This window comes from Moschus berezovskii, chromosome 19 (assembly GCF_049115385.1).
Source record: "Moschus berezovskii isolate FMDL1 chromosome 19, NW_MosBer_1.0, whole genome shotgun sequence".
Classification (NCBI taxonomy): Eukaryota; Metazoa; Chordata; class Mammalia; order Artiodactyla; family Moschidae; genus Moschus; species Moschus berezovskii.
Genome location: NC_142478.1, coordinates 39130206 through 39274384, shown reverse-complemented (window position 1 = coordinate 39274384; position 144179 = coordinate 39130206). Strand labels below are relative to the sequence as shown.

Genomic DNA, 144179 nt, shown 5'->3' with positions numbered 1-144179 from the left:
ATTTCCCAGCATTAGGTTCTTTTCCAATGTGTTAGCTCTTTGCATCAGATGGCCAAAGTATTGGGTCTTCAACTTCAGCAACAGTCCTTCCAATTAATATCCAATGAATATTGATTTCCTTTGGGACTGACTGATTTGATCTCCTCGCTGCCCAAGGGACTCTCAGGAGTCTCCAGCACAACAGTTCAAAAGCTTCAATTCTTTGGTGCTCAGCCTTCTTTATGGTTCAGCTAGCACATCTGTATATGACTACTAGAAAATCATAGCTTTGATTATACAGACCTTTGTTGGCAAAATGATGTCTCTGCTTTTTAATGTGCTGTCTAGATTTGTCATAGTTTTCCTTTCAAGTTTTCCTTTCTTTTCAAGGATCAAGTGTCTTTAAATTTCATGGCTACAGTCACCATCAGCAGTGATTTTGGAGCTCAAGAAAATAAAATCTGCCACTACTTCCCCATTTATTTGCCATGAAGTGATGGGACCAGATGCCAATCTTAGTTTTTGAATCTTGAGTTTTAAGCCAGTTTTTTCACTCTCCTCTTTTACCCCCATGAAGAGGCCCTTTAGTTCCTTTAGTTTCATGTCTCATGATTAAGTTTTTAAACCATTTTGAACAAATATTTGTATATGGTGTGATATAAAGTTCCATTTAATTGTTAAGTGTGTAGATATCCAATTTTTCCAATATTATTTATTAAATAAACTATTCTTCTCCCATTGTATGTTCTTAGCACTATTCTTGAAGATTAGCTGAAGACACATGCATGGGTTTACTTGTAGGTGCTATTCTGTCTCATTGGCCTACATACCCATTTCATGTCAGGAAAATTATCTTTATTACTTTAGTTTTATATTTTGAAGTCAAGATGTATAATACATCCTTTTTTCTTCAAGATTGTTTTGACTGATGTCTTCTGTGATTCTATGTAAATTTTAGAATTTTTTATATTTTTAATAAAAAATACCACTGGGATTTTTATGGTAGGAATTGCACTGAATCTGTAGATCATTTTGGGTAGTCTGGGCTTTATTACAACGTTGATTCTTCTAATCTGAAAACATGTCTTCCAATTTTCTGTGCTATACTCCTTTATCAATGTTTATAATTTTTAACAGACATGTCTTTCACATCTCTAGTTATATCCATTTCTATTTTATTCTTTTTGCTGCTAGTATAAGTGGGGTTGTTAGTTATCTGTATATAGAAATATGATTTATTTTTGTATGATAATTTTGCATACAGAAGGGTTTCCCTGGTGGCTCAGACAATAAAGAATCTGCCCACAATGCAGGAAACCAGGGTTTGATAGCTGAGTCTGGAAGATACCTTGGAGAAGGGAATGGCTACCCACTCCAGTATTCTTGCTTGGAGAATTCCATGGACAGAGGAGCCTGGTGGGCTACAGTCATGGGGTCACAAAGAGTTGGAAAGGGTTTGTATATAGAAATATGATTGATTTTTGTGTGATGATTTTGTATGCTGAAACTTTATTAAATTCATTAATAATTTTAATGACTTTTGTGTGTGTGTGTGTGCAATCATAAGGGTTTCCTACATACATGATTATGTCATTAACAAACCGATAATTTTACTTATTCCATTCAGATTTTGCTTTTTATTTCTTTTTCTTGCTTAATTGCTCTGGCTAGGACTTCCAATTCTATATTGAATAGAAATAGCAAGAGTTAGCCTACTTCCCCATACCAAATCTTAGAAAAAGATTTTAGTTTTTCCTCATTGATTATAATGTAAGATGTGTGCTTTTCATATATAAGCTTTAATTTATTGTGATAAGTTTTGCCTGTTCTATTTTGTTGAGAATTTTTTATCATTTAAAATTGATAAATTTGTCAAATGGTTTTTCTACATCTATTGCAGTGATGACATTGTGGAGTTTTTTGGTTATTCTGCTAAAAACAAAAATTATTAAATTGATTAATTTGTGTACATTTGAACCAAACATATATCCCACTGGGTTATTCTATATAATAATTTAAATGTGCTATTGAATTTTGTTTGATGAGATCAGTCCAGGGTGTTCATTGGAGGGACTGATGTTGAAGCTGGAACTCCAATATTTTGGCCACCTGATGTGGAGAGCTGACTCATTTGAAAAGATCCTGATGCTGGGAAAGATTGAAGGCAGGAGGAGAAGGGGACGACAGAGGATGAGATGGTTGGATGGCATCACCGACTTGATGGACATGGGTTTGGGTGGACTCCGGGAGTTGGTGATGGACAGGGAGGCCTGGCGTGCTGTTGTTCACAGGGTCACAAAGAGTCAGACATGACTGAGTGACTGAACTGAACTGAATTTTTATTGAGAATTTTTGCATCTATGTTCATCCGAGATATTTACCAGTCTGTTTGGTTAGGGGCCTTTGATTACTGGCTCAATCACATCATTTCAATAGCTTCTTTTCTGTCTGGTATGACAAGATGTTGCAGAATCTTCTTGTACATTTTCTAAACCAGACTTTCAGTCAGTCATTCCCTAAATTATATTTGGAGACCCCACCATTTTTTAAAGGGATGTTCCTTGAAACTTAAATGGCATTTTCAGGTGATACAGATAGTAGTATGTTTTAACACACAATATAACATGATTAAACTCAGGACTCAGAGCGTGTTACTTATCATTTTCTATTATAATCTTAATTTCCCTTTTCTTATTCCTTAACCTAACTCAAAGAAAAACTGATGAGAGACACATGAGATAACAGAGTTTCTGGTTTGTTTTATTGTATATTATATATACAGCCATCTGAGAATAAAAATATTAAAGTTACAACAATATGATTAATGATAAGCATTTCCTTTGCATGTGTATTCAGCTAGAAATATGAGATTAATCTTTGGAATAACTTGTAAATTTTATGTGATATACATATATATGATATGTATGTTATATATATGATATATATGATATGATATGTATACATATGTATATCTCTCAACTTTTATTTTTTACTTGAAATATGTAACTAGAGTTCTATATCTGTTAAGAGCAGAGCAAGTTAGTTCATATCTGACTGACTCTCTCAAAAGTGAAAACTATAAATGTTCAATAAATGAAGAAAAATTATCTGAAAGAAACAAAAAGTGAATACATGAAGCCATTCTATAAAGAAAAAGTGACTATTTCTAGACAAGAATGGTGAGTTTGCTTTTCTAGGTGTTTCAGCCTTTAGTCGGAGAATAGGTTACATTTGGCACTTTGGCTAGAGACAGCCATATTATTTCTCATGTGAAGGAAAGAAGGCATATTTACAGATAACTTCAACACTGAACAATAAGAGGGTACTTCTGTAAAGGAATGAGCTAAGGTAAATTGTCCCAAATTCTACTTATAAATTATGTCAAAATTCCCTTTGGGAGAAAAAAGAAAACTGCTATATTGATGTCATCCCCCAAATGTCAGCAATATTCACAATGTTCAGAATAAAAACCAGCATTTCTTGACAAACAAATATACAGAAAAACACAACACACTGTGAAAAGAAAAAATAATCAAGGGAGAACATATCTGAGATGAGGCAAATTAAGCAGTTATTATAGCACTGTTTAATGAGAAAAAGGAAAAACGGCTAATAATAAATGAAAATATAAGAAATAAGCATAGAAACAAATTATAGAAGAAACCAAATGGAAATTACAATATTAAAGAAAAATATATTTTAAGAATAATGGGATTACTTAACTGTCTAATTGTGATAAAAAGAGGAAAATCAATAAGCTTGGAGAGATATATAAATATAAAGTGAAAAATGCTTTAAAAGAAATAAATAAAAATTAGGAACTGGTGGGAAAATCTTAGAACCTTTATTATATACATGATGAGGGTCACGAGAGTGAATTCAGAAAAAATATTTGAAAAAATAATGGCATACGATTTTTCAAATTTGTTGACAAGTATAAAAGTACTGATTCAAGAAGTACTTGCTGCATGAACAGCAAGAAAGAATATGAAGAAAACCATGCCGAAGCACATTAGTGTCAAACAGTTGAAAGTCAACATATAAATATAAGAAACCACTGAAAAAGCATGTTTTGCATACAGTCAAAAACTGTTCAAATGATCACTCACCCACTCACCATCCTAATGGGAATTATGAAACTCAAAAATGCAGCAGAACAACATCTTTAAATGTTGGAAACAAATAGTAAGGCAAGTGAGAATTCTAAAATGAACAAAAATATCCTTCAAAATTGAAAGCAAAATATATTTTCAGATAATAAAATCTAAGATAATTTGGTGACAGAAATGCTGAAGAAAGTTATGATCATTTTACTTGTAGTTAGATTGCTGTGATTTTATTTTCATACAGTTGCTGTATTCTGTGAAAAATTGTCTATTACCCATTTTTATTATTTATTATATTATTATTCTCTTTATCTGTTATTTATCTTTTATTATTTTAAGATATTTTTCTTGGGTAAAACATTTTATGACTGGTGGAATCTTAGCAATCTCTGAGCAATATGAATGCTGTGGCATGTAAGGCAGTTTGTATACTACATCTAATACCAATGGTGAAGCACTCAGTCCCACTCAGCCAGTGAGTGTTAACTCAATAATCTCACCTCAGAGTATGGATCCCTGAACCACACTAGGTAATAAAATAAGATCAGATTTCTTATAAGCAGTACATTTATTTTGTGAGTGCTCTCAGAAGAGCAGTGAGGGAAATGAAGTAAGGTGAGAGGAGAAAAGCAAGACCAAAAATGGGATCTCAGTTGGAGATTTTGTTTCCACTTCAAGACTCTGGAGCACAAAATGCAACACTGATTTAGTCTCACCTTGAAAGACTCTGATGCTGGGAAAGGTTGGGGGCGAGAGGAGAAGGGGAGGACAGAGAATGAGATGGCTGGATGGCATCACCGACTCTGTGGACATGAGTTCGAGTGAAATCCGGGAGTTGGTGATGGACAAGGAGGCCTGGCGTGCTGTGATTCATGGGGTTGCAGAGAGTCGGACACGACTGAGCGACTGAACTGAACTGAACTGAACTGAGACAAGGGAAGCAAAAATCAAAGGAGAAAAGGAAAGATATAAGCATCTGAATGCAGAGTTCCAAAGAATAGCAAGGAGAGATAAGAAAGTCTTCCCCAGTGATCAGTGCAAAGAAATAGAGGAAAACAACAGAATAGGAAAAACAAGAGATCTCTTCAAGAAAATTAGAGATACCAAGGGAACTTTTCATGCAAAGATGGGACATCTTTAAAGGACAGAAATGGTATGGACCTAACAGAAGCAGAAGATATTAAGAAGAGGTGGCAAGAATACACAGAAGGACTGTACAAAAAAATCTTCATGACCAAGATAATCACGATGGCATGACCTAGAGTCAGACATCTTGGAATGTGAAGTCAAGTGGGCCTTAGAGAGCATCACTACGAACAAAGCTAGTGGAGGTGATGGAATTCCAGTTGAGCTATTTCAAATCCTGAAAGATGATGCTGGAAAGTGATGCACTCAATATGCCAGCAAATTTGGAAAACTCAGCAGTGGCCACAGGACTGGAAAAGGTCAGTCTTCATTCCAATCCCAAAGAAAGGCAATGCCAAAGAATGCTCAAACTACCGCACAATTGCACTCATCTCACATGCTAGTAAAGTCATACTCAAAATTCTCCAAGCCAGACTTTCAGCAATATGTGAACCATGAACTTCCAGATGTTCAAGCAGGTTTTAGAAAAGGCAGAGGCACCAGAGATCAAATTGCCAACATCCACTGGATCATGGAGAAAGCAAGAGAATTCCAGAAAAACATCTATTTCTGATTCATTGACTATGCCAAAGCCTTTGACTGTGTGGATCACAATAAACTGTGGAAAATTCTTCAAGAGATGGGAATACCAGACCACCTGACCTGCCTCTTCAGAAACCTGTATGCAAGTCAGGAAGCAACAGTTAGAACTGGACATGGAACAACAGACTGGTTCCAAATAGGAAAAGGAGTATGTCAAGGTTGTATATTGTCACCCTGCTTATTTAACTTATATGCAGAGTACATCATGAGGAACGCTGGGCTGGAAGAAGTACAAGCTGGAATCAAGATTGCCGGGAGAAATATCAATTACCTCAGATATGCAGATGACAACACTCTTACGGCAGAAAGTGAAGAGGAACTCAAAAGCCTCTTGATGAAAGTGAAAGAGGAGAGTGAAAAGGTTGGCTTGAAGCTCAACATTCAGAAAACAAAGATCAAGGCATCTGGTCCCATCACTTCATGGGAAATAGATGGGGAAAGAGTGGAAACAGTGTCAGACTTTATTTTGGTGGGCTCCAAAATCACTGTGGATGCTGATTACAGCCATGAAATTAAAAGACGCTTACTCCTTGGAAGGAAATTTATGACCAACCTAGATAGCATATTAAAAAGCAGAGACATTACTTTGCCAACCAAGGTCTGTTTAGTCAAGGCTATGGTTTTTCCAGTGGTCATGTATGGATGTGAGAGTTGGACTGTGAAGCAAGTTGATCGCTGAAGAGTTGATGCTTTTGAACTGTGGTGCTGGAGAAGACTCTTGAGAGTCCCATGGACTGCAAGGAGATCCAACCAGTCCATTCTAAGGGAGATCAATCCTGGGTGTTCATTGGAAGGACTGATGCTAAAGCTGAAACTGCAATACTTTAGCCACCTCATGCGAAGACTTGACTCACTGGAAAAGACTGATGCTGGGAGGGATTGGGGGCGGGAAGGGAAGGGGACGACAGAGAGTGAGATGGCTGGATGGCATCACCGACTCGATGGACATAAGTTTGAGTGAATTCCGGGCAGGGAGGCCTGGCATGCTGTGATTCATGGGGTTACAAAGAGTCGGACACGACTAAGGGACTGAATTGAACTGAAGCAATGGAGTTGGCTTACTACACCATGTCATTTATTCATTGACAGGTTAAAGATGTGGTGTTGCATCTGGTGTGACCGTGATCGGGAAGAGCCTCTAGGGAAGATTAGTCAACTATGGATGAAGCATCTGGCTCTTGTATAAAAATACAAGCACAATTTTTCAAGTCTGACTCTCAGAAATTATACAGCCTTTCCCTTACAGGCCTCATGGGAAAAAATTGCCCTCCAAACACCACTTTCATATCATCGTGGTAAATGATTAAGTTGACTGTTATTCCATTCTGGTTTATCAGTTTAATGGCCTATTTTGACAGTTGTCAGCTCAGTGCTTTCTGCAGTCCGGCTGAGTTTCTGCCAGTCAGTGCATCCACCAGTAAATGGAATCTGGGTGAGACGTCTAGGAGTGTCTACACAGCCATTTTCTGTTGTGTCTATTCACTCTGGTTAATGCATCACTTTTGAAATGACTGTTTCTTTTGTCTTCTTACGTTCTACCATCTCAACTTTACCTGTTAAAAAAAGCCAATGTATGTGATTCTCTTTTCTGAAATCTTATTATTTCTGTGCTACTCCAGGTGAATTCTCCTCTCCACTCTTTCTACCTGGCAAGAGTTTCACCCAGGAAAAGAACTTTGATGGTTTGCTACAAAAGGTTATGTGATGAAAGGGCTTCCCAGGTGGCACAAGCAGATGTGGTTGAACCCCTGGGAAGATCCCCTGGAGAATGGAAATGGCAACCCATTCCAATATCTTGTCTGGGAAATCCCGCGGACAGAGGGGACTGGCAGGCTACAGTCCATGGGGTCACAAAGAGTCGGATATGACTTAGCATGTGGTGAAGGCTTCTCAACACTCTTCAGAATATTATCGGAACCTCCTACTGACCTGTGAATTCATGTGTGCAAACTCCTCCCACTTTTAGAGTCTACAGACAGATTGTCTTCCCACAATTCCAGTGAAAACTTGTTGGCTATTTTTTAGCTTTACTGTTTTCAGATTCCCTGTTCTTTATCTCAGTTTTCTTCCAAATGGATTTTTATATTATGCAAATCTTGTAGCTCTCAGTAATTTGTCTTCACTTTGGAGGTTCTGTGAAACCATATCACTGATCTTTACTGTACATGTCCATAACGTTTTAGCTTCACTACTTTAGTAATTCCATCAGCTTTTAAGGAGAGATTTTAAAACATTGAATTTCTCCCAGAATTTCCCTTGTCTTCTTTTTTAGTCCCTGAGGTTTTAAAATATATATTTTTTATTATTTAGGAGGCCAATGTTCATAATTGAATTATCTGAAATTAAAAATCAGTATTTACCACTGACATAATCCTGGGACTATATGAATATAATAAGTACAAATACTTCTAAATAAGATTAACACATGGACCTGATGTATCTGTACCTATTCAGTGGAATATATTCTTTATGAAAATGCAATTATTCTCTAGTTTTAATCCCAATTCTAGTCCTTGCCCATATACCTAATTTTTAAGAACTAATAGTTTTCTTTCTATTCTCCAAATGTTGCCCAAATATCTCTTATCTTTCGACCTTAGCTAAAGGAGAATTAGATTCTCCCTCTGTCTGAAAAATCCTATCATAGTCTCCCTTTTCCTGAGATTTCCAGATCTTAGTAGGACCTCAGTTACATTTGAATTTCAAACAAATAAATATATTTTAATATAAAAATTTTCCATGCACTATTTCACATAAATATATTTTAAATTTTTATTTCTATTTTTTCTGAAATTCTAATTTAACAGTGCATCTTGTATTGTTACTTGCTGAATCTGGCAAGCTTTCCCTTTTCTTTTACCATTGAAAGTGCATTAAAGACTCAGCTTAGAAGTCACCCACTCAAAAAGACCTGCTCTGAATTTCAAAGTTGAGTTACAGGTCTCTTTTGTGTGTAACTCTAAATATATACACAAACATTCAGAGAGTGTGTACTGGATGAGTCACCAATACATGTTTACACATAATTTTTTAAAACTTAAGATTCTTAATATATGGCTATAAATTTAATAAAAAGATAGTACAGTGAGGTCACATATAATATTTTATAAACATGGGATTTAATCTAAATTCAGAGTTTTAAAAATAACCACATTTATTCTTTTATTAAATTAGAAGCATAGTATTTTCTTGCCCCACAACTGAACATACTCAAAAATAAAGGCAATTCTCCTCAGTAAGCAAACCAGGATTCTCCAGTCACTGACACATTTTAATATATTCAATACTGATATCACCCATACTGTGTTTTCACAAGTATAAATTCTCATTCACAAACAGAAAACAGTCATAAACTTTATAACAAGTGGTCTAGAAGCTAAAGCAATGAGAACAGAGAAGTACCACAAATAATTGATATTGGCAATCTAACTCAATTCCATATTTCTTTTAGTCAACACTGATTTAATCTTGTTTTCATTTGAATTGGACATTTTTCTATCACAGGAGAAAATTTTCAAGATTCAATAATTCCTTGAAAAGCAAAATATAGCCAATTTTCCCTGAAACCTGATTTTCCATAAGCATACTTTCATTTGTGCACTTTTTATTGTCAATATATTTATACATAGATGAAGACAAATGAAGTCATATGCATTTTATGAAAAAAAAAAAACCAAGCTCCTTCATATATTGAGAAAAAAGCAATGATTACTGCAATGTCACTTTTAAATTTCGTTTTCCAATCACCTTTTCTGAGTGAATAAAGCCCTAAGCTGAGTAGTGTTATAAGTTGTTATATTGTCTGTGGGATTGCCATTGTTCAGTCCCTCAGTAGTCTCAGACACTTGCAACCTTATGGATTGAAGCACACCAAGCTTCCGTGTCCTTCACCATCTCCTGGAGCTTGCTCAAACTCATGTCCATTGAGTAGGTGATGCCATCCAACCATCTTGACCTCCTCTCCTCCTGCCTTCAATCTTTCCCAGCATCAGGGTCTTTTCCAATGAGTCAGTTCTTCTCATCAGGTGGCCAAAGTATTGGAGCTTCAGCATCAGTCCTTCCAGTGAATATTCAGGGTTGATTTCCTTTAGGATTGACTGGTGGGATAAAGTTTCGTAATTGTATTGAAGCTACAACGATATGCTTAGGGGGAAAACAGTAATATAAATTCTACTAAAGTGTTTCTGAGTCTGATTTCCACTTAATCTTGAATACTGAAAAAGTATTTCTTGGATTAAGGGGAAGGTGGATCTAAAAGGAATTCCAGAATAAGTTATGTTACCATCCATTCTGCCATGGGAAAAATGATACTCTCAAATGCAGAGGAAACCACCACCACCAGACAAGTACGATGAACAGGCACGTCCTCTCTCAGAGAACCAGCTGCTGCATTTAGGTAGGAATTCTTGGAAGCATGGGAAGTCAAAGAGTGATGGTCTTTCAAAAACTTGAGTGAGATGACATTAGGTGTCAAATTCTGATAAGATTGCTGCTGGGCTGGAACTCTGAAGGTGTGTTATGGGAGTGGGCCCATTTCTAATTATTCGACTGTTTGAAGTAAAAGGCTGTCACTGACTGGTTTGCTTGTAAAAAAACAAACAAACAAAAAAAAACTTGTCATCAATTGGATTAAAATCCAATATGGGTGACTACTTGATAAATAGTTATAGAATAATTAGTCTTTCCTTAGGGCTGTGGTAATATTTTATTCTCAGTTTCTTTTTTTAATTTTGCTCAGCCAAAGTCAAGGGAGAGACCATCAAGGATTGCCCATGACTTCCCTACTATTGTTAAAAGGAGGCTTCAACAACTGCTGACAGATATTTTTCAGTTTGAGCATTAGTCAGCATAATTTCATTCCAATTTTTTCTTTAAATCACTTTTTAAATTTTATTTTTATTTTGGAGTATAATTGATTTATAATGTGTTAGTTTTATGTGTATAACAAAGTGTTTCAGTTATATATATATTCAGATTTTATTCCCATATGGGCTACTTTTTGAATTATCTATTGAGAAAATGCCCAGAAGCATTTAAGATTCTGGACAACAAATTTCAAAGAGCTCTAAGGCAACCATAATAGAATTATAAGAAAATAATAAAAGATTCTGGGACTATGACCCAAGACTTTGCTTGCCTGACAGAAAGCAAGACCCAAAGGCATCCTGTCTAATATAACTGGGTTTCCATTTCTCTAAACTGACATATAGACTATTCCACATTACTGGTTCACATGAATTATTACCAGTAGAACAGACTCTCCTTTAAACAAAAGAATGAAAATCCAAGAAGAATCTATTGTTCATAGCAAATTTAATGAATAAATTCAAATGGTTTGTGCTGCCCTAAAACTTGGGCTGTGCTGTTCACTATGTCATCCAAGAGATGGACACATTCTAAATGACCACTCTCATTAACAAAACTAATATCATTAAATGTTTGTTCCACTAGTGGTAACTTGTATCCCTAGAAAGTGATATTAATTTAGATTCTTAATGAAGCATCATCTTCTTCGGGTACTTGAAAGAAATTCACTTGAAACAGTCTACTTGCCAGACCAGTCTACAACCAGTCATAGGTCTAAGTTTGCCATTGAAAAGTCTGATTTCTGTATAGAGAAAAGAACCCAAAAGGTGGAATGGTTACCTTTTCAGCCATAGTGATCTTATTCCTAGCTGTTGACATGACAAGCATTATTATACCTTTCTTCATTAGTGTATCAACTACCACAAGACACTTACTCCTTGGAAGGAAAGTTATGATCAACCTAGATAGCATATTAAAAAGCAGAGACATTACTTTGCCAACCAAGGTTCGTCTAGTCAAGGCTATGGTTTTTCCCGTGGTCATGTATGGATGTGAGAGTTGGACTGTGAAGAAAGCTGATCACCGAAGAATCGATGCTTTTGAACTGTGGTGTTGGAGAAGACTCTTGAGAGTCCCTTGGACTGCAAGGAGATCCAACCAGTCCATTCTAGAGGAGATCAGTCCTGGGTGTTCATTGGAAGTACTGATGCTAAAGCTGAAACTCCAATACTTTGGCCACCTCATGCAACGAGTTGACTCACTGGAAAACAGTCTGATGCTAGGAGGGATTGGGGGTGGGAGGAGACGGGGACGACAGAGGATGAGATGGTTGGATGGCATCACCAACTCGATGGACATGAGTTTCAATGAACTCCAGGAGTTGGTGAGGGACAGGGAGACATGGCGGGCTGTGATTCATGGGGTCGCAAAGAGTCGGACACGACTGAGCGACTGAAATGAACTGAACTGAACTGAATGTTAGTATAACTTTCTGACAACTTATAGAAACACCCACAGATTTCAAAAGGCTCAGTCTTTGGGGGGAATTTATCTACTTTTTTTTTATTGGAGGCAAATTATTTTACAATATTATATTGGTTGGTTTTGCCATACATTGACATGACTCCGCCCCAGGTGTACAAGAGTTCCCCCTCCTGAACCCCCCTCCCACCTCCCTCCTCCCTTTATCCTCCCTCTGGGTCATCCCCACACACCAGCCCCGAGCATCCTGTAACATGCATCGACCCTGAACTGGTGATTCGTTTCACATATGACAACATACATGTTTCAGTGCCATTCTCCCAAATCATCCCACCCTCACCCTCTCCCACAGAGTCCCAAAGACTGTTCTATACATCTGTGTCTCTTTTGCTGTCTCGTATACAGGGTTATCATTTGCATCTTTCTAAATTCCATATATATGCATTAGTATACTGTATTGGTGTTTTTCTTTCTGGCTTAGTTCACTCTGTATAATAGGCTCCAGTTTCATCTACCTCATTAGAACTGATTCAAATGCATTCTTTTTAATGGCTGAGTAATAGTCCATTGCGTATATGTACCAAAGCTTTCTTATCCATTCGTCTGCAGATGGACATCTAGGTTGCTTCCATGTCCTGGCTACTATAAACAGTGCTGCAATGAACATTGGAGTACATGTGTCTCTTTCAATTCTGGTTTCCTCGGTGTGTATGCCCAGGAGTGCGATTGCTGGATCATATGGCAGTTCTTTCCAGTTTTTTGAGGAATCTCCACACTGTTCTCCATAGTGGCTGTACTAGTTTGCATTCCCACCAGCAGTGTAAGAGGGTTCCCTTCTCTCCACACCCTCTCCAGCATTTATTGCATGTAGACTTTTGGATAGCAGCCCTTCTGACGGTGTGAAATGGTATCTCATTGTGGTTTTGATTTGCATTTCTCTGATTATGAGGGATGTTGAACATTTTTTCATGTGTTTGTTAGCCATCTTTATGTCTTCTTTGGAGAAATGTCTGTTTAGTTCTTTGCCCCATTTTTTGATTGGGTCATTTGTTTTTCTGGAATTGAGCTGCAGGAGCTGCTTGCATATTTTGGAGATTAATCCTTTATCAGTTGCTTCATTTGCTATTATTTTCTCACATTCTGAAGGTTGTATTTTCACCTTACTTATAGTTTCCTTTGCTATGCAGAATCTTTTGATTTTAATTAGGTCCCATTTGTTTATTTTTGCTTTTATTTCCAATATTCTGGGAGGTGGGTCTTGGAGGATCCTGCTGTGATTTATGTCAGAGAGTGTTTTGCCTACGTTCTCCTCTAAGAGTTTTATAGTTTCTGGTCTTACATTTAGCTCTCTAATCCATTTTGAGTTTATTTTTGTGTATGGTGTTAGGAAGTGTTCTAGTTTCATTCTTTTACAAGTGGCTGACCAGTTTTCCCAGCACCACTTGTTAAAGAGACTGTCTTTTCTCCATTTTATAGTCTTACCTCCTTTGTCAAAGATAAGGTGTCCATAGGTGTGTGGATTTATCTCTGGGCTTTCTATTCTGTTCCATTGATCTACATTTCTGTCTTTATGCCAGTACCACAGTGTCTTGATGACTGTGGCTTTGTAGTAGAGCCTGAAGTTCGGCAGGTTAGGGAATTTATCTACTTTAACAAAGACATCATGGACAACATTAATAAAGACATCTATTTATTAGTCATTAGCATATTTATTATTTAAAGTTTCTGGGTCTTATATTATTGAATAAAATCTTGCAAACTCCATTTTCTAAAGAAAAAATGGGAGTTATAAATCTGGATTCAATCAGGTTATACGGCCACTGAGTAGTTTAATATAAATAATTACTCATCTGTAGAATAGAAGAGTAACTTAAAAGACAGACAGATGTTACAAAATATGGTAGGGCTAAAGGAGATTATCAGAATACTGTAGCATAGGCCTGTATTACAAGGCATCTGAACTGGAAGTGGTCAGTATAATTGACAAGTAATTGTAACTGGCAGTGTTGTTGGAAACATGGTCATTGTAATTAGGCAGAAATGTAACATCACCAGTGCCTGCACACACACCACCACTGTGTCCCACGGGTGCACTGCTCATGGACTTGTGAGGCAGGACCAAGGTAAAACAAAACATAGGAATTGAGACCAGAAACACTTTCACCTGTAATGTCCTTTCAGCGCCCTCTACTGGACGAAGCCGAACATCAGGCTCACGGTATGGAGGAAATGCCTAGTCAAGTCCATTTTCATAGAGCAGATGATGAAGGGAGAATTGAAGCTGATAGACAATAAATAGATGGCTCCCAGGGAAAAACATATAAAATCTATTCATGTAAATTAGAGTTAAAGACATTGTCAGTTAACATAGAGAAAAATATTTTAGAAACCACCTTTCTAGTGAAATACAATAACTAGTTGATCAAAAAGTTTTAAGAATTTCAAATACATAAAAGAAATATAAATTTTAAAAATAGAAAACTACACATGATTTTTATAGTTGTAAAAATGGAAAATGCAAGCAAATTATTACAATTAGAGAGAGTACAGCAAGTTTTCTAAATTTAAGATCAATATACACAAAATCTATTGTCTTTCAAAATGTCAGCAAAAAGAGCATCTAGAATTTTACAAAATACAATTTTAAAAAGCAACCAGAAATGTCCCATGTAAACATCCCTCTGAAAAAGCTGTGAAATTCTTATATAACAAGAATCATACAACATAAGGAGTGTAATTAAATGGAAACCTATGTCACGGTCATACAGAAACATTTTGTATAACTGAAAAGCAGTACTCCTTTCAAATATTTCATAATTTAAATTCATTTCCAATAAACATTACCAAGTGTTTTTCAGAGATCCAGATTATAAAATATGTGCATACACACACACACACACATTTATGTATGTGCTGTGCTGTGCTTAGTCACTCAGTTGTGTCCAACTCTTTGTGACCTCATGGAAACTGTAGCCCACCAGGCTGCTCTGCCATGGGAATTCTCCAGCAAGAATGCTGGAATGGGTTTCCATGCCCTCCTCCAGGGGATCTTCCTGACCCAGGGATTGAAAGCAGGTCTCCTGCATTGCAGGCAGATTCTTTACTGTCCATCATCTGAGCCACCAGGAAAGTCCATGAATACTGGAGTAGGTAGCCTATCCCTGCTACCAGGGAAGCTCCATGTGTGTGTGTGTGTGTAATTGCTTAGGATAGCCAAGGGAATTATAAAGAAAAACAGGGTAGAAGACTGATGAATCAAATATCAAAACATGAAAATTATTATAACTTAGACACTGTGAGGAATTCACAAAGAGTTATTTGTATAATGATTTTAAAAATAGGTCATTGAAATATAGCAAATAGCACAGATCAGACTCACATGCACATTTGCAGTGTGGTATTTGGCATGTGCAGCATTACTTGCAATTGGAAAAGTGAATGTCTTTAATGGATGATCCATATGGGACACAAAAATGAAACTGAATGATTTATTGTCCTCTACCATGTTATGCTGCTAACAAAAATTCTGATACTTCATTGATGGTTGCATTCTTCTGTCAATATTGATTTTCAGTTTCTTCCTTTATATACTTTCTAAGGCTTACATTGGTGACTTGAAAACTCACAAGTATACCTGTAATTGTGATTATTCTAGTTTATCACCAGTTAAGGCTTTTATTGACAATTTATATTTTCCTTGGCTCTGACAATTTGACAGCACTGTGACTTTGATTCTTTTTCCCACTCCATTTTTTCTCTTGCCCTTTTTGGGACCTTTAGTAGATAATTTCCTTTAGTTTAAGATTAGTTTTCCACTTTTGGATATGTCCTCCTTCTTGTTCTTTTATTTATGTTTTGTAGATCCCTTTTAATATCATATAAATCCTTTCCACTGATGGTCTTTTAAAATTACCTCAATTTCTTCCTTGTTCTCTAGGTATTCAATTCTCTATCATTTGGGGCTGAATAATCATTTAAATCTGATAAAAATACGGTCTTTAACTTCCTATTCTACTGTATTTATTTATTCATTAAGCAAATATCTATGTAGTGACTGCAATTGTCTAGACATTTTTCTGGGACCTCAGGATATGTTAGTACAATATGGTATGGTCATTCTCTTCATGAAAGTTAAGAATCTAAACTCCTGAATAATACTGCTACCTCCAGGTTTAATTTCTCAACTTTTTAACTTTGTCTTTCTCTTCTATTCTTTTTGGTTTATTCAAACCAAACTTGAGTCACTTGCCAAATGCACAGAAAAGCCAGTCTACTGACACCAGCCTGCTGTGAAGGGAAGTGCAGCATTTACTGCAGCATATCTTGACAAGCAAGAATAGGCAGCTCATGCTCAAAAGACCCAAACTCCAAGACGGTTTTCAGGGAAGGGGTTTTAGCATGAGGGAGAGTGTGGTGGAGTGCATAATCAGCTACTGCTCAGTTCTCTGGTTGATGTTGAGGGTGATGTTTCAGAAATCTCAATCATCAGCCTTCTGATTCTAACTAGTCCAGGGTCTACATGCTGGTGGGAAGCATGCAGTTAGCTTCTTCCATCTTGTGGGAGTTGTGCCTTTTTCAAATAACTCGAAGACATGGCTCAGGACATTATCTGTAGCCCTGAAAGACGGACGAAAGCGCTTCACTATTTTATGGTTTAACTATAATTGTCTTGCCTGACTGTTTTTCATCGTTTCTGCAGTCCTCACTTCTCTGATTAAATTTTTTCTTTGAAACTTAGGGAAGGTCTAAGAGGCTAAAACGTTTCTATTAATACAAACAAGTGGGTGGAGGGGAGGGCAGAAGAAGGGGTTCTGTCTCTGGGAATATCATTCAGGGCCCTGCTCAGTTTCAAACTAAACATTGGATTTTTGTCATATTTGAGATGAGAGAAATTAACTGATTTCCTAGGTGTTAAGTAGATCCATTTCCTGAATCTGACTCATTTTTAAGAAGGAATACAAAATAAGACTCCATGTACGCAGGTAGTGCACATCATCTGGTGGGCTTAAATTTAGGATTCAAAGAAAATTAAAAGGTACGCTATGTACAGTTTGTAATATCAAGTATGGAGGTCTTATTCTGAGTCACCAAAACCAGCACTAAAATCTATCATTTCACTCCAAACAAGTGTTTCCATGTTTTAGATAGGACATGCAGGAAGATTATGCAACAATAAAATGCAATATTTCCATTTGCATCAATATGGATAGACATAGAGAATATCATATAAGTGAAGTAAGACAGAGAATGACAAATATCATATGATATTACTTATACGTGAATCTAAACAATAATGCAAATGAATTTATTTACAAAACAGAAACATACTCTCAGGTATAGAAAACATAGCTATGAGTTTATCATGAATGATTATTATGTTGAGGTATATTTCCTCTATCACCCCTTGGTTGAGAATTACTATGATGAGTGTATGCTCACCAGATGCTTCTTCTGCATCTATTAAGATGATCCTATGATTTTTATCCTTCATTTTGTTAATGTGGAGTATCACATTGATTGATTTTCTGATGTTGATCCTTGCATTCCTAGAAAAAATTCTATTGACCAGGGAATATGATCCTGACATGAGTTTGAGTGTACTCCGAGAGTTGGTGATGGACAGGGAGGCCTGGCGTGCTGTGATTCATGGGGTCGCGGAGAGTCGGACACGACTGAGCGATTGAACTGAACTGAACTGAACTGAATGCATTATTGAATTCAGTTTGCTAAAATTTTGTTGAGAATTTTTGTATTCACGTTCATCAGAAATATTAACCAGTAAGTTTCTTTTTTGTATTATCTTTGTCTAGTTTTTGTATCAGGGTGATGGTGGTCTGCAGTGATTTACTCCTTGGAAGGAAAGTTATGACCAATCTTGATAGTACATTAAAAAGCAGAGACATTACTTTGCCAACAAAGGTCCGTCTAGTCAAGGCTATGGTTTTTCCTGTGGTCATGTATGGATGTGAGAGTTGGACTGTAAAGAAAGCTGATCGCCAAAGAATTGATGCTTTTGAACTGTGGTGTTGGAGAAGACTCTTGAGAGTCCCTTGGACTGCAAGGAGATCCAACCAGTCCATTCTAAAGGAGATCGATCCTGGGTGTTCATTGGAAGGACTGATGCTAAAGCTGAAACTGTAATACTTTGGCCACCTCATGCGACGAGTTGACTCACTGGAAAAGACTCTGATGCTGGGAAAGGTTGGGGGCGGGAGGAGAAGGGGACGACCAAGAATGAGATGGCTGGATGGCATTGACAACTCTGTGGACATGAGTTTGAGTGAACTCCGGGAGTTGGTGATGGACAGGGAGGCCTAGCATGCTGTGATTCATGGGGTCGCGGAGAGTCAGACACGACTGAGTGACTGAACTGAACTGAACTGATGGTGGTCCTATAGAATGAGTTTGAAGTGCTCGTTCTTCATTTTTTTTGGAATCCTTTAGGAAGTAAAAATATTAGCTCTTCTTTAAATGTTCTGCATACTTCACCTATGAAGCCATCTGGTTGTGAACTTTGATACTGGTCATAGCAAACACCCTTTCCCAACAAACAGAGATGACTCTACACATGGATATCAACAGGTAGGCATGACAAATAATAATAATAATTATGTTCTTTGCAGCCAGAGCAGATGAAGCACTATACAGCCAGTAAAAACAAGACCTGGAGTTGCCTGTGGCTCAGATCATGAGCTGCTTATTGTAAAATTTAAACTTAAATCGAAGAAAGTAGGAAAAACCACTGGGCCATTCAGGTATGATCTAAAAAAAGAAAATCCCTTATGATAATACAGTGGAAGTGATGAACATATTCAAGGGATTAGATCTGATAGATTGCCTGAAGAACTATGGATGGATGTTCATAACATTGTACAGGAGGTAGTGACCAAAACTGTCTCAAAGAAAAAGAAATACAAGAAGGGGAAGTGGTTATCTGAGGAGGTTTTACAAATAGCTGAGGAAAGGGGATGATATACCAAATTGAACCCAGGGATCCAGAGAACATCAAAAAGAAATAAAAAGTCCTTCTTAAACAATGTAAAGAAACGGAGGAAAACAATAGAATGAGAAAGACCAGGGATCTCTTCAAGAAAATTGGAGATGTCAAGGCAACACTTCATGCAAGAATAAGCATCATCAAGGACAGAAAGGATAAGAACTAAAAGCAGCATAAAGGATTAAGGTGGCAAGAATATTTAGAAGAACTATACAGTGATGATCTTAACAACCAAGATAATCACAATGGTGTGGTCACTCACCGAGAGCTGGACATCCTGGAGGGTGAAGTCAAGCAGATCATAGGAAGCATTAGTATCAACAAAGGTAGTGAAGGTGACAGAATTCTAGCTGAGCTACTTAAAATCCTAAAAGATGATGCTGTTAAAGTGCTGTGCTCAATATGCCAGCAAACTTGAGAAAGTCAGTAGTGGCCATAAGACTGGAGAAGGTCAGTTTTCATTTCAATCCCAAAGAAGGGCAATGCCAAAGGATGTTCAAACTACCGTACAATTGCACTCATTTCACATGTTAGCAAGGTTATGCTCCAAATCCTTCAAGCTAAGCTTTGGTAGTATATACGAACCAAGAACTTCCAGATGTACATGCTGCATTTCCCAGAGCCAGAGGAACCAGAGTTAAATTGCCAACATTCGTTGCATCATGGAGAAAGCACGGGAATTCCAGGAAAACATCTACTTCTACTTCAATGACTATGCTAAAGCCTTTGACTCTGTGGATCACAACAAACTGTGGAAAATTTTTAAAGGTACCAGACCACCTTACCTATCTCCTGAGTAACCTGTACACAGGTCAAGAAGCAACAGTCAGGACCGGACATGGAACAACTGACAGGTCAAAATTGAGAAGGGAGTACAACAAGGCTGTATATAGTCACGCTGCTTATTTAACTTATATGCAGAATAGAATATCATGAAAAATGATGGGCTGGACGAATCATAAGCTGGAAACAAGACTGCAGGGAGAAATATCAACAACCTCAGATATGCAGATGATACCACTCTAATGGCAGAAAGTGAAGCAGAACCGAAGAGCATCTTGATGAAAGAGAAAGTGGAGAATGGAAAAACTGGCTTGAAATTCAACATTAAAAAAAAAAAAAATGAGATTTTCATGTCCAGTCCCATCACTTCATGGTAAATAGAAGGAGGAAAAGTGGAGACAGTGATAGACTTATTTTCTTGCATTCTGAAATCACTGTGGATGATGACTGCAGCCATGAAATTAAAAGAAGCTTGCTCCTTGGAAAGAAAGCTATGACCAACCTAGGCAGCATATTAAAAAGCAGAGATATCACTTTGCTGACAAAGGTCTGTATAGTCAAAACTCTGGTTTTTCGTTTACTCATATACTGATGTGAGAATCGGTCCATAAAGAAGGCTGAATGCCAAAGAATCAATGCTTCCAAATTCTTGCACTGGAGAAGTCTCTTGAGAGTCCCTGAGACTGCAAGAAGATCAAATCAGTCAACCCTAAAGCAAAAAAACTCAGAATATTCATTGGAAGGACTGTTGCTGAAGCTTTAATGTTTTGGCCTTCTGATGCAAAGAGCTGATTCACTGGAAAAGATCCTGATCCTGTGAAATATTGAAGGCAAAAGGAGAAGAGGGTGGCAGATTATGGGATGACTAGATGGCATCACTGAGTCAATGGGCATGAATTTGAGCAAATTCCAAGAGGTAGTGGAGGACAAAGGAGCCTTGTGTTCTACAGTTCATGGGTCACAAATAGTTGGACATGACTTAGCAATGAAACAACAATGAACATTTCAGCTATGAAGCCATCTGGGTTTGAACTTTTACTTTGGGGGGAGTTTGTTTTATATTTTTCTTATTCTATTTCATTCCTAGTAATTGGTTTGTCAAGATTTTCTGTTTCTCACTCATTCAGTCATGGAAGGGTGTATGTTTGTAAGAATTCATCCATTTCTTCTGTATTTTCCAATTTGTTGGTTTATAACTCTTTATAGCAGGGGTTTTTTTTTATTACACTTATGTGGTTTCAGCTGTAACTTCTATTTTATTTCTAATTTTATTTATTTGGGTCTTCTCTTTTCCTTATGAGTCTTGTCAAAGGTTCATCAATTTTGTTTCCTTTTTGAAAAAAAAAAAAGCTCTTAGTTTTGTTGATTTTTTCAATTGTGTTTCTAGTCTCTTTATCACAAAATCTATGGCACACAGAAAAAGCTATTCTAAGGGAAGCTATTCTGTTCTAATTAAGTTTATGGAAATACAGGATTACACCAAGAAATGAGGAACATCTCAAGTAAACAGCCTAACTTTCCATCTAAAGGAGTTAGAAAATAAGAGCAAACTAAGTGGCTTAAAGAACAGAAACTTATTTTCCTATCAGATCTCACAGGCTAGGAGTACAAAATCAAGGTTTCAGCAGGGAGTCAAACCAGTCCTCGGAGGCACGTCTCCTTGGTGCAGTACACTGGCATCTTCCCCATGTCATCACATAGTCTTCCCTCTGTGTTCTTCTGTGTTCTAATCTCCTCCTCTAATAAGGACACCAGTCATGAATGAAAAAGACTCAACCTAGTGACCTAATTTTAACTTAATTATCTCTTTAAAGGTCCTTTCTCCAAATACAGTCACATTCTGAAGTACTAGGGGTTAGGATTTCAACAGATGGATTTGGAGATAAGGAGGGGGTGGGGGGGCACAATTCAGCCCATAACAAAAAGAAATCTGTCTCATCTTAAAAGGAATGGAATGCCCCCCAGTCTGCAGGGGGTGGTCTGTGGGAGTTCAATGACTGCCTCTCACAGGACATGTGGGAGAAGTGGGTGGGAGGGGGAAGCAGGGGCTCTGGTGGTTGGAGGGCAACCACCAGATGTCAAAGAAAACAAAAATTTATAACAGCAACAACAAAAGGAATAGAAGAAGCCACAAAGGAGAAAAATAAAGATTAGACATTTCAGTATGTCACAAAATTTTAAAATATATAAAAAAAAGGGATCAATGTGTGAAGCCAGTATCCTTATAAATAATTCATACAAATATTTTAAAAATAAATACAATATTTCCAGAAAGAAAAACATGGACAATTCACAAAGAAGGTGGCAGCTGAACAACCATGTAAAAATGTGTTACCTTCACTTGTAATCAATAAAATTAAAGTAAGATACATTTTTTTTGCCTTTCAAATGAGAAAAACATTTAAATGATACCACTATATGCTTCAGAGAGGGCATGAGCTCAACTACGATGGTCTAAACTAGTTATAAAACTATTTTCAAAAAAGCAACTTAGTAGTACTTATCAAATCTATAAATTATGTGGCTATATTTTTAACTCATAACCCCAATTTTGGATATTTAGTCTATGAAAAGCACAAAAAATAGGTTAGAAGCCAGATTCATGGCCTTATTTAAAACAGAGACTTCAGTCAGTCAGTTGGTTCAGTCGCTCAGTCATATCTGACTCTTTGCGATCCCATGAATCACAGCACGCCAGGCCTCCCTGTCCATCACCAACTCCTGGAGTTCACTTAAACTCACATCCATCGAGTCGGTGATGCCATCCAGCCATCTCATTGTCTGTCGTCCCCATCTCCTCCCACCCCCAATCACTCCCAGCATCAGAGTCTTTTCCAGTGAGTCAACTCGTCGCATGAGGTGGCCAAAGTATTGGAGTTTCAGCTTTAGCATCAGTCCTTCCAATGAACACCCAGGATTGATCTTCTTTAGAAAGGACTGGTTGGACCTCCTTGCAGTCCAAGGGACTCTCAAGGGTCTTCTCCAGCACCACAGTTCAAAAGCATCAATTCTTCGGCGATCAGCTAGGGAAATGGTGCATCTGCTTTGTAGGCCATTATGCAGCCATTGAAAGTGATAACAGGGAAGAAGCAGGATAGAAAATGGTAACAGAAGAAGGTAAACAAAGATTTGGTCTCAGCTGGAGTCTGTGTGGTGCTGATGCTGTTCTCTTTGTGACTCCATGGACTGGAGCCCACCAGACACCTCTGTCCTTGGGGATTCTCCAGGCAAGAAAACTGGAGTGGGTTGCCATGCCCTCCTCCAAAGGATCTTCCCAACCCAGGGATCAAACCCACGTCTCCCGCATCACAGGTGGATTCTTTACCATCTGAGCCACCAGGGACGCCCTGCTGGAATCTAGCAGTAGCCTAACGCTTTCCAGAGTTCTGAAGCACAACTCACACCAAAAGAGTTGGCCCCACCTTCACACAAGAAAACAGCTTTTCATGCCTTCACAGAAGTTGGTTGGTTACTACCAGACCAGGACAGGGCTGCTTTCTTTCAGCTGATGGCAGTTCCCTGGGGAACAAGACAGTTGGGCGTTATTAAGGAGCTGACACTCAGGATCTCAGAGACACATGCACTTGTCCATGAAAAGGGACATAGGCAGGGCATCCATGGTACCAATAGCTAGCATCTACCCACAAGCTGGAATCAAGATTGCTGGGAGAAATATCAATCACCTCAGATATGCAGATGACACCACCCTTATGGCAGAAAGTGAAGAGGAACTAAAAAGCCTCTTGAGGAAAGTGAAAGAGGAGAGTGAAAAGGTTGGCTTGAAGCTCAATATTCAGAAAACAAAGATCATGGCATCTGGTCCCATCACTTCACGGGAAATAGATGGAAAAACAGTGGAAACAGTGTCAGACTTTATTTTTTTGGGCTCCAAAATCACTGCAGATGCTGATTGCAGCCATGAAATTAAAAGACGCTTACTCCTTGGAAGGAAAGTTATGACCAACCTTGATAGTATATTAAAAAGCAGAGACGTTACTTTGCCAACCAAGGTCCGTCTAGTCAAGGCTATGGTTTTTCCCGTGGTCATGTATGGATGTGAGAGTTGGACTGTGAAGAAAGCTGATCACCGAAGAATTGATGCTTTTGAACTGTGGTGCTGGAGAAGACTCTTGAGAGTCCCTTGGACTGCAAGGAGATCCAACCAGTCCATTCTAAAGGAGATCAATCCTGGGTGTTCAGTGGAAGGACTGATGCTGAAGCTGAAACTGCAATACTTTGGCCACCTCACGTGACGAGTTGACTCACTGGAAAAGACTCTGATGCTGGGAAAGGTTGGGGGCGGGAGGAGAAGGGGACTACAGAGAATGAGATGGCTGGATGGCATCAATGACTCTGTGGACATGAGTTTGAGTGAACTCCAGGAGTTGGTGATGGACCGGGAGGCCTGGCGTGCTGTGATTCATGGGGTCGCAGACAGTCAGACACGACTGAGCGACTCAACTGAACTGAACTGAACCATGCCTTGGCATCACATCCTTCTCTTGACTCTCACCAAGAAAGAGAGAAAAAATGTGAAATATCAATAACATACTAATTTTACACACGATGCTGGGATCAGAACCCCTGGGAAGATGACCCAAGAAGAGACCCAAAGGTAACAGACCACCAACACAGACACTTTTGCTTCTGTATGACATAAATGCTTGTTACATATTATTTTCATGTTAGACTGTGATTAATCTATAATATAAACACCAGGAGGATGGGGATTTTTGTCTGCTATTTACACTTTTTTCCCCTTAAACATTATTAAACACCTATTAACATGCAATAAATACTGATTGAATAAATTAATTCCTAAACACTGAAAAAATGCTAGTTTTACAGAGACAGAGTAAATAAAGGAAAAACAACCTATATTGAGAGTTCTAGAATTGCAAAAGGCATGGACTAAAATATTAGATGTATGGACTCACGTGGCATAGATTACATGGCTTTCATCTTCACTCGAGACTCTAAGAATCCTAAACTAGCTGAACTTGACACTTTTACATTCAACGTCTTTCTACTCTCAGTAAAAAACATTACTTAATATTCCACTCTATAACTGTATTCAAAAATACTCACACTTGGAATTCTAAACAATTCTATATGTAAGACTGAAAGTGTTGCCTACAATGGAAATTTGGTATCTTTACTGTTTTCATATAAAGTATAGTAACATATAGCAATGAAAAAAATAAGTATTTTATTCAGATCTGAGGCATAACATAAAATACATAAAGCTTTAAAAATGTTTAAGACAAAATACTATTAGCATAGCACAAAAGTTAATGAAATATCCTACAACAGTAGCAAAAGTGTATAAAGTTCTTTTCTTTAATTAAGTCTCCAAAATTAGAAATTAAAAAATAATCTTTAAAGAGCTTTATGTAGTTCCGTATAATGTTCATTTTTGTCTTCACATCTAGAAAGACTTCCTGTGTGATGTAGTGACTGTTAAAATATTATATATTTATTTGGCTTTTAGAACCTATAAAACAATCTTTGAGCTACGACCATAATTTGTATTCTGGTATGATTTGATAGGAACAGATGGAAGAGAATCAGGACAGTAATGAGAGATTTAAATCTAGCTGGTTAAAAAAAAACCAAAAAAACGTTGAGTATTTTCTTGTCTATGAAGAGATGAGGGAGCTTACCAACCTGTATCCCATTTACTAGTAGTCAAGAGGCCTCAGTATTACCAATGTTCAGCCCACTTATATACTAAGTCAGATACAGATATATCACAGCCCATTCAGTGTAGCAAGTGCAATTGAAATGCCTTGATTTAAAAGAAAAACATGTCAATCAGCGTAAGCAATAATGGTAAGCGATGCCTCAAAGGGAAATGAAACACACCTGGTGATTCTTGGCCATGCCTCTTCAGGTACACGGCCATTGCTCCATTTCTTCCCATAGCATATCCTCCGAAACTCAGAGTGGAGCCAACAGGCAAGATACAAAGTCAGTTGTTGATAACTTATTTAGCATTAAATCACCACAGCCAGGAATTAGGATGTTATAACTAACAGCCCCAAATAACCCCCAACTTTAAAAAAAATTCACCACTCTGCTGACTAAATTCACATTACTGAAAAACAACAAATGAAAATCTAAGACAATAAGCAAACAGTATAGTATATACTTAAGAAAAACCTTTAATGTGTTGCTTTGAACAATTCTATGAAACAAATATGCAATGCAATTATGTTTTCTATTAACCCATTTCATTATGAAATTCTTCAGGGTTCAAAGGTTCTAGGAGTATCAGTGATGCCAAAGATCTGAGAAAATATGACCAAGTCATAGCTGTTTGTAAAATTTTTTCAGTTTCTTTTCTCCAAAAAAAAACAAAATCTCTTCAACATTTGGACAAGGGAAGGTATGCTACATAGTGACGGCCTTTTAACTTTTATTTGTATTTTGTTGGCAGTTCAGTTGGTTTTGACAACATTTATTGAGCACCTTCTATGTACCAGGCTCTGTACTAGATGCTGGAGACATGAAGATGAATAGGACATGGTCCCTGTCCCCAAGGAGCTTACAGTCTCTTGGAGGCAAACAGGTAGTGCAAAGACAGAGTTTATTCTAAAATGGACAAAAAATGTCAGCAATGTAGTTAATTTGGGGCCTTTAAATACAAGGGCATATCACTGTAATGTCAAGGCAAACAATTAAAACAAAGACCATTTTCATGTGATAAAACAGTAAAATCATTAAGACCTAACTTTTAAAGATTCACATGATAAAGGTAGTTAATACTAAAAATTTACACCATAGTTTTTCAAGTATTTCATACTAAGAAATATTATTGCCCACAGTTGTGCTATAGTCAAAGCCATAATTCCAGGTTACAGACTCATTCACATCTCAGCACGCTGGGGCTCAGTTTCTCACTGAGCTTATGAATTAGAATGGCTAATTCCTCAGTGGCTTGGCTCTTGTCCTCCAAAAGTTCATAACGAAGGCTGGAGATATCTTGCTTGATTTCCTTCAATTCACCTATAGCATTTGTATTAAAAAAACATATGATTGGTCATTTGCTATTTGGATTTAGAAAAAAAACAGAGTGAAATTCATACATGAATACATTCGTCTCATAATGTCTCCACTATTTGGATTTAGAAAAAAAACAAAGAGTGAAATTCATACATGAATACATTCGTCTCATAATGTCTCCAACATAGTTATTTTGGACTTTTTTCCTTTAAAATGTTTAAGAAACTCATGTACACCCAGGGCGGATTCATGTCAATGTATGGCAAAACCAACCAATATAATATTGTAAAATAATTAGCCTCCAATAAAAATTAAAATAAAATGTTTAAGAAATGCTTTACCTTTAAATATGCACTGACTTTGGGAAAAGCTATAACAGTAATCCAACTGTGTTTTAAAAGTAAAAGTCAACTAAAGTATTGTCCTGGTTCAACCAATTTTTAACACAGGGTGATTTATCTGTTGGGGCTTCCCAGGTAGCAGATTTATCTGTTAACTAGTAATCTATAATCAGGATGTAATCTATAATCAGGGTATCTCCTTTCTGTCTTCAGGGAGTTCCTCTGGTTCCCTGAGCCATAAGAGTTGACACCTTTATAGATCATCTCCCATGGCTAGGCTAGAATGGAATTCTATTAAAGTGAAACATTACTAAAAATGAATCAATCTATTTAACAGGAAAATACTCACACGGAAGCAGTATATTTGAGGTCAAATTTGAAGTAAGGGAAAGGAAGAAAAAAGAGTGTTTTTCTTAGGGAAGCCAATGGCAATGACTATGGAGTCAAGGACACAGTTTGTGTGGCACAGGCAATGATGTATTTAATACAAGGAAATAACAAGCAATGGTGGAATTAAGAAGCTTAGATGTGATACTACTGGCCAGGTTTACATACACAGAAGACTACAGGAAACTTCTGGCTATTAAAACACAACTATTCCCATAGTTTAGCTTGGCAATACTTTGAGAATGTGTAGATTACAATTAAAAACTGGATTCTCTTGCAAAGAACTGAAATGTAGATAAGTCACTGACCTTGAAAAGTAACCTTTGGGGCATGAACTTATCTTGAATCCAAGAAATGATTCTTCAAATCACTGGTACTTTAGCAGCATTTTATAATAGAATCACATTTAAAATATATCTTTCATGATATTTCCTGGTATCTTTATGATGTTTTAAAGTATAATCCATGTTCTTTGATTATATGTAAAAGACAGAACCTTTTATTTTAAGGGATACTAACTCTTCTTCAAGAATACACACAAAAGTTATTGATTCTCTTCATGCAAAAAAAAAGTGGAGGTGCTTTTCCTTTCACATATGGCAACAGAGAGGAAATAAACTGATCAAATTTGAAATCAAAAGGCTTCCATGGAAGAAATGGATTCTCACACCACTTACTATCATATGTGGACCATAAGCCAGTGAGCTTCCTCTTGCCTCCCTACTACCATATCCTTCTTCCTTGTTTTTCAGTTATGGGAAGCCTACGTACCAAGTGCTGTATTTACCAAAACGGGAAACACATTTATTAAATGAGGAGGTTACATTATATGATATACTCTTTTAGTTAGAACTTTGTCCAAAACTCTAAATTCTCTTTAATTCATTAATTCTCATCAATTCATCTCCCCCTTTTGTGTAAAAGGACTTAGAAGGTGGCTCCTTTTTTCTGAAGTTGTCGTGGTGGCCCAGTTCCCCACTTCACTTAATTTTTTTGTTTCCAGGGAGATCATCGCACAACTGATAAGGTTTCTGCTTTCTAAACTAAAACTCAATTTCAATTCTGTCTCTGAGACTGTTTCTGGTGACCATGATTTGATTTTTTTGCTGATTCCCAAACATACATTCTTCGATTTCTGTGCTACAAACACATATGGTATTAACTCAGATTTGCAAGGGATTTCTTACATTAATCAAGTAATGGCTTCAGAGTTCATCAACAGTTTAGTTTAGTCCTTTCTTAAAAGTGTAGATAGATCTCATAGCATCTCATTGGTGTTGAAAACTGTAGCTTTCATTAATTTTTTTTTTTTTTTAATTTTTGGCTGTGCTGGAAGGCATGCAGGATCTTAGTTCCTCAACTAGGATTGGAACACTTGCCCTCTGCAGGGGAAGCAAGAAGTCCCAAACACGGAACCACCAGGGAATTCCCTGTAGTTGCCATTTTTAGGGCAACTTATTTTTCCCTGACTGATTTCTTTCCAACCATGGACCTGTGCTTTGGCTTACATCCTAGCACTTGATGAAAGGTTTTATAGTCCAGACAGATGTGCTGCCTAGGATATGCCTGGAAAATAGGTACGTTTAAATAAGGTGCCAAGAGGAAAAGTGAAAAGCAAAAGAGAAATACCATATGACAAAAATGGGTTACAGATGTCTTTCTGGACAACAAGTAAAAATTTTTCTGCAAAAATGTTTGAGCTAACTCTTACTTTACCTGCATCACTGGAAAAATGTTAACACTCAGCTCACTGACACAGAACTGAAACTACAGACTACTTATGTTACAGGGAATAAAAACTCCCAGAAAGATGACACACTTTACACTCTAAGAATCAGTTAGAGCACTCTGCAGTGATAAACTGTCTCTGGCTGACATTTTAAATAACTGTTTATTTTAAAAGATAGAGCTTAGAAATGCAACATAAGATTTTCCTGTCAATCCTGGAAGAACTCAGTTAACCGAGACTGGATTTTTAAAAGTATCCTTCAATATGAAGCTTTCCACTGTTCATTAAATTAGTTGTAAAAGGATGTTTTTTAAGTTGAAGATGCTTACCTTCATTAACTTCATCATTTTCTTTGTCTACTTGTGCTTTCAAAACATATCGCTTTATAAGTCTTTTCATTATTTGCTGTTGGGCCAAAAAAAAAATTATATCACCAATGATACATATAAGTAATCTGAATCTTATTTTCCAAAGAGCTTTACATGCCAGTAAAGAACTCAGGGAAGAGAAACTGTACTAATGGAAGACTCAGCAGATTTCAGAATTTAATCCCTTTTCACCTGTACTGAGTTTTTCTGCATAATCCACAACACTCCCTTGCCCCTGCCTTCATCTTCACCCCCTCACCACCAGCCACCCTATTCCAGGAATGCAAGAAGCTTTACAAGAAAAGTTGAGGTGAAAGACTTCAATTCATGATTTTCTATCATCTAATGATTTCTCTATATTATTATCTATAGACACCACTGTATTTTTTAAAAAACCTATAATCATATGCTCAATATAGAGAATTTGGAGAGGAAAGAGAACAAAAAATAAACAAAACTCATCAATTATTCCACCCACCATCCAAAGATAATCACTGTTGTTATTTTAGTGCATGTTTTTCTTTTTTACATTTTGTATATAAACTAATTACTATATGTATTATGTTTTCTAAATACTACATTTTGTTATATTATGTTTTCCTTTCACAGCAATATATACTGTGAATATATTTCAAATTCAATAAATGTTCTTACAAGATAATTGCTTATCCATACAGAAAAAATTAAATTGGAGCCCTACTTCACAGAAGCACACAAAAGTGAATCTCATGTGCATCTTAAGAAAGCACAGAAGAACATATTTATAAATTCAGTGCATAACTGGATGTTTTCCAAACAAGATTAAAAATTCTAATATAGTAGAAAACATGGATAAACTTGACTTCATTACAATTAAAACTTCTGTTTATAAAGATACCAGAAAGCAAGCAAGCTACACACTGGGAGAAAATATTGATGATACAACCTGTAAAGAATTTGGATCCAAGATATATGAAGAACTTTAATAAGAAAAACTCAAATAATCCAACAGGAAAATGGGCAAAAAACAAACAGGCACTTCACCGAAATGGAATTGTGAATGGTCAACAAGCACATGAAACAATCTCAAAATGTTTTCTTTAGGGAAATACAAATCACAATTAAAAGAGATACAGGGGTGTGGGGGAAATGAGAGTTGGATGAAGGCAGTCAAACGGCACAAACTTCCAGTTATAACAAAAGTAAGTACTAGGTATGTGATGCACATCATAATAAACACAGTTAATGCTGCAGTACATGATATATAAAAGTTGGTAAGGGAGTAAATCTGAAGAGTTCTCATCCCAAGAAAAAACTTTTTTTCTATTTCTTTAATTTTCTATCTATATGAGATCATGGATGTTCACTGAACTTACTATGATAATCATTTGATTATGTATATAAGTCAAATCATTATGCTGTACACCTTAACCTTATACAGTGCTGTATGTCAGTTATATCTCAATAAAGCCAGAAAAAGGAAAAACAGCATACAATTTTATATCTAAAAAGGGAAAAATTAATAGATCTTATAATGTCAGGTGTTGGAAAGGATGTGGATCAGTGGAACTTCTGTACTTTACTGGCATGAGTATAAGTAGGTCATTTTGAAAAATAATTCAGCATTATCTATTTTTTTTGAAATATGGTTGATGTACAATATTCTACTAGCTTCAGGTGTACAATAAAGTGATTTAATATTGGTTATTAAAAAATTGCTCTCTTTCCCTGTGCCATACAATATATCTTGGCAGCTTATTTTATACATGGTAGTTTGTACCTCTCAAGCCCCTATCAATTTGTTATTACCTTTTAAAACTGAACACTTGCATATCCTTTTACCCAGAAAGTCCACTCCTTGGTACAGGGCCTAGAGAAATTCTGCACATGTGGACCAAGAGACAGGCATAGACAAGGATTATAGAAACCTTATCTGAGACGCAAAAAACCTGGAGACAATCCAAACAAATACCAAATAGACAAATCGTGGTATATTACACAATGTAATGTCATTGTGCTCACCAATGAGATTAGTTAGTGAAATTAATGAACCAGAGCCACACACAACAGTATAGATGAATCTTAGAAGCATAAATGTTGAATAAAAAATTCAAGTTACAGACTTCATTAAGTATGAAATTATTCTCATAAAGTTTACTCAATAACAAATCTACATAATGCATTTTTCAGACTGTCTATATATGTAACAGGGCTTTCCTTGGTGGCTCAGTGGCAAAGAGTTAAAGAATCCACCTGCTAATGCAGAGACTCGAGTTCGATCACTGGGTCATGACGATCCCCTGGAGAAGGAAATGGCAACCCACTCCAGTATTCTTGCCTGGAAAATCCCACGGACAGAGGAGCCTAGTGGGCTACAATCCATGGGGTCACAAAGAATCAGACACAACTTAGCAACTAAACAACATATATGCAATAGGCCTATATTTGAAAAGAAAACCAAAGCAAGAGGGTGAGAAACCCAAATTTCAGGATACTGACTACCCCTTAGGTGGAGGCAAGGGTGTGGCCTCAGGAGGAGCAGCCGAGCAGAGGCAATGAACAGCCTCGGTTCTCTCTCTGGGAGGTGGTGGCGTCCTAGGTATGCGTATGATTATACATCATAATTGATTATGTGTTGCACACATTCTTGTGCATACATCATACATCACATTAAAAAGATAATATAGGAAAAAAGTCTGAACTGAAATGCAGATAAGTGAAGGTAGCAAATATACCTCAGTTTTAGGACAGTAAAAATTATGAACTGAAGTGACCCACTAGATGCCAAAGTCATGTAAAAAGGAGAAATGCCAGATAATTCAAAATATCTGCCTCAGAGAATAATGATAAATTGAGAAGGAATCCACGCTATCAAGAAGGAAAAGCCCATTTTATCAGTCATAAAATATATATAAAATGTGAGGAGTTCTGTGGAATCGGAACCTCAGGACAGACTCACGGCTGGGTAGATCTTATCCAGGACTCATTCATTCACTCACCAAATATTTAGCTTTGTGCCAGGTACCGGGTGGCAAGAATACACAGAAGAACTATACAAAAAGATCATCATGACCCACATAACTACGATGGTATGATCACACTCACCGAGAGCCAGACATCCCACCCTGGAGTATGAAGTCAATTGGGCCTTTGTTCATCACTACAAATAAAGCTAGTGGTGGTGATGGAATTCCAGTTGAGACATTTCAAATCCTAAAAGATAATGATGTGAAAGTGTTGCACTAAATATGTCAGCAAATGTGGAAAACAGCAGTGGCCACAGGACTGGAAAAGGTCAGTTTTCATTCCAATCCCAAAGAAAGGCAATGCCAAAGAATGTTCAAACTACTGCACAATTGCACTCACCTCACACACTAGCAAAGTCATGCTCAAAATTCTCCAAGCGAGCCTTCAACAGAATGTGAACCATGAACTTCCAGATTTCAAGCAGGATTTAGAAAAGGCAGAGGAACCAGAGATTAAATTGCCAACATCTGTTGCATCATCGAAAAAGCAAGAGAGTTCCAGAAAAACATCTACTTCTGCTTTACTGACTACGCCAAAGCCTTTGTTGTGTGTATCACAACAAACTGTGGAAAATTCTTGAAGAAATGGGAATACCAGACCACCTGACCTGCCGCCTGAGAAATCTGTATGCAGGTCAGGAAGAAACAATGAGAACTGGACATGGAACAACAAACTGGTTCCAAATCGGGAAAGGAGTACATCTGGGCTGTATGTTGTCACCTTGCTTATTTAACTTACATGCAGAATACATCATGCAAAATTCCAGGCTGGATGAAGCACAAGCTGAAATCAAGATTGCCAGGAGAAGTATCAAGAACCTCAGATATGCAGATGACACCATCCTTATGGCAGAAAGTGAAGAAGCACTAAAGAGTCTCTTGATGAAAGTGAAAGAGGAGAGTGAAAAAGTTGGCTTAAAGCTCAATATTCAGAAAACTAAGATCATGGCATCCAGTCCCATCACTTCATGGCAAATAGATGGGGAAACAATGGAAACAGTGAGAGACTTTATTTTGGGGGGCTCCAAAACCACTGCAGATGGTGACTGCAGCCATGAAATGAAAAGACACTTGGTCCTTGGAAGAAAAGCTATGACCAACCTAGACAGCATATTAAAAAACAGACATTACTTTGCCAACAAAGGTCCATCTAATCAAAGCTACGGTTTTTCCAGTAATCATGTATGGATGTGAGAGTTGGATTATAAAGAAAGCTGAGTGCCAAAGAATTGGTGCTTTTGAACTGTGGTGTTGGAGAAGACTCTTGAGAGTCCCTTGGACTGTAAGGAGACCCAATCAGTCCATCCTAAAGGAAATCAGTCCTGAATATTCACTGGAAGGACTGATGTTGAAGCTGAAACTCCAATATTTTGGCTACCTGAGGCGAAGAACTGACTCATTTGAAAAGTCCCTCATGTTGGGAAAGATTGAAGGTGGGAGGAGAAGGGGACAACAGAGGATGAGATGGTTGGATGGCATCACTGACTCGATGGAGGTAAGTTTGAGTAAGCTCCAGGAGTTGGTGATGGCCAGGGAAGCCTGGCATGCTGCATTCCTTGGGGTCGCAAAGAGTCGGACACGACTGTGCGACTGAACTGAACTGTGTCAGGTGCCTTACTAGATACTGCAAATGCAACAGGGAACACAATCTCTGCTCCAGTGAAACTTCACCAGAAGAATTCACAATGACGCCTCAACATACCAGGTATGTAATTAAGTTCAGGGCACAATGTAGGGATATTCTTATAAAAAGAAAAAACAAATGTTTATCAGTTTAAAGCAGCTTCAAAGGCAGTAATACAAATCAGTGGGAAAGAAAAGACTACTCAACAAATAGCTCTGGGACAATAGATCATCCTTACAGGGAAGTTAAAAGGATAAGTCATAAGGAAAAGGTTGATAAATTTAACCATATCAAGACAGTTTATAACTTTCATACAAGGAAGGATATCAGATAACATGTAATCTTATGTCAAATGGGATTTTTCCTGTTGTCCTAGAATTGCTGATAAGCCCAAAACTGATGACAAAGAATGATAAGTACCCCATGGTCTAAGACCATGTTGCCACCTGCAGTTGGAGCCAGCTACCTCCCCTCAGAGTTTACTGAGAATCTCTAGACCAGTTCTGAACCTACCAACTTGCCTGGATTTGAATGTGTTTGAATTATTTAAAAGCTACAGAATCTTGGTGACAATCTGTGTAGTGGAAATGTTAGAATATATCTTGTAAAAGACAATAAAAGTAAATTACATAGAAGGTGCTCAATTAATATAACTATTATTCCTTATTAGCATTTACACTTCTTTTACAAAGCAAAGTCTTTATTAACCAATAAATAATGCTGGGACTACAGGCAAGGATCATGAAACTTCTGAGCAATAAGTAAAAGTATCATTTAAAATATTATCTCTACTAGATTTCCAATGGAGCCTTTAATCAAAGCCAGTTTCAAAAATTAAATTGGTCATTAACTGAATCATCTGCTTTCCCTTTTGGTTAAATTGCTAACTAATGCAAGTGAAGTCTATAAATTAACTTCCACATTCCACAGGCCTCCTGGAATTACCCATATATCTCTGTATGAGCCTGTGAGTCACTCTTTAAAAGAGACATTATAACTTTATTCAGTGGACTATGGATATTCTCTGTCCAGGGTATGGAAAGCTTGATGGTAGTTACCTCAAACATTATCTCCTGCAAACAAATTTAAGTTCATTTCTCAGTCCTCCATTAAGACCGGAAGAAGGAATGAGATTTGGATGGTTGGATATTTGCTATGCCCTGCCTTTCCAAAAGGCATCAAAGCTTTTCTTTTTATTTGCTTATTTTTTACTGATTCAATTAACAATTGGTGGGACTTCCCTGGTGGTCCAGTGGTTAAGAATTCGCCTTGCAATATGGGACACGGGTCTGATCCCTGGTTGGGGAACCAAGATCCCACACACGATCCCACACACCTTGGAGCAACTAAATCCATGCGCCGCAACTAGAGAGTCTGTGCCGTGACGGAAGAGCCTGTATGCTGAAACTAAGACCTGATGCAGCCAAATGAATAAATATTTAAAAAGTCAACTAACAATTGTTAAGTACTCTATCAGACATTTTTACATTCATCTTCTCATTTACTCCTAGAGAGAAGCCAAAATTGATTGATATCAGCCAAAAGTGATTGACATACATACATGTATGTCTGTCTGTATAGATTCATACGTCTATAAAGAATGAATATAAAGTAACAAGATAGGTTTGGACAAACACAAAGAACTTGGAAGTAGAGAGCAGCATTTAGGGGAGGGAAGGGACCTTGTAAATCATGTGTTTTTCATTTTTCGTACCACTTATTGTGACATACCCTGACATACCATTGTGCAGCCTCTGAATAAATCACAGGGTCTGTGATTCAGACCCTGCTACTTTTTCCAGACAGTTGGTTTAGTCTATTTTGAGACAACTGTAGCTGTTAAAAAATTCCTTTGTATTGAGCCAAAAGTCTGCTTCAGTATACTTTTTTAACTACTGGTCCAAGTTTTGTTCTTTGAAGAAACGGAGAACAGATCTGCTTCTTCTATTGGATCAACTTTCACCTCCTCTGCGTTTCCCTGGGTCCCCATACCATTTTACTTACATCTCACCTATACCATGTAGCTATATCCCAGGGCTGTGCGAAGATCCATCTACTTTTTCTTTCCTTCCCTTCCTCTCCGTCTCTGCGCTGCCCTTCCATTCCAGCGGAGAGATCCCTGAAGCCACGGACCATGTATCTCTGTAGTCTTACAACTTAGGACCATGCATAACAGAGGATATCTTGACTGTGCCATGAAGCTCAAAGTGAGTGCCTCTTTGTGCCATGTGCTTCCAGTAAAAATCAGACCATAGACCAGCATGTGGAGTAAAAAGAGTCTAACACTCTCTGGGCCAAGGCTGTTCCCAAGCCAGAGAAGGCTGGGAAAGCAGAACTGTTACAGAAGAGAGTCGAGAAAGAATTCATAAGAGCCTACAGCCCAGTTTTTGTGGAGGAGTCTTAAAATATACTCCCATTTCTCAAAGTCAAATTAGAATATCTAAGTACTTTTAACTTGAATAGCACAGGTATTCATGAGAAGAATTTAATCATAGCTATCTCTCTAAGTCTTTATGTTCTGGAGCTGAAGCTAAAGCTCCAGTACTTGGGCCACTTGATGTGAAGAGTCAACTCATTGGAAAAGACCCTGATGCTAGGAAAGATTGAAGGCAGGAGAAGGGGGCAACAGAGGATGAGATGATTGGATGGCAACACTGACTCGATGGACATGAGTTTGAGCAAGCTCCAGGAGATGCTGAAGGACAGAGAAGCCTGGCATGCTGCAGTCCATGGGGGTTGCAAGGAGTTGGACAGGACTTAGTGACTGAACAACAACAAGCCCTCCAAGTCTTTATGTTCTCCAGAAAAATCATTCTCAATTTCACAAAAAAAATTCTTCATGTACATAAAAAATTCCAGCATGCTATTAATAATTAATGTTACTATAAATAATACTGCCCTTGATCAGGGCATTTTTAAACATTTCCTTTGCTGCCCTTTGAGACACATCTGAATGTGAATGCGTTTTTGAATTGTCTTGGAGAAGAAAGATTCATTAGAATGTAAAACATGTAAGGTGATGACCTGACTGGGGATGGTCACATGTTTTTTTTGAAGGTGACTGTGACCATTTTTATTTTTGATTACACTTGGTCTTTGCTGCTGCCCACAGGCTTTCTCTACTTCTGGTGAGTGGGCGCTAGTCTTTGCTGTGGTGTGTGGGCTTCTCATTGCACTGGCTTCTCGTTATGAAGCACGGCCCTAGGGACGTGGGTCTCAGAAGTTGCGGCACACAGGCTAAGTTGCTCCGTGGCATGTGGAATCTTCCCGGACCAGGGATTGAACCCATGCCCCCTTCATTGGCATGAAGGTATCTGGCTGTGACTATTTTTGAAAAAAATGTGATGGCACTGAGCCTTGTTAACACAGTGAATGATTAGCTGAGTTCAGTAATGAGAAAGTAACAAAGCATTTTTGTGTGTCTTATAAACTAATTATAACAGTAAATTTTAGAGGTATTTCAAAAATATTCTGATCTGTGATAGAATGACTAGAATTAGTGTATTCTAAAAGTCACCCCTTTGAAGGAAAACTCCCCATTTAGCAGATTAAGATCTGGAATTTCCTTAAGGTAAGTCATATAATCACACTACGTGAAACAAAAATTCCTAACAAATACACCAGTTGCTATTGCTCAAGGAGTTCTTAACAGGTAGATTTTATTCTAAATATAATCAAGACATGGATATGAAGTTTGGTGTGTATGTAGCTGAGTGACATCTCTTCCTTCAGTTTCTCTTTTTTCTACCATCACTTTTGGGGAGCTACAGAAGGTTATACCACAGGCAGAGGGAATTCATCTCCTTAGAAAATACAAAAGGTACAGGATTCTGGAGTCTCTAGGCATTCAGCAAGGATCATTTCCTGTAAAAGCACAGCAATTTACAATGTGACAATAAACTCAGACGCTTCTCCACTTCTAAATCACTCAAAAGCTATAAGGAAAACAGGAACAGAAACACTAACTCCTTCGTTAATGAGACTTAGAGGAACCCATTTTTTTTTTTTTAGAAAGGGATTATGAAAAGGTCAAATGGGGATGTGGAGGCATGCCAAGAGCAGACATTCATGGCTGAGGACTTCCCTTGACCTTTGATACCAAGTCTTCAGAAGCTTGGAATATAGGGCTAAAAGGAAAACTGTAAAGAAAAGTTGTATTTGCTAGAAGTACTTTGTCAGTGAGGTGGAGAGGGAGAGTCTGCCACGTGAACATTCAGTGCTATTCTCGACAAGGGAAAATAAAGAATAAAGTGAACTCACATACACAATCCTGTGTGTCCATGTGTGCTAAGTCGCATCTGACTCTTTGCAACCACATGAACTGTAGCCCATCAGGCTCCTCTGTCCATGGGATTCTCCAGGCAAGAATACTGGAGTGGGTTGCCATGCTCTCCTCCAGAGGATCCTCCCGACCCAGGGATCAAAGCGGCGTCTCTTATATCTACCTGCATTGGCAGGTGGGTTCTTCACCACCAGCACCACCTGGGAAGCCCCACACGATCCTGTACCTAAAGGCAAATTCCTATTAGCTTGGGATGGGGCCCTGGAATTCTCTGACCTCACTCCAATTTCCTGAAAGCAGCTGGTCTGGGAGGAAATTACTCTATTCAAGACTGAGTAATAGTCAGAAATCTACAGAACATCTGTACTGATAGTCCAAGAAAAAGGATAAAACAAACAGCAAATAAAGAACACACACTAGAAAAATGCAAAAGAATAGATGAAAACATATAATGTCATTACTAATATATGATCTTTTAAAACTAGGAGCCGATCCTGTCTTGAACCAAGAGCACAAGGAAAATACAGTAAGCCAAAGGAGGAAATGATATTTAAGTTTGAAAATCTCAGGAAGAAGAGGAAGAAAACATCAAAATCAACAGAGAAATAAAAGATATATTTGAAGCAGTGCATATGAAGATAGACAGGAATAAAAGACAGGATGAGCAAAAAGGAGCCAAAGGGAGAAATGGATAAAAAAATTTCAAAGGCATAGAGGAAAAGAGATGCCGCAGACTTCTGATTGGTCTCTTTGAAGAGACTCCAAATAATGGAATGGAAAAAAATATTTCAAAATATGGTTCAAGGAAATTATTCAGAAATAAAAGGCATGTACTTGAATGTACAGACTAAAAAGATATACTCCATGCCAGAAAAAATGCATACAGATCCAATCTACAGAACAATCAAGTTGTTGGATTTAAAAGGTAAAGAAAATGTGGGCATTCGTAACAAAATCTCAGGTCAAAGGAAGAGGCATAAGAGAAAAATTCTCCATACCAACATTCCATTCTCAGAGCAGCAGAGCAACGTTGATAAATACATCAAGAAAATAAAATCATCATCGAAGAACTTCACAGCTGGTCAATATGAATATACAGAAAGTAAAAAATAGTTTAGGACATGAAATAACTCAGAGAACATAGTTCCCATGAGCCTTTTTGAAGAAACTGGTGGAAGACAAATGACCTGACAAAGAGATGAACAGAAAATTAAGGCAAAAAGACTAGTGCTGAGTACTGACTCTGTTTAACTAAAGGACTAAAACTAAAGCAAATGTGGATTATAATCCTACAACGTAGTGAAAAGGATCAGAAAATATCCACCCCCCACCCCCCAGGTATACCACTGGAACCTAAGGACTTTTTGAGCTGAAGGCAATTAAGAAGCAAAAACACAGAAAGAGCTCTCTGCCTTCCTCCTATCTGCTCAAGCTGCTGCTGCTGCTAAGTCGCTTCAGTCGTGTCCGACTCTGTGCGACTCCATAGACGGCAGCCCACCAGGTATCTAAGTCCCAAATTCTAACTACCCCTTTGAGTTATTCATCACTTAGTTCTTCCATGTGTTTACATTTTGCACTCATAAATAAAACTTTGTTTTTCTCCTATAAACCTGCCTTTTGTCAGTTTAATTCATAGGCCCCAGCTATTGAACCTAATGGGGAGAGGAAAGATTTTATGCCCTACCCCTGCAATTCTAATATTTAGCTAGCAAAAGCTGGGAGGAAGAGGGGGGAAATGGTGAAAGATAAATACACTGATTTTTTTCATATTTTAGCTTGAAATTTATAAATCAAGTAATAGATACAGGTACGTGCACAGCACCAAGACAAATAATATAATCCATTTCAGCAGAGACTGCCAATTCTCTTCCCTTGATTTTTAGCTCAGTACATGGAGACTAGGAATTAAGACTCATTTCCCAGCTTCTACAGCAGATATGTTGTTTGTGTAACTTTACAGAAGCTCCTTACAGGAACGAGGCATCTTTCTTCTCTATCACTGTCTGACTATATTTTGAAATGCAGAAATAATAGCCAGAGCTCTGGTAGCTTTTCGGACCATGAGATCATGTTCAAATGAAAGCCAATCATGACAAGGTAATATGACAGAAACAGCCTGTGACAGTGGTAGATACATAACAGCCCTGGAAGGGCCACCTCCGGAGTTCTTGAATAGAAGAGAGAAACACATTTCTATGTTCTTTTAGCTTATGCAGTGATTGATATTTGGTGCTTTTGTGTGATTTGCACCAGTTGATCCTAACTAATATAACACTCTGAGGAGTACTTTAAAATGATACTGGGCACAGGAATGACGATCTGAACAAATGGAAAGGTAAAAATATTCTTAAAAAGTAAGACACAACATTGTAAGTCAATTCTTCTTAAGTGAACACCATCCCAATAAAAACATCGACAGGATATTTTGCAAACTAGACAATCTGACTCTAAAGTTTAAATAGAAAAATAAGAAAGAATAATCAGGAAAATTATGCAAAATAATCTTAAAGTAAGGACATATGTATGTGTTTCTCTATATTCTGTTTAATTCTGTTTTAAACTATAATAAAACAATGTGGTCCTATAGAATATTGAAACTTGAGAAATCTAAGTAGATAAGGGAATTTAGTAAATGATTAAAGTGATATTTCAAATCAATAGAAAATATAGATTATTCAACACACCCAGCTAAGTGATCATCTGGAAAAAAATATATCGGGGTCCCCACCCACACAGTGCATAAAAATGTGTTCTATACAGGTTAAATGTTATAATTTAAAAACTGAAACATGAGAGTACCAAGGCAAATATAGGTAAAAATATTATTAAATATCCTCATATGGGAGAGGAGCATTTGAAACAGGACACAAAATCTGAAGCCATAAAAATTTTGTAAAGTTGACCACACACAATTTTCAAAAGCTGGGGGGGAAAAAAAAAAATATATATATATATATGTGTGTGTGTGTACCAAAAAGACACACACAAAAAAAACTGGGGAGGTTACTTACCACAGTATTGCTTGTAATAGCTTGTAATGGTTACATTATATTCCATTAAATCGATGTATTTATCAGTCTTCTACTGACAAAATTAGAGCAAATACTGGCAATATGATAGAAATAGAGCAAACATTTCTATCAATAGAAGGCTGATAAATACATCCATATAATGGAATACATCCATATAATGGAATATACTGTAACCATTACAAAAGGCTTCCCCTGTAGCTCAGTCGGTAAAATCTGCCTGCAATGCAGGAGACCCAGGTTCAATTCCTGGGTGGGAAAGATCCCCTGGAGAAGGAAATGGCAACCCACTCCAGTATTCTTGCCTGGAGAATCCCACAGACAGAGGAACCTGGCAGGCTACAGTCCATAGCGTCGCAAAAGTCAGAGACAACTTAGCGACTAAACCACCACCATACAACCAAGTAAGGCTTTGACAACCAATGTGCTAAGCAATTCTGTAGAATATGCTGCTTCCAAGAAAATCTTACGAAGAGGACCATACCCTTTAACTGCTATTATCATTCATTATAAATTCTTTGATCCTCATTTTTGTGATCTTGCACTTAGCAGCAATCTAAAGCTTTGGTAGTCAAAATGTCAACCAGATGAGAAGGACTATATCCTCTTCTGAGCTAAAAAACAGTGCTGAAATGTCACATTCAATATCACAGTGCAATACTTTTCTAAGTAGTACTGATGCAACAGTGTAGCCTAAGATTTCATTTGAAAAACAGATTCTGTGCAGAAATGTACCAGGCTTTTGTACTGTGAGAACATTATTTTCCTAATATGCTAAATCTCCCACTGCTTTCTCCAGCTCAAGGTACATGAAAGTGACCTTTAGAAAATTGTAGCAACACTTTGCTTTCAATATCACAAAGGTACTCTTCTTCTAAAGAAAAGAAAGAAGAAGAACTTGGACTCTGATTTCAAAAGTGCTCTCCAAATAACACACCATTTTCTCTGTTCAGTTTTGACCTCATAGTACATAGGAAGTATACATAATTCTACTCACTATTCACACATACACAAGCATGTGCAAGCACACACACAGATACCAGCACAGAGACATGTGTGGAACTACATTCAGATAAAGATAAATGTCTGTGAATGCTTACCTGATAACGTGTTGGCTGATTGAGAATGCTGTTAAAACTGTGTGATTCAAAAACTCTTGAGTTAGACTGAGTGAAGAGGTTTAACTAGGAAAAAATACAATTAACCTAGTAAATTAGAATACATTTATTTGGAAATCATAAATACAGTCTACTTTATTCTCCTTGATAACATTTCTGGAGTCAACATTTCCGAGGGATGTTTTGTGGAAGCTGAGTTTTACAAGTGACTTGATTTCCAAAGGCAAAAATTAATGTGAGTAACGTGCTCACAATTATCAAAATGTTGGCAGAATGTCCTGTAATAAAACTATTGAAAAAATATATTTTTAAAATTTTTTTCTTGAAAAAAAATTTTTTTTAAGTTGGCTGGTGTTAAACTATTGTTCCTGGGGTCCTGTATACTTTGTCAAAATGCCTTCATGGATTTGGGAAGAAGTTACACGAACCAACTCCATCTGCTTGATTCTGGTTCCTCTCCTACATCTGAACAGAAACACACTACATGATCAGATGGTATCATTTGGCATTTTGTAATCCAAAAACAGGACCAAAACAACATGTCTTGCTAAGTGTCTTGGTCTTAGACTGTGTCAGGTTCACCACTTTGAACAGAATTGGACTCAAATATTTGGTTTTCCTTTCTCTTTTTCTTTTGAAGGTTTAACTTTTGAGTGGGTAGAAACAGAAAGCAAGAGAAGCTCCTTACTGTCTACCCTTCATGGCCTGCATTTTATTTGCAGATACGCTACCACCTATAAGGTGTGATTCAAAGGCAGGTCCCTTTATCCAAAAATATGTACTCACTCCACCACCTGCCTTTCCACCATCATAACTCAGGGAAAGGAGGTATACTAGGGTGGTAGGAAATGGCACTGATAGGCAACGGTTCTCTTTCTTTTGTCCTCTTTTCAATGGGGGCAGGAAAAAACTTCGGGGAACAAAGTTAATTCTATTTTGCCGCTAGAGGTCAGTCTCTGTCGACTAGTAGGGCTTGCCTGGTGTTAATTCTCCTATTTTGCCACTAGAGGGCAGTCTCTGTTGACAGGTAGAGCTTCCCTGGTATTAATTCTCCTATTTTGCCACTAGAGGCCAGTCTCTGACTGTTGACTGTAAAAGATTGATTTCTTGAGTCTCTTCCCTGTCTTCTAAAACAAGAAAAACAGAAACATATAATTTCTCCAAATTTTTTTAAACTAAACTCAGGACACAGAGATTATCTATGACGATTAATAAGATTAAAGAGATAAAGGCAGCTCCATGTACAACTTAAAAAATAAAATCAAAATGGCAGTTTTTAACCTGCTTTGGGGAGATGGGGAGGCTAAGCAGCATGGCTCCTGAGAAATCTGTGCTCAGCCTTCCTTCTGTCTCCAGCAACTGCCCTGAGGAAAGCTATTCTTCCTGCCAGTGATACCATGCAGGCAGGAGAGGACACCCTGAACGGAGACTATCATCTGTTCCCCTCACATCCCTGCAAGCAAGCTGCTTTAAAGCAAACAAACAAACAGGGGTCTCAGTGGCCACATGCCATCTGAATGTGCTCTCTTCAGCCTCTTCGTGTTTCTCCCCTTCTGCATTATGACAATAATAGGAATGAAGTCAGTGAAAGTCAGAAGTCAGTGAAATCAGTTGCCTACAGAAAGAAAACTTGAAGGTGTGACATGCTAGAGCTGAGTTCCCAGGCTCAAACAACTTCCTTTTCAAATAATAAAGCCTCAAAGAATAATAGTCAAATCCCCAGAGTAACAAAGTCCATCTCAGCAGTAGCAGGAGTCACCCAGGATGGCAATTAGAGCCCAACTCCTTTTAGAGACCAGCTAAGCTGCAGCCGAAGGCGTGGCCTGTGGGGAGGAAGAGGGGCAGAAACCAAGCCAGAGCCTCAGCTTCTGAGCAGGAGGTAGCCAGCTCCAGCAGAAAGAGCTAGACTTTGATGCTGGAAAACATGAACTGCACAACTGCCCCACACTGGCGAGCCCCTGTGACCTTGCATGAGTGAGTTATTATTATGACTTCAGTTGTCTTATCTACAAAATGGGAGTAATAATAATACCTACCTTACAGCGTTGCATGAGGTTCAAATGTACGGCAAAGCACTTTGTAAACTGTGAACAAGGAAGGGCACTGATATTTGTTGAGGCTGGAATTCTGTACATCTCATAGCATCCTCACAGTAATGCTATGAAGTTTTCTCTCTTTCAGGTGAGACCATTATGGTTCAGAGAGATGAAATGAGTTGTCCATGTTACTTTCTAATAAGCCAGAATTCAAACCCAGGTCTAATGCCAAGGCTCTCTTCCTTACATTATGCTGCTTTTCACTGTATATAATGAGGTATTATTTGAAGTCACAGCCAATCACTGTCATGCAACTTAATATCCTTAAGAGCCCATATTCAGGTCAAACAAAAGAAGGTTTAAAAGGCTACCTTCTTAAAGAGTAAGATGGAAGGTATTACAAATCTCAGAAATGCACATCGCTTTTAAAAAGTAAGAAATTAAATTGTGCTAATCCCATCTTTACCCTCAGCATCAACTGAGAAAAAATATGCACTTTATGGAGGTAACACTGCTCTCTTGTGGGCTCCCAGGCTATTATAGCTACAGACCATTTTCACAACTTTCAGGCAAAATTGTTCTTTAACCTCAAACATTTGCTCCCATCTGTTTCACAACCTATTATTTGAGGTTCTGCCCTTATCCTTCTGTCTCCTATGCCAATTCTATCTCTAAAAATAAAGTTCATGATAATAAAGTGCTAGTGTGAAACTCATCTTTGTTAAAATTAAAGTATGACTCAACCAGGACAACTCAAATACAAGCCATTCTTGATTATTTATAAAAGGGAGTTTTAATGGTTAATATTTTGGGGTCTTCTAAGCCTGCATCAATTTTATGATATTAAAGGAAAAAAAGATTATTTAGCTCAATAATGGATTTCTACAAATAAGAAGAATATGGTGGTGGTGAACTATATATACAATCAACAGAAAAATTTAAGATTAGAAATGTGTAACTTAGAATAATAGTTGAGAAGCATGGAAAACACACAGAAACAAAGTATTTTCTGACAGCAACTTTTAACAAGTTAAAGAAGTTTTTTGTTTGTTTTTATTTTGGTAGTTTACATGAAATTCTGACTGAAAACAGAGCATAGACTAAGTGACTTCTTGAAACATTATGAATATGTTAAGTATTAGTCTATGAAGGACTATGGAATGGACAGTTACTTTCAACATCTTCTAAGTTCACACAGTGAACAAACATCAAAAGACAAGGAGCATTTATCTTCAGGTCTCAGTAAGCTTTTGATACCTACCCTGGACTTTGAGTTACCAATTCCCATTTCTATATCCTTCTGTAGTCTTCTCCTTCTGCATTTGGAAAAGTTAATGATCCTCATGATGAAATAAACAAATGACTTTGGACTAGGAACTAGACTGAAGGGTGGAGGTAATGTTTTTCCATCATCAAAGTAAGATAACCAAAGTTTCGAGCGAGCAAACTTCCATTCTACATCACTGTCATCCTATGTCACAAAAATAGAAAAAATATGATGACTGATTTTAAAAACTAAAGATTCTAGTAATTTACTCCAGTAGGGCCTGACAATGAACCTACATTATGCTTTGAAAAAGAAAAAGTGGTATATGTACATTTATCTGCATATAATCTCTATTGGGCTATATAATATTCCAAGCATCACTCTCATGATACTCTTTATTTTTTTTTTAATTTTTATCTTCCATATTCCTCTGTCTGTACCCACTGAAATTTAACCAGAATTTCCTGTCCCCCATCCAAAAAAATAGCAAAAAGCACAAGAAAAATTCAAGGTCAAGGAAGGATGAAAAGATTAATTTTTTCTCCCCACTTCCAATTCTGCATATTCAACAATATTTCCCCACTTTCCTTCCTCATCCACACCCATCCAAGCCAGACTGTAGATATAGCATACTACACTCCAAGGTCAAAGGAGAAAAATGGCAGTATTCAAATGAAGTGCACTTTGGAGTTTATGTGTCTTCAAAGGTCACCTAAGGCCCTCAGAGGCCTATTCCCGTCCCATAGCGCCTTTCATTCTCAGTGCTGCCCCCTGGTGGTGGGCATAACCATTCTAACTGGCAGACGGATGGAGAGAAGAAATGAAGAGCTGGTCCATGGGCGGAAGAAATTGGCTGTCATTTCATCTGCCCAGTCTACCATTACCACACTGAAGCAGGTGTTCACAGCACCACTGCTTTCATCTCTGGAGGATCTAACTTTCTTTGAGAACACTAACTTACATATTTCTGAAACACAGAAACTCAGTGGACTTAACAAACAGCAAAGTACTAAAAAGACACGGAACGCGAAACTGCAGGAGACAAGAAAGCATGCCCAGTGATGAAGAAAGGTACCAAATCAAGGTCAGTCCAAAGCAAAAATAGATTTCTAGAATACTAAAAACTCTGACAGGATAAAGAACATCATTAACATTTGAGAGACGTCTAGTAAGTCCTCTACCAGGATCTTTCAGATGGTTCTGAGAGAAGGCAGCATAATGGTAAATTCATGGGAACTCCACTGCGCTCCTAGAAGACACTGGAAGGTGCGTTACCACCTATCCAGATGGAAAGCACAGAGAAAGGTCCTGCTTGGTGTTAAGCCTCTTTGTAGACAAGGGCAGGATGTCCACCACAGGACACAAAAGCAGACGTGGTATGCTAACAGAATGAAATGGTAAGGACAGACACTGTGGGTAGAAAGCAGGCTTACCTCAATCTCTTGGTATGAGCTATTAATCATAGCAATGAGCATGTTGAGTAAAACAACGACCATAGTGACATTATATATTCCATATAGAACATATCCTATATTCTCTATGAATTTGTGATCATACTTGAGCACAACAGAAGTGACTTCAGACAATCCAAATATTGACCAAAACAAAGTCTTGAAACTTTCTTCTACACTGTTGAAAGAAAAAGGTACACAGTAAATAAAAACAGTTTTCAGTGTGAAAAAGTCAAAAGTAAAAACAAGTTATGGTCTGAATATTGCACAGATATAAAATGCTATTGCAAAATATCATCATAATACCCCAAGTATAATTATTTTGGGCTTCCCTGGTGGCTCAGTGGTAAAGAATCGCCTGCCAATGCAGAAGACACGAGTTTGATCCCTGGGTCAGGAAGATCCTCTAGAGGCAGAAATAGCAGCCCACTCTGGTATTCTTGCCTGGAAAATCCCATAGACAGAGGAACTTGATGGGCTACAGTTCATGGGGTCACAAAAGAGTCGAACATGACTTAGTGACTGAACAATAACACAATTATTTTATTATGATACTTAAGAGAAATTTTTCTCAACATTTTAGAAACTGGTGATTAAATGGTGCTGATGCCTAGTTTTTCCAGGAGTTATCATCAAGAGAAAATTTTCTGAGCTTGGCAGGTGAAAACTGAAGTAATGCCCTGATATTCATTCCTTTCTCCTAAAAGGATGGAAGTTTGGGGTTTGATTTTGCAAGCGGTTTAGAATTTCAAATCAGGTTTTCTGGAACAGAACAAAATAAGGATTAAAATTATATATCCACTTCAAAAAAATTATGTACAGACTTATTCCTTGCACCTTGAGTAGGGAAGAATGAAAACTACCAAAATATCCATCAACAGGAAAGTGGATAAATAATTCTGATACATCTACACACAGCTATGCAGCCACCAGGGAAAAAACAGATCTAGCTTCATGTGTTTATATAAAATGACATCCAAAATATATTATTAGTGAAAAAATGAGATGCAGCAAGTCTGAAGTAGTTCACCATTTAAATAAAAAGAGGGGTATACAAATACTTCCCTGGTGGCTCAGATGGTAAAGCATCTGCCTGCAATGCGGGAGACCTGGGTTCAATCCCTGGGTTGGGAAGATCCCCTGGAGAAGGAAATGGCAACCCACTCCAGCACTCTTGCCTGGAAAATTCCATGGACTGAGGAGCCTGGTAGGCTACAGTCCACAGGGTCACAAAGAGTCGGACACGACTGAGTGACTTCACTTTCACTTTTTTTACAAATACTTATATTCTTTTTAATGTAAAAAATGCCTCTGAAAGCATTCAAAAGAAACCATTGCCTCTGGACCTAACATGGTGAAAGTATTAGTTGTTCAGTCGTGTCCAACTCTTTGCAACCCCACGGACTGTAGCCCATCAGGCTCCTCTGTCCATGGATTTCTCCAGGAAAGAATATTGGAGTGGGTTGCCATTTCCTTCTCCAGTGGATCTTCCTGACCCAGGGATCAAACCTGGGTCTCCCACATTGCAGGTAGATTGTTTACCATCTGAGACACCAATGACCCCTCTCGACCTAAGGAGAACTAAGAAACTGGGATCCAAGGCTGAGGAAGGGAACAGGCTGTAGATACTGCTCTACATAGATTTTTCACCACAAGAATATATCATCTACCTAAAAACTATGCTTCAGTAGAAGTGAAGAGACAGCAACAAAATTAAGGGTTCTGATTCTTTTCTCTTAATTTATATAATCTACTTCTTGATTCTTCCAACACAGCAATTAGCAAGTAAGCCCTCACAGACTAATTACATGCTTGGATCCCTTAAATGAACCTTGCCTAAATTTGGCTGGTTTTGTCATACAACCAAGCAGTAATCAATGATCTGTGAACTATAAGAATCATCCTTAAACAATTATACATGTAGAATTCCATTAAAAAGGAGAGTTCAAAAGTAAGTTCCCCTTTTTTTCAAAGAAATATGTATGGAAGTAGGCTCCAAAATCACTTCAGATGCTGACTGCAGCCATGAAATTAAAAGACGCTTACTCCTTGGAAGGATAGTTATGACCAACCTAGATAGTATATTAAAAAGCAGAGACATTACTTTGCCAACCAAGGTCCGTCTAGTCAAGGCTATGGTTTTTCCCGTGGTCATGTATGGAGGTGAGAGTTGGACTGTGAAGAAAGTTGATCGCTGAAGAATTGATGCTTTTGAACTGTGGTGTTGGAGAAGACTCTTGAGAGTCCCTTAGACTGCAAGGAGATCCAACCAGTCCATTCTAAAGGAGATCAATCCTGGGTGTTCATTGGAAGGACTGATGCTAAAGCTGAAACTCCAATACTTTGGCCACCTCATGCGACGAGCTGACTCACTGGAAAAGACTATGATGCTAGGAAAGGTTGGGGGTGGGAGGAGAAGGGGATGACGGAGAATGAGATGGCTGAATGGCATCACCGACTCTGTGGACATGAGTTTGAGTGAATTCCGGGAGTTGGTGATGGATAGGGAGGCCTGGCGTGCTGTGATTCATGGGGTCTCAAAGAGTCGGACACAACTGAGCGACTGAACTGAACTGAACTGAAACAATTTTATAGTTTTGTCGGGTTTAATGCTAGCTTATTGATTCATTCATTCAACAAATATTGATGGAGTGCCTGGTATGTTTCAGTAATTGTATTAGACCCTGGGGCAGAGGGTTGAGTAGAAAGGTTCCCATTCCTGTAGAGTTACTCTCGATTATGAAACATTTGATGGTGAAAACTAAGAAAAACTATAGTCTCTTTTTCCCTGCCGTGAATTTAACAGCATTACAAAATGCCCCCACCCCTTCCTCTTGGTCCTTTGCAAACTTTCTCGCCTCTGACGCTGGGAATATAGATCCCCAAGAATTCATACATGTGCGGAGAGGGGGAGAGTGAAAAGGGAGAGGAGGAGCGTGAAAAGGAGAGGACACAGGCAGCCCCTGGCTCCTATTGTGGGCAAGAGACTTTATATAAATAATCTTCCATGTCCTCCCAACAGCCTGATTCAAACCTTATTGTCCTTATTTTAAAAACAAGGAAACTAACACAAGAAATGTGAAGGTAATCAATCTAGAGCAGACGTTGCATTCACATCCAGGTCTGCCTGATTTCCAGCCCGTGTTCTTTCCACTCTACCGTGCGGCCAGGTCCCCACACAGAGCAGTGACGCCAGCGTAGTGTACAGAATGAGTCCTCCTGCAGGTCCAAGGGGTGCCACTTGTGCAGGACTTCTCTGGTCATTTCCCCTCTGGGTTCAAACGCAACTTGTTGCTCATTACAATAAAGTGAGTTTCAGTTCTCTTTCACCTCTATTATCGGCTCTATAATAACTACTTGGAAAAATTAATTCCAAAACAATTTAGATGCCTGGAAGGGCTTGATACTCTCTTTCAGTTTACAGGGAACTCACTGAAGGTCTAGTTTGTTTCCAGCTGTGGCACTCCAGGGGACAGAGGGTATAAAGGCAGGCAGGGGAGATTTCTGGTCTTCCCACCTGGAAGGACCACGGTACAGACAGACAGCCTGCCTTCCTGACCGCTGAACAGCAACAAGCGAGATAGGATCTGGCCATGTGTACGTCTCCATGCTGAGGGAGCTTACAGGCTCAAGACCTAAGAGAAGTGAGTGCCAGATGACTTCACGGAAAAGGTGGGCCTGCAGTGCTGCTACTGTACAGTGACCGCACAACATCAGCTGCAATTTCTTCTTCTTCCTCGACTCCCTGCACTGATTAATGATACATGAAAATACAAGCCAACGCTCCTTTTTTTTTTAATAACTGTAATGGATACAAAATGATGAAACTAAATTTAATGTCATAAATAGTGTAAGCAATATCCAGTGTTAAAGATTTGCTACCCAGTTCTCTTAAAATAGAGTTTCATCTAGGAGTTTACCAAATTTTGATCCATTCTGTGATCAAACATTCTCTAAACTCAAAAAAATGTAATCTCACACAAGTACTGTTTCTGGTTTTGTTTGTTTGTTTGTTTTGGTTTTCTCCATCCCTTTACTTTTTTTTTTTTTGAGGTAGAGTTGATGTACAATATTATATAAGTTTCAGGTGTACAGCACAGTGATTCATAATTTTTAAAGGATATGTTCCATTTATAGTTGTGATGGAATATTGGCTGTGTTCTCTGTGTTGTTCAGTACATCCTTAAGCCTATCTTACTCCTAGTAGTTAGGACTTCCTACTCCCGCACCCCTACACGGCCCCCTAACCGGCAGCCACTAGTTTGTTTTCTATCTCTGAGTGAACTTTTTTTTGCTGTTGTTATATTCACTAGTTTGCTCTATTTTGTAGATTCCATATATAAGTGATATCATACAGTTTGTCTTTCTCTGTCTGACTTATTTTACTTAGTGACTCCAAGTCCACCCATATTGCTGCAAATGACAAAATTTCATTCTTTCATATGCCTGAGTAGTATTTCATTTTATACACACACACACACACACACACACACACACACACACCACTTCTCTGTGGATGGAGACTTAGGTTGCTTCTGTATCTTGGAAATTGTAAATAATGATTCTATGAACATTGGGGTGCATGTATCTTTCTGAATTAGTGTTTTTGTTTTTTTTCAGATATATACCCAGGAGTGGAACTGCTGAGTCATACGGCAATTCCACTTTTTTAAAGAAACCTCTATATTGTTTTCCGCGGTGGCTGCACCAATTGACATTCCCACCAACAGTGCATCAGGGTTCCCTTTATTCCATATACTGGCCAGCATTTGCTATTTGAGGCATTAACTGTTTCTAATGGATTTTTCCTGCTCCTAAAAGCATCTTTATTACAATTATTGAAAACATTTTTTTTTACTTCATCTAAACTTGTTAGCATTTCTGTTAATCATACTTTTTTTAGTAAAATGTTTTACTTACGTGGTAAAAGCAGCATTGACTTTAGCCCCAAGGTAGTAAGAATACAATATGAACATGCCAATCATAAAGGCAAGAAACACCATAATAAAGAGGACCATGAACTTGAATATGTCCTTCACGGTCCTTCCCAGAGAGATCTGCAAGGGGCCGAAGCTCTCGTTCGCCGGGAGGATATAGGCTATTCGAGAAAAGCTGAGCACGACAGCTATGGCATACAGGCCTTCAGATATGATCTGAGGGTCAGAAGGGAGCCATTTATCTCTGGCTACAAGAAGAGAGAGAGAGATTAAAAATGGAACTTTCTATTCACTGCTAACTACACAAAATACCTTAAACAGGATCTGACTTGTAGGTAGGTGGTTATTATCTCAGTTGAAACTACTCCACATTTAATTAACTGTCCAGACACTATTTTTCATAGTAAACTAGAAACACATGAATTCTACATTCATGTGGTTTCTTTTAATGGAGGAAACACGATTAGAAAGATGCAAAACAGACTTCGCATTGAGCAGAAAGAGAACGAAGTACGAAAGATGAGAAAGAGCTGAAAATGCTTCATTAAGTTCAAACTGTGTCCATGACAACAAAACAGCTGATTTGACCGGTTTGTCCCCTCAGTTACCAGGTTTATCGACCAGTCATTTTACCATGTTATAGGCTCAACTGGCACACAAGTTCTTTTCCATATTTCATGGGGAAACTAGTTCATCTAACAGCTTAGGCAAGTAAAATGTCATATTACAAAAAGTGAGAATGTCACTGAATCACAAGAGTGCTGTCAGCATGATGTCTGAGCAACATAGCTGGCCCCTGGAAAGTATAAAATGCTACTGAAGTATAAAAATCTTGGAGACAGACTCTAAAGGAGGACCCCCAACACTCCTTTCAAGGTCACTTCAGTAAGTTCACAGCAGACAACTGGATACTCATTTCTCTGGAAGATCACCTAAACATTGTGTGGTTAATTCTGTGCAAACTGGGTCACTCCCAGAAGGATGGTGCATTGCACACATTTCTGACAACAACAAAAATGAAGATTTATTGGATGTTTAATACATAGGAGACATTACACTTTCAATGATTGTATGTATTTGAGGTAGTCACTCTCTTCTTAAAGATACAGAAATCAAGGCTTAGGTTAAAAACTTGATCAAAATCATAATAAGGAGTGAAGCCTAATTCACAGATTCCCCTTCACAGTCATAAACACACACAAATAAATTTAAATAAAGAGGTACTGAAATAGTCATGATATCTGTTATACACAAATATAATCCAAGCTAATTCCTTAATTATAAATGGTATTCATTTATTCATTTGATCTGACCTCACTGGTATATAAAAATCTTTGCTTGGTGACAATAAGAGATAATGTGTTTACATTTCACAATCTGTAAAACATTAATATCTTCATTTTATTTATTTATATATTTAAAAACTTTTAATTTTATACTGGAGCATAAAAATCAACAGTGTTGTGATAGGTCCAGGAGGACAGCAAAGGGATGCAGTCATACATCAACATGCATCCATTCTCCCCCAAACTCCCCTCCCCTCCAGGCTTCCACATAACATTGAACAGAGTTCCCTGAGCTATCCAGTATGTCCCTGTTGGTGATGCATACACCTTCATTTTAGCGCAGGCACCCAGTCTTCAACAATGTTAACATGCTGCTGGTATGCATCACGGTGTACTTATAAAGAGTCATTCCTCACAGTCAGAATGCATTTAAACTCTGTGCCTAAATTTCCTCATCCGTAAAATGAGGCTTATATAATAACTACTAAAGTCTTTTCCAGGTTTAAGATTTTGCAGCTATGTGAAAATGAGCTCATCGCAGCTCCTCAGTTAGGCCTTAAGGGAAGGGCAGCTAACGCTGCTTCACCTCGGTGTGCAGTGGGCAGGGATGGATCAGTGTCTGTGAAGACCGAAGGTCCCTGCTCTCATGGCCTAGAGAAGACTGGCAGGAACTCCACCCCATGGTGTACTGAGAAGCACAACGTCCTCCCCAGCATCCTCTGTTGGTTCTGCGAAGCTTACATGCTCACCGTCACTTTAGCTCCTATTTCCTGCCTCTGCTGAATTTTTGCTCACTTCTGTTACAGCAGTTATTAGCACTTTTTATTATTTTATCTCCTCTAACCCAAGCTCTCAGGGACTCATCTTTAACATTAAGCAGTTTATGAAGCTATTTTCTCCCCCTCCTTACGACAGTTTCATGTCCTAAGAATATTTAAGAGTAACTGTGTTCTTTGGCTTAAAGGTGATTTTCTTCCACCTTGAAATACCTCCTTTTTCGAGATGTGAAAACTGAGGCACAGAGAAGTAAATTAATTTGAACAAGGTCACACAGCAAGGGAGGGTCAGCGTCTTGATATGAATCCAGTGTTATACAGCTCTAAAGTTCATGCTGTCTCCACTCTCTATATACTTTCAACACGCACTTCATATTAAACATACCCTTCAGGGGCATTTCCTTGCAAAATGTGGTTCCAATACCTTCTCCTGAGACATAAGAGGACTCTGCGCCTGATAACTTACCATAAGTGAAATACTGAATCTCTGGTGGCAGTGTAACTTCACTGAGGTCACTCTCTTGAACATAACTGTCCACATACTGTTGTGCCTTCGTTGCCTGAAGGAAAGCCAGGAATCTGGCCGTGAAAGCCGCGATGAAGATGGAGAGCATGCCAAAGTCCAGGACATTCCACAACTGCAAAATGTACTCCCTGGGTCCTTCCAGCCAGAGCTCCTTGCACTCAGACCACATCATTCCTGTCACAAGACACACATGTTACAGACAAGAGTTTATATCTCAGATTGAGAGCTAAGAGTCCCCACCTATAAAACGCCCTGTGTGTAAAGCATGCCATTAGGCACCATAAAGCACTGGCTTGACGATAATCCATAGAAGTGCTGGGCAGAGTTACATGAAAGCAGCTTTGACTAAAGGAATGATTCACCCCACCAAGTTAGATTTTGGTGAAACAGAGTTCTAAATGTGCCACCAGAAATGGTGCTACTCGTATGCGCGTAGGGAAGGAAGGAGGGAAATAAGGAAGGCTCTTCAAGTCAAATGATTTTGCCCCATGAAACACATGGAGGAAAGGAGAAAATTCATCTTTATAAAATAACAATGGTTAATTATCAAAGAATGGTGATTACTGGAGAAATAAGCCCTTAACTGAGAAACCTACTACATGCTTTTAACAAGAACAGTTTTCCAATCATCTGGGAACGCTTCCCTCATTCCCCTACCCTCTTGTCTCATCTCAGCTTCAAGCTGAAAAGGTGAGGAATTGTTGGAAAATTAAGCAGGAGGCCCTAGGGCATTATGAAGAAACTGAAAGCAGAAAATGTTCTGGGGGAAGAGGACAAAATATTTCAATTTAACAACTGTTTCCAGGTGCCACCAGTGGTAAAGAACCTGCCTACCAATGCAGGAGGCGTAAGGGATGAGGGTTTGATCTGTGGGTCTGGAAGATCCCCTGGAGAAAGGTATGGCAACCCACTCCAGTATTCTTGCCTGGAGAATCCCAAGGACAGAGGAGCCTACCAGTCCATAGGGTCGCACAGAGTCAGACACGACTGAAGCAACTTAGCACACATGCATGCCTGACTATGTAAGGGGAAAATACTATAGAGTTTTTAAAAGAAATGTAGTGGCTCAAAATAAAATTCGTAAAACAATTACTTGACCCCAGGTGAAGACCATAGGAGTTAATGAGAGGAGAAGCAATCCATTAATTCAGGAATTGAGATGATACCAAGAAACATGCTAGATGAAATAATACACAAAATTGACTTTGGATTAGTGATCAATCAATAATATGGTTTCAAGCTCCATTTTTTTAATCATATTGCTTAAAATGTTTACTTTAACATAGCTGCTGTTCAAAACAGGCTATTGTGAGACTTCTCTGGAGTTACAGTGGTTAAGATTCTGTTCTTCCAAAGCTAGCGGCACGGCTTCAATCTCTGGTCAGGGAAGTAAGATCCCACATGCCTCACAGCTCAGCCAACAGAAAACAAAGAAAAAAAAAAATCCCCAAATGGGCTATTGTGAGGTGAAGTAACAAACATTCCTAAAATGGAAACTCTCCTTAAAAAAAACCTCTGAAACTAAAGCAATAAATGTTCTTTAATCATCAGTTAATGGCCACTAGGTTACTGCAGAGCTATTTCAATTAAATGCTTGATCATCACAGTGAGTCACATTTTTAAAATTGCATTTTATTCAATAATTGAAGTTGGCTTTCTGAAACATGATATTAATATTAATACATTTATAATTAAGCTCATGCTACTCATAAAATTTGTATTTAGTGGTAAGGGATATCTGTCAGCATCATCAAGCTGCCAAATTATTCCATTACTTGCTATTCTGTTTATCTTACAATGGTGATGTTGTCACCATATAACATACCATAGGATTTTAAATAGAAAATGGCAATCATGATATAGATGCTATTTTTCGTAGAAATTAAAATACTCAAAAGGCTTACCAAGAACCCAGACCATAATGAGCATTTCAGTCCAAGTGAATTGTGTGGTTTTCACCCTGAAGATCTGTTTGGGATAGTCGATAACAGTGATGTTTGGCAATGTGGTGATTCCTTCAAATCTGTCTGAGGCATTGAAAACAAGCAGGCCCAGGAAGATGATGAAAGAAGCAGCATGTGCTACAAACTTCATAAAAGGACTTCGCAGAATTTTCCCCAGCTGTAATGAGGCAAAAAACAAAACAATCCAAAACCTTTAACTTTAGAAAATCTGGCTTCCACTTATGAAAACTACTATATACATAGGATAAAAAAAAAAAAAGTGAAGTGAGAACACTCAAAATTCTGCTTTTGTTCTGAAGAGCTACACATTGTGAAAATTACCCCTTTTCAGGGGATTTTTCCTTTAAGAATAATTTAAGAAGTCTTCAAACTTCATTGTTTCTAAATATCCAATTTGTCTTAGGATGTACTTCATTCACAGATGCATTTCTGGAAATTATAAGGCTTGTTATTCTTATTTTTATGTGAAAGACTATTCAGTGTCAAGGTTTTTAGAATCTAGGAAAAGAAACTGCAAGTTTGTAATGTGTATTTTTTTATAACTGCAATGTTATGATGAGTTTGTAGACTCATTCATTTATAATTGAAATGTTATGATGTGTTTGTAGCACATTACAAACCCTTTGAAGATGAAAAAATACTTACTACCACGGAAGTAAATTTTTGTTCTCACTTCTAAATATTCCAAAATCAATTTGTACTCTGTACAATGTAAAAAGGCAAAAAATATTATAACCAACATAAATACTTTATCTGTTATTATCCAATAAACCAGAGAGATACCCAGTAATTAAAACCTCTAAGTAGGTTAACTTAATTAAAAGTCATCCTTGGTTTTGGAAAATCATATAACCAGTGAAAAAGCATTTTTAAAGCTCAGTTTATAATGATTTTAAGGTAACTCTTTTAAAATCTCCTGTGATATGATGTCCTTAAGAGTTCTATATTCTAGTGGAAGTGAAAAACAATTCCTCTGCTCCAAGGGTTTCTGCAGTCTAAGAATTAGGTACATTTGGTAGATTCATCAAATGAGTTCTCTATTCCAGACCCTACTTTCCAACTCAGTGTGTGACCTTAAAAAGCACCAAGGTTCACATTTAAAAGGCTGTAACTTCAAACAAATGTTTTTGTATATCCAGAACCCTAATTTGATGTCAACAAATAACCAAAGAATGTCAAGCATTTCTGGGGTTGGACATGAATGCACACAGACAAATGTCACATTTTCCATATTAGACATAGAAAAATAAACCACACATTTACATATCACTGTGCTGTTCCACAGCTGCAGAGAGGGCACGTCCGGGGAGTTTATCCATAGCACAAAGTGATTTGCAGGGAGCTGCCAAGTCTCTTTCTTCTAAAGGCTGATCTTTGAAAATGTTAAGTAACATGAAAAAAAAAGCAGTCTTCCTGTCTTAAAAATGGGATACATGTGGACAATTCTTACTATACCATCCTTTCACCACAGGATAAGTGGTGTATGGCAGGTATAAATGCGGGCTCCAGGAACAACTCAATTCCCTTTTTTCCCTTCTCTGATGGGCAGAGTCCACACATCCGCAGCTGTGCTAACAGAAAAAAGAATGGACTTCGTGATGCCTACTTCAAACCCAATACGTTTTAACTGAGTGAGCTGCCCTAAGAGACACATACATATAAATCCGACCTTTCCAATTCATTTCCCCCAGAAAGGGAAGTTATTTGAGTGGGATAAGATTTTTGCTTTAAATCCATGCTCTCTCCTTATCTATAAAGTTTTTAGTCTTTCATGTTTTTGTATTATCAGAATCATGATTCAAAACAAAGGAACTTAGTTGAATCATCAAAACTGATCAAAATGACAACCTTTCTGCCTTAAACTACATGGGCAGCTCAACGATGAAGTGAGATGGATGAATATTCTCACATATATGGGCCTGAAGCAGGACTCTGTGGGTGAAGACAGTTAGCGAGATGACGGATTTCCAGGGTCACTTTTGAGTGGCCTTGATTCATTTGGCCTGAAACTGCCTCCATTTAAACAAAACCAGATTTGGGAATATAAAAACAGGATTAAAGGATCTCAGAACTGCTGCCTCTCCCTGGCAGTGCCCTTCATTAACCGAACACGGATTCTGTTAGCGTGACTCCTATTCCTGTCCACATCTTATTTAAGGGATTTCTTAGGCACAATTAAAAGGACTGTATACTGGCCAAGTTGAGAGGGGGATAAAGGTCATGAACAAAAATGAGTCAAACAAAACTAAGAAGATAAAGAATCTAAAAAAATCCAAAAGCCCCCAGACCCCAATTCTACATTTTTTTTAATCTCCTAGAGGAACAAAGGGCTTGGGGAACCTGGTATGCGCTCTCTTGAAGACTTTGGATGATACCACTGTTCACACACTCAGTCTCAGATCTTTTTCACAGGTTCAACCAAGTTGCTTTTTCAGTTTTCAAGTTAACTGTCTCTTGGAACCACCGCAGTAGGGCTGTTCCTCTTCCGTGGGCCAGCCTGGTGGACTATTTATTAAGCTGGCAATAGGACATGATTGCTCCTTCACCAAAGCAGCTTTTCCTCCTCCCTATCATTGTGGCAGGAGATTTTATCTCAAAAGCCTAAGTATTACATGCCTGTGAATAGGACCTATCCCACCAGGACCAAATCCTTTTTCATCCCTTATTAGAACTAATCCAGTCATTAAAAAGCAGAAATGATGCTCTTGAGTCAATTAACATTCAGCTGTAAAACTGATAAGAGCCTTAAGCAGGAAGCTTTTTCCTTTTTCATCCTCAAAGGACATGGTACACCAACCACAGAGGAAACGGGTGGAAAAGCCGGTACCCTGCTGCAAGGTGCGATCCAGTAGCCGATGGCAAGAAACGGAAGGCCCAAGGCCACGACCAGCACCACCAGACACTTGATAGCTACCGTCTGTTCCCGCAGGCCTGAGAGGTTCTCGTACCAGATTGTCAAGAGCTGCTGCTGGCAGTTGGGGTGAGCCACGAACTGTTGGTCGGGACCAGGAGAGAGGAAGAGAGAGAGGTAGGTTACCACGTCATTGTCGACAGTCCAGCTACTCTAAAGCAGGTGCATCCTAGAGATATTAACGCATATCTTTCCAGAATATAGGCATTGGAAGGTTCTGGCAATATTCTTTACCTTCCTTCTATTTTTCAAACTTGCTTCAGAACTATTACATCAACTAAAGTGGAAACACAAATGATGTTGCGCTTCATAACTCTTTCTGATTGAAACTCTCCATATTCACAGACTTCTCTCTGGAATATGGGTGACATATGCTTTTCTTTGTGGAAACATGTCCCATCTTGCTGTCTGCCAACTTACTTGTATTCAGTTCAAAATGGAAAAGAAAGTAGTTATTTGGTTTATTGGACCCTATGGCTAAACGAGAAATGTGTTTTTGTTTTGTGCGTGCACACGTGCATGCTCAGTCCTATCTGACTCTTTACGACCCTATGGATTGTAGCCTGCCAGGCTCCTCTGTCCATGTAATTTTCCAGGCCAGAATACTGAAGTGGGTTGCCATTTCCTCCTCGAGGGGGTCTTCCCACCCAGAGATGGAACTTTTGTCTCCTGCATTTCCTGCATTGGCAAGCAGGTCCTTTATCACTATGCCACCTGGGAAGCTGGATTTATTGTTTCATGAGCAACTCCTAAACTGCTACATCTATGAAAAATGTATACATGATGTGCCTTATGTTTATATATGTTCTACCATAGCAAATATGCAAAAGATCTGCAAAAACTCAATTTCCAGATATTATGCTTAATCCACATTTGCTGTGCTTCCAGGAACTGGTATCAAATATCACGTCTTCCTATTTTAGTAATCTGTACTTTTTCTGTGGCTTCCTCTATCAGAGGTCAAAAAAACCCACACAAACATTTATCTCCATCAGTTCCTTTATAACTACAGCTTTAATCAGGAAAAAAAATGAGCAAATTAAAGCCCTGCTATTTTATTATTTTGTTTTAGTGTTTTATTTTTGCCATCTGATTTCGCTAAGTCATCTGTCTGCATCTATTTAGAAGGACTGGGATTTCATAAAGGGCTTGTCTTTATTCAGGGAGCAGAATGTATCTGTAAAAAGGTCCCTATGTCAAAAGGTGCCCATTTGTTGGATATGGCTTTCTTTGAAAGGCCAGGTGTACTTTGCCCAAGCTTGGGAATTATTCAGGGTCACTCGCAATTCAATTATGAGTGTTGATACATTTTTAAAAAAGAGTGCTTAGCAACACAAAAATCAAGGAATCACTATCTTCTATATAAATGCAATAAACAACAAAGAACCTGTTAGGAAGTACTCCTGAAATGTGAAATGTTTTTGCAAATTCTGAGATGCAAAGAAAGCAGCTGCAGTTCCTCCTAGGCATAGCATTCAACTCTACTCAAGTTTCAGGAAATCTGAATGCTTTTAGTAACTCTAGGCAATTCTTCTAGTTACTTGGATATTTATCAATAGCATACCTACAAGGAAATAAACAGGTCTTCACTCAGTGGTGTATAGTTTCCAATCAGCTGTTCTAATTTTAAAACAAGAAGAGAAAAAAAATAAAAATAAAAACATAAAACCTCTTCCACTAGCGTGGGAGGCAAAGGTACAATCTTTCCCAAATCCCCACTCTTTCTCCCACTGTGTGCCTGCCCTCTGGGAGATCCACTGACTTTGCTATGACAGCTGCCAACACTGTGCAGAGGCAAACTTGACAATCCATCGACAGAGGTGGTGAGGATGAATTTACAAATATCAGGTTTGACATTCTTAACTGAAATTTTTCCCCAATAACGCAAACTAGTAGGACTGGGGAGATTGAAAGTACTAAGAATAAGGTAAAATTTTTTTTATTGCTTGATGATGAGTTCAATGCAAAGGGGCATATTTTATCTTGAAAGTTCCTTTCAATTCAGTTATAGAAATTCCAGGTCCAGAGGCTCACAGTTTATTGCCAGCTTCTAAGCATATATTAGATCTTCTTCCCAAATTCAATATTCTGTCACTCTTTCAAAGTTCTAATTTTTGAAAACAGTATTTCAAGACCAATGCAACCATTATTTAAACTCATGATTAAATATGATCAAAGTTGAAGGCTTCCTGGGGGTCTGTGTAACAATTTCCTAGGATTCTTGCCGAGAATTTCTCCAAATTTCCACTTCTGCTCTGTACTCTACTGAATCCTATGTTTCTGATTCACCCCTCCTTCTGTGTTAAAAATCCTCATCCCCTCCATGGTTCTTAAATGCCTGTCTCATTCATTAATTCACTTTGTTCTTTACAATGTCATAAACCCTTCATAGGTGCCAAGCAGGTGTTCAGTATTTGGTTCAAGAAGATGAAAGGGGAGCAACAGTGTTTCAGTAAGTCATAAATGGCCCCTGCTCTAGGGTACACAGTAAGCTCTACATAAATGTGAAAAAGTTATTAGAACAGAGACTTGGAGTCCATGTACTTGCCAAGATAAACAATCAGCATTTAAAACAGTCTTAATTTTGAATGTTGGTCCAAATGTCTTAGGGTCTGAATGATCCCAATGATCCCAAGTAGGACAGATGTAAATAAAAGGCAGTCCCGTGACTCCAGCCAGGCTCAGCTTAGGAATGGGATGGTGCATTCAGAGAAATCTACAGGTGGATAATACAATGTCATCAAACCAGATTAGCACTTGGGAAGTCAACATGCACTTTTCTTTTTAAATAGGTCAAGGTTTCTGTAAAACAGAAAATCCATGTGAAGTTAAAAGACACCTGGACATGTGTTCATATGAAATTGATGGACACATTTCCCTTTTGTGAGTGTCCAGCTTTTCTTTCTTAGGTTTCAAACTCCTGAGTACAGAAATATTAATGTTGTAGCATGGCTCCCTCTTCTTGCTCTCCATCTTGAGCTAATCTTTACATTTAAATCTGTAAATGCTTTATGGCATTAATTATACTGTACAAGGTTTACAAAGCTCTAAATACTTGGTGGAAATCAATCCTTTACACATGGCCTTATGTAAAGATCAATCTTTGACCTGGTGTGACTTGTACAATACAATGCAAACACTTAATATATGTTGCTGCTGCTACTGCTGCTAAGTCGCTTCAGTCGTGTCCGACTCTGTGCCACCCCATAGACAGCAGCCCACCAGGCTCCCCCGTCCCTGGGATTCTCCAGGCAAGAACATTGGAGTGGGTTGCCATTTCCTTCTCCAATGCATGAAAGTGAAAAATGAAAGTGAAGTCGCTCAGTCGTGTCCAACTCTTAGCGACCCCATGGACTGCAGCCTTCCAGGCTCCTCCGTCCATGGGATTTTCCAGGCGAGAGTACTGGAGTGGGTTGCCATTGCCTTCTCCATAATATATGTTAAATACCAGCAAAAATCATCGTGTTTGTACTGCATTTATTATACTTTAAAATTCAGCTTAAAATTAAGCTTTAAAATTCAGCTTAATTCAGGTGTATCTCATAGAACTAATTCTACTTTTTATTTCTCTTTAAAAAAATTTTTATTGGACTATAGTTGACTTACAAAGTTACATACATTTCAAGTGTACAGCAAAGTTAATAAGTTATACATATACCCATTTTTTCTTTTAGATTCTTTTTAAAACTAATTTTATTTATTTATTTTTTGGCTGTGCTGGGTCTTTGCTGCTACGCGGGCTTTTCGCTAGTTGTGGTGAGCAGGGGCACTCTTTAGTTGCAATGCATGGGTTTCTCATTGCATGTGGCTTCCCTTGCTATGCAGCACAGGCTTCAGGACTTCAGGCTCATTAGTTGTGGCTCCTGGGCTCCAGAACACAGGCTCATTAGTTGTGGCACACAGACTTGCTCTGCATCACGTGGGATCTTCCAGACCAGGAATCAAACCCATGTCTCCTGCATTGGCAGGTAGATTCTTTACCACTGAGACACCAGGGAAGCCCTTTCTTAGGTTCGTTTCCCATATAGGCCATTACAGAGTACTGAGTAGAGTTTGCTGTGCAGCAGTTTCTTATTAGTTATTAATATCTACTTAATATATAGTAGTGTGTATATGTCAGTCCCAGTCTCCCAATTTATCCCTTCCCCCGCTTATCCCTGGTAACCATAATCTTGTTTTCTACATCGGTGATCGAGATCATAATACAGCACCATATGGCATCTGTTGTTTCCTTTTAATCCACGGAGGGAAAATACAGATAGTTTCCTCCGATGATTTAAAATCCTAATACAAGCACACAAGGAACAGTTTTTAAAAGAAAATAAAACCAATATAATAGTAGTAAGTGAGGGCAAAGAAGCTAATCCCCTCAGGAGATGAGTTTTGCTGTTTTCAATGACTTTAAAATAGGGCAGTAACCTTTATCTCTTAAAACTGTTTTACCTCCTAAAAAAATCTTTTTGTGCCGCCACACCAGTCATAGCAAGCTGAATAAAATTTGTATGCAGTTTCCTAACTTCAGTGGACCAATAAATTGAAACCATTACAGAAATAATACCCTTATTTGAGGTTTTCTGATTTAAAGGGAAAATGCTTGACATACAAGAAAAATCTCAGTCTTTCAGTGGAATAAAACTATCGGAGCATAGAGAACAAACTTTCTTCCCTGCCAAATAACTGATAGATATAAACTGAGTCACCAGTAGGGGCAGCTGATAAATTTCAACTTAAATAAAATTCACATTACCCTGGCTTCTTTATCAAATTAGCTTTTCCAAGAACTATATTCAAGGGAATACTGTTGTACAGAAACATGGTAGGAACACTCTGTTTTTGTTTTTATTGCTGGAGCCACAGTTTATAATATTTAAAAGCAAATATTCCTGTGACCAGAAACTAGGTCATTCAGCTTTTCAAAGTTCTTTGAATTGTGAAGAACTCTGCTGTACAGTAGAGATTGGCACAACACTGTAAATCAACTGTGCTTCAAAAATATAAAAAATTTAAAAATTCTGAAAACTTATACTGTACATGTTTTCTGTATTTCAAACCTACTAAGTGCAAAATGCTGCTACCGGGAGCTAACCCGCTGTTACCTCTCCGTGCCTGGGCACACACCTGGCAGAGGTCTTACATGCAGAACCCATTCCCGCTCTGGCCAGCACATTCAGCCCAAAGTCTCTGCAGTGGATTTACCACTCTTTCATTGCATTGCTCAATTTCTGGACTTTTTTTGCACATTTTCTGCAAATAAAGTGGATAATTTTAGGTGTCTATATTGTTGCATACCTCTTTTCTAGATGATCTTTCTATAGTAAAACCTAATCTTACTGTTGGAGGAAACAGAGGAAGGAGGAAGAACTCAGGAAAGTTCTCCTCTTTTTCAAGAGCTTGGTTTTCCAGATTCAATGGTCCATCAATTCCTGGTATCTTTTATCTTTGTCACAGGCTTCCTTACAATAGACAAGGCTCACTTGAGGTAGGTAGGACTCCTGTTATTTCTATGGGTGGGTATGGATTGATATTAATCCACATGTCAGAGGACAGAGGTACAGTCATAATTAGAGTTTGGGACTTTTGGTGGGGCAAATAATCCATTACTCTAATTGGAAAACAACGAATGGTTTTGCCTAAAAGTTACTTTTCTTGTCCTTATTTAAAAAATAAAAACAAATTTCACCCTCCACTCTGTTCCATTCTCTTTTGTAGAATAATGTATGTAACTACAAACAGTAACAACATTTACTATCTTTTAGTTGTATGATTTAACTTAGAGACCCCTCAGAAGTAACTCAGAGATGAATAATCTTCAACATCCACTCCCTCATAGAGAATGTCTTATTGTTTGTCCCCCACCAGTACTATATGATTGCTCATTTCACTAAAAGCACTGAGAATTGTAATTTTTTCTAATTTTTAATTTTTTAATAATTTGAGTGAGGGCAGATGGTATTTATATGATAATATGCATCTCATATTACTAGACGGTTTGAAATTTTTAAATACATTTGTTAGCCATTTGAATTTTCTTTTCTGTGAATTACCTACCTATAGAAGCTTTTTGCTTATTTTTCTATAGACCTCTGGAAATTTTCCCTATAAATTTGTTTGTGCACTTTGGTTATTAAGAGTATCATTCCTGGGATTTCCCTGGTGGTCCTCTGGTTAAGAATCTGCCTGCCAATGCAGGGGACACAAGTTCAGTCCCTAGTCTGGGAAGATCCCCCATGCCTCAGAGCAACTAAGCCCACATGCCACAACTACTGAACTCACGCATCCCAGAGCTGATGCTCTGCAAAAAGAGAGGCCCAAGCACCGCAACTAGAGAGTAGCCCCTGCCTGTGGCAACTAGAGAAAGCCTACATGCAGCAATGAAGACCCAGTGTGGTCAAAAATAAACAAATAATTTTTTAAAAGGGAGAGGAATGACCTGTTTAAAAAAAAAAAAGAATATCAATCCTCTAAGTTATAGTATAGAAAAAAAATTTTCCTAGTTTGCCCTTCACCTATTTTATAATCTTTTTGATGTACAGAGGTTTTAAGTTACATATGGTCAAATAATTCATATTTTTGTTTTCTATTTTTTCTACTGCTTTTATACTGAAAAAATCTTTTCTCACATAAGCATTAAACTCATGTTCAGACTTTAGTTCAGATCTTTTGTGTTTTCATTTTCTTGATTAACTGTCATTGAGTCTCTAAGGCCTGGAGTGAACTCATAGTGATTCCTAGGGAAGACCTAAGCCCTGGGAACTCTGAGCTTAGAAAGAAATCAATAGACCCAGAATCGCAATTGGAAGCAGATATTGGAAAGATGGCAGAAGAGACAACTTGAGTTTCTTGGGGGTTCTAAATAATTTAACATTATATAAAACTGGTTTCCTTGATGGAATTATGGATGATTTGAATAAATATGTTTATTAAATTACTAGGGGAAAAATTTCACAACAAAGTATTTTGAAATCCCAATGCCATACATGGGATTGAGCTATGCTCAATTTCAGCGCCATAGTCTGTAGGGTTCATGAATATTACAACCCAAGAGGTTACTTTACTTGGGGACTAGAAAGGAGATGATGGGAAAAGGAAGTAGCAGACGTGGGTGGAAGTATTTTTGCTCCTTGCTAGATGGAGATGGGTGAGTGTTGAGTGAAGAATGAAGGAAGCTTCAGAGAGAAAGAAACAGGATCTGGGGCTTTGCGGAGGTGGGGGGGGGCATTCCAGAATAAAGTTCTTATATACATTTATTGGGTGAAGATTCTAAATAAAAGATTTTAACTAATACTCACTTTATAGCATAAAATAGACAAAACCAGAAGTACGTGTAAAGTCCTAAATCTCCTTTCAGTTCCAGATACATTTTGCTGTTGTTTTCTGGTGGTTAACTGACAGGAAATTTATTATTAACTGACACCTCATACATTGTAACCCTATACATCAATTCATTTAAAATTAACATGCAAGAAGACATTCACTCTGGAAGACAGTGTGGTAAACAGAAGCACATCTGTAGATGAGCTGTCGCTGCTAATATGACACTTTGAAAGCAATGACAAAGAACCAGTGACAACTGAAATCAATTCTCAAGCTAAAGGCAAGAGATGCTTGTTGCAAGGTCTGTGAATAAATGTCTAGTTTTCTAAAAACAGTTTAATATCAATCTTATCCAAAGCTATCTTTTTCTTCCAGTACAGCAAAATGTCAACTAGCATGCTTGCTCTGAGAGGGGCTAGTTGAGCCAATTCAATTACCTTGTTACTGATAATTTCTTGAAAAGCTATTTTACACCAACATTTAATGAGAATCTTCACATTTCACTTCTTATTAAGAAGAGGGGAGATCTGTCATTAATTGCTGACTATAATTTTGTGAACACCACAATGTGGAAGTTCTCTACATTGTGGTAGAACTGTGTACATACACACACACATAGATTCCCCCATGCTCACCTGATGCTAGGGTGCAAACACTGCCCTAGGTTCCCCTGGTCAGAGGCATGTGTGCATACCTCTGATTCGGAAGGAGCCTTTTACAACAGGCAGGACTCAGGAAGTCCTTTCTGTTGGTAGGGAGCTGACCCCCTGCAGCAGAGGCAGAATTGTTCTGTTTGGGTCATAGAAACCTCCTTACCAGGTCAGTTCTGGGCCTGGCTCTGGGCAAGGTTTCTGCAAGCACAGCTTAGATAATCTTGCTCTTCCACCTCTCAAAGATTCTATGAGCCTGCTAATATTTCTTATTCAATTCTTTTCTGTTTAAATTGACTATAATCTACCACTAAGGACCAAACCAGCACAATAAACATGAAATGTCTTTGATGACTAAGAACTGAATTTAAGCATCATCATTCTTATTTATTTATTTTGACTGTGACAGGTTTTAGCTGTGGATCTAGTTCCACAACCAGGGATTGAACTTTGGTCCCCTGAATTGGGAGCACAAAGTTTTAGCCACTGCACCATCAGGGAAGTCTCAAGAGTCATCATTCTGAGAATGAATTTTCAAATGCAGAAATATGATGAGCTAATAATTACTGAGCAATCACCAGGTATTAACACTTTGTCTGTGCTAATTACTTTACTTGCATTAGCTCACATAATCCTTAAAACAACTGAAATAGTAATTGTCTCCACTACCAATAAGCAGAACGAGGTTTAGATTGATCAAGAGGTTTGCCCTTGATCAATCACAGAGAAGACAAGTCAGGACTTGAACTCTTGCAGCTCCAGGGTCTGCCCTCTTAAACACCACACCACACTGCAGGAACAAGAGAAGATTCCACTATACACAGATTGACCAGTTCATGAAACCAGATCTGCTCCTGATAATAGCTTACTTTTTCATGATTTAAAATATAAAAATTTAAGTTATGTAAAATATGCATAAACGATTAGATTCTGAATAGCTGAGATTTTTATTATAAGTGGAACAACATAACTACAATTGATATGAATTATTTAAAGCCCCACACAAGTAGCAAATACATACACATAACAGTTCTATCTGCAATACGCAAAGTAAAAAAGTAATCATAAATTTTTTTTGGCAACTGCATAAAATTCTATAGCTGTATGATCTTAGACATGCCATTTAAGTCTGGTGAACTTCAATGTCCTTATAGAATAGAAATCTCATCATCAAACACCTATTTTATAGATGAGATGGATAATTACAAAGGCTTGTCATAAGGTTAACATGAGAACATATGTAACAGTGCCTTACAAAAATTTATACAAGTTAACAGATTTTAGTATCATTAACCACATTGCTATGAGCAGTTTACAAAGTTCTTTTGCATATCTTAATTCACTGAAATCCCACCAAAACCCTGATATAGGTAAGAGGTATTATTCTCCTTTTATATGAGGAAAATGAAATTTAAAGAAGTTTTATGATTTATCCAAGATCTGACAATGGATAAAAAGTGGAAAAGATTGGAGCTAGGTACTTGACTCACAACTTCACCATGATACCATTTAATCTGTTTCATAAAGGAAAAAATTTTTTGTCAATAACATCTATTTTTATTATTTAAAAACCTCTCCTAGGATTATGGCATAGTTGATATTACATGTTTATTCCAAAACGGAGCTGGATGAAAGTAGGCCGCTCACCTTTTTGACTTCATACTTAATGGCAAGTTTGACCCGACTCAGTGAAGCTTTATGCCTGTGCATCTCCAGAGGATCTGCCGATTCCAGGTCTCCATTCAGAATAGCTTCTACCTCTTCTGAGTCTCTGCAAAGATCCAGCACACCCACCACGAAGTCTTTGCATTGCATAGAGAGCTTCCGATAGTCATTCTAAGAACAAGATGGTTAGAGTTTAATGCAGAGAATGTGCTTTAGTTCAGTGGAAAGTGTTCAGGGGTTTTGTAAATTAGAAAAAGTCTACCTAACTCTGGGCAGGAAGTTTTAGCCCCAGGTAGATGCGAGGATTTTTGAGTTAGATACCAGCTGGATTTGCTTCCACCTCCCTCCTTAGCCAGGACCTATTACATATAAGACAATTCTGAAAATGGCGTATAAGTAAGTGACTGGTTTTCATTAAGAAATACTGGCTAAATGCTTAATGCTGAAAGGCCAAAGTATCAAAGAGAGTTGCATCTCTCTTGTACAGATAAACAGTAGTTTTCTTGAACCCAAACAAAGCCATTTATATGATGAAAATTCCTTAAGTGGCGATCTGACATAGAAAACTGACTATACCTGAAAATAACCTGTCTGGTTTACTATCCATTGCCTTATTGGAGACAGTGCTTTTCAAACTGTAGTCCTCAGGCCAGCAGCCTCAGTAGCACTTGAACATGTGTTAGAACCATAAATTCTCAGACCCCACCCAAGACATCCTGATTAGAAACTGACGATGGGGGCGGCAAAGTGTGAACACACTCTCCCAGTGTTTCCGACACACATTTGTGTTTGAAAATGACGGTTTATAGTGAAAGCAAAGAAGAGGATAGGTACCAACACAGAGGGTATTTTTTTCTTGTTTGTCTGAAGGGCACATAATCATGTCCTGTAGAACTAGAAGGAGAGAAATGTCTGATTATGTATAATTGAATTCTCAAGGGTTGCAGAATATCAATACCTGAGAGAAAATTTTTCAGGCCACTGGAACTAACACCTTGCTAAAAATAATCTGTGAATCTTTCATTTCATTAGCATATTTATATAGTGCCATGGACTGGTAGAAGGCATGTCAGCATTCCCTGCTACCTTCTGAATGGAGCTCTATTTCCAGCCCATTGGTTCCAATCCAGGTGTCAATGACCATCTCTCAGGAAAATGCCTTACTTCTGCAACCCCCAGCTCCAATTCTACAACTTTCACTAAAATCGGGAAAATGAATCAGATTATAATCTAGTTTGGTATACTTGAAAACAGAATTCCTCATTTTAACATGTCCTGAGATACTGTACATGTCTAATAAATGGGTAACATTTAGGACGGCGGGATTTCTAGGTTTCCAAATATCATACTTTAAATATTTAAATCATCTTCATACAACATGAAAAATTTCCATTTTTCCCCTTTAATAATTAACTTGATTTGATGAGCAAAAATCACTGCACCAACTAAAATAAACAAGAAGAGGAAAGACTGTTTAAAGGCTACACAGACTAGAATAGTTTCCATTTCAGATATCAGAAATTCAGATAAAGAAGAGTTGCAGTTAATCCTTTTCCCCTCATAAGGGAACAAATAAAATGAATAAAAACTTCAGTCTTTGGTTTCCATTCCAGTTTGGTACCATGCAACTGATAAAATTAATAAAATGTTCAATCTCTGGTTTCTATGCAGAGTGTCAGTTAAATATCCATCTGCCTTCCATTGCTGGAAGACTAATGAAATATTTTATTATAGCATCCAGAAGAAGTATTAAATCCATGTCTGTTTCCATATAAAGCTCCCCTTTTAGTACATTTTTTTAAATGAAATTTCCTCCTGTTACTCAGTTCAGACTGTTCTATAAGATTTGATACGACACAGGATGGCCGATTCTCCATTGATCAGAAGTAAAAAAAGACTTTTTTCTCTTCTCGAATAAAACACAGAAACCACTTCTGCAGTAATACCCAAATAATAACTCATTATCTTTAAAATTATAACATGTAAATTATCTGATATTAAAGAAAGCTTTGTGTTTTTTTCACATCCACTAAAAGATCAGTCAGGAAGCAAAAAACAAGTAAGCAAGTTGCAAGGACAACACTTTGTTTTCATAATAATTTAATCATTTCCTCCTTGAAGAAGTCTGCTATCCAAGTACAGAAAATAATCAGAGCTGGAGGTAATGGCGATTTTTCTTCTACTGGGGTTACAGAATACCATTTCGCCAATATATGCAGAGCTCCCAGGGAACTCTGGCAGCTGACTCTGTCAGTTCTACCATAAGGTCCTGTCTCTCACTACTTCACAACTCAGACCTTTCGTCTGGTCCAAATTTTCTAATGATTTTCTCTAAATTTAGTTTTGCTTGATTATCTTTATTGTGTGACTTTTCCATTACCATGGTCCTGCACAAATTTACCAGGTGGGTCTGCAGCCCACTTTACAGAGCAGAAACTCAAAACCTGGAAGGCCTGCTCAGGCCAGAGGAAGAACAATGAAGCCTGGGCCTCGTCACAACCTGTCTACAGGTTTCAGCAGGTTTTTGACGTTCATGCTTTAATCCCTTTTTATTCTTAACAGGAAAACTGAAATTCAACTTTAAGCAGGTTTGCTCCTGTCACATCCTTTCCCTAATAATAAAAGAGGCAGGACAGTGTAGTGGTTAAAAGAATAAATCTGAAACCAGACTTCCTGGATTTGAATACTGTTTCTACCACTCCCTAGCTGTGTGACCTTACAGAAGATAAGAACTCTGATGAGAATAAGCGTATCTGTTATTGCTGTTGGGCTTCCCTAGTGGCTCAGGTAGACTCTGCCTGCAGTGTGGGGGACCTGGGTTCAATCGCTGGGTTGGGAAGATCCGCTAAAGCAGGGCATGGCAACCCACTCCAGTATTCTTGCCTCGGAAATCCCATGGACAGAGGAGCCTGGCGGGCTACAGTCAATGGGGTCGCAAAGAGTCAGACATGACTGAGCAACTTAGCACAGCACAGCACAGCAAATTATTGCTGCTATGAGGATTAAATGCTTTCAGTGTGCTTAGTACACATCAACTACAGAATTGCTTCCATGTTACCAGGTACAGCATGTTACATAGAAGAGTTAGAACTGGGACTCAAGGCACCCAAATCTAAGCTTAGCAGATGGTATGTTGGCTATTGTCTTTGTTTTCTCACTTGTAAAATGAGAGGTCTGTATAGGCGGATGATTCCTATTTTCCTGCTATCAAATGCTACCTTGCTTTTAGACCACATTCATTTTCCTCTTCCTTACTGTCCTACTGTGATATAACTTGAAATTGTTTTTCTACTTTACAAAAGGAAAATCTGAGGTACAGGGGAAGCACAATGCCTTTTTAAAGTGCATCATTGATTCAGAATTAGGAAATTTCAGCTTAATAAATGGCTAGCTTCCTCGTCACTGACATTTGGAAGATGAGACATGGAGCTCAGCCTCTCCAATACTCTGTTTCTCAGAATAGCTTCAGACAGCATTTGCACATTGAAAATACTTCTTTAATAACCTGTCACCAAGCTGTCCTCCATTCATCTATCTAAATCTATATCCTAGAATGTCCAAACTTGGGATAATGACCTTCATATGCTTTTGGCACCATGCTGCCTGTACTCTTCAAGGACCTTTGAAGACTGCACGATGGCTTAAAACCTTCTCTGAAGCACCTAAGTGATGGCAGTCTGAGGGATGAGATACTGAGTCTTATAGGCCACTGATAAGATGAATACTCATATGCATTTGAACTGGAAAAAAAATCATGTCTTTCTCACTAGTGATCATGTTTGTCTTTTTTTTTTTTATTATTTCAAGGCTAGTACTTTAAGCTCAAAGTCGTTATGGAAAGAATATAATGAACACCATGGAACAGGGCAGATTAAGTGACCCTGACTTAGAAATAAGCTTCACTTCCTACACTTTCAAGGGAGGCAGTCTCTGGGTCAGGGCTGTGAAAGCACTATTTTTTCTGTCTAAAGTCCTGACAGGTGGACATGAGTGTGGGATGAGAAGGCAAAGTGATGAAAAGCAGACAGATAAGAAAAGGATAAAAAATAAGAAAAGGATAACAAGGACAAGTGAATATGGGAATGAAAAGGAACATTTAGTCAGGAGAGAGAGACCTGGAGTCCTTTGAGATCATAACTTACAAAGACCTGTCTGTATTTTGCCTCTGAAACAGTTACACTACACAAACACCTTCCATATAATTCAGAAAAAAGGAACCATGAGATTTTGATGAGTTTTGCATATCCTTACATAGTTGGCAGCTTTATGGATGCTTTCTTAAACTCAGTTGTGCTTTCTCCTCTTTTTGCCTCTTCATTTGTAATCATTTCCCACCTTTGAAAGGTTATCAGAGGCGACCTTAGGGTAAAGGAGATTCCATGTATTAACAATATGGGTTTAGTTGGCATCAAGGGGAGAACTATGAATAACAAATTTTCTTAACATTACTTCACTGAGACTGCTTCTCTGGGCAGAATTACATATGTCACCATCTTCTGTTAATTATTAAAATATAATCCAGGAAAATATTTGCAGAATTTCTTATACAGACTTTCAGTACATACCAAGCAAAATTCATAAAAACAAGGTTTGAGTGACCCTTGGAATAGTAAGATAATAAATTTAGAATTATACTTTTTATAATAAGGGAAAGTGTTAGTCACTTAGTCCTGTCTGATTGTTTGCAACCAAACGTGCTGTAGCCCAGCAGCCTCCTCTAATCATGGGATTCTCCAGGCAAGAATACTGGAGTGGGTAGCCATTTCCTTCTCCAGGGGATCTTCCCCACCCAGGGATCAAAGCCAGGTCTCCTGCATTTCAAGCGAATTCTTTACCATCTGAGCCACCAGGGAAGCCCATACTTTTTATTACTATGATGAAATAAAGTGACATTTAGACTTTTATCTGAATGCGCTTCTATTCTTTTCAAACAGAATTTGAAGTTAGAAATTTGCTCTACCTAAGTTCTGTAAAAAAAATAATAATTCATTTCAGGTGTAAGGAAATAAATCTTTTCAAATACCACATAAGGAATCTTTTCAAAGGGAGTAGACAGATACAGGTGATACTTACTTTCTTCTTTGTGTTTTCCCACATTTTCCAAATTTTTACAATAAATATACACAGCCTTCATATTAGAAAGGATTTAATGGAATAACAAATAAAATTATACTAAGGCCAGATCTCCACCAGCACAAGATGAGTGTTGATGATGGATGTTAAGGAAATCTGGTATATATGAAAGGGAAAAACCCCACAAAACTTTCCTACCATTTTCTTTCAACTAGTTAACTTGGATTATATTGCTAGTTGCATTTGTGTGACTATCATTAAGTATGAAAAACTGCAGTAAAACCTAAAAAACAGAATCACTTTTTCTGTGATCTGACACCACAACACAAAAAAAAGATTAACTCAGCATCCAAAAAATAATTCAAGGAAGTGATGCCTAGAATCATCCTCTTTGGATAACAGGAATCAAGAGCCTGCTAGAAAACAGTCTGACTTTCACCAGATCTACCAAGTCTCCTCCTGTCCTAGATTTAATAGGCAGAACCATCTGAAATGCATAGGAAAATGTAACAATTAAAAAACGTTCCACTATTAATGTACTGTTGACTGGAGATGATGTCCAGAAAAAAGTTCACTCATAAAAAAATCTAAAACAAACCACTTTTCTCTCCTTACATTTCTGGGTTGACCTAATGTCCACAGCTCACCATTATGAATATTGCGGATTTCATTTGTGGATTTCAGTTGCAGACATTTTTGTCATAAATAAAATGACTTTAGTCATTCATTTAAAATTTTATATTAGTCTTCTGACTTTTAACTAAAGGGATACACAAATGTTTGGGCCAATAAACAGTGCATACAAAACTATTTCTATATTGGGTGCCACCATACAACTAACTACAAAATAGGAAGAACTGGGAAGGAAGATCATAACCAAATCCCTCCTTCAACAAAAGAGAAGTCTCGTGTACAATTTAACACCTATCCAGAACACAGAGCAGCACAATCATTACAGCGCTCTGATCCAGTATATATCCACCCCTACCTGGCAGTGCTGTGATTCATGGGGTCACAAAGAGTCGGACACGACTGAGCGACTGAACTGATCTGAAAACAAATTTATCACAGCACCGGGCTGAGGAGAGAAAAATCATCAGATCATTTCTGAACGACGCTCCCAATCCCTTGAGACTTTAGATCCACTAGACAAAACTGATTTGGGAGCAGACTGCAGAAGGCGCCTCGCCTGGAAGTGGAAGAGCGCGTGAAGCAGACGCGGTGGAGCGCACAGCTTACCTTGAACTCCTTCTCTATGTTAGCCAGCTTGGCCAGCTCGTTGCTGAGCTCCAGGGCAGTGAGCACAGGGTCCTCGCTAGACAAAGAAAGATAAGCTGGACTGGCCAGTCCCTTGTAGGCATTGATCCTTGAGCGCGAGTGGCTGAAAGAGTCATGCCTCTGCTTCTCCATGCAGTCCCCGCACTTGCAGAAATAGTCGTGCGGCCGCTCGATCCTGGCGCCCTTCATCAGCAGCATATGCACCACCTCGTACTTCTGGCAGTGCGCCGCCAGGATGATGGGGGTGATGTCCGGGGAGAAGCGTGTGCCGTCCTCGTCGTAGGCGTAAAAGTCGTCGTCCTGCAGCTCCTGCTCGCAGGGGCTCAGGGTTAGGCGCTTGCTGGCTGCGAAGCCTGGGTGGTTGAGGATGGCCTCCACGATGCGCACGTAGCCCTTGCTGATGGCGAGCAGCAGGGCGTCGCCGATGCGTGCCAAGTTCTCCTTCTTGAGCAGCAGCTCGGTCACCTCCAGGTGCTCATTGCCCACCGCCAGCTGCAGCGCGTTCTGGCCCATGTAGTCCACGCAGTTGACGTTCAGCGTCTTGGACTCCTCCAGCATCTTGCGCACCACCGGGATGTTGCCATACTCAGCGGCGTCGAGGAAGCGCTCCTCCTCCGCAGTGAGGCTGGTACCCCGGTCGTTGAACATGAAGGCCGGTCCCCGGACGGCTTGGCGCCGGCCCTTCTCCCGCATCACCGTCTTGCGCCTCAGGGATGGGCTTTCCTCCATTGACCTAGTCAGCAGCAGCAACAACAACAAAACCCCAGCTGTTGAATATTAGGGCATATTGCTTCTTCCCACATACCGCGCCATTTCCGGAGTACAGGTCACACACACACGGCAGATCTGCGGCCTGAGGACAGCCAGGTCAGATGCTAAGACTCGCCTGAAGTTTACACCTGCACCTAATAAGGGCTGCTAGAACCCAGAAAGCAGAAACCCTTCAGAACAAGAGTTCTTGTTCCGCAGAGCAGCCATCACCAACCTTCTTGGCACCAGGGACCCGTTTTGTGGGAGGCAATTTTTCTACCAGGGTGGAGGGGATGGTTTCCGGATGATTCAAGCACATTACATCTGTTGTGCAATTTATTGCTCATCTAATGCCCTGGCTGATCTGACCCGAGGTTGGGGACCCCTGCCATAGAGAATGACATTCATAAGGAATAATAACATAAACGATTTCCAGGTCTCCCTTTGTGACCCTGGTAAAGACAGGTCTCATCATACCTGTGGGAATAAACTTAACTGCTGCTTTAAAAAGTCTTGAAAATAGGGGCAAACAGGTACTTGGCACTAAAGCACTAGGCTTGAAGGCTAAAGATATTAAATTTTTCAAGAATTAGGCCAGAACAATCCTCTCAAGTCATTGCATATTTTTAACTAAATAAGATCATTGACACACACACACACGAAGTCCAGTATTTAGGCCAAGTACTATCTTTCAGGATCTTAGATTTTCTATCTTTTCTATTATGGGTATCCCAACCTACTCTCCCACCCTCCAAAAAACTTACAAAATTCTTTTTTTTTTTTCAATGACACAGACAAGATTTAGCAATTATAAAATGAGAATTCAGTCTAGATTTATTTTTTGAAAATAATTGTGCCTTTGTAATAGTTGTTTAATGACCTATATTATGTAGGTCTCTTTGAACTAAAAGGATATATAGTATGATTTAGGGTTTAAAAAAATCACAAGTAGTAATTTATGAATAAGGCAGTGTTAGTCACTCAGTTGTATCCAACTCTTTGCGACCTCATGGATGTAGCCCACCAGGCTCCTCTGTCCATGAAATTCTCCAGGCAAGAATATTGGCATGGGTAGCCATTCCTTTCTCCAGGAGATCTTCCCCAATCCAGGGACTGAACCTCCATCTCCTGCATTTCAGGCAGATTCTTTACCATCTGAGCCATGAGGAATAAAGCAACAGGGCACCAATTGTGTTTCCAGAACAACGTGCACTGAGATCCTAACACCTAGCATGTTAGTTAAGATTTAGCTTCATTATAAAAGTTAATTGATGTGTATAGCAATTTGAGTTCATTTTTTAATTTCTGCGATTCTGGGTAAATAATTTCATTTTCTTGGGCTCCCTTACCCCAGATGTAAAATGGAAATTTATAAAAGGCTCCTGATTTTTGTCAAGAGCTCATGAATAAAAAGCATTTTTGGAAGTTCCGAGTCTCTAAAAATGATGCTAAACAAGCAATATAATTTTTAACATTGTGACTATTTTTAATATTTCAACAGCTATTGTTATAAGTATACATCTGCACCTTAACCCAGTTCTAACATTCTTACTGATTGAAATGATTACGGTAACTTAATTTGAAAAAATCTGTGATTTTTGTCTTTTGTATGAATTAAAGTTACCAGTTAAACTCTTTTCACATTACTGACCTTTGAATAAGAAAGGAGCACTGAAGCTACTGACAGAGACTTCCCAGATAGAGACCAAAGAAATGTGGCCAGGCAAACCTACAGAAGTAAGGAAACCAAAGATGTTCCTGGATAAGCTTGTAAACTTGTCCAAGGGCAGGGGTGCCGTGACTGACCCCTCGTTCTAACTGCTCAACAAGTGTCAGGCGGTTAACTTTAGAAAACTAAATACATACACAGTCATATATATACACACACACACATGTACCCATACACATACCTGTTTGTGGGAGTTTCTAGAAAGCAATACAAGAAGCCTCTCATTGTATTTATACCTGGGGTTCTGGGGAGTAAAACTAAGGAACCACAGGGGAAGGGAGAGTTTACTTTTAACTTATACCCTTTAACACATTTTGAATAGTTTTAACCATAGTTGTATATTTTTATTAAAAATAAAATTTTTGCTTAAATTTAAAAAATCTTCATCCCTTAGTTGACAAATTTTTTAAAAACCTAAGTACATACCGGCAATCATTATATTATAATGCTTCTGAAGCTAAATAAATGCCATAAGTTTTTGTTGTTCAGTCCCTAAGTCGACAGTGCCTGACTCTTTGCGACCCCATGGGCTGCAGCACACCAGGCTCCTCTGTCCATGGGATTTCCCAGGCAAGAATACTGGAGTGGGTTGACATTTCCTTCTCCAGGGGATCTTCCTGACCCAGGGATCTAACCCACATCTCCTGCACTGGCAGGTGGGCTCTTTACCACTGAGCCATGAGGGTAGCCCCATGCCATATGTTTGACCACTATTAGTAGGTGTGATGTGTAAGAACAGTGGAGTAAGGTGTGTAAACTATGTGTGGGTGGGAAACCAGGAGGTTCAAGGCTGGGTTGAGGAGGCCTTTGTTTGTGTGTGGTTTTTGTGCTGTGTGTATGCGCCTTTGTATAATGATAATTTTTAGGTGGACAAGAACTAGGAAATAGCATTCACTGAACTACATAGAAGAGACATTTGTTTCAAGACCAAACTCTATGACAGGAGTTTTTTTAAAATCTTAAAAACATTGTCATTGTAAAAAGTTGACATACTTATTACATTAGTGGTACTGACTTCATTAGATAAATATTTTACTATTAAACTGGCACTCTTCAAGTGGCTAGAATTTCCATCTTGTATGAATGATGAATTTTGTGCTTACCATTGATAATATATTGACATTATTCATGACTACAGAATATATATGCAGAATATGTTAAGTCTGTGTAATTCCAACCTATCCTAGATGGGTTATCTTTGGGGAATTAAACTCATTATTAAAGTGTCACATCTGACTAGAATGGGTTTTTTTACGTAATGATTGCTACCCACAAAAAGAATCACTCATAAAACCCTACCTTTTCTCCCCAAAGACAGTGATCTGAAAATACCAGAAAATGCTCTTTCAAAAATTTTTTCTTTGCATTTCTTAGTAAAGATTTTTTCTTAGTATCTCTTCTTCTTTTGGAACCTATACCTCTGTTTTGTGCATTTAAGCCAAAATGTGGGGTTTTAATACTGTACAGCACAAGTCACATGAGTCATTTTGATTTTGTCTTTAAAAGATTCTAACACTGAGTTAAGTGTGAAGTGAGATTTTTCAGCTGGAACAAATTATACTGCTATTTCAAAATAAAAGTACTGACAATGCTACTTGTTTTCATTTGTGTATCCACACAAGAAGTCACAATCAATGCCCCCACAATACAGAAACGTGGCCCAAATCTCAGATGGTCTTGACAAAGCATCTCCAGGATGAGAAGTAAAGAAGGGATAAGTGTGAATGGGAGAGGCGTCTAACCTTAGTAATGCTAACAATAAAATCATTTTTCCAGACATGTTTTTACCTTTAAATCCCCATGCAATGGATCGACTCATCTAGCACCGCAAGGGTACATTGGGTAGGGCCTCCCTTCTGGTAAGAGCTTTGGAGAACCACTGACCTAAATCAATTGCTGTTGAAGCACCAGGTGCAATTTCCTTCATAGCTGATACTGATGGCTGGTAACACTAGATTGCTATGGACTGAACTATGTGCCCCCACACACCCACATGTTGAAGCTGTAGCCCCCGATGCAGGCTTCCCTGGTGGCTCAGTGTCTGAACCTGCCTGCCAATGCGGAAGATGCAGATTTGATTCCTGAGTTGAGAAGGTCCCCTGGAAAAGGAAATGGCAACCTACTCTAGTATTCTTGCCTGGGAAATCCCATGGACAGAGGAGCCTGGTGGGCTGTAGTCCACGAGGTTGCAAAGAGTTGGACACAACTTAGCAACTAAACAACAACAAAACCCCCAATATGGTATCTGGCGATTAGGTCTTTGGGAGGTGATTAGGGTTACATAAGGCTGTGAGAGTAGAACCCTCATGGTGGAATCAGTGACTTAAGGAAATAGAGAGCTTGCTTCCGGCTTCACCCTCTCCTTGTGAGGACAGTGAGATGGCAGCCATATGCAAGAACCTGCCCATACTGGTACCATGATCTCAGACTTCTGGCTTCTAGAACTGTGAGAAAATACATTTGTGCTGTTTAAGCCACCCAGTCTGTGGTACTTAGTTATGACAGCCTAAGCTGAGTAAGACACTGACCATGCATCTTAACGCAAAAAGATTTTTTTCCACGGTTTATGAAACAAACTTTGGGTTCTCATTAATTGTCCAAACACTCAAGCAGATAAAAAGTTCTTCCTAAGAAGTATTTTTCCACACCCAAAGGCAATCTTTTGCTCCATTCTATTCAGCGGCAAAAATACAAGCAACCCTCAGTTTTCATAACTTCGTCATCCACTCTTCTGAATTATAACGGTGGGACGTGAAGCCCACCTGCCTAAGATTACTTGAAGATTCAGATTTTTGGATCCCATTACAGATGAACTAAATTAGAATCTGGATCCCATTCAGATTTCTGGATCCCATTCAGATTTCTGGATCCCATTGCAGATGAACTAAAATTCAGATTTCTGGATCCCATTTCAGATGAACTAAATCAGAACCTCTCAGGGGTGGGGCCCTGCAATATGGGGGGAGGTTGGAATATGTATATTAAATGAGCATCCTTTGCAATTCCTATACACACTGAAGGTTGGAAACTTCCAGTATAAAAACAACAGAGCTATCCTGGATCAGTGACCCCAGACGAGGAGGCCTGTAAACACTTGTCACACTAGTCCCGCTAAAAGCCAAGTTGGAATAACGTGTTTGAGCAGTGCCAGGTAAGGGACAACAGCCTTACATTCATTTAGATTCTCTGTCCTTTATTACCACTTAAAACCTGATCTTCCTGTGCCAGATCCTTCCTTTCAGTTCTCATTGCCAACACTAGCCTCTAGATCTTAAATGTATCATGGCTGGATAATTACAACAGCTTTCCAGCAGAGATGGCGTGAGAGAAGGCGACTAAACTCTACTGAGGACCTGGTGGATGTGCATGTTTTTCATGCACTATCATCGTTACTTCTCCTAACATTGTTATGAAGCAGGTATTATTTTTCCCTGTTTCATAAAAAAGAAAACTTTATTAAAGAGTTCACAAGAAATTGGGTTCAAAAGAAATTGGCCAAGGTAATACAGAGAGTAAAATCCAACACTGGGATCCAACCTAGGGCCTGTCTGACTTCTGTTCTCTCTCTCTCCTGCTGCTTCTGATTTCCTCTTTGTAACCCACAGCCACCCCCAGCAGCTGGTGCTGCTTCAATTCTGCTTTTACCATCACACTTCTCTTAAAACATAAAAACCAACGAGGTCCTCCACCTGGTTTTCCAGGATGTTGACTGCCTGCTGCACTCTCCCTAACTGACCTTCTTTTCCTTGCTCCTCAGATTCATTCTTCACTGTCCTACAAAAATATTATATTGCTTATTTCTGTACTATCAAGGACAGTAAGCATATTATTCTGCTTATTTTGGTTCTATCAATGGTATTTCTATACCACCAAGGATATTTTTTGAAAAATTAGCAATGTGCTTTTCTCTTTTGCAAGTTCTTTTTACAAGATCTTGGCCCTGGTTAACTCGGGACATCTTGCTTCAGCCTTGGAGGTAAAAGGTAGAGTATAGAGTTGGGTGGATTTAGGGGAAAATAAGATAAACTTTAGAGGAGGAGTGCACATAGAGACAGTAAGGTTATGTTTAAGTTTTTTCCTTTTGTAAGAAAAATGGGATTTTGCGAGCAGAATCTGGGAAAAGGGAAATTGTCTTGAGGAAGGATTTGCTTAGTTCCTTTATGTCTCTAATTCTGACAGAACCTGATCCCTGACTGCTCTCATCATGTAGACAGGATAGTTCTCCCACTTTTAACAGTAAAGCCACGATGCTTACTGTCCTGGGAGAAGAAAGAAATTACAGAAAGGAAGTCAAAGCCAAGATGCGGATCCAATAAGGTGAGGAACCACTGAGGGTGCAGGGGATTCTTGACCTGCTTGTTTGATCTGGATATCAAAACAGTCCTGCCTGGTTACGGAGGGCATGGCTGGGCTTTCTCAAGCCACCCTCAGCTCCCATGTAGTGTGGCCCCTGCACTGAGAGCCAGGGAGCCTGCACCAAGACTAGAGATGACCGCTGGTGCTGTAAGACGATGCTGCAGCTGTTATGAGAGCTCTGTAGCGCCAGGAGCTGAGCTGAGACCACATACGCCGGAGAGTGCATCCGGTTGGCAAAGGTGAGTCAGCCAAGATCAAGTCACTGCCACTGATAAAGCAGCACCCAAACAGATAATGAACACTGCCTAGAGACCAAAAGAGTCAGAGAATCCCACCCTTTTGCCCCTCCACAGGACACATCAACTCCCCTCCCTCAAAGGCCAGATGCCACTGAGAAGAGCAGGGGAAGGAGCGGCTTTCCAAGAACATGAGCAATCTTACCCAAGTAAACAAACTTACTTTATAGAATCAAACTAAGATGAATGAAACTGGCCTCACAGCATCTCTCCTGAGTGCCCTGAACCAGGGATGGTCATGCGGACCGGAAAGAGACTGCAAGGCGACTGCAGGGAGGAATCCATAAGCAAAGGTCCCTTGGACACCAGCTCACAGCCCAGGAAGACACTGTCCTAGTTGACTACATCCCTGTGATAATGTAGGGCAAGCCCTCCCTTCTTATTAACTTACATAATTGCTTAATTAACTGCTTAATTTATTGATTGCTTAATTCACTTGTTGAATGAGAATACGTGTCTGTTTAGCAAGCAAAAAACAAAATGGAATTTGAAAAACTAATTTAACCCATAGACTGAACATTTGGTCATCTTCTTTCTCCCCTCGTCACCAGGTGGGATGCTCAGGGGAAAGGCCTGTTCTGCGAGCTACATGTCGCTGACCATCCAAGTTGTTCCGCTGTCTTGCTCCTGCCTCTGGGATGTTCCTTTTGTTTCCATCCTGGGCATACTCTTATTTTGGCCCTTCACCAATTCAAATCCTATCTTCTGTAGTCCAGCTTGCATCACACCTCTGAAAACAGAGGGTAAAACTTCACAGGATTAATAACTAGAAGACCTGCAAGGTTCTATCTACTTTGGAACCTTCCTGAAACTATTCTGGACCATTTCAGCCTGATCTTTTGTACTACAGCTAATCTGCCCATAAACCTATGCACTTTTTTCCCCTCTCCTTGATTTTGTCTCCTGTGATATTCATGTCCCCTAAGTCTGATTGAGAATAAATGCCTTATACGTCCTACCTAATTTTTCACACTCCTTAGCCACCTCTGTAGTGCCTGATATAGCGCATTATACATTCAAAAATACTTGTCAGCTGATGCTAATTCTACAGATAAAGTGACTCACTCAGAATGTTAGCTTCCTTACGGTCACTGAGAGAGAACTGGAAATGAGAGTTCAGAGGTTCCATCAGTAGTGTGTCTCTACTTTACCATGCTGTCTCTAAGGAACAAGAGAAATGAATAACAAGTTGCAAAGCAAACTAGCACTATTAAAACGCATGCTTAGGAACTTCCCTGGTGGTCCAGTGGTTAAGACTTTGCCTTCCAAAGCAAGGGATGTGGGTTTGATCCCTGGTTATGGAGTTAAGATCCCACGTGCCTTGTGGCCTAACCCTCTGCACCCCGCAAACCCATAAAAACCAGAAACAATATTGTAACAAATTCAATAAAGATTTTTTAAATGGTCTCAGTTCAGTTCAGTCGCTCAGCCGTGTCTGACTCTGCAACCCCATGAATCGCAGCACGCCAGGCCTCCCTGTCCATCATCAACTCCCAGAGTTCACTCAAACTCATGTCCATCGAGTCGGTGATGCCATCCAGCCATCTCATCCTCTGTCGTCCCCTTCTCTTCCTGCCCCCAATCCCTCCCAGCATCATCCCCCCAAAAAAATTCTTAGAAAAATATGTGCTTAGCTTATGTGTTGGAAAACTTTGGTTCTATGAAAACAGTTTCTTAAATGGCTCTTCGGATTGAATCACAAATTCTTTCACACAGCAACAAATGACCACTAGTAAAGAAGTCACCTCAAACATTTTATTTAAATGATGTTAAGAATTAACCAGCTACTCAATCCATCTAGCAAAGTAAACACCATCACCAGTGTGACCTAAAGCAGTAAGAGTCACAGTCAAATGGCTTTAACTATTTAGTTCACCACGATGAAGAAGCAGAAGGGGCCCACCGGCTAGGTTCCAGTCTGTCCTTCTGTGAAGGGCAAAAAAAAAAGCAGAAGGAGCCTTGGAAGATAAGTAGTGAGAAAAGCACAGAGGAGGGGGACAAGTGTTAGAGAGCAACCATCATGTTGGTTCTCGTACTGGGGATGGTGATAATTGGAAGTAGTCATGAAGGGGGGAAGCAGAAGGCACTGACAAAGGACAAGACAGTCAGAGATGAAAAGTCAAAAAATAGACAAACCCCACAGTCCCCCTGGCACACGGCACCTGTCAGTCAACGCAGCTACCCCTGGAGACACCTGACAGCTACACTCCATGCCTACATGTGAGTGTGTCTGGAAAAAGGAAAGGGCATCTGACAGCCTCGCTAATGTCATCAAAAACAAAACGTTTTGAAAATCTCTTACTCTGTGTATTGAGGAGGTGAAGAAGTCCAGTGGGGGGACACTCTGAACTTGAGTCACCCCAGGAACACCAGTGTGCACGGCTGGGGGAAAGGGGCCCGATCAGCTCGACTGCCTCGTGCAGGGAGACAGCGCTGCGGGTGCCGGTACGTCCACACCACCTCCTGCTCAGCCTGCAGCTACCAACACCATGTGGCTCAACAGCACGCTGTCCCAGAAGCAACCAAACCAGCAAGATGAGGCACTCCATTTCAGAAACAGGAAAGCATCACTTCCATGTCGAAGGGTTCCCACCCCAGAAAACAGTTAACATGTAGAAATTCCAGCACTTACAAGTCAGGAGAGATATTTGAGTCTCCACAGTAATTAATCCCTGAGAGTTTCTGTTGGCCAGTGTTATCTTCAGAATTCTCCATGTATCATTTTAATAAATCTGTTAGACATCTGCTAATTTTGGTACATGTCCTAGGGACTAAGTCAGAGACAAGAAGCTTTGTTGGAGGGAAGCTCCCATCTCTGCTCTTCATCACTTCTCCTGTCCTCTCAGGAAAGCTCCCTGTCCTCTCAAGGGTCACTGACCCTTGAGAAGCTGAGACCAGAAAAGCAAAAAACCATTTAAGAGTGTGCTGCTCCCTCTAATGGTCCACTGGGAACAGAGGTAAGGACCCCTAACCACTGCCTGCATGAGTTCTTAGTGATTCTTCTTAAACATATGTGCCCCCCAAAACATTCAAGTAAATGCCTTCTAGAACTTAGATGTTTCTGTTTTCAGAACTAAATTTTGTAATTCCACTGAACTGACTATTGAGTTGCTTTATAACTGTCTGCTTTCATGCCAGTCTCCTCAACAATAACTGTAACATATTAATGTTTCAGGAGAAAAACCGTCACTGGATTTCTGTAGGCCTGGCTGTTAGTACATGACTGATGAATATCTATCTGTTGGAGACATAGATATATGTGTGCTTAAATCAGTATTTAAGACTGAAGGCTTTGAAAGCGGACATTCTTCAGATTAAAGAATACCCTTGGTCACATGAAATAATGTGTGGAAGCAGTGCTAGAGGGAAATTTGGAGTAATTCTTCTATAAAAAAGAACACTGTGAAAACTTTAACATAAATTAATTATCAGGAATTAAAGTAATATAAACAATCATTCTTCTTTAAAAGCAGATTTCTGCTTAATCACACTCAATTCTTAATTACACTGCAAAAAGTAACTGATGAATCTTATAGCTCTTGATTTCAATCTTACATAAAGTTATGTTTTGTCAGGATAATCTGAGGGCAAACAGAGGATACATCTTAGAATTAATGAGCTCTTATAGTTAATAATTAAGCTTATCTTCAAAACCAAACTCATTAATTAAACTCAGTATTTTCTAAGACAAATTTCTATTATTTTAGGAAGATTAGTGACAATGAAATTAGACGTCAAATACAAATTCAGTCTGTAACTGAACAAGAATTGAGACAATAATGAACTCAATAATAAAATTAAAAACCTCTACTGACCGAAGAGAAGTTCATATTTGTCTATTTATATTAGTCACTATCAATTATGTGTATATATATAAACCTCTAATGTTATTAAAAACTAAAAGATCTTGTTTTCTACCATTATCATCCATATCTGAAGTCAAAAGTCTGAGGTTTTTAGATTTTTGCTCCCATCTCATCACCCTGAGATCTAGTTTTCAACAGAGAATCCATATACATCACTCCTATTTGACAAAATGCATACAGAAATGCAAAACTTGTGTAAAATATTTAGTACTGTCATGCTCTTTCCTTAACAGGTCATGTACCTGTGGACATTTAATTCTCATTTTTTAAAAAAGGTCTATCCTAGGACTAAATTCATACTGTCACCTATTATTTGAACAGTGCAAAGAAAAGGGAGTTTTCTTTTGACCAGGGACATTTTTTGACTAGAAAAGCATAGACAAATATCCCCAACATAGATGCTAAATTTTTAAAAAATGCTATAACTATCCTAACTCTGGACCTTCTGTCTGGGGCCAGATTCCTCTGTGTACACCCTCAACAGGCCACTCATCTGGCTCCCCTGCCAGACTGACTCTGTAGTGTTGACTGCCTGATGAGGGCAATCTCAACCCTGAGCCAGGAAGTTGAAAGCATTCCTTCCTATTGAGAGGAGAGAGCTCTCCAAAAACAAGTGTTTTCCTCCCATTACATTTCCTGTGAAGTTTTATAAGGAAAGAACATGACCAGACAGACATTTGCTACCCTAGCACAGTAATGAAAAATTCCTAAAGTTCTAACCTAGTCTTCAGATGATTTCCAGGATCCTTTAACCTCCCAGATATTAAGAAAAGAGAACACTGTCAATGATATCTGGCAGGGGTCAACTGTTCCTTGAGATACTCTTATCGCCTCTCTCCCTGCCCTGCCCCATGCTAAATTCTCCTACTTAGCTTACAAACTTTCTCCAGTTGATCTGCCATCAGTAGTCAAATTGAAATGATGAATTAATTGAATCTCATAATAATACTTAATTTCCTGTGTTGCTCCTCCTAGGAGTAAATGCATCTCAAATTTCTCTGAAGAAGAGAGAAATGCTTAACCCAAACAATACAGTAAAGGGAACTGGAGATTTCAAAAGGCCAGGGACTGCTGTGAATTCAATGCTAACCTTCAGTTTCAGTTTTTCAACTTGTTTAAGAAGATACTGGACTAGATGAAATCCTTTTTGACTCAGACATTCTTTTCTTATTCAAAACACTGCACATCAGTTAAATTTGGGGAGTGTGGTTCTAAGATGATTTCAGGTGGAGCACTTCAGATGATTGACAAAGCACACTGTAAAGATTACTGTCTAGTCCATTTGTCTAACAAGATCAGTCATAATTAGTTTTAAAAATTAATTAATCTTCCTTCTTCAATCTTGGTCCTGTTAATAATTCTGTCTTCCCTTAGACTTAAAATGAACAACTAAAACACAATTGTAGGGATGCTTGCTTTCAAGATGATGGAATAAAGGCCTTTCTCACCCCTTCACCTCTTGAAAATTAACCCCCTAAACAACACAGATAACAAAAAACACAAATTTCATCTTCCATGAAATCAGAAGTACTACAATATATGAAAAAGAGATAAGTCAGAAAAATGGTGAGTGATTTGATAGAGAGAAGGAAGGTCCAGCCAGAGTGCTTGTAACAAAAAGCAAGCTGGTCCACCCAGTACCAGAAAAGACTTGGAAATTAAAGGCAAAAGAAATCCCACAAGAGACAAGGCAGGAGCCTAAAATGGAGAAATTAGCTAAAATTTGTATAAGCAGTACATAGTAACCCTGCCCCTAGATTGCTGACCTCCAACTGATATGATTAAGTGACAGTCCTCCCACATCCCCATAAGAAATATAAGATATCAAATCTCTGGAGAAATAGTAACAGAGATTCTCTAAATGTGGAGATACCAGACCCAGAGGAGGCTAGGACCTAAGAACAGCGGGATCCCTGGCCAGTTCTAGAATATTAACAGCCAGGTTTATTATCTCCTAATCCTTTTGCCCTTGAGAAATTAAAAAAAAAGAAATATTTCATCTCTGAAACAAGATAGAATGCTATAACAAAGAAATACTCATTAGACAAAAAGAGCTCTTATAGATTAAAAATACAATAGATAAAATGGAAAAAGAAACCAGTGAAAATTGGGAAATATAGTCAAGGAAATATTTCAGAATGAACAGAAAAGAAAAAGACAATCACTGAAAAACATGGTAGAAGAAATACAAAAACTAGGGGATCAGTCCAGGAGATCCAAAATCCAAATAACAGAAATTCCAGAAAGAAAGAAGAAATATGAAAATAGTGCACAGGAATAGTAAAAGGAATAATACAAAAAACCTCTCCAAACCAAAGGGCATAATATCCAAATACTGAAAGGGTTCATTAATGAAGCATTCACTGAATTAAAAAAGACTCACATCAGGGTATTGTTTAGACATTTCAGAACAACACTAATGAAGAGCTCAATCTAAAAGCTTCCTGAAGAAAAAAAAAGAATTAAAAACGACAAACAAACCAAGTCAGGGGGTTTTAGAAGGGATGTCTCCAGAAAAACACACAGAGTCTAAAGGATTTAGCTGAAGAGGAAAAAACAAGATAGGAAAAATATGCCAAGAAAAACAACTAATTATAAAAGAAATGTAATTATACTATACTACTTGACTCTGCAGTGAATAATAATTACATGATCATAATAATGAATTATTAACCACAGATTGTGATAAATCATGTGATGGAGGATGGGGGAGAATAAAAGTTATAAGTGAGTGAAATTTTCACCTGAGAATACTGATGCTATCTAAAACACGTGAATAACAAGAATGTGATACTTAAGGAGTCATAAGTGTAATGAAACGGAGGGGACAGGAAGAAAAACAGAAAAAAACAGGGAATTGTCATGGGCTCGCTGTTGATCTTATAAGCCATTTTTTTTTTAGCATTAAGTTTTAAAACTGTATTCATGCATTACTTTGACATTATACAAAAATAATTTTTGACTTCCCAGGTGGTGCTAGTGGAGATACAAGAGAGGGGAGTTTGATCCCTGCCTGGGTCAGGAAGATACCCTGGAGAAGCAAATGGCAACCACTCCAGTTTTTTTGCCTGCAGAATCCCATGGACAGAGGAGCCTGGCTGGCAGTCCATAGGGTCGCAAAGAGTCTGAAGCGAAGTAAGCAAGCAAGCAAAAATAATTTACAAAAAACCAACAAAATGGCTCTATATTGTACATAGTGAAATTACTACTCTATGGGATAAACTAAAAATACAACTCAAAATTTTAGATTATTAAAGGTCTCAAGTCTAATATTCATTGGAAGGACTGATGCTGGAAGCTGAAGCTCCACTACTTTGGCTACCTGATGCGAAGAGCCAACTCACTAGAAAGGATGCTGATGCTGGGAAAGATTAAAGGCAGGAGATGGAGACCACAGAGAATCTGAGATGGTTGGATGACATCACTGATCCAATGGACTTGAGCAGTGTCCTTGAGCAAGCTCCAGGAGATGGTGAAGGACAGGGAAGCCTGGCGTGCTGCAGCCCATGGGGTCACAAAGAGGCGAACATGACTGAGTGACTGAACAACAACAAATCTAATGTCACGCTGTGCTGTTTTTGAATATTATAACCGAAGAGAAACCTGCCTCTTCCTTAACAATGCTAGTCTGACTTCGGTCCTTAAAGTCCAAATTCCTCTCTCGGGAGATTCTCCAGTGACTTGGCAAATCTCTGATTTCCACTGCAGTGGTGGGAAGGACATTCTACTTCCAGTCAGGAACCCAAGCCAACAGGCACAACATTGTTCTCAATCCCACAGCCAAGCTAAGCCTAGGTTTAAAGATTGTCACAGGCCAGCACCACAGAAACTAACATTCAAGTAGATAATCTGAGTTACAAGGCATTGTGTGATCATCTTCAGATCTCCTACCAGACAAAGCTGAGCATCAGACACTCTGATATTTTTTTAATCTTCTAATCACTCTGTGGCTTTATTTTATATAATCTTCAAAATAAAAATTGCATATATTGATGGTGTATAATAATAGAATTTGATATACATACACAGTGGGCCCTTGAACAACATGGGTTTGAACTGCACAGGTCCATTTGTACACATTTTTTTTAAGTATATTGGAAAATGATTTGGAGATTTGTGACAAATTGAAAAAAAAAACAAAACGCTGAACTCTGTAGCTTGGAAATACTGAAAAAACTAAGAAAAAGTTAGGTATGTCATGAAAGCATAAGATGTCTATAAATACTAGTCTATCCCTTAAGTAGGCATAAGGTGAGTGACATTTAATTATGATATGCTTAAATAATTAAATAATATACTTTAAATATATTTAATAAAAATAATGTTAGTTTTGTTACTGCTTTCAAAGAATTATACAGAATGCCCCTGTCTCTCTCCCTTCCTCTCTACCAGTTGGAGAAACTGCAGCAGCCTATCATCACAGGTAAGTGGTTTAAAAAAAAACAAATCATGTTTCCAATACTGTATTATGAAGATGGCACAGTAATATTGTATGCCATAAAAATTTTGCAATGGTTCATTCTTTAGCCGATAGGCTGGGCTACTGTGTAGCAGCCGTATCAATTATATTAGGCTACCCTAAAAGCAATCACATAGCTGCTTCTTTGTTATCAATGCAGGAATCATTACACCTGCAAATAAATATGAGTTTTTTTCACATTATTTTTTCATTTTTGATATCCAGTGTTAGTAATACATAGAACGTATGCAGTATTTTGTATCATATAAGACAACACTGTTGTAGGTACTGATAAACGATTAATTTTGTAAACAGACAACATAAGCATGGTGTCAATACATATAGTGCTATACTGTAAATGTAAATTTTCCTTAAGATTTTTTTAAAAATTAATTTATTTTTAATCGAAGTATAATTGCTTTATAATTTTGTGTTTGTTTCTGCCATATAACAACATGAATCAGTCACAGATATACATATGTCCCCTTCCTCCTGAACTTCCCTCCCACCTCCAACCCCATCTCAACTCTCTAGGTTACCACAAAGCATCAGATTTGAGCTCCCTGGATCATACAGTAAATCTCCACTGGCCATCTAATTTTACATATGGTAATGCATATGTTTCAATGCCACTCTCTCAATTCATCCCACCCTTTTCTTCCCCACCTGTGTCCACAAGTCTGTTCTCGATGTCTGTCTTCACTGCTGCCCTGCAAGTAGGTTTATCGGTACCATCTTTCTATTAATAGATTCCATATATTTGCGTTAATCTACAGTATTAGTCTTTCTCTGATTTATTTTACTCAGCATAATAGGCTCTTTCTTGACAACATCTTCTTGCTCTAACTCACTCTACTGAAGAATGTGTGCGTGTGTGTGCTCAGTGACTCAGGCATGTCCAACTTTGGTGACCCCATGGACCGTAGCCCTCCAGACTCCTCTGTCCATGGAATTTTTCAGGCAAGAAATCTAGACTGGGGTTAGCCATTTCCTTCTCCAGGGGATCTTCCTGACCCAGGGATCGAACTCGCATCCCCTGCATTGTCAGGCAGATTCTTCACCACCACAGCACGTATTGAAGAATACAATTACATAATAAAAAACCTACAAAGTATGTGTATTTTGTACACATAAACAATGTCTATGTTATCTGCAAGGCTCTGGTAAACAGTAGACTATACTAAGTTTCAGGGGGAGTCAAAAGTTATATGTGGATTTTAGACTGGGGGCTGGTAGTGCTCCTAACCTCTGTGTTATTCAAAAGTCAACTGTACAATAGAGAAATGATTACCAACAAGGTAATTAACATATCTAGCTCCTCACATAGTTATCTTTGGGGTGTGTATTAACAAGAAACCCTGAAATCTACCCTCTTAGAAAATAGCCAAAATACGGAAACAAAGTGTCATAGACTATAAATGGAACAAGAAACTGTGATATATATGTATGCAATGCAGTATCATTTCCCCTCAACAAAGGAGATAACTGCAATGTGTAACAAGGATGAACCTGGAAGACATTAGGCTAAGTGAAATAAGCCAGGCACAGGAAAAAAAAAACAAAACTGCGTGATCTCACTTATATGCGGAATCTTAAAAAGTCAAATACACAGAAGCAGAGAGTAGAACCATAGTTACCAAGGACTGGAAGGTGGGAAAATTGGGGAGATGTTGGTCAAAGGGTACAAAGTTTCAGTTATGTAAGATGAATAAGTCTAGAGATCTTACATAGAGTGTGTGGACTATAGTTAATAATACTCTATAGAATACAGAAGCTCTGTTATTGATTTACTAATTAATCTTTAGAAACTGACTTGACTTCACTATGTATCAATTGCCTAATTTGCCAAATGATAAATCCTGCTTTAAAGAGGTGTGATTCAAGTTAATTCATATAAATGACAGCATGAGGTATTACATAAATACAAACTACGGCTTTTATTATGACAAATTTTTGGCAGCATGTCTTCAAGAAAAACTAAGCAGAATCTGTTTCTTTCTTTTTTTTTAAGTATGTTCATTGCATTTTTTGTTTGTTTGTTTGGCCTAGCTGCTTGCAAGTCTTAGTTCTCAGACCAGGAATTTAACTAGGGCCAGCCACAGCATTGAAAGCACTGAGTCCTAACCACTGGACCACCAGGGAATTCCCTAGAATCCTCTCTTGCAGAAGCCTTTTCTTTTAAAAAACACTGCTGAGAAATCTAATGACTTTGTGCATGTACATTAAAGTGTAAGGGATGAGTCTTCTCTCTAAAAGTAGACTCACAAAGTTTCTCTCTCTATATATTTTTTTGGCCAAGCTATTCAGCTTGTTCCCCAACCAGGTACCGAACACTGGCCCTTGACAGTAAATCCTAACCACTGGGCCGCTAGGTAATTCCCACAAAGTTCCTCTCTTGATTTATCAAGTGTTCGCCAACTGTGGGTCACTTCTTCCCTTTTCATTTGATTTTTAAATGTTTTATTTTATATTGGAGTATAGCTGATTAACAATAGCTGTGATAGTTTCAGGTGGACAGCAAAGGGACTTAGCCTTACTATTCTTCCCTTTTCTTGAAACTCTTCTCTCTAGGCAGCCTTGCTTTTGTAACACCTGCTGCTTCATCTTTTTCTGTGTCCTTTGCTTGCTACTCTTTCTTTTTGCCCCTGTAAACAAAGAAATTTCCCTCCGAAAACTAACTCAGGCTTCCTTTGTTTCTCTCTTCGCACTCCTTCCTTGGGCAATATCATGAATTTACACAACTTGAAAACAATTCCCATCAGACAGCAGACTCTCAAATTCTCTCAAGCTTTAAACTTGCATTCCTTTCTTCTTGTTTGACATGTATTTGAAAATTATCTGAAAAGTCATATCATTTAGTTTCTTTTTTTTTTCAACAATGACATCATGATCTTAGTCATCTACATCAAAATCATGAAGTCACCTCTGACCCTGCTTTCTCTTTAAACCCCTCATGGATAGGCAAATTCCCATAGATACTTTCTGTGTATCCCCCCTTCCTATCTCTCCCCATTTCATTCCACCAGTCCTACACTATCACAGGTCCTAATCTCAGCCTGGAAAGCTACAGTAGTTTTCTAAGGTATTTACTCACATTATTCCAATTGCCACTTCAATCCATCCCCTTCTCAGAGTGACTTGGATCAAGCCTTTGCTGCCCTGAAACAATCAATGACTCCCTATTGCCTCTTCTTGACATACAAGATCCTATACATTAATGCCCCAAACTAACACATCCAGCTAAATCTCACTACTCTCTTACATAATCTGTGTTCCAATAAAACTTAATATTCCCTTAAAATTAATATTCCCTGGACATGCCAGGCACTTTGGAATAGGGGGTGGAGTGGGGTGGGGTGCTTGAATTAACTGCCCACTCTCTTTCTGCCTCTGATCTTATTTACCTTTTCAGGCTCATAAAAGGTTTTCTTGATTTCTCCACAATCTTATGTTGTCCATTTCCTCTTGGCACTTGACTCTGCAGAGCTCTCTCCTTGTATGTATGAATTTATGCACTCATTCTACTCTAATAGCATAATTATTTATGCTCAGCTTCATTTCCACCTCTCCCTTACGAGATTTTAAACTCCTTGAGTGCAGTAAAGTTGTCATACTCTTTGAGTGCATAAAGTTGTGGGCTTGCTGTACCTAGTCTGAACTTTGCACATGTAAATGCTTAAGGAATGTCTTCAGATTAAAACTCACAAGAACTGACTTCAAATGCTTTTGGAGTTCATAAAATGGCTGGGTGGCATCACCGACTCTGTGGACATGAGTTTGAGTGAACTCTGGGAGTTGGTGATGGACAGGGAGGCCTGGCGTGCTGTGATTCATGGGGTCGCGGAGAGTCGGACACGACTGAGCAACTGAACTGAACTGAACTGACTGAAATATTTTTTAAAACTTTGAGACTGAATTAATCATGCAAACAGTACTTGGTCCTAGGTTTGCAAACAATTGGGAAAAGGGAAGTCTTGGCTTGAATCTATGGCTACATCAAGAATTTTATCAAAGGATAATTTTAAAAAAAACTCTTGCTAGTGATATAGCAGATGACACTACTCCCCCTGAGTCAGTCTTTTTAAAATTCCCAAATGGAATACTGGAGCTTGGAGAGTGAAATGAGCAAAAGGGTTATGTCAAGGAATCTTTTTGGTAAAAGTGGGATTCTACCCTCAGCATCCCTCTGACTGTTAAATTCGGCTGTTCTACTCTGCCTACTGAAAACGACCCTGGGGCTTTGACAGACTGGGTATCCTTCTCTAATTTCGTCCTGGGGCTGTGTTCACTGTCTGAGCTATTAATCTGTGGCCACATTCCACTCAAAGTTGGAATAAACAGCTAATCTCTGCTACAAATATCAAATTAGTCTCTGCTATTACCAAGTGACAGGCCTGGAAAAAACATGAAGAGCTTGCGGCTCTACCTTCAGAAGGAACGTTTATTAATACGTATCTCCTTCACATGACAGTCTTTTCAGTCGCTTTACAAAGTAAATATACGACACCATTTACCTGTTGAGTTATGTAAAGTCAGCAGATAGCCAGGAAAGATGTTCTATTACCAGTTAGACAGCAAGTCTACATTAGAATTTGTCCCAGCGCTTCGTGTGATTGACCTCAAGCTTCAAAAAGCAAAGTATGTAATCTTTGCTTCGCCCTACTTTCTCAGATAAGCGCGCTCTTGGTCTTCCCTGGTGGCTCAGAGGTTAAAGTGTCTGCCTCTAATGCAGGAGACCCGGATTCGATCCCTGGGTCGGGAAGATCCCCTGGAGAAGGAAACGGTAACCCACTCCAGTATTCTTGCCTGGAGAATCCCATGGACGGAGAAGCCTGGTAGGCTACAGTCCACGGGGTCGCAAAGAGTCGGACACGACTGAGCGACGGAAAGGAACGGAACGGTGTCCCATTTAGTGTGGATTTAAGACAAAAGAAAAAAAAGTAAAGAATCAGAAATTGAGTTGGATTCTAAAAACCAGACTGGCAAAAGGGAATATGGACAATGAAGCGAGCTGGCAGGGGCTTTAATCTCAAAGGACCTACCTTCCCTACATTTCCTGGGCCATCCAGGCTAATCTTCAACAATAACTGAACCACGTTGACGTTGGGATGCATCGCTCATTTAAAATTAGAAACCTTTCCCAGCCACTGAGTTCTCTTTCTGATTAGGCCGGTCCAGCCGAGTTAGGAGCGGACTCTGACCAGCTCAGCCTTGCACTATCCTGCCGGGTCGAGGTCGCCCCACAGGCTTCACACTCTAGCTGTGTGCAGCTCGCGGGCAGCAGGGAGCGCTGCGGAACCTCCGTCCCTTCCCGGGAGAACCCCTTCCCCGGCCCTAGCAGTTAGTGCCGCCCGCAGACTGGCCCCCAAGGTCTCTACCTATCTGTGCGCTCTTCCTAAAAAGACAGTGAACCCCGCGACACGTCCAAGGTACGTGACAAAGGAAACAGAGAGCATGCACCCTATAAAACTAACCACTCTCTTCTTCATCCTCTCTGCGTCTCAGAGAGGCTGTTTCCAAGATTTGGAAATTAAAAAAAGTTGTTCTTGCTCACGCATTAAAGCACGGACCTCTACCTTCCTTTAAAAAAAGAACTGAGCCGCCTGGGAACTCCAACCGAGTAGCTCTAAGGCGGTTCCCGCGGCGCCCCGCGCTCACTCTCCCCCTGGAGACCCGCTGGGCTCCGGCTCCAGGTTAGCCCCAGCTGTGAATGGACGGTCGGGCAAAGCGGCGCCCGGGCAGACCTTCCCCCCACACACTCCATACCAGACACCGTCCGCCCCTTTCTCCCCACTCCCGACGGCCGGGAGCGTAGGAAGGGACTCGGGCTCCCGGGCTGGCTCCACGCTGATCGCCGGGGCCTAAGCACACCGTCCCCCTTCTCTGACCTCCCGGGGGCAGTTCGGAGACCCCGGGGCACATTTTCCGCGAGGCCCCCAGACCACCGGCGGCAGCGCGCGCGTCCTCGGTTGGAGGAGAGCGGGCGTCTGCTTACTGGGCAGCGTGTCTGGCGTCCGTGGTTTCCGTCCGCGGGGCTGGTCCGTGCGCTGGAGCCGGGACGGAGACCCCGGCCACGCCTTCGGGCGTCCCCAGAGTCCCTCCACAGAGCAGGACCAAGAGGGGCCTAGGTCTACCGCCCGCCCGAGTTGCCCCGAATAGGACTGCCACGGAGGGTGGACTCTGGGGTCCGGGGCACAGCGCGGGGCGGCCAGGGGCGCGCCTGCCCGACCCCGCCCGAGGGGGCGCCGGGTACTCACATGTCCGGCCCCGGGGAGAAGGGCGGCGGGCAGTAGGCGCGCGGTCCCCGCAGCGGGGGCGCCGGGCGCGGCTCGAGCCCCCCGTTGACGCCCCTCCAGCCCCGCCGGCGGCGCTGCGGCTCCGCGCCTTCGTCCTCGCCCTCCTCCTCGTCCTCCTCCTCCGGCGCGGGGAAGGTCACCCTCGCTTGCTCCTTGCACTTCCTGACCTTGCTGGACATCGCGCCGGCCGCGGTCCGAGCGCGGGGATGCCGGCCGCCGGCCTCGGTCTCCGCCGCCGGCGCCGCGCGCTCTCCCCGCGGCGCCCTTGCCCCACCTCCGGCGGGCCCCGGGCGGCCCCGGGCGGGAGGCAGGAAGAGAGACCCGCGCAGCCGGAGACCGAGCGGTTAGAGGCGGGAGCCAAAGCCGGGGCGCCGGCGCCCACCTTCCACCCGCGGGGGCAGCAGCCGCGCGCGTGGCCGCGGGGAGGAAGCTGCGGGCCGAGCGGGGCGCGGGTGCGGGGAAACGCTCTCCTGCCCCGCGGCGGCGGCGCCTCCTCCGCGCCCGTCTCCTGTCTCCGACAGCATCACTTGCTAGGACGGGACCGAGTCTGAGGGCGAAGGAGGAGAGGGAGGAGGGAGGGAGGGAGAGGAGGCGAAGAATCAGTTCCTTATCAGACAGCGAGAACTGCAGAGGAAAGCAGACAGATCAGCAGGCAGGGCGCAAAGAGATCAGAGAAACTTCCCTCCCCAATCTCTCCTTTCTCTTCCCAAAGAGCCCTTTTCCCTTTAGAAATACAGGTTTCCCAAGGAAGGAGAAAAGGAAATCGTCTGGCTCGTTAATTTTCCTGCCGTTGTATTTACCCTATTCAGCTTTATATTTCTTTCAAGAGGCACATTTGTTCGTTGTGTTGCTCACTCTAAAACTTAGTTGAACCTACTGAGGTTTCAGCACATTCCCCTGAGTGCCAAGAATGGTAATGTTTTAATCGTGCAGAATGCTTCAGGTAGGTTTTCTTTTCTTTTCTTTTTAATGAATCTCAAAACATCTAACAAGATTTATATACTTTCCAAGAAATATTTTCTGGCAAAATTTAAAGTATCCTTTTTAAAACGTAAAAATTGCCTTTAAAGATTCAAGAGAGGTATTTCTTCTGGGAGAAAAAGCCTCGTGGGATTTTAGGCAGAAGGAAGTTTAAGGATCAAGAAATTTATCCCTTTAGAAATAATAAATATTATCTTAGAATATTAGAATTATATAGATTTAATATTATTAAATAATTATTATTATATAGAATTAATATTATTAGAATAATATAGAAGAGTAATATTTTAGAAATAAGAAAACTGAGTCCTAGTGAGACTGATTAAACTACTCAAGATAGGTAATAGAAAACTCAGAGCTAGGCAAGTGTATTTTCCAAAGCTTTCTAGTGCCTCAAATAAACACTTTCCAGCAAGTCCAACTTAGAAGAATCACAAATGTACCAGATATGCTATGATGAAATAATATACTCATTTTTACCTGTATCCAGTTACACTATATGTTTTTAAAGAGCGATTATTCTTAAATTTAAACAAAAGGAAATTTAGCTCTTTTGAATTATAGTCTTAAAAAGTAAATAATATATTGTGTTTTATTAACATGATAACATTTGTGTGTTTAAGGAAGCAATGATATTTATATTTATTTATACATCTGGTACAGGAAAAATAAATACTGTCTAGTGTCTTACAATGGAAGCATCTTTCCCATGCTAGCACATATAGAAGCAGAAGTGTTAAAATCCTCATAGAGCAAGCTTCAGACCCCTGCAGTATTTCTAAAGCAGGACTGCTTTCTGCACCCCAAAACCACTGCTTCTGTTAAGGCTTTTTCATCCTCCCTGCCATCCAGTCTTTCTGCAGCCCACCTTTTCCCCAAACCATTTCATTCTCCAGGCTACCAGAGAGATCATGGTCAGAGCAAGTCTGATCATGACTTTTCACTGTAAAAATCTCTGGTGGCTTCCCACTGCTTTCGGGTTAAAATCCAAATTTGGCATACCCAACTCTTTGTGGTCTGACCCTAATCTTTCAGTCTCTCCTCCCAGCCTCCTTTGTATCATCCTAACTCCAATTATCCTGACCTTCTCATTCATCACCTGACATTCTAGCCACTTTCCTATTTCCTACCTTTGTCTGTGGTATTCCTGTCATTGAAACGTCTCTCTCCCCTCATCTACTTGACACACTTTTACTTTTTACTGAAGACTTACACTAGGTATGGCATCCTATTTGATACCCCTCCTGCCTTCCAGTGAAGTTCCCGTAGCCCTTGGTCCTCGCCTGTGGCACGTTGTGCATACTACAATCTTACCATCAGTGACAGCATATTGAAATTAACTCCTTATATGCCTGTCTACTTTTAAGAATGTGAATTCTGGAGGATGGTTTGGGGTCTTATTTACCCTTGAGCTTCTTGAGAGTTCCTCTTTTTTCCTTGCATTTAGCTCAGTACCTGATGCACAGAACAAGCTCAATAAATGTTTGTTGAATGAATTCAGGAAGTTGTGTCGACTCTTTGCAACCCCATGAATCGCAGCACGCCAGCCCTCCCTGTCCATCACCAACTCCAGGAATCTACTCAAACTCATGTCCATCGAGTCGGTGATGCCATCCAGCCATCTCATCCTCTGTCGTCCCCTTCTCCTCCTGCCCCCAATCCCTCCCAGCATTAGGGTCTTTTCCAATGAGTCAACACTTCGCATGAGGTGGCCAAAGTATTGGAGTTTCAGCTTTAGCATCAGTCCTTCCAATGAACACCCAGGACTGATCTCCTTTAGGATGGACTGGTTGGATCTCCTTACAGTCCAAGGGCTTCTCAAGAGTCTTCTCCAACACCACAGTTCAAAAGCATCAATTCTTCAGTGATCAGCTTTCTTCACAGTCCAACTCTCACATCCATACATGACCACTGGAAGTCTATAGGTTCTTTATAATCATGTTAGCAAGTGTCTGAACTGCTTTTAAGAGGCTCTGGATTGAAGCACTGTGGGAGTGCTGGAGTCACAAGTGTTTACTCTTACGTGTGGTATTAGTTTGCCAGGGCTGCCATAAGAAAGTGTCACAGACTATAAGAGTGGCTTAAACAACAGAAATGTGTTTTCTGACAGTTCTGTAACCTGGTCGTCTGAGATCAAGATGTTGACAGCGTTGATTTCTTCCGAGACCTCTCTCCTTGACTGTCTTCTCCCCGAGTCTTCACTTGGCCTTACTCTGTCTGTGTCCTGATCTCCTCTTCTTAAAAGGACACAAGTCAGACTGGATTAGGGCCCATTGTGATGACCTCATTTTTAGCTTAGTTACCTCTTTAAAGACTTGAAATCAATTATAGTCACACTCCGAGGTATGGTAGTTAGGATTTCAACATATAAATAAGGGACGGAGACACAATTCCGCATATAAGACAAACCATCTCTCCTGGGCTGAGGGAATTGTTCCATCCAGAGTCTGCCAACATTTTTATTCTTAAGAAGTACATTCATGAGATTAATGAAATCCCAGGGGAGAGGAAATCTAAAAGAAAGTAGGTTCTAAGAAAAGAGAGAAAATGTGGACCTCTTTGGCATAAACCAGCTTTGTCTTTTTCATTCTCTTCTTCTGTAAAAGAGGACCTGCCACTGCATATAAGTTGTTGGCTGTCTGTGTACTCATGAAATCAGTGTTTACCTAATGTACATTCAAAATCCATTACTCCTTTGGAAAACAACAGTGACAAAATCAGTATTCAATATTCAGGAAATCAACTGTTGAGGCAGGTTATTTTCAAGTAGAGGTGGTCACTAAGGCAGAGAAGAAGCTAAGAAATGCTATACCTTCTATAAAATCTGCTTCACACTTGGTGGAAGGCTTTGGTCTCTGTCTCTGTCTCCTTCCTCTCCCTTGGTCTCCTTCCAGGGTTGTCTGTAACACACCTAATAAGAAGGCACTGTTGAGCAGTAATTCTTGCATCTTGGGATTAAGGTTAGACTTAGCGATTTTCTCAAGGAAGGAAGAGCATGGACATAGTTATAATATTCCAAACAGTGCACATTTTTTCCCTCCTTAAGAATAGACATTCTCTTATAAGTGGACTTTGCTTTGCTTTAAAGAAAAATAGACTTTATTTTTTTTTTTTTAGAGAAGTTTTAGATTCACAGCAGAAAGGAGTGCAAACTATAAAAAGTTCTCTTATACCTCCCACCCTGACATTTGCATCTTTCTGTGTTAGTTGCTTAGTCATGTCCGACTCTGCAACCCCCATGGACTATAGCCCACCAGTCTCCTCTGTCCATGGAATTTCCAGGCAAGAATACTGGAGTGGGTAGCCATTTCCTCCTTCAGGGGATCTTCCTGACCCAGGTTGAACCCAGGTCCCCTGCATTGCAGGCAGGTTCTTTACCATCTGGGCCACCAGGGAAGCCTTGACACTTGCATAGCCTCCCCCAATATTAACACTTTTCACCAGAGTATTATATTTGCTACAACTGATGAACCCACAGTTACACATTTTTATCATCCAGAGTCCATAGTTTGCATTAGAGTTTACTTTTTGTATTGTACATTCTATAGATTTGGACAAAGTTATGATGACATATTAATATATCCATCACACAGAGTACTTTCAGTGCCCTAAAAATCCTCTGTGCTTTACCCGTTCCTCCCACCCTTGTACCTAACCGTTGACAACCACTGATTGTTTTATTGTCTCTATAGTTTTGCCTTTTCCAGAATATCGTATAGTTGGAATTATACCTTTGTATATGTATGTAGCCTTTTCAGATTGGCTTTTTTTCACTTAGATTAAAATTCTACCTTGTCCTTTCATGGCTTGAAAGTTCATTTCTTTTTAGCACTGAGTAATGAGTGAACTCCAGGAATTGGTGATAGACAGGGAGGCCTATTCAGATAATGAAATATTCAGTTCAGTTCAGTTCAGTCCTTCAGTCTTGTCCGACTCTTTGCCACCCCATGAATCACAGCACGCCAGGCCTCCCTGTCCATCACCAACTCCTGGAGTTCACTCAAACTCATGTCCATCGAGTTGGTGATGCCATCCATCCATCTCATTCTCTGTCGTCCCCGTCTCCTCCTGCCCCCAATCCTTCCCAGCATCAGATTCTTTTCCAGTGAGTCAGCTCATCGCATGAGGTGGCCAAAGTATTGCAGTTTCAGCTTTAGCATCAGTCCTTCCAATGAACACCCAGGATTGATCTCCTCTAGAATGGACTGGTTGGATCTCCTTGCAGTCCAAGGGACTCTCAAGAGTCTTCTCCAACACCACAGTTCAAAAGCATCAATTGTTCAGCGCTCAACTTTCTTCACAGTCCAACTCTCACATCCATACATGACCACGGGAAAAACCATTGCCTTGACTAGACGGACCTTTGTTTTCAAAGTAATGTCTCTGCTTTTTAATATACTATCTAGGTTGGTCATAACTTTCCTTCCAAGGAGTAAGCATCTTTTAATTTCATGGCTGCAATCAGCATCCGCAGTGATTTTGGAGCCCCAAAAAATAAAGTCTGCCACTGTTTCCACTGTTACCCTATCTATTTCCCATGAAGTGATGGGACCAGATGCCATGATCTTTGTTTTCTGAATGTTGTGCTTCAAGCCAACCTTTTCACTCTCCTCTTTCACTTTCATCAAGAAGCTTTTTAGTTCCTCTTCACTTTCTGCCCATTTGACTTCACATTCCAAGATGTCTGGCTCTAGGTCAGTGATCACGTTATCGTGATTATCTTGGTCATGAAGATCTTTTTTATACAGTTCTTCTGTGTATTCTTACCACCTCTTCTTAATATCTTCTGCTTGTTAGGTCCATACCATTTTTGTCCTTTCTCGAGCCAATCTTTGCATGAAAAGTTCCCTTGGAATCTCTAATTTTCTTGAAGAGTTCTCTTGTTTTTCCTATTCTGTTGTTTTCCTCTATTTCTTTGCATTGATCACTGAGGAAGGCTTTCTTATCTCTCCTTGCTATTCTTTGGAACTCTGCATTCAGATGCTTATATCTTTCCTTTTCTCCGTTGCTTTTTGCTTCTCTTCTTTTCACAGCTATTTGTAAGGCCTCCTCAGACAGCCATTTTGCTTTTTTGCATTTGTTTTCCATGGGGATGGTCTTGGTCCCTGTCTCCTGTACAATGTCACGAACCTCCGTCCAGAGTTCATCAGGCACTCTATCTATCAGATCCAGTCCCTTAAATCTATTTCTCACTTCCACTGTATAATCATAAGGGATTTGATTTAGGTCATATCTGAATGGTCTAGTGGTTTTCCCTACTTTCTTCAATTTAAGTCTGAATTTGGCAATAAGGAGTTCATGATCTGAGCCACAGTCAGCTCCTGGTTTTGTTTTTGCTGACTGTATAGAGCTTCTCCATCTTTGGCTGCAAAGAATATAATCAGTCTGTTTTCGGTGTTGACCATCCGGTGATGTCCACGTGTAGAGTCTTCTCTTGTGTTGTTGGAAGAGGGTGTTTGCTATGACCAGTGCGTTCTCTTGGCAAAATTCTATTAGCCTTTGCCCTGCTTCATTTCGTGCTCCAAGGCCAAATTTTCCTGTTATTCCAGGTGTTTGTTGACTTCCTACTTTTGCATTCCAGTCCCCTATAATGAAAATGACATCTTTTTTGGGTGTTATTTCTAAAAGGTCTTGTAGGTCTTCATAGAACCGTTCAACTTCGGCTTCTTCAGCTTTACTGGTTGGGGCATAGGCTTGGATTACTGTAATATTGAATGATTTGCCTTGGAAACGAACAGAAATCATTCTGTTGTTTTTAAGATTGCATCCAAGTACTGCATTTCGGACTCTTTTGTTGACCATGATGGTTTTGTAAGAAACCTCCAAACTGTCTTTCAAAATGACCACATCATTTTGCATTTTCACCAGCAGTGAATGAAAGTTCCTGTTGCTCCACATCCTTGCCAGCGTTTGCTGTTGTCAGTGTTCTGGATTTTGGCCATGGCTCAGAGGTTAAAGCGTCTGCCTCCAATGAGGGAGACCCGGGTTCGATCCCTGGGTTGGGAAGATCCCCTGGAGAAGGAAATGGTAACCCACTCCAGTATTCTTGCCTGGAGAATCCCATGGACGGAGAAGCCTGGTAGGCTACAGTCCATGGGGTCGCAAAGAGTCGGACACGACTGAGCGACTGAACGGAACGGAATAGGTAAGTAGTGGTAGCTCATTGTTTTCATTTGAATTTCCCTGATGAGGTACGGTATGCAACATCTTTTCATGTGCTTATTTTACATCTGTGTATCTTCTTTAGTGAGGTGTCTGTTAAGATCTTTGGCCCTTTTTTAGTCTTGTTGTTTGTTTGTTTATCATTGAATTTTAAGAGTTCTTTGTATATTATGGATAACAGTCTGTTATCAGATATGTCTTTTGCAAATAGAGTAGCCCTCTCTTATTTGCAGCTTCACTTTCCATTATTTGAAAATATTAAATGGAAAATTCCAGAAAACAAAGTTTTAAATTGCAGGCTTTTCTGAGTAGCGTGATGAAGTCTTGTACAACCCCACTCAGGACGTGGTCTGTTCCTTCATCCCGCTGATTCTATTAGTCCATTAAGAGCCATCTCAGTTACCAGACCCACGATTGTGGTCTTGCAGTGCTTGAGCTCAAGTAATCCTCATTTTACTTGATAAACACCTCAAAACACAAGAGTAGTGGTTCTGGCGATTTGAATATGCCAAAGAGAAGCCATAAAGTGCTTCCTTGAGGTGAAAAAGTGAAAGTTTTCAACATGAGAAAAAAAATCATATGCCGATTTTTTTTGCTAAGATATATGGTAAGACTGAATCTTTTCTTCATGAAATTTTGAGGAAGGAAAAAGAAATCTAGTTTTGCTGTCACATTTCAAACTGCAAAGGTTATGGCTGCAGTGCATACGTGCTCAGTTAGGATGGGAAAAGCATTGCATTTGTACAATAAGCTATTTTTTTTATTTTTTTATTTTTTTTTAGACTTTATCTATTTATTTATTTTTCTTTTTTCTTTTTAATTTTACAATATTATATTGGTTGGTTTTGCCATACATTGACATGAATCCACCCCGGGTGTACGTACGTTCCCCTTCCTATTTTGAGAGAGCTTATTGCACAATAACTTTTTGTATGTTATGTAAATAGCTTATTTACATAACTTGTATCACAGAATATTGTTATAATCATTCTATCTTATTAGTTACTGTTGGTAATCTCTTACCGTGCCTCATTTATAAATTAAACTTTACTATCGGTACGCACAGATAAGAAAAGACAGGGTTGGGTACTATCCGCGATTTCAGACATCCATGTCCCTCAAGGATAAGGGGGAACTACTGTATTTTCTCCCCGTCTGAGCTTGTCTTTCCAGGCTCTTGATTCTTTGCTTTTTACAGGAAATATAAGTCATTAGTTTTTCTTAGCAGCATAAACTTGTAATATGGGAATGCTACATGTGAGGATAACTGAACATTAAAAAAAGAGTATTACTGAACGTATGACATGGTAAGTGGTACTCTCTTGACTTTTACACAGAATCAGTAGTGTTCTATTAACAGTGTTTCACTAATGCTTGCAGCCTAGGAGGTCTCAGGTAGTTTCCTACCTTAAAACATTTGTTTTGAAAATTTGTTCATTGGTCACAAATTTGTAACCCCAAATTTACTTTATCATAGATATAAGGTTTAAGTGATGGTTATATATTTTAAACAGCTCACAAATTCTTACTTAACTTAAACTTGTTTCAATGACAGTATAGAGAGGTATCTAAGAACATATACTCTGGGCCAGAGGCCTGGAGTCCAGTCCTATGTCTGCTACTCTGTGACTTTAGGAAAGCTACTTAACCTCTCCAAGCTTTAGTTTCTTCCTCTGTAAAATGAAGATAGAATCATAGTACCTATTTTATAGGGATGCTATAAATATTCTCATGTTAATTGCATGGAAAACTTACACAAAAGATATTGTGTGAGAATCATCCACTATTAGTTCACTGTTGGATAGAAGTCTGAAGTCTGGATCCTAAGGCAAGGAGCTGCCATGTCTGATTTAGATACCTCTCTATATAAAAGCATTTACTAAATCGTATAATTGTACTTAGTAAATAGCATTTACTAAATTGCATAACTGTTGACTTGCTTATCTGTCTCCCCCACTGCTAAGCTCTATTGAAGGCAGGGACAGTGATCTGACACTGTCACACTGTGTAATCATAAACCTAGAAACAGCAAGTGTTCAATAAGTGGTAACTAGTAATATCAGAGTGACAGTTGCAGCAGCAGATATTCAGAAAATATTTATGGAATGAAAATCCAGGTATGAGGAGGAGAAGGGAGAGAATGTCCTCTGCTTTGGGCACAGTGCCAACTTCAAATAAAAACTGGGAATGGGCAAAATTCCTCTTTAGTATCTTCCTTGTCTTTTTTTTCTCCAACCTTATGGTGCCTGCCTTCTCTGGCACCTATGGGCTCCGTGATTTTATGTGGTTTGAATTATCCCACAGTGTTGTCTCTCTGGCCTGCTATACCCCAAAAGTGTTCCAAGCTTTACAATCACCCTTCTTTCCCCTGCCAGTCAAAATTATTCTTGCTTCAGGATAACCAATCTCAGCTAGCTGTTAAAGGGAAAGTGTCTTATACAAATTCACACTAATGTGTGTGAACATTTGAGAGTCTTTAATCCTCCAAGAGATTTGAGTTTTTCAAAAATTGCAATGAATATCCATTTAGTGGAATTATTAGCTGTGTATTAAAGTGAAGTGAAAGGAATATACTCTTTTAGAGGGATGGGAAGGGCTGAGAAACTACCAAGGAGCAAGCTGGTGGAGGGGGAAGTTTCCTACAGGGTTTCTGACTTTTATCTTCCCTGTTACTAAAGTTACCATTCCCAAACGTTTTACATTTGCCCCCCCCCCAAAAGCCTTTTCATCAGAATCTTCCCGTTGCACTCTCAAGAAAGGGTGAAGTTTGAGGGAAGTGAAAGTGTTAGTCGCTCAGTCACGTCTGACTCTCCGTGATCCCATGGACTGTTAGCCTGCCAGGTCCTCTGTCCCTGGAATTTTCCAGGCAAGAATACTGGAGTGGGTTTCCATTCCCTTCTCCAGGGGATCTACCTGACCCAGGAATCTAACCCAGGTCTCCTGCGTTGCAAGCAGATTCTTTACCGTCTGAATCACCAGGGAGCAATTTGAGGAGGGAGTGGAAAACGGACTAAAAGGTACAACTACCTTATGGTGGTGGTGGTGGTTTAGTTGTTAAGTCATATCTGACTCTCTGTGATCCCATGGACTGTATCCTGCCAGGCTCCTTTGTCCATGGTCTTCTCCAGGCAAGAATATTGGAGTAGGCTGCCATTTCCTTCTCCAGGGGATCTTCCCGACCCAGGGATCGAACCTGCTTTGGCAGGCGGATTCTTTATCACGAATCTGCCTGGAAAGCCTCCTAGACTTTATGTATGTATAGCCTCAATCTTGAGAAAATAGGGACAGAAATGTGTTATTGTTGGAAGACAATTCTCCATGAATGCCTCCTATTTCTATACATCTTGCAAGCAGACACAGAGTCTGCCTTTGTTCTGGAATATCTTTGCAAGAGTGTTTGTAAAAGGCCAACAGCTTTGGAAGGCAGAGATAGTGTTCCTCTCTGGACAAAGAGTAGGTTTGTTTACTGTCCAGTATAATAAAGATGATGCTCCCACTGGGTAAAAGGCAAGCAGGCTTACTGATCAGTATAAAAGATTTGGTCACCCAGATGTGGGTTTCCTCTTAAGTGATGCAACCCACTGCATGTACAGGAATCATCTGGCCCCCTACCTGTCACTTTGTGGAAGTTGACACTCTGGAAACTGGAACAAATGCTGATGCTCCAGCTACTGTTATTGCTGTGAGTAAAAACTGTCCTTTGCTTCTGGTCCAGGAGTTTTGTGCCTTCTGCCAACATCCATGAAACTGTGACTGACCAAATTGATAGCCTACAAATAGTGTAATATCTCAGAGTTTTTGACAATTATTATATTTTACAGATAAAAAAATCCACAGTCCTCCCCAGAGCAGTAATCTCCAAGAGTAAATTAGGTTCTGAAAGAGGTTGGAATAACTTTCCCATGGGACTAAATGCATTAACTTATTAATTAATTTTTCAATGCTTGCTAATGATTTTTTATGTGAAATCAGTACTGAAGGAAAGCAATACCCTCTACTTAGTAAGATACAGACTTGATGACTGCTTGTAGTTCTGTGTTGACAGTCGGAGGAGTGACCTGACACTGCTACTCAGCCAACACTGCTACTCAAGGCTTAGAATGCTGTTGTGTTTGAGACTTGAGGAGAGGTGAGGGTGAATACTTAGCTTTCACTTCCTTGACCTCTGTCTGCATGTCCATGCAGAAATCAAATCTGTCCAGCCTCTATTTTTGGCGTGGACAAGAACAACTCTGCTTCATCCTAATCCTTATGATTCCTGCCCACTCCCTTCCAAAGCCTATTTAAAGACATGTTCCTCAAAGTTATATTTGTCCTTCCTTGAGGGAAGAAAAAAGTACTGATCACTTACAAATGGGAAACTGGCAGAAATGTGTCTAAAACACCTGTCAGATAGGAAGGTTGAGAAAATAGGGTAGTTCAAGTTTTCCAATCATAGTATTTTCACCATTAGTGAAATGAGCTAAGTAGTAATTTCTTATTCATATTATTCTTTGCAGGGTGAGTCCTTAGAACACAATAAAAATGGTGATTAAAACTAAAATGCAATTCTCTTTCCTTTTCTTACTCATATACTTTTTCATGTCTAATTTATTCTCTGCGACGTGCACATCACTTTCAGGCTGCAAATGCAACCCCATTCTAAGGTCTGAATTGTTCAGTAATAGAATTAGGATAAAGTTGTCAGTCTCCTTATTACCAGTTTGCTTCCTTTGTTTGGTTTAAAAGCATAAGTATCTACTCACTACCAGTGGATAAGAAGAGACTTGACTTTTGGACACTTAATCAGGTCTAACTAGGTATGGATTTAGGGAAGGGGAAGTGAGTCTCACTTGAACATTCTGCATGTGTAAAGGACGTGTTTCCCCTTTGCTTTAAACCAGGCTCTTACTCCTCTACCCCATTTAGCTGTCCCTAATCTTCAGATGTAATTCCTTTATCTTGTACCTCAACTTAGGCAAACTTTGCATGCCTGCACCTGTGCCAGATCGCTTCAGTCATGTTCGACTCTTTGCGGCCCCGTGGACTGTGGCCTGCCAGTCTCTCTGTCCATGGGATTCTCCAAGCAAGAAAACTGGAGTGGGTTGCCCTCCTCCAGGGGATCTTCCCGACCCAGGGACTGAAGAGTCTCTTAGGTCTCCTGAATTGTCAAGTGGGTTCTTTAACATTATTGCCACCTGGGAAGCCCAGGCAAAGAGTTAAGAGAATACAAAAAGAAAGAGAAATAGAAGAAAAGACTTATAAAGTTTTCTACTTCTTTCTCTTTATATTCACCTGTAATAATTTATCTTGAAAATATATGAAATATCCACATTCATGGAATGCTCAGTAGACTCATTTTAATGCAAATTTTGATTAAAAATTAAAATTACAAGATAGTCACATAGCAACATAAAACATATAGCTAAATTATTAATACTTTTGATATAATATTATAATCAATAGAATGTCTTTAAGTACTTTAGAGATAGAGAAAATGGAGGATATTATACTGTCTAAAAAATCATGAACTATGGATTTGAAATATATCTGAAAGAACATCTAGTCTGATCACCTTATAATACTTGAATCCCTCTGTGCTGTCCTGCCTAAATGTTTGAACATATATATTAATATCTTTATAATGTCAACAGTTTTATCCACTTGCCTCTGTAGAGCAATAGATCATTTTTTTTAGTGCAATAAATCATTTCTTAGAGTTTCAGATGCTGAAGGAAATTGTGTAGCATACATCATTTTTAAAAAATTAATATATTTTTAATTGGAAGATAATTGCTTTACAATATTGTGTTGGTTTCTGCTGTACAACAATGTGAATCAGTCATGGCTTTATATATATATCCCCTCCCTCCTGAACCTCCCTCCCAACTCACTATCCCACCCCTCTAGATCATCACAGATCACCAGGCTGGGCTTCCTGTGTTATATAGCAACTTCCCACTGTTTGTCTATTTTACACATAATAGTGTATATATGTCAATGCTGCTTTCTCATTTGTCCCACCCTTACCTTCCCCTGCTATGTCCACAAGTCCATTCTCTACATCTGTGTCTCCATTCCTTCCAAGCAATAGGTAGTGTGTCTCCATTCCTTCCAAGCAATAGGTAGTGTGGTTTACATCCTAATCGATGAGTCAAGGGTTTCCCAGGTGGTGCTAAAGAACCCAGCTACCAATGCAGGAGACTTATAAGAGAGGCGGGTTCGATCCCCTGGAGAAGGAAATGGCAACCCACTCCAGTATCTTGCCTGGAGAATCCCGTGGACAGAGGAGCCTTATGGGCTATAGTCCATGGGGTCGCAAAGAGTCAGACATGACAGAAGCGACTTAGCACATGTGCATGCAATGAGTCAAATCTGTGAGTAACTGCCCTTATAAGGAAGGTCGTTGAATCTCTTTGCAATAGAATAAGTGTTCAAAGGGAGAGTTTTAAGTGATGCCTATGAAGGTTCCAATACCACTGCAAGGACTAGAGAAGTCCAACTGGACATGTACACATCAAATGGGAACAACTGAGTCTCCATTGAAAGTTTGGGCTTTTAAAATGTAAGCATTGGAGACAACCCAATCAGAACTTCTTAGGATTGTAAATTGGAGGTGGGAATGAAGAGCAGTTATAGGATCTGTGTGTATGTGTGTGTTTAGTCGCTCAGACGTGTCTGACTCTTTGCGATCCCCTGGACTGTAGCCCACCAGGTTCCTCTGTCCATGGAATTTTCCAGGGAAGAATACTGGAGTGGGTTGCCATTTCCTACTCCAGGGGATCTTCCAAATTCAGGGATCGATCTGTGTAAGGATCTACATTATTGTAAACCAAAGAGAAGAAAGATTATAGTTTTTGCACACACTAGATTTCAGTTTGACTATAGATCAGGACAAATATAATTGAAAGTGAAAATCAATTGAAAATATAATTGAAAATGAAAGCTTTGAAGCTTGGCTTAAATTTGATTTCTCCTGGAAAGGGAGCTTTGTTGGCAATCCTGTGAAGGTGCCACTTGCTGCAGAGTCCAGGTACAATAACAAAAGAGCTGTTATCTGTATCAAACAATTCCTGCACACTAAAGTGTTCCTCATAAACATTAGACATTAGTCTCAGCTACTGAACCACAAAACGGAGTCATTGCTTTGGGATGTTCTGTTTGTTTCATGTAGACTCTTTTCTCTGCTCAACTGTTTAGCTAGCAGCTTCAAATTCTGAAATCCCAAAGGAAAGAGAGGCTTCTCACACATCCAAAAGAACATGGCAGGCTCCCAGACCGTAAATGGCTTCAATTTTCATGTAAAACCAGCTTAGTGAATCATAGGTGGATTCTTACCAAAAATGCATTGATGGGCCTATGCCATCAATAACACCTTATTTAAAAATAATCAGCTTATCCTTGGCTAGATATATTATGCATAGGATAGCCAAAAACATTAGAACATCAACAAAAGACACCTTTGGAGGTAATTCAGGAAAAACCCAATATCCACAAATGAACTGATTTCAGGAGGAATAATAAAAGCTGGTAATGTGGAGTGTTTAATGTGGGGTGAACCTCAATAGAATGATGAGCTTAAACTAAACCCTCAAGCAAAGAATAGTGAGATGTCCACCACTTAAAACCCTTCAAAGTCTCCTCATTGACTCCAGATAATGTCCTTTACTGCTGCTACTGCTAAGTCACTTCAGTCGTGTCTGACTCTGTGTGACCCCATAGACGGAAGCCCACCAGGCTGCCCCGTCCCTGGGATTCTCTAGGCAAGAACACTGGAGTGGGTTGCCATTTCCTTCTCCAATGTGTGAAAGGGAAAAGTGAAAGTAAAGTCGCTCAGTCGTATCCGACCCCTAGCGACCCCACGGACTGCAGCCTACCAGGCTCCTCCATCCATGGGATTTTCTAGGCAAGAAGAATATGGAACACTTCACGAATTTGCGTGTCATCCTTGCGCAGGGGCCATGCTAATCTTCTCTGTATCGTTCCAATTTTAGTATATGTGCTGCCGAAGCGAGCACAATGTCCTTTACTTAACACTTAAGATTCTTGATGATCTGGCCCTTGCCTACCTTTCTGACCTTATTTTCTCCTCTCCTCCCTTTGAGACTTTGTGTATGTGTTCCCTCTGCCTAGATTACATCCATTCACAAAGCTTAATTAGCACCAATTATTTGTCCCTCCTTGAATGTCTGCCTGGCAAACTCTTCAGCTTTCAGAACTCAAAAGTCCCCTCTTCCTTGAAGTTTCGTTCCTCAAGGCACATTAATAACCATATTCTTATCCTTTTAAATAATGCCACCACTGTACTTTGCACACAATCTGGTGCAGACTTGTACACAACCCTGGTGGAACCATACAGCGACTTCTTTTTGAGAGAGTAAAAAAAATTACACAAGTGAATATATTCTAATCGTTAGAAGTTTTTGCCTTTTCAGAAATAACTATAGGTGACAGTTAGGGACATATTTTTTCAAATTTTTTTCTATATACTTATATACCCAATAGGCAATTTAGTGTACTTAAAAACACAGACTTTGGAGCCAAGGTGTTCAGGAGAAAATTCACGCTCTACCCCATAACATTTTGGGATTCTTGTGCAAATTACTTAACACTGTCTGTGTCTCAGTTTCCTTATCTACAGAATAGTAATAATGATAATTCATAGCTGATTGAGTTAATACATAAAGCACCTAGAATATGTTATACAAGTATCGGTTTTTATCATTTTTTAAAATTATATAAAGGAAGTTATACTATGCTTACTGTTCTGCAGCTTTTAGCTTTGCTTAACTATCTACCCTATATTATAATATGAATTTACTGTATACCAATGCTAGGAAAGACATAGGGCAGGAGGAGAAGGGGGCAACAGAGGATGAGACGGTTGGATGGCAACACCAACTCAATGGACATGAGTTTGAGCAAACTCCAGGAGATGGTGAAAGACAGGGAAACCTGGCATGCTGCAATCCATGAGGTCACAAAGAATCGGACATGATTGAGTGAGTGAAAAACAACAAAAAATTTAACCATTGATTATTGCCGGGAGCCAGCGAGGGAAATCCTACCCGTGGCAAGGGTCAATTGGGGAAGAGGCCTGACGGGCAAAGGCTAATCAGGACTCGAGGAACCCCCTGGACTTACCCGAGCATCTACCCCAAAGAAAACCGGAGTCTGACTGCCTTACTATCTTACCCTTCTTATCAAGTCCTCTAATACTTACGGGGGCTTCCCCCAACCACCTTTCTCTGAAAACATTAATTCAGAGCTGTAGTTTAAAAGTTTTCCTCGGCTTAACAGGAGTGTTCCAATCCAAGCCCCTCTGATAGCTTTCTAACTTGCATGACAAGTTTGTCCGGGCTCTTACAACTATGAGTGTGACTGTTTATAGCCTCCCAGCCATGCAAGGACAGAAAGCCTAATATTCTAAAATACAGGAATCTGTTGAAGAAGTTAAAATCATTAGAATAGTACTAAAAAAGATTTCATTGTTGAATCAATGCTTGCTGCAAAGTTTCCTCTATCTATTGTATCCTTGGAAATATATTAATCACATATAGAGAATATAAGTAGTAGCCTTTGATTTAACCACATCAGATCTTAAGTTAATAAATTCCTTTCTTGTAGTTCACTACACTTGTGCCTTATAGCAATGTAACTTTGTCATGTGTCTAGCACCTGACTTTAGGAAAATCATCTTAAAAGAATATAAGACTTTTTCTAGCTAACTAACCTTTGTTAGGAGAGAGGGCCATAAACTGTTAGCAGGCCACCTGGCCAGAAGATGATGTAAATCACCCAAAACTTTTGTATATCACGAGACATACAAAAATGAGCCCTGATCCTGATAAGGGTCAAGACTGCTGACCCCACTTGATTTTGGCGTGACTCTATACCTCTCTTTCTCTATTTTTTATGTGCACAACTTAGGGTATAAAAGCAGCACTGGAAAATAAAGTTTTGGGCCTTGCTCACTGAAGCTTGGTCTCCCCGTGTCGTTCTTTCTCTTTTTCCATCCTTTTCTCTATTCTCCTTTTTCTGGTTGAGATCCTTGGAGCGCTGGGCCCTCTGAGTTTATTATCTGCCTGGGCTTCTAAGACCCACTCGAGGGGGTGACCTGGTGGGGTACCTCCAGTGATTTGAGAGGGCGCCTGCGGCCTACATAAACAGAGCGAACCCCATGCTGGGGTTTTATTGGTTTCCAGTGTAAACCAAGGAATCATCAGCCCCTGTCTCTCTCTCTCTCTCTCTTTCTCTCTCTCTCTCTCTGACGCCGACGCCGTTCATCCTGAGGATACCCTGGGCCATATCGAGGCTGGTCCCCGATAGATTATATTTTTTATATCTATTTTTATTTTTTTCTTCTCTGGGTCTTGGTTACAGTATGTCAGATCTAGTTTCCCTGACCAGGGTTGGAACCTGGACTCCCTGCATTTTGAGCCACCAAGGAAGTCCCTAAGATAGGGTTTTATCCACACTTATGTCTACCTGGAGTATTCCTTCTCAGTTATGTCTGAAACTTACCATTGATTATTTAATTTGCTTCTAAGTCGATTGCTCCATGACAATATTTTGCAGGAAAATTCCTAAAATTTTTGAGTCAAAGTATATATTCACTTTTTATTTACTTAGGTATAATGGAATTCCCCTATAAAGAGTCTGTAGTCAGTTATTAAATTCCCATTTGCAGTCCTGACAAGCAGGGGTCAAAGGCGAGTCTAGTACACATTGAGTAAGACACATCTCCCAGGTCACACAGCCTCGTCAGTAGGTGTCAAGAAGGCTCGGAAATAGGGCTTCTCTGGTTCCTTTTCTCTAAGACTTGAGGTCATAAATGAGCCCTGAATATACTGCAGATCTTCTTTCCCTGCCCCTCACATACACAGCCTTCCTATGACCCCACTATCTGCCTTGAGTCTACCAGGACTGTCTCCATGCTGCCCTTTGTCTGAGTGTTTATAAGAAACTCCATATTCCAGGTAATCCCTTCTCTCTCACCAACTCTGCTCATTTCTACTTCTAACCCTGTCTCTCACACACCCTTCACCAAATATTGAATCACATTAAATCAAGACCATGAATATCAAATGGGCTCTTTGGCTGTCTGACCATCACGATGTGGAAGACACTGGGGGATGGAGCCAAGTAGAAATATGTAAAGAGTTATGTCTTATGTTGGGGAAGAGTAACTGTATGGATTAACTCTATAAGGTGATGAAAACTAGACATTTAAATATGCATTATTAGGACTTCCCTGGTGGCTCAGTGGTTAACAACCCACCTGCCAACATAGGAGACATGAGTTCCAACCCTGGTCTTGGAGGATCCTACATGCCATGAACAGCTGGGCCAGTTGGCCACAACTATCTATTGAGCCTGTGCTCTGTAGCATGGCAGCTGCAACAACTGAAGCCCATGTACCCAAGAGCACTGCTCGGCAACAAGACAAGTCTCTGCGATGAGAAGCCTGTGCATCACAACTAGAGTGCAGCCACCTCTCACTGCAACTAGAGAAAGCCCACATGCAGCAACAAAGACCCGGCACAGCCAAAATAAATAAATAAAACTTAAATATGCATTGTTTATGAGCGACCCTGAAGGTTCAGTGGTAAAGAATTTACCTGCAATGCAGAAGAAGCAGGTTTGACCCCTGGGTTGGGAAGATCCCCTGGAGAAGAAAATGACACACACTCCAGTATTCTTGTCTGGGAAATCCTATGGAAAGAATATCCTGGCAGGCCACAGTTCTTGGGATTGCAAAAGAGTTGGACACAGCTTAGTGAATAAAGAACAACAACAAAAAAAAACTGCTGTTTTTACAAATCGTTCTCCCTTCCAGGTGTTAACTCTTGAGGACTGTATTTATTCATGCTTGAGTTCTAGCAACCTATTGCTCAATGAATGCTTGGGAAATCATTTTTGACCAGAACATTCCTTTGTTATAAGTAATGTCGTAAATTGATAAAGATGGTGGTGGGGATGGGAGTGATGGTGATGATGTGGGTCTGGACACTTTGTAAATGTATTTTATCTAAACATATTCTTCTCAGAACTTTGATAGTCTTTATGTCCTTATTTTCCCAGCATCAGAGTCTTTTCCAGTGAGTCAACTCGTCGCATGAGGTGGCCAAAGTATTGCAGTTTCAGCTTTAGCATCAGTCCTTCCAATGAACACCCAGGATTGATCTCCTCTAGAATGGACTGGTTGGATCTCCTTGCAGTACTGGGAAAGGTTGGAGGCGGGAGGAGAAGGGAACGACAGAGAATGAGATGGCTGGATGGCATCACCAACTCTGTGGACATGAGTTTGAGTGAACTCCAGGAGTTAGTGATGGACAGGGAGGCCTGGTGTGCTGTGATTCATGGGGTTGCGGAGAGTCAGACACAACTGAGTGACTGAACTGAACTGAACTGATGTCCTTATTAAGCAATAGCTGGTTGTAATTACAATTTTACAATTTTAATTCTGAGAATATTGTAAATTCTTTAGTCCTAGATTCTTTGTGAATTTCTTCATCCCATTGCTTAATTCCATTTTGTTTCTTTTCCTCTTGATATTTTCTTTTATTACTCTTTTACTTATTGGTCCTTATTTAAGGTATAAAGCTACTTCAAGTGCAAGGAATCAAATTGGATAAAAGACTGATAATCTTAGTAATAATCCTTTCCCTTAAAGCCTTTTTTATTAATAATTTGACGTTTTATCTACTATTGAAATTTGGGGATTCAAAAAAAGATCACCAGCGATCAGTAGGGCTAACCAGTGAAAAGAAGTAGGAACAAATAGTCCATGCCCTGATTCATTTAAATGGCATATTCTGAGATATTTTTGAGTTTATTTCATTCATCTTTATTGATGACAGTTATTTTTTAGAAATCTGATGTTGGCCTGTGATATATTATACTCATTATACTGAGAATTAAATAAGTATGTAACTATAATCTAGAATTTTAGGCTTTAAAAAAAGCAACGTAGATTTTTACATGTGACACAAGTTAAGACTGAAATTGAGAAATGATCACTTATCAATTCATTCAGCATTTATATAATTTATATAGAATGCGTTTGTTTTCAAACTTTCCTAAATTGCTAAAATTCTTCTCATATTTCTTTTTTAGTAACTCACTAAGAATCAGAAAATTGTGCAGAAAATAAATGCAGGGCCTTTTGTTTGCTCCATTGTTAAATGATTTAAGGCTTTGATTATCTATAGTCACTTTATACTCTAAAAATAGAAATTAGTCACTTTATCAAGGCATAATTTTTTTCTTGAAAAATCTTAGTATTTTATTTTTGAGCCACACTTCAAAACTCAAGAGGTTAGTCATTTTTCTACATGAAAATGTAATGTATGTAATACATGATTCTACAAACCCATTTAATTTCTTAATTCCATTCTTTGTCTCTTTTAAATTAAATGTCCTGCCTTATCAAAGCTTATCAACCAGTCACTTGATTAATTATTAATTGCTGTTTGTATTTGATATGAATATGGATAATCACAGTAGAATAATTTATAATGGAAAAAATGAGAGACAATAAGATTCTGGCAAAGTAATTGAGGTGCTCCCATAAAATGGAATACTATATTGGCACAAAAGTCACATTATAGAAGAATGTTTATTGATGGGAAAAAGTTCTATACTATTAAGTAAAAACTGGGCCATTTAATTTTATGTGTAGCTTTATACAGTTTTTTCTCTTACAAACCAATACAGCAAAAGGACTAAGAATTTTCAGTTATTTCTAAGGGCAGAAGAGGAGTAGGGAAAAGACTGTGAAGCTCAGTAAAGGGAAATCGCATTTAAAATGGTGTTGGGAAACCCTGAAGGAGGAGCTCTCAGGATCCTCTCACAGCTCACTATACATTCCTGGTCAGGAAGAAGCTTATTTTACTACCACTTTCACACATTGGAGAAGGAAATGGCAACCCACTCCAGTGTTCTTGCCTGGAGAATCCCAGGGACGGGGGAGCCCGGTGGGCTGCTGTCTATGGGGTCACACAGAGTCGGACATGACTGAAGTGACTTAGCAGCAGCAGCAGCAGGAAAAAGGAAGATTTTTTTTCCTTGCCCAGCAACAGCCCAGCCAATGAGAACTGCAACTACTCAGCCAATGGGCAACTGTTACCAACTGACCTGTCCCCCTTTGAATTTCCGCCAATGAACTTTCAGTTCAAAGCAGCCTCTCCCAACTCTCTCCCCACCCTTTTTTTCTTTTCTCTATAAAGTAACATTCCTCTCCTTTGTTGTCTGAACTGGCCTACAGTTCGCCATAGTTTGCATGTCCTGAATTATAATTCCTCTGTCATTCCCAAACTCATTTTGCTAGAAAAATAACTAGTTGTTTTATTTTTAACATTGACAGGGTGTTTAGGATTTGTGATGGCTCTTAAATTTTCCCTTAGCTTTTCTGTGTTTTTCAAGATTTCTCCAATGACCATGTGTTATTTCTAAGTAGAAAAAAAAAGTTAATCGAATTGCTCAAATTAAAATCAATTTTTGTTTAATTTCCTTGTTGTTCAGTCACTCAGTCATGTCCAACTGTTTGTGACCTCATGGACTGCAGCATGCCAGCCTTCCCTGTCCTTCACTGTCTCCTAGAGTTTGCTCAAACTCATGTCCCATTGAGTCAGTGATGGCATCCAACCATCTCATCCTCTGTGTCCCCTTCTCCTGCCTTCAATCTTCCCAGCATCAGGGTATTTTCTAATGAGTTAGCTCTTCACATCAGGTGGCCAAAGTACTGAAGCTTCAGCTTCACCATCAGTCCTTCCAATGAATATTCAGGATTTATTTCCTTTACAACTGACTGGTTTGATCTCCTTGCAGTCCAGAGGGGAGCCTTCTCCAACACCACAGTTCAAAAGCATCAATTCTTCGGTGCTCAGCCTTATCCAAACCAGTACTTATTTAATACCCAACCTAGTGCCAGACGTTGTAGGAAGATATTTTTAAAAGATAATTTTTCTGGCCATGAAGGAGTTCCAAGCTATGTTTTAGAAGGATTGGATATAAAACATTTAAATGTTAAAAAAATCAATATGGTTTAAATAACAAGTCATGCCAGGAATAGAAGGAGAATAAGCACATTTGATTAATTATATTGACAGTTATTGCTACAGGAAGAATCATGTCTCTGCTTAACATCTCTGTGTTTAATCTGATATATCATGAATCTAACCAATTCATGTTTTTCTCTTTCCTATTTGTATATAAACCTAGTTGTGCTTCATTGATGACCTCATCATTTGTGAATAGTCCTCTTCTTGAATTCAATTCAAGGGATGTTTAGCAAAGCACAATTCTGAAACCTTCTAGTTCTTTGACTGCAAGTCACTCAGTGACATGTGAGAACTTTATAAGGTAGAGTTATCATTTCAATCTACCCTTTAGTCTGAGATTTCAATTTGGATATAGCACTTGAAACTTTCTTTCTTCTCTATTGTCTGAGTGTATTAAAAGACAATGAAGAAAATATCATTTTTTTTCAGATGAGGTCAGATTGTAATTTTAGTTTATTTTAAAATTTTTTAAACTTTTATTGGAGTATAGGTGGTTTACAATGTTGTGTTTCAGGTGTACAGCAAAGTGAATCAGTATACCCTGGTAACCATTAATTTGATTTCTGCTTCTGCTAAGTCACTTCAGTCGTGTCTGACTCTGTGTGACCCCATAGACGGAAGCCCACCAGGCTCCCCCGTCCCTGGGATTCTCCAGGCAAGAACACTGGAGTGGGTTGCCATTTCCTTCTCCAGTGTGTGAAAATGAAAAGTGAAAGTGAAGTAGCTCAGTCGTGTCCGACCCTTAGCGACCCCACGGACTGCAGCCTACCAGGCTCCTCCATCCATGGGATTTTCCAGGCAAGAGTACTGGAGTGGCTTGCCATTGCCTTCTCTTAGAAGGGAGGGTACAGTAAGTTAATTCATCATTTAGTCAAAGGAAACTTCATGAGAAGTGTGTAGAAATGTACTAGTGCCAAAGCACAATGCTGCATGTTAGTCAGGAAGTGGGAAAATAAAGTGAGTTGAACTGAGGGATTCTAAATGTATTTCCAATAAGGACCCTAACCTTGATTGTTTTTCTCTCTCAGTATTTAACCATGTTTGTTAACTCTTCCAGTGGGAAAGATTGGGAATGAATTATTGTCATTCAGATAAAATAATTCCACTTTAAGGAAGTATATACTTAGTACCAAAAGAAAATTAGTGTTCTTTTGAACTGTGGTGTTGGAGAAGACTCTTGAGAGTCCCTTATACTGCAAGGAGATCCAACCAGTCCATTCTAAAAGAGATCAATCCTGGATGTTCATTGGAGGGACTGATGCTAAAGCTGAAACTCCAATACTTTGGCCACCTCATGAGACGAGTTGACTCACTGGAAAAGACTCTGATGCTGGGAAAGGTTGGGGGCGGGAGGAGAAGGGGACGATGGAGAATGAGATGGCTGGATGGCATCACCGACTCTGTGGACATGAGTTTGAGTGTACTCCGGGAGTTGGTGATGGACAGGGAGGCCTGGCGTGCTGTGATTCATGGGGTCGCGGAGAGTCGGACACGACTGAGCGACTGAACTGAACTGAACTGAACTGAACCAATAATAATGGAAAATATTGGTTTAAATTTCCCTAAATATTACCTATGGAGTAGGTAAGACAAGTAATTATAGAGTCACATTTTTCTGTTACATTTTATATATGTGTATATATATATATATATATATATTTTTTTTTTTTTTTTCACAGAATCCCTTCCAGAGTGATTCTGAAAACCCTGCATGAGTGTGTGTATTTTCCCACAGAGGGGACTTAAGCATAAGATAAATTTTAAAAGTGATACAATAAAAATGATAGCAGGGTCTTAATGACATTTCTTCATCACTGGTAAGGGAGAAAAATGCAGGGATAAATAGTTCCCAATAGCACTTGTGAGTTATATTTCCCTAGTGAAAATTTATTTTTTTTCCTCCTTATTATGGATTTCTGATTCTTTTTTTCCATCTCATTTTCTTACGATAATTTACATACATGTTTGAAGTTAGATTTCCATAGCTACCACTGAAGAGTGACTGAGTCTTTCCTAATTGGTTTAACAAACACAAAAGTTTAAAAATCCTGTTGTCTGGGAACAAAGCAAATATGGTAGCCCAAAGAAAAACAACAGTCGCCTTCTTCTTGAAAGAGAACTTTTCAACAGCTCCTTAAAAAACTAAAAATAATTTATTTGAATTTAAATAACCATAACCAAATGAATGCCTTTTTTTCAAGGCCGAAGAATCAATGCTTTTGAACTGTGGTGTTGGAGAAGACTCTTGAGAGTCCCTTATACTGCAAGGAGATCCAACCAGTCCATTCTAAAGGAGATCAATCCTGGGTGTTCATTGGAGGGACTGATGCTAAAGCTGAAACTCCAATACTTTGGCCACCTCATGCAACGAGTTGACTCACTGGAAAAGACTCTGATGCTGGGAAAGGTTGGGGGCTGGAGGAGAAGGGGACGACGGAGAATGAGATGGCTGGATGGCATCACCGACTCTATGGACATGAGTTTGAGTGTACTCCGGGAGTTGGTGATGGACAGGGAGGCCTGGCGTGCTGGGGTTGCGGAGAGTCGGACACGACTGAGCGACTGAACTGAACTGAACTGAATGTATTTTGTGTGAAATTTTTTGCATAAATACTTCCCCAAAATACTGGAACATTGTTTCTCTGAAATAGAAATCATTTCTAAAGGATGACTTCTGAACATTGCACTCACTCTTGCACAGCTATAAGCCTGTTAAAACACACAAATTGCTCATTCAAGTGACTGCATTATCATTTCCTAAGATAATATTCACTGAGTATTTTTATATACCTGAAGCTAGAAATTCTGCTTATACTGATGTATAATTCCATACTGATGGAACAGAGATACAATTTCTTCTGAGTAAGCCATTTATTACCCTCCCCCTCAGAAGCTACTGTTTACATTATTAACTATATATGAAGTAAATTTAGGATTTTTAAAAAAGGAAATGAGAGTTGCTTTTTTTCTGCTGCTTTTGGCCAAGTTCAGTATTATTAATGTTATAATTTACCTGAAATTTTTGAAGTTCTGAATAATTTATTAGGCTTTAAATTTGCAGAGGACAAAAAGACTAGAAAGGGGAGACTATGACCCTTCCAAGGGTCCACTCTGCCTCACAGAGTTCAGAGCAGTAAACACATAGTGAGAATTGAAGGGCTTGGGAGGAAAAGCACCCTGCCTCCATACAGGGGAAACACTAGAGCTGGGGTCTTCCCCTCCTTGCTCAACAACCTCATTTTGCACATGAAGAGAATGTGATTTAAAGGGGTCTGCTGGCAGAGCCTGATCGGCTGCCGTCTATGGGGTCGCACAGAGTTGGACACGACTGAAGCGACTTAGCAGCAGCAGCAGCAGCTGACTTCCTGAAGGTCACTCAGCCTGCCAACTCCCTTGGAAACCTGCACTTCCTTTCATCACCCTCCCAGTAACTTGAATAAGTTTGCCCTAAGTTATTTGTCTCATTTCTTGTGAGTTGAGCATTTCTCTTAAAAGCATGCTTTTGAAAATGTATTAAAAAATTGGCAGTGTGATAGCAGAGAGCCATTCAGAGTATCTAGTCTGCCATGGTTTGCCATTCCCTTCTCAAGAAATATATTTCCTCCAGAAATAAAGGAAAACAATAGAATGGGAAAGAATAGAGATCTCTTCAAGAAAATTAGAGATACCAAGGGACCATTTCATGCAAAGATGGGCACAATAAAGGACAGAAATGGTATGGACCTAACAGAAGCAGAAGATATTAAGAAGAGGTGGCAAGAATACACAGAAGAACTGAACAAAAAAAGATCTTCATGACCCAGATAACCACGATGGTGTGATCACTCACCTAGAGCCAGACATTCTGGAATGTGAAGTCAAGTGGGCCTTAGGAAACATCACTACGAACAAAGCTAGTGGAGATGATGGAATTCCAGTTGAGATACTTCAAATCCTAAAAGATGATGCTGTGAAAGTGTTATACTCAATATGCCAGCAAATTTGGAAAACTCAGCAGTGGCCACAGGATTGGAAAAAGTCAGTTTTCATTCCAATCCCAAAGAAAGGCAATGCCAAAGAATGCTCAAACTACCACACAATTGCACTCAACTCACACGCTAGTAAAGTAATGCTCAAAATTCTCCAAGTCAGGCTTCAGTTATACATGAACCATGAATTCCAGATGTTCAAGCTGGTTTTAGAAAAGGCAGAGGAACCAGAGATCAAATTGCCAACATCTGCTGGATCATGGAAAAAGCAAGAGAGTTCCAGAAAAACATCTATTTCTGCTTTATTGACTATGCCAAAGCCTTTGACTGTGTGGATCACAATAAACTGTGGAACATTCTGAAAGAGATGGGAATACCAGACCACCTGACCTGCCTCTTGAGAAACCTGTATGCAGGTCAGGAAGAAACAGTTAGAACTGGACATGGAACAGACTGGTTCCAAATAGGAAAAGGAGTATGTAAAGGCTGTATATTGTCACCTTGCTTATTTAACTTATATGCAGAGTACATCATGAGGAATGTTGGGCTGGAAGAAGCACAAGCTGAAATCAAGATTGCTGGGAGAAATATCAATAACCTCAGATATGCAGAAGACAGCACCCTGATGGCAGAAAGTGAAGAGGAACTAAAGAGCCTGTTGATGAAAGTGAAAGAGGAGAGTGAAAAGGCTGGCTTGAAGCTCAACATTCAGAAAACAAAGATCATGTCATCCAGTCCCATCACTTCATGGGAAATAGATGGGGAAACAGTGGAAACAGTGACAGACTTTATTTTGGGGGGCTCCAAAATCACTGCAGTTGGTAACTGCAGCCATGAAATTAAAAGATGCCTACTCCTTGGAAGGAAAGTTATGACCAACCTTGATAGTATATTAAAAAGCAGAGAGATTACTTTACCAACCAAGGTCCGTCTATTCAAGGCTATGATTTTTCCAGTGCTCATGTATGGATGTGAGAGTCGGACTATAAAGAAAGGTGAGCACCAAAGAACTGATGCTTTTGAACTGTGGTGCTGGAGAAGACTCTTGAGAGTCCCTTGGACTGCAAGGTGGTCCGACCAGTCCATCCTAAAGGAAATCAGTCCTGAATATTCATTGGAAGGACTGATGTTGAAGCTAAAACTCCAATATTTTGGCCACCTGATACGAAGAACTGACTCATTGGGAAAGACTCTGATGCTGGGAAAGATTGATGGCAGGAGGAGAAGGGGACCTCAGAGAATGAGATGGTTGGATGGCATCACCGACTCGATGGACATGAGTTTGGGTGAACTCCGGGAGTTGGTGATGGACAGGGAGGCCTGGTGTGCTGTGATTCATGTGGTGTCAAGGAGTCAGACATGACTGAGAGACTGAACTGAACTGAGCTGAATTGAGTCTGCCACGGTGCCAGGACTGGACTCGGCCCTGAGTCACCTTTGCATTTCGCACCCTGCTCCTTTTCACTCATTCAGCATCCCTCCCTGACCGCACTGGTTGCTTGGCCTGACCACACCTGACGCCTCAGTGCCTTTGTCTGTGCGCCTCTGCTCTCAAGAAATGCATATGCTTATGTATCTTTCTGTCTGGAGAAGTTCTGTTTTTAAGCCTAAGTAGTGGATCTAGTCCGGAGAAGGCAATGGCAAGCCACTCCAGTACTCTTGCCTAGAAAATCGCATGGACAGAGGAGCCTGGTGGGCTACAGTCCATGGGGTCGCTACTAGTCGGACACAACTGAGCGACTTGACTTTCACTTTTCACTTTCATGCATTGGAGAAGGAAATGGCAACCCACTCCAGTGTTATTGCGTGGAGAATCCCAGGGACGGGGGAGCCTGGTGGGCTTCCGTCTATGGGGTCGCACAGAGTTGGACACGACTGAAGTGACTTAGCAGCAGCAGCAGCAGCAGTGGATCTAATCAGTAAGTGCTCTTTCCCTTTCCTGTTCCTCCTTGATTAAAGGTACAGAAAACTGGGGTAAGAATTTAGATCATCTGACTTGCAGACCATTTAGCTTCCTTTCAGCCAAGCTCTAAAGCCTGTTAGCTTCTTCATGGAGGTTACTTCCAGTCTCTTAGTCACAGAAGTAGAATTCCCTTCACGACGGGTGATGAGTATGCTCTTTGCTGATGACAGATCAGGGAAGTTCCCTTCTATGATGTTCCTTTGCCCTCAGGATAAGCCCACCTCCTTTACATAACCGGAAAGGCTTCCCTTGGCCTCTCCAGCCTTTATGTGCGCTCTTCCCTTAAACGCCCAGATCCAGTCATGCTGACTTAATCTCAGGTGGTCTGTTATCTCTGCATTCACAGCAACCCTTCATCCCTCACCAGGCAAATTCATACCCACAAACACACTGTGTTTGTTTCAGCTGACATATCATCCTTTTTGGAAAGCCTTTCCCAACCTTGGATTTGATGCCTCATATCACAGAAACTATCCTAACACTGTATAATGATGGACTATGGACTTATGACCCTAGAGAAGGAAATGGCAACCCACTCCAGTATTCTTGCCTGGAGAATTCCATGGACAGAGGAGCCTGGTGGGCTACAGTCCATGGGGTCACAAAGAGTCGGACACGACTAAGTGACTTAACACACACACACGGACTTATGAATCCTCCACTCAGCTATGAAGCCCTTGAATCTGGAGTAGGCTTTGTTTGCCTCAGTATCTGTAATACTTGCACAGCACTTCATGCTGTAATTTCATTTTTAAATGTTTACTTTTTTAATTGAAGTAAAACAGGCATCTCAAAAAGCACATAAATCATATATTCACAGCTGGATGGACTTTCACAAATTAAAGTCATGCTGTGTAACTAGCAGAAATCAAGAAACAGAACATTATCCCTCGAATTCCTCTTCATGCCCCTTTCCAGTCTTTGCCCCTCTGATTTCTAACACAAAAGAATGTTGCCTGAACTTTATATAAATGGAATCATACAGTACATATCCTTTTGTGTCTGTCTTCTTTCTCTCAATATTATGTTTGTAAGATTCTAAAAGCTTTTTTTAAAGAAATAAGTAATATTGCAGTATCTAAGATTTTAATCAATGTGTATGAGATGTTTTCTGTATCACCAGTTCAGAAAGAAGGCAGCTATTAAGAGGCATGCATGAAATGTCTCTCTAGAGGATGCCTGCTCAGCATTCTTTACTGTCATTCCTGACAGAACCCACTTTTGTTCCTGTGCCCCATGCAACCAATATGCATATGGAGGGGGTGAGCCTGATTGATTATCTTGTCCCTCCTTGTCTGTGATTGGCTGAGGATGTGAGTCCCCATTTTGACCAATAAGACCTGAAGGGTGGTTTCCTGGGGCTCCTGGGAAAGTTTTTGCCCACTTCTCCAAGACTGCTTGCAGAAGTGACCCAGAAACTCTTTCTAGATGTTGTGTGTAGGTTTGAGACTCAGACTTCTAAGGATACCCATCACCAGGCTTGAGGATGAAGTCAGTCTGAGGAGAAAGATAGTACCAAGAATCACTAGGAAACAGGGCTATCTACAGGATTAAGTCATCCTTCACCCTGTCCCACGTCTTAAGTTTGCAGATCTGTCAATCAGCAAATCTCATTATAGTTTAATCCAGTTGGAGGTTTTTCTTGTTTGTTCATTTTGGGGGGTTTTTGATACTTAAAACTAAAGTCATTTTAACCAATATATCACTTAAAGGCTTGGACACTTACTGCAAGGTGCATTTACCTGAATGGAGAGAAATGTGAAGGTTTGTTCTTGGTAATGAGATGCAAGTCAGGCAGCAAGAGGAGGCTGCCTGACTCGCATGAGATGGAGGTGCTAGCTAGAGCATGGGGCTGAGAAGGAAACCCCTCAGGAACAAGCTATTCTGGCACCGCCCGTGTTACCTTGGGCAAAGGCTCTGGGGCTACAGTGCTGTAGACTTGAGGAGTCAAGTAAACAAAGTACAGCAACGTTCTGAGTGGCCGGAGAAAGAAGCAGCTGTGTGTGCCTGAAAGTAGAGAGGCTTTTCCTTCTGTCCCTCCCGTGGAGGAAGTGATGGCAGAGGAATAACAGTCGTGTAATCCTAGGTGGCCCAAGGAAATTTCTTTCTTTCTTTTTTTGAGAGGGGGCCCCACACCACGTGTGAGGCATGCAGGATCTTAGTTCTCTGACCAGGGATAAAACCCACACCCACTGCAGTGGAAGCATGGAGTCTTAACCACTGGACCACCAGGGAAGCCTCCAAGGGAACTTCTTCAGAGGATGGTAGTATGTGTCCAAGAAGACAAAGATTCTCAAATAATGGGCATGAAGTGTGGCACAGGTATAACACCACTCTCTTGGTGTTTTCCCAACAGTGTTGTGTGATAATGAGAGCAAAAAGAGTGAAAGGAAAGGGCCTCTTGGCTTATAAACATGTTTTCTGTTTTTTCTGGCCCCCTTCCCTGGAGATGATCTACTGAAGAAGGGAATAGCAAACCACTTCAGCATTCTTGCTTTGAGAACCCCATGAACAGTATGAAAAGGCAAAAAGATATGACATTGAAAGGTGAACTCAGAAGGACAGGGATGCCTGGCCTGCTGCAGTCCATGGGGTTTCACAGAGTTGGACACGACTGAGTGACTAAACAAGCACCCCTGGAGATGAGAGTAGTTGATACTGCCCACGGGGTCTGAGAAAGCACGCCCAGGGGTGCTGGAGTTACCATGGAGGGGCAGCTCTCCCATAGGAAGGATATTCTGTAAAATAGAGCCTCAGAGTGACTTAAGCTGAAAATGAGAACTAGTTCTTCCACTCAGGCTGGGGAAGTGGGTTAGATTGGTCCCATTTACATGGAGGTATTAGGAAGATGTTGTGAATAAGGTGGCATCAGATTGGACCTGAGAAGGAGAGATAGCATTTACACCAGAAGTGATAAGGAAGATGTTTCAGTTAAAGGGAACTGAAAGTGCAAAAGCAGAAGGGCAGGAAGAGAAGAGTAGGTGAAGGACAGAGTGAGTAAATGAATTTGACTCTGCCAGAGTACCTGTGAGAGTGGGGAGGGCTGTGGAGAGTGGGCAAGAGAAATGGTGTCAAGAAGGAGGAGTGTTGTGCATACCTCAGAAGAAGAGTGAATCTTACCCGGTAGGTAATGGAGAACAAGGAAAGAATTTTAAACATGCCAGTATTAAACATAATACTGAAGTGTGTCTCAAGATGATTAAAATCAGAATGGACAGGAAAGGGAAAGACAGGAACTGGGGAGACCCAATTAGAACCTAAAGCAAAAGAATAGAGGAAAGGAAGTGAATTGGGGTGGTGGTTGTAGACAGTTGTTGACAGATGTTGAAGCTCCAATACTTTGGTCACCTGATGCGAAGAGCTGACTCATTTGAAAAGACCCTGATGCTGGGAAAGACTGAGGGCAGGAGAAGGGACGACAGAGGATGAGATGGTTGGATGGCATCACTGACTCAATGGACATGGGTTTGGGTGGACTCCAGGAGTTGGTGATGGATGGGGGGTGGGGGGGCTGGTGTGCTGCGGTTCATGGGGTCACAAAGAGTTGGACACGACTGAACGACTGAACTGAACTGTAGACAGTGGAGAAATGGGAGGATTTACGGAGGTAAACTTGACAGGAGTCAATATCTGATTGGCTGTGAGTATTTCATCATTAAGAAGAACTGGATCTTGTCACAAAACCTGGCCCCAGAAGTTGATAAGTTTTTCATACCATGTTACATTTTCCCCATAACCATTTTGCTAGTGAAATGATTCCCAATTTACAGTCTATTTGTGACAAAATGAAACGAACAAAAACAGTGATGAAGAGCTATATGTGAAAAGAACTTGCCCAAAACAGATTTTTCTGTCCCTTGTGGTTAACAGCTGTACTGCTTTTGACCAAGCACAGTTGTGCGTTCCAGTGATGGTAATGGAAAGAGAAGTGTGTTTAGAGCCCTTTGCACCTTCACTGTCTTCCCGACTCACTGTCCGAACCTGCCAGAGCTCAGCTGCTGATTGCCACTCAATTAAGGATGTATTTTTCATAGTTTTTCAGAATCTAGTTTATTGCCTAGAGTGCATTCATTTTCTAAACAGGAAAACTGAGCTTGGAACTTGATGATAAAGCGTAATTGTCTTTTTTATTAAACAGAAGGAATTGTGAATGTATTTTTTTTAAGGGAAGGATGCCAAAAAGCTTTCTTGATGATGATGGAGGTAACAATACCTTTTAAAGGAGTGTTTTTCAAAGAATGGCTTCAATATCTCTCTCCCTGAGGGAAGACCGCAGCCTCTTTATCATAGGGCCTAGTGTCGTGATCATACCAGATGCTTGGTAAATATCTATAAGATAAATAGCAGAAAAGACTGCAGCAAAAAGAGAAGGCCTGAGATGGGAGGAATGCTAAGCAGTGATGACATTCTAAAGCTTTTATGCCAGGACAGCCCTCTTCCAGTCAAATAATAGACCTTCAGAGAAGAAAATAAAGAGAGAAGGGTGTTTACTCCTGGAAACTATTTGGTTCACTCATTTATAAGATTTGACTTGAGTTGGGATTAAGTTTAGAGGGAAATCTCAGTTCTAGAGATTCTAAACAGACTTAAGTTACTCATATCCTTTAATAATGTTAGATTCAAGGACGTCATGGGTACTTATGAAAAATCCCCAAGGCCCATTGGTTCTTCCTCAAGAAGAGTCTAGAGCTCACAATGTTTACTTAATCATGACTTTGGATATTTAATAGACTATTTAGTCTCTCAGATTTACCTTGCTTTGTGTAATCTAGAGATCTAATTTTTATAGCATATAATTGAATGACTGCTGCTGCTGCTGCTGCTAAGTCGCTTCAGTCATGTCCAACTCTGTGCGACCCCATAGACGGCAGCCCACTAGGCTCCCCCTTCCCTGGGATTCTCTAGGCAAGAACACTGGGGTGGGTTGCCATTTCCTTCTCCAATGCATGAAAGTGAAAAGTGAAAGGGAAGTCGCTCAGTCGTGTCTGACTCTTAGCGACCCCATGGACTGCAGCCTTCCCGGCTCCTCCATCCATGGGATTTGCCAGGCAAGAGTACTGGAGTGGGGTGCCATTGCCTTCTCACTGCTGCTGCTGCTAAGTCGCTTCAGTCGTGTCTGACTCTGTGTGACCCCATAGACGGCAGCCCACCAGGCTCCCCCGTCCCTGGGATTCTCCAGGCAAGAACCCTGGAGTGGGTTGCCATTTCCTTCTCCAATGTGTGAAAGTGAAAAGTGAAAGTGAAGTCACTCAGTCATGTCTGACTCGTAGCAACCCCATGGACTGCAGCCTACCAGGCTCCTCCGTCCATGGGATTTTCTAGGCAAGAGTACTGGAGTGGCTTGCCATTGCCTTCTCCGGCCTTCTCACTCAGTTCAGTTCAGTCGCTCGGTCGTGTCCGACTCTCCGCGACCCCATGAATCACAGCATGCCAGGCCTCCCTGTCCATCACCAACTCCCAGAGTTCACTCAAACTCACGTCCACAGAGTCGGTGATGCCATCCAGCCACCTCATTCTCTGTCGTCCCCGTCTCCTCCTACCCCCAATTGCTCCCAGCATCAGCCTTCCAGTGAGTCAACTCGTCACATGAGGTGGCCAAAGTATTGGAGTTTCAGCTTTAGCATAAGTCCTTCCAATGAACACCCAGGATTGATCTCCTCTAGAATGGACTGGTTGGATCTCCTTGCGGTACAAGGGACTCTCAAGAGTCTTCTTCAGCACCACAGTTCAAAAGCATCAGTTCTTCGGCGATCAGCTTTCTTCACAGTCCAACTCTCACATCCATACATGACCACGGGAAAAACCATAGCCTTGACTAGACGGACCTTTGTTGGCAAGATAATCTTGAATATCCGAGTTCTATTTTACTTTGTAGTCAATCCTGTAGAGCATCAGAAAAGAAAAAGTAGTAGTGTTTAATGCAGAGCAATTAGTAACATGCAATAAAAATGAAACGACTTCCCTGGTGGCTCAGTGGTAAAGAACCCACACGCTGATGCAGGCAGATATGAGTTCAATTCCTGGGTCAGGAAGATCCCCTGGAGGAGGGAATGGCCACCCACTTCAGTATTCTTGCCTGGAGAATCCCATGGGTAGAGGAGCCTGGCAGGCTACAGTCCATGGGGTCACAAAAGAGTCAGACACAAATTAGAAACTACACAACAACAACAGCAATAAAAATTAAAAGTATTAAGTAGCAAGGAGATAGTATCCCCCAAACAATCCTTCCAATTCTATTGTTTGCTGAATATTTTCCAAAAGAAAATGGAAATATAAGGATTCTATTTTAATTGCACAACAAGGAGGCAAGTGCTCAAATGCCAAAAGAACATGTTGAAAAGCAGATGGATTTTGAACCTAAACATGAAGGTAATATTCTGCCTTTGGAAGTTTTGTGTGATTTAAAGTGTTGTAGCTTACAGTAATCATCTTGGCAAAAACAAAAAAATGAATAAGAAGTCTGAGTCATTATCATGAATCTGCATTTCAAGCTGTAAGGAAAAAAGACATAAGCCAGCTAAAATTCTCATCCAAGGCAATTCTCCTTTAAATGCATCAAGGCATTCTTAGAAATAATTTCATCTTGAGACAATGAGCCAAGTATCACTACCCTAAGTCTGATCGAAAAATCAATAATCAAAGCTCTTATTCTTATAGAGTCATCACTCCATTGTGTTTCCCTTTGTCACCGTTCAGAAACTTAACATTAAGTGACTTGGATGTCACTTGAACCGCTTTCTTCTCTCTCCCTCCTTTCCTGCTTGCCTTCCTCCTTCCCTTCTTTTGAATAGAGCGATGAAGTAGCCAGATGTTAACATTTCCAAAACCAAGAAAATCAGTTCAGGATTTTCATGGACTTGCTAGCTGTATCAGCTGCAATTGTCAAACAAACAACCTCAGAGCAATGATTTCAAACAACCATTTATTTAGTTCATGATACTGCAAGTCACATTGGTAATTTAGGGTGGTATCACCTGGGCTCCCTTACGTGTCTGCATACCATTTGATGGTGAGGTAACTTTGCCTCCAAGGCTTGACTGGCAGCTCTTGACTCTCCCCCATGTGATTTCTCAATCTGCAGAAGGCTAGCCAAAGTTAGTGCTCAAGATGGAATCAGAGGTCCACGAGAGAAAGTTAGAGAGAAGCAAGGTTTCTTAGGGACCAGGCTTAACACTGACACAAGTTCACTTCTGCCATATTCTGTTAGCCTAAGCAAGTAATAAGACCAACTTAAATTCAGGACTTGGGAAGCAGACTTTACCTCTTGATAGGAGGAGAGGCAAAGTTACTTTCAAAAGGTATGAATACAGGAAGGCTGTTAATGGGGACTGTCAGGTGACCAGTCTACCATACTAGCTAGTTTTCTCCTAACACTTTAAATCATTTATTTAAGAAGCATATTTTTATTTCTGATTTTATCAAGACTTTATTCAGGAGTAAGTATTTCATGTTACTAAATGCTATCCCCCGCTTTTTGCATATGTGAAGATGATCATGGATTGGAGTTTTTCTTCTTTGAACCATAAGATTGATTATTTTAATAGATTTTCTAATATTGAACCTTCTTTGTCTGCCTGGAAAGAACTGTACTTGATTAAGTTATAGTTTTTTGTTGTTGTTATACTGATTAATCTCTTTGCTAGTATTAAGACTTCACATGTTTATAAATGAAGTGTAGTTTTCTTTTTCTTGTGATACATTTGTTAGACTTTGGTATTAGTTATAACTTTTCTGCCAGAGCAAAGTTTCTGACATAACAGACTTTTTCCTAAAGAATATTGTATGTATCATAGATTGCTAAATTCTGACTGAATTTTTACTTCCCTTTCTCAATTGCTTTTACTCTTTACTAGATAATCAACTCTCTGATTCCCCTCAATTTTCCCTATCTCCTCAAGACTCTAAACACACCTCTTTTATTGATTCATAGTGTGACAAGGGTAGTTTCTGACCTGACTTCCAGAAAGTCCCACTTCCTGGTAGTCATGCCTTCTTGTAATCCCTTCATCTTGAATGGAGAAGGACCTGTGACTTGTTCCTAACCAAGAGAATAAGGCAAAATGCTGGAATGTCACATCTGTGGCTAGGTTATACAAGGTAGTCACTCCTGTCTTGTTAACAGACTGCTTACATACTGATAACACAAGTTCCCATATTGGAGAAGCCCACATGTTAAGAAAATGAGGGTTACCTATGTTGACTTATGGCCCTCAGTACAATACCCTTTGAAGAACTGAAACAACCAGATCCTTCCCCAGTCAGATCTTCATGTGAGACCTCGACCCTGGCCAGAGATTAATTGCAGCCTTGGGAGAGACTGGGAAGCAGAGAATTCAGCTGAACCATCCCTAGATTCCTGACTTACAGAAACTGAAATAATGTTTTAATAATGTTTTGTTTTAAGCTACTAAACTTGTAGTAATTTGTTAGTCAGTACTGAACGACTGAACTGAACTGAACTGAATGGATAACTAATACACATCAAATAATAAATTCTCAGGTTGGGAAGAACTTTTTTAAAAATCACACAGTCCAACGTTTTTAAAAAATTAATTGTAACTGGAGTATAGTTGATTTAAGGTGTTGTGTTAGTTTCTACTGTACATCAAGTCGAGTCAGTTTTAAATGTACATGTATCCACTCTTTTTTAGATTCTATTCCTATGTAACTCATTACAGAGTATTGAGGAGAGTTCCCTGTGCTATACAGTAAGTTCTTATTATTATCTCTTCTATATATAGTATTGTGTATATGCACACCGTCCAACCTTACATTCTAATGTGACTCTCCAGCAAATGCATGTCTAACTTATGTTTAAATGGCACAGGAGACGTAAAAGTTACTACTATAAAAAGTAGTTCATTCCATCTTGAGGAAACTATGACTTTTAGGAAACTGTTCACTTTAATAAGTTAAATATTTTATTCACAGATCCTGAATCCTACGTAGGTGTTATATCCATTTTTTTAAACATGATAAACCTTAAATTACTCCAAGTTCTTCCAAAATTCTTAACATGATGTGGTTTCTTTGCCCTCTTTCATCATCTTTGTCCCCTTTGTCTTAGAAAGGTGCCCATAAATGACCTTAACGTTAAGGTTTGGTTTATATAGTACAAAGGAATGGGGCACTATCATTTAGAGTAATTAATGAGCCCACTGTTGAAATTGTTCATTCATGTTGGACTCACTGTCCAAGAAAATCTTTGTTTTTATTTTATAGAAGCTGTACTAAATCCTGTCATTACTATGCTATGTTTACCCTGCTTAATTTCAGTTTATTTGTTCAGATCAAGAAGTTGAGGTCTTCTTGGTACTAATTTATCACCTATATAGTTTCCTTTGATCCTAATTGCACATTATCCACAGATTTGTTAGACATTTTTATAATTTTATCTACACTTTGAATGCAGTGTTAAGTTGTGGCTAAGACAAATCTATTTTTATGATTGATACCTGTGTATTCATTGGACTTCCCTGGTGGCACAGATGGTAAAACGTCTCCCTACAATGCGGGAGAGCCAGGTTCAGTCCCTAGGTCGGGAAGATCTCCTGGAGAAGGAAATGACAACCCACTCCAGTATTCTTGCCTGGGAAATTCCTAAATAATTTTCCTGTGCAAACTATTCCAAAAGCTTTTTAATTGTTGTCTCTATCATTTATCCATGTGCTTCTCTGGTGGTTCAGTGATAAAGAATCTGCCTGCCAGTGCAGGAGCTATGGGTTAAATCCCTGGGTCAGGAAGATCCCCTGGAGAAGGAAATGGCAAACCACTCCAGTATTCTTACCTGGGAAATCCCATGGACAGTGGAACCTAGTGGCTACAGTCCATGGGGTCTCTAAGAGTAGGACACGACTTAGTGACTAATACAGCAACAATCATTATCTTCCTTAAATTCCTCTTTTACAAAGCAACCAATTTATAGTTTTCTATTTTCTAATATCTTCAAGCTTATCTTTTATTTGTTTCAACAAAGTCAGCACAGTTCTTTTACTGTCTGCCACTGGAGTCTTTGGGGGGTTGCAAATCTAGTTTCCTTATATTCCTGGTTTTCTCTGTGTATAGAATACTATATTTGAAAATTATTTGTGGAAATAATTTGAGGCCCACAGGTATAGGTACTTAACTCCAGAGAGAAATTTTTTTCTGTTTTTTCTAGGCTTCTGGGGGACATTGCCATCCTAAGCTGTGAGTTTAAGTCTTGAGATAACAATTAAATCAGAGGCTTTAAGTTTTCTTCTGGGCTGTCTCTCTTCTGATTCATGCCTATCCTGAATGTGCAGCCCTTTGGAGGAGGGTTCTCAGTTTATTGAAAGGAGGGTCTTCTACTAGATTCTCCACTGAGTCATCTCCCTTGTCCAACAAGGTCATCAAAACAAAACTTCTGATTTACCCAGATGGGGAAATGCCTTCAAGTCAAAAACAATTTCAATGCCTACTTCCCTTCTGTATCCATTACCTTCCAGAGCTCTCATTTTCCTTCAATTTTGGTCTCTTTAAAAACTGTCTTATCTCTTTTATGATTTTAAGATGAGGTTCTTTTAGGTATTTTGGTTATTTTCAGCAGGACAATTGATTCAAATATCATAGCCCATCATTACACAGGAATCTGCTTCACTTCAAATCCTCACTCTATTACTTTGTATCTGTATGACTTTGGATAAATCATTTAAGCTACATGAACTTCAGTTTCCTCATCTGTAAAATAGGGATAATAATTGTACCTGTATTATAGGATTACATGTGAAGACTGTAGTATTCAGGCACATAATAAGTATTTGATAAATGTTAGCTATTATTAATGTGTATTTTAATTTGATCTTATTTATTTCCTTTAGGGCACTTACCACTCTCAAAGATTGCCTTGTTTATTTTTACTGTCATTAGTTTTTCTTTCAATAAAATATAAGCTCCATATTTTACTATTTAGCACTATAAATTGAGCCATACCATTTAAAGTGAATTAATGAATATATTCAAGTTTTTCACTAAAACAGTAGCTTTGATTCAATCCTGATAACCCACAAATGAAAAACAGGCCATTTTATGTGAAAAAATAGTCTATTCTATAGTACATTCTTTTTAAAAACTAGAAAATTAAAAGCCCACCTTAATCCAAGGAGAGTAAAAGAATAATTAGATTTTACAATTTAATTGCCAAAATCACTTGGATATATCAGTACATTACTTATGTGTTTAAACAAACAATGCTCCTCTTCAAATTTTAAAAACCACAATCCCTTAGTTCAAATATCTTTTAAAACTTACATGTGTTCTCATTTATAGAATATATCAGTCTTTCACCATTGTTACAATTCTAGTGATTTCTTATTCCATGGAGCCATTACTCCATTCACAGGAACTGAGAAGTATTCAGCATTAATTTCTTACATGAGAAACTTTTGATAAAACCACTGCATTGTGCATGCTATTCTGTGCCAGTGAATGGAATGGAATGAACAGTAAATATGTCTGATTGTGTGAGTGCCTCTCTGAGGGTAGAGATGCCACTTGGATTATAGTTCAACGGGTGAAAACTTCGCTATCATCCCTGTCTTCTCATTCAGAGTCTCAGAAGGTTGTGGATCATGTTAGAAGTGATACTGGACTTGTCTTAAGAAATGCTCCTCACTCTCTGATGGACACAGATGTTTCTGTTCCACTATCCATGGGGAGAACAGGCAAAGATTTCCTCTGCAAAGAGAGCCCAGGAAATCCCATCCTTCAGGGAGTCCTTCTCAAGCTCTCTTTAGTTGCTCTCCACTGGGCAACTTTCAGTTCAGTCAGTTCAGTTCAGTCACTCAGTCGTGTCCGACTCTGCGCAACCCCATGAATCACAGCACGCCAGGCCTCCCTGTCCATCACCAACTCCCGGAGTTCACTCAAACTCATGTCCACAGAGTCGGTGATGCCATCCAGCCATCTTATTCTCTGTCGTCCCCTTCTCCTCCCGCCCCCAACCTTTTCCCAGCATCAGAGTCTTTTCCAGTGAGTCAACTCGTCGCATGAGGTTATTGGCTCTAATTTTTTTTTTTTTTTTAGTTAGTATAGTGGGTTATCTAAACAGCCTCTTGATAAAAGTGAAAGAGGAGAGTGAAAAAGTTGGCTTAAAGCTCAACATTCAGAAAACTAAGATCATGGCATCCGGTCCCATCACTTCATGGCAAATAGATGGGGAAACAATAGAAACAGTGACAGACTTTATTTTGGGGAGCTCCAAAATCACTGCAGATGGTGACTGCAGTCATGAAATTAAAAGACCCTTGCTCCTTGGAAGAAAAGTTATGACCAACTTAGGTGTCGTATTAAAAAGCAGAGACATTACTTTGACAGCAAAGGTCCATCTAATCAAAGCTATGGTTTGTCCAGTAGTCATGTATGGATGTGAGAATTGGACTATAAAGAAAGCTGAGTGCCAAAGAATTGATGCTTTTGAACTGTGGTGTTGGAGAAGGCTCTTGAGAGACCCTTGGATTTCAAGGAGATCCAACCAGTCCATCCTAAAGGAAATCAGTCCTGAATATTCATTGGAAGGACATGCTGAAACTGAAACTCCAATATTTTGACCACCTGATGCGAAGAACTGACTCATTGGGAAAGACGCTGATGCTGGGAAAGATTGAAGGCGGGAGGAGAAGGGGACAACAGAGGATGTGATGGTTGGATGGCATCACCGACTCGATGGACATGAGTTTGAGGAGTTGATGACGGACAGGGAAGCCTAGCGTGCTGCAGTCCATGGGGTCGCAGAGTCGGACACAACTGAGCAACTGAACTGACTGATAGTGGGCTAATTTTAAACACACAACTTTTATATTCTTTCTGCTTGCAGAATATATAGTCCTTTGCAAAGAAATATATAAAAGTTAATACATATTTGTGTAGTATATTCAACTTTATGCAAATATTCTCCCCAAAGTTATGAACGTATTAGATTTTTGTAAATTAAATCACAATCAATTTTACTAAAGGGTCATTATATTAAAAAAAAAAAAACAGGTGGGGGCTTCCCTGGTGGTCTAGTGGTTGAGAATATGCCTGCTAATGCAGAGGTCATGGATTTGATCCCTGGTCTGGGAAATTCCCACTTGCCGCAGAAGAACTAAGCTCTGAGTGCCACAACTTACTGAGCCAGTGCTCTGGAAGCCATGAGTCACAATCCCTAAGCCCCAGGAGCTGCAACTACTGAAGCCCATGTGTCTACAACCTGTGTTCTGCAACAAGAAAAGCTACTGCAATAAGAAGCCTGTGCACTGCAAGGAAGAGTAGCCCGCCCCACTCCCTCCCCCAATCACAATTAAAGTCTGTGTGCAGCAATGAAGACCCACCAAAGCCAACAATAAATAAATAAATGTTAAAAAAACAAACAAACAGGTGAATTTTTTTTTAAAAGCAAAGAGAGAAGGAGAGGAGTAAGAAGAGATGAAATTCTATAGGTAGGAAGGGCCAAATTCTGAAGATAGTTATATTTTTACTTATATGAAATAAGTTATATGCTAACCATTGCCTGACCAGCACTGTTGTAATACAGGGTCATACTGAAGGTAATCTGTGGGCTATCTTTTTATCATGCCACAACATATAGTGATGTACAAAGGGAAGCATGCAGTAATCTACAGAAGGGAATGAAGTGGCAATATTGGGAAATCAAACACAAATTAATTTCTTTTAGGGTATGTAGTCTTAAAGTGTTGAGTAAAGGAAGAGAACTAGAGAAAAATAATCTGTAAGACTAACTGTGTCTAAGTGAGAAGATTATTAAGAAGAAATGGCAGAAAGATGATGCTGAACTTTCCTACTAAATTGTTTTTTCTTGTGGGTGATAAAGTATCATCAAATGGCCTGCAAGAAGGAAATAATGTGATAAAAATTTTGTTTTATTAAAATAACACTGAGAGCCAGCAGGTGAAGAATTAGAAGGACAAGTGACTAGAGACATTGAATCCCACTGCAGAGTAATTATAGTACTTATGGCAAGAAAAGTGAGAGCCTGATGTTGGGTTCCCAGGTGGCACAGTGGTAAAGAATCAGCATACAGGAGACACAAGTTTAATCCGTGGGTCAGGAAGATCCCCTGGAGGAGAAAATGTTAACCCACTCTAGTATTCTTGCCTGGGAAATCCCATGGACAGAGGAGCCTGGTGGACTGCAGCCCATGGGGTTGCAAAGAGTCAGACACAACTTAGTGACTAAACAGAAATAATAAGTGTGGGAGAAGAGATGGAGAGTTATTTGGGGGTTGAGTTGCTCGAACATAGATTTTAGTGAGACTCAGTTTCCTGTTTTGCACTCATGATAAATTGTGGTGCCTTTACTAAAACAGGGAATGCAGGACGAAGGGTAGCTTGGCTGCATAGGAAGTGGAGTGAAATTAAGGAGTAAAGGGGATGAGTTCTGTCTTTGACATCCTGGAGCTACCTAGATAGAGTTTTCCAGTATAGGCATTGGATATAAAGGACTGGAATTCAGCACAGAGACAAAGGTTTGAACATCATTGGCATGTAGGTTGTAGGTCAAAGCCATGGAAATGGATAAGATGACTCCTGAAGATCAGTGAAATGAGAAGAGGAGGATGAAAAGGAAAGAATGGCTGGGATAAAAAAAAAGAAAGATAAGCAAAAAAGGTGTGTCTTAGAGGCCTAACAGGGAAAAGTGCCAAAGGAGAAGAACGTTTTAGGAAGGAAGGATTGTTAACAATATCAGAAGGTCCAGAGAAATCTAGTATAATTAAAATCTGAAAGGGTTTCACTGGATTTGACAAGTGGAAAGCCTTGTTGCTCTGCCAGAGTGCTAGAGAAGTGAAACTCAAATCCTGTTCAGTGCTGATTGGCTGAATCCTACGGGCCTGATTGGACCTGGCCAGTCAGAGTGTGGGTGTGCAAAGGCAGGTCACACTTACTGTCCCTTATTTTTCTAAGTAGATATTAAACAGTTGGAAAGATAGCAAATGAAATTTCCTTCAAAACACATCTGTTCCTTAAAAACAACTGATAATACTTACAAGTTACATTAGCCAAGTATATACATAGCAATATGTATCTCTTTAGAATAAAAAAGACTGGATTAAGCCAAACTGATTTAAACCAAAAGGAGAATTTGTTGGTCCTTCTAACTGAAAGTCTTGGTGAGAGTTCAAGTTCATCTGAACTAAAATGCTCAAATACTGTCATTAGAAATCTGCCTCCGTCCACTTCTTAGTGCTGCTTATCTCTATGCTAATAACTTCACTCCCAGTTTCTAACCAAGCCATTTGAAAAAGTGGTCACCGGCAGCTATAAACTTACATCCTATCAGTCCATGAACTCCAGCAAATAGTGGACACATCTTTCCTGATTGTTCCAGCAGATATCGGAGCTACATTTTGTTTAATGCAATGGTGAAATAAAGTGTCCATTCCTGAAATAGCCTCTGAGTCCAGGGGACTGGATTTTACCTATAGGCCAGGCTTATACCATGGCCTGTTTCCAAAAGTAGGGCTGAGAGTGGGGGTCAACCACACAAACAGCTGCATGGATACATGTGCTGCATTCCTGTGTTAGGTCTTTTATTAGATCTTAGGGTTTTATTAGGGTTCTGCTCAAGTCCCACGTTCTCACCAGGCCTCTGCACATGTGGGTGAGGTAGGTCCCTCTTTATCTAACAGCAGAAACTCTTCTTGAAAAGAGGAGACTATAACTGATGTGAGGGAAGCAGCCCTCTAACAAAAAAAAAATGAGAGACAGGAAGGGAAAAAAAAAAAAGGAACAGCATGAAAAAGAAAGCAAGCATTAACAGGGTGATTTAAAATAAACAAACAAAAATAACTGTAAACAAATATAAGGATCATTAAAAAAAACTGTAAAATTAATCACAACACTTGCCTTGACCGATTCCTGCAGAAGACACCCTTCCTTGGTAATAAGCCCCCTGAGAATGAGCTGTGTTGACCTGTTCTTGTACATCCCCGGGGTGTATTTCTTTCTTGTCTTTTCCTTGTTTTCTACTTTTCATCTTCTGTCCCCATATATATAAATTTTTCATTTATTTTAGGCTGTGCTGGGGTCTTCATTGCTGCAAGGTCCTTTCTCTAGTTACAGCGAGCCAGAGCTACTCTCTAGTCGCCCAGTGCACAAGCTTCTCATTGTGGTGGCTTCTCTTATGGAGCACCGGCTCTAGGAGCACAGGCTTCAGTGGCATGTGGGCTCAGTAGTTGCAGCTCCTGGATCCTAGAGCACAGGCTCAGTGGTTGGGGCTCCTGGATCCTAGAGCACAGGCTCAGCAGTGTGGCACAGGGGCTTAGTTTCTCTGAGGCATGTGAGATCTTCCTGGATCAGGGATTGAACCCAAGTCTCCTGCATCAGCAGGCAGATTCTTTACCACTGAGCCACCAGGGAAGCCCCTGTCCCTTCTTTACTCTTTCTGATGACTCACATCTCTACTGAGAGCTTTCTCCTTACATTCGTAGCTGCTGACTCCCATCTTCTTTTTGTTTCACCTCTCCACAGAGAAGTTTTATTTCACATTCCCTCAAGGAGAGAAAGAAAAGAAAAATATGAAGAAGACACTCTACCTAGCCACTAGCATAGTTATTTAATTTGCCACAGATGCTACATAATTATCAGAGCCCTTTGTTCAAAATGCATTAAGAATTTCATGAGAGCAGAGCATTAAATTGAGACTAGAACCCACTCCTGTGTTCTTGCCTGGAAAATCCCAGGGACGGGGGAGCTTGTTGGGCTAATGTCTATGGGGTCGCACAGAGTTGGACACGACTGAAGCGACTTAGCAGCAGCAGCAGCAGGGTCCTTCTAGGGCTGGCTCTGTGCTGTTGTCAAGGATGTACATTCACGATGCTAATCCAGGGCAGAACTCTTTGGTTACTTCCCAGTTGCCATCCTCAGATATTTCTTTGCATTCACATGGCCATCCTTTTAGGTAGCTTGTCCCATCCTCAAATTCGAGAGAGTGGAGTAAGTCAATAGTATATCTCCATTTCCTTTGTGAGAAATTGGTTTAGGCGTGACTTATGAGACACTTCCAGCCAATGAGATCTGATTTCATTTTTGATGAAAAGAGACACAGGAGAAGAAACAGCTTTCCTTTCCCTAGACTTTATCATCTGTGCATCTATGCCCCGCGTTGCCATAGCCATCTTGCTGAATGAGGAACACTTTGCCACTGAAGGTGGCAAAATAAAAAGAAAGAAAGGAAGCCCCCAGTTGGCTGTTGAATTAACTAGCCATGAAGCCATTTCCACTTAGGCTTCTTGCTATGTAAAATAATACATTTTTATATTAAGTCATTTGATTCATAATAGCAGCTCAGTTGGTATGTCTTAGTAATCAAAGAAATTCTTACATGAAAATCAAGTCTTAGATAAAAAGAACAGAAAAAAATAGAAATGTAAATTGTGGTGCAGCCAGAAGGAAAAGGTTTCTTGAAAGCATTGCTTTCCCACTAAAGAGACCCATTTCATACTGTCCAGTTTCTCTTTCTCTCCTGAGATGGTGAAGCAATTCATAGAAAGTTTAGAAACAGGAAGCAAAGTCACCAAAAATAAATGAAATGAAAACCCAGGTTTCAGAAATAGTTTTGGTAATAAAAACTTTTGTTTATGTATAAGATGTCTTGAGGGCAGCATGTGAGTAAAAAGTGTCCACCATTCCAGAAGCAGAAACAATAAATCCTTGAATGTGCTTTTTTATGTCACCTTTGAAATTACTGCTATAAGCAACTTATATCTAGCTTCAAAATTTACTTATTGGCAAGGGGACAACAGAGAATGAGATGGCTGGAGGGCATCACTGGCTCGATGGACATAAGTTTGAGTGAACTCTGGGAGTTGGTGATGGACAGGGAGGTCTGGAGTGCTGTGATTCATGGGGTCGCAAGGAGTTGGACACAACCGAACGACTGAACTGAACTGAAAGGGGCATCTTTCTCATGTGTGTTTGTGTGTGTGTGTGTGTGTGTGCTCAGTTGCTCACTTGAGTCCAATTCTTTGTGACTCCATGGACTGTATCCCACCAGTCTCCTCTGTCCATGGAATTTCCTAGGCAAGAGTCCTGGAGCAAGTTGCCATTTCCTCCTCCAGGATATCTTTCCAAGTTAGGGATTGAACCTGTGTCTCCTGCATTTTCTGTTGGATTCTTTACCACTGCATCACATGGGAAACCTAGCAATCTTTCTTGAGCTATTGCCAAATACAATCTGAGGCTATTTGTTACAGTCAAGACTTTGTCTATTGTAAGTAATGCTGCTGCTGCTGCTAAGTCGCTTCAGTCGTGCCCAACTCTGCGAGCCCATCCCAGGGATTCTCCAGGCAAGAACACTGGAGTGGGTTGCCATTTCCTTCTCCAGTGTATGAAAATGAAAAGTGAAAGTGAAGTTGCTCAGTGGTGTCCTGACTCTTAGCGACCCCATGGAC

At 39.6% G+C, this 144179-nt stretch overlaps 1 protein-coding gene and 1 non-coding gene across 5 annotated transcripts; both read right to left on the bottom strand.

Annotated features, from left to right (window-relative positions):
- Positions 1-26228: 26228 nt before the first annotated feature.
- TRPC3 (transient receptor potential cation channel subfamily C member 3) lies at positions 26229-97979 on the bottom strand. 4 transcript variants are annotated; one of them, XM_055405336.2, is made up of 13 exons: positions 97617-97979; positions 75865-76636; positions 69535-69723; positions 59840-60004; positions 56953-57169; positions 54989-55222; positions 52444-52708; positions 47506-47701; positions 46067-46276; positions 44806-44853; positions 42752-42835; positions 29673-29748; positions 26229-26889 (listed from the first exon to the last, which is right to left on the bottom strand). In XM_055405336.2, exons 1-13 carry the CDS (start codon positions 97832-97834, stop codon positions 26747-26749), a joined length of 2817 nt encoding a protein of 938 aa, XP_055261311.2. In that variant the 5' UTR covers positions 97835-97979; the 3' UTR covers positions 26229-26746. The 4 variants fall into 4 exon arrangements, with proteins under 4 accessions (XP_055261311.2, XP_055261312.2, XP_055261316.2 ...); XM_055405337.2 differs by lacking the exon at positions 44806-44853; XM_055405341.2 differs by lacking the exon at positions 59840-60004.
- Positions 97980-112688: 14709 nt separating this feature from the next.
- On the bottom strand, positions 112689-112795 carry LOC129542928 (U6 spliceosomal RNA). The gene has a single exon (XR_008683183.2). It is a non-coding gene; the product is annotated as a U6 spliceosomal RNA (small nuclear RNA).
- Between the last annotated feature and the right edge of the window lie 31384 nt (positions 112796-144179).

Excerpts from the sequence above, each read along its gene's own strand:
- TRPC3 (XM_055405336.2), bottom strand. The coding sequence starts at position 97,834 with ATGTCCAGCAAGGTCAGGAAGTGCAAGGAGCAAGCGAGGGTGACCTTC. Across the intron at positions 76,637-97,616 it reads TTCTCCCCGGGGCCGGACAT|GTCAATGGAGGAAAGCCCAT; the intron begins GTGAGTACCCGG and ends GCTGCTGACTAG. Across the intron at positions 60,005-69,534 it reads TTAAGTATGAAGTCAAAAAG|TTCGTGGCTCACCCCAACTG; the intron begins GTGAGCGGCCTA and ends CCCGACCAACAG.